At 36.2% G+C, this 144,179-nt stretch overlaps 4 protein-coding genes across 4 annotated transcripts; all 4 read left to right on the forward strand.

The window, feature by feature from the left end:
* Positions 1-5,490: 5,490 nt before the first annotated feature.
* Positions 5,491-38,216, forward strand: DCN (decorin; the record flags this gene model as incomplete). The annotated part of the gene is made up of 7 exons (XM_079542510.1): positions 5,491-5,695; positions 23,003-23,115; positions 32,324-32,537; positions 32,751-32,864; positions 34,085-34,178; positions 36,640-36,778; positions 38,022-38,216. 7 exons carry the CDS (start codon positions 5,491-5,493, stop codon positions 38,214-38,216), a joined length of 1,074 nt encoding a protein of 357 aa, XP_079398636.1.
* Positions 38,217-61,496: 23,280 nt separating this feature from the next.
* On the forward strand, positions 61,497-70,290 carry LUM (lumican; the record flags this gene model as incomplete). Its single annotated transcript, XM_079533252.1, has 2 exons — positions 61,497-62,373; positions 70,136-70,290. The coding sequence occupies 2 exons, from the start codon at positions 61,497-61,499 to the stop codon at positions 70,288-70,290; spliced, it is 1,032 nt and encodes a 343-aa protein (XP_079389378.1).
* Positions 70,291-82,022: 11,732 nt separating this feature from the next.
* Positions 82,023-87,694, forward strand: KERA (keratocan; the record flags this gene model as incomplete). Its single annotated transcript, XM_079537306.1, has 2 exons — positions 82,023-82,911; positions 87,522-87,694. 2 exons carry the CDS (start codon positions 82,023-82,025, stop codon positions 87,692-87,694), a joined length of 1,062 nt encoding a protein of 353 aa, XP_079393432.1.
* A 26,545-nt stretch (positions 87,695-114,239) lies between these two features.
* EPYC (epiphycan) lies at positions 114,240-133,382 on the forward strand (the record flags this gene model as incomplete). Its single annotated transcript, XM_079549104.1, has 6 exons — positions 114,240-114,407; positions 126,045-126,198; positions 129,151-129,309; positions 130,647-130,849; positions 132,370-132,465; positions 133,212-133,382. The coding sequence occupies 6 exons, from the start codon at positions 114,240-114,242 to the stop codon at positions 133,380-133,382; spliced, it is 951 nt and encodes a 316-aa protein (XP_079405230.1).
* Positions 133,383-144,179: the final 10,797 nt, after the last annotated feature.

The following is a 144,179-nucleotide window of genomic DNA, read 5'->3' on the forward strand; positions in this document are numbered from 1 at the left end:
TCTAAAAAATCAGACTTCTTTTAAGCATACTTTGACATTTTACATGCTTTAATTTCAGAATTGCACCTGGTCTTAGCCTAGGGGCAGAAATAAAAGGATACAAGTCAAAACACAAAGACATAAGCCTCCATTATTTTGATGGGACAGTTAACAGCACAGGGAAGCTACACATGTTCACAATCTGTTTGAATAACTAAATAAATAGTAATTATTCTGTTTACTCCTCAGTTTGCCTGAATTTTTAAACTGTGCAACAATAGAGAAATTGCATTGTAGCTTCCACTGATATTTGCATCAAAACAGAGATTACTGACTAAATTTTAAATCTGGACAATGAGTCAAATACTAACGTATAAAAAAGCCCCAGTGTATCTTCAAAAAAAAAAAAGAAAGAAAGAAAGAAAGAAATAGAGTTAAAACTAATTTCCCCTCTGCCTTGCTGTCCTGGTGAGAAAGCAGTAAAAAAAAAAAAAAAAAAAAAAAAAAAAAAAAGAAGAAAAGAAAAGTTTATATAAAGCTGTTTTAACCACAAATGCTAGAATCATTCAGCTAATAAAAACAAGATTTTCATATATATCAAAAACATGCTGACGTTTGAAGAAATCTGTAAAGCTCTTTTTTATACAAGATAATAAGAGTATATTACACTATATGCTGTTTACTTAGATAATGATTATAGCATAAGCAGAGGCAGGTTAATATCTGTATAAATAGTTTTACCTAAAGCTACCCCATTTTTTTTTTCCTGATGCTAATCTCCACTTTGACTAGTTCTAAGATTAATTTTATATCCTTTCCTTGAATTACAACTATTATAAACAAGAAGAACAGCCAACTTTTTTTTTTTCTCAGCAATGAGTCAGAAAAAAAGAAACTTAGTTAAAACCAAGAAAACTTTACTAAATATATGTTTTAGAAACCAAAATAAAATAAGTGATATGATTTACAGCAAAGCATCTGTCTTATAGTGTACAAGCAGTTTGGGATTCTAAACAGATGAAAAAAGAATAAAGCAAATGGAAAAAAAAAAAAAAAAAAAAGGAGGAAAAGAAAGCAAAAGAGCTGATAAAGTTTCTGGCTACAATACAGGAGACATATCATTACCATATGATCTAATGTGGGTGTCAGCCTGGATTGTGTTCATTGAGAGAAACCTTATTTTTTAACTGTGCTATGGAATAGAAGCAGGAGGGTTTTCCACCAAGTGACAGTCACTGAGCTGAACTTACCCCCTCCTCCTTTCCACACCTGCAAAGCCTTTTGCCTGGGTTGAATATTTAGTTTAATTACATCTCAGCTTTGAGAGCTCCTGTTGCAAATCCCTGGATTAAAAGGTACGGTTTTCGGTAATTCTCCTGAACTATGCTGCACTAATAAAACTTCAGGCAAGTCTACGGCAAGAAGTAGATGGATTTTAAGAGAAGCAAGGAAAAATCCTACTAAATGTTTAGCAGGGTTGAATGTCGTATCCAGCACTTTTGTTTCTCGAGAACATGAGAATGCGTTCGTAAGGACTGTACACATTTCCTACTGTTTATTTGACTGTTCTGTCTCTTGTTCTGATTTGTATAAGCGCTGCTATAGTCCTTTCTTTTTCTGTACCGTAAACTTTTGCAGCAGCATGTTCTCTGTTTGCAAGTCAGTGTTTAGAATCTATGATGTAGGGAGTGTAAAAAAGTGTTGAGTTCATGTATTTCTCGTTTAAACTGCACTCTGAGATATATTTTTCTTCCGTTCAGGTTTCTTTGTACTTATTACAAGCCCTAATGAGTATAATTTTGATTTCAGAGGAAAAGATGTGTAGTAGATGGTTAAACAGGATCAGTGTATGCCTTTGTAATGTTAGAAAGCGCCGTGTTACAGTGTGCAAATGAGGAACCCATATTTAAAGAAGCTGCCTGTGAATGAAAGTGGGAAAGAAAATCCCTGGATTTGAAACTCCTGTTAGCAGAGTTTAAATCTCTTTTTGACTCTCAATTGCTCTTTTTGCATACTTAGACTTTCTTGTCAAAAGTCAAACATATAACATAGGAGATTTTTTTTGAAACTGCATGTATTTTTTAACTCGTCTTTTGTGGCATTTTGAGAGATTTCTGAGAGTGGATGGACTAATATTTAAAAGATAAGGTTCAAGCAAACTGAGAAAAAGACCACCAGTACTGTGGTGACGTGAACTGATGAAGCATATTTCCAGAGCTATTTTGAATTGAAATGTGGCCAATTCTATGGTATAGTTTCCTCTGTTTGTGGAAAAGTCTTACTCACTGTAAACATATAATTAAAGCAAATTTAAACAGTTCTGTCTGCAGACATAAATATTGTGTCACAGACCTTTACGAATTCAGGTCTTTTTACTTCTCTATTTTTTTAAAGTGAAATGTAAACATTTTTTACTAGTACAGTTTTGTACAATTTTATATCTAACTATTTCTGTCCATTTAAATGTGTAAAAAACAGAAATATATGTACCTACAGTAGGAAAATATATGAATGAAGATGTGTACATGTCTACTCTTAGTTCCTGATTAATCTGTAGTTTGCATCTGCTGTTTTCTCTGCTGTGTGTTTGAATTAGATCCTTGATATCCTTTGTTGTCATTCAGTTCTCCTTTATGCACAACTTTTTTCTGAATTTGTTCTAGTTTTTGACAAAACAGGAACCAAAGGAAAAGGTCTACTACAGGAATTAAATCAGATAAGCAGAATTTATCGATATTTAACAAATGTGAAGATGCTTCCAAAGCTTTATTTATTTATTTATTTATTTATTTATTTATTTATTTATTTATTTATTTTGCCCCTTGGGAGAAGAGTGTTAGTAAGTTAAAGATCCTGATTGTGCATTCTTGTGGAATGCGGGGGGGCGGAGGAGGGGGGGGGGGGAAGTAGGGCTTCAGAATTGATACTGGAGAATTTAGAAGTGGGTTTAATTTTTTTTTATTATTTTTTATTTTTATTTAGTAATGTGTGAAAAGGGACCTGAGAAAGCTTTTTGAAAAAAAACTGATTTCCAGTGCCAGGGGTGGTGTTGGTGTCCAGCTTTCCTGATGTTTATTGGGCATTTTGAAATGGGCATCTTTTAAAATCACTCTGTACTTGAGTAGCATTTTGTTACTCATTTTCACAAGGCAGCTTATTAAAGTGAATGGTGATGATTTAGCAAGTTTGCATTCCTGTTTCAAACAATTAACCAATTGCATTGTTATTTTACAATCTATGATTATGCCAGGAACTTGAATTAGGTTAAACCATGGCAAGAATTTACCACCGTGTATTAATACCTCGTTTCTGTGACACCCTTAACTTATCCATCAGGGTTGCATGACAAGGCGGTATGCTGGGCATGGGACAGACCTGGTGTTGGTGGGGGCTGGGACAGGAGGATGCAGAAAGATCTCCCACCCAGGCTTGTCCCAGCTGCAGGACACAAGATTGCACGGTGAGGAGCTGTGTGAACAGAACAGGGTCAAGGCTGTGACTCTCCAGCTGACACTGGGGTCTGCAGAGTGCCTCAGTGCATGCAGTGGGTAGCATGTCTGTCTACTCCTGGAATAGAAAATACTTCACAGACTAAGAAACCCAGTATGTTTCTTATAGTGTTATCAGAAACTATATTTTGCTCCATGTGAACTCACTTGGAAGCCTTTGGGACATCTGAAGAAGTTAAATGCCTGTCTTTCTGCTAGGTAGGTGATAGAAATGTAAACTCTGGTATTAACACTTGCATAGTTGATAAGGTCACCTTCCCATCCTCCTGTGACTGAGCCTCAGAAATTTCTGCAGGACTGCATTTGTGCCATCTATATGTAAAAATCTGCAAAGGAAATTGAACTCAGGAACAGTACAGATTGTATCTAATTCCAGGCCTGTGATTTTTATTTATTTAGCATTTTTTTTCTATTGACCATTTCTGCTAGAGTCCCTAAATGTTATGTTCTGGAAAGAGAGGCCTCAGTCACCCGTGCAACTGTCACCTAGCACCAACTGTCCATGTTGATCATCTAGTCCTATCTAGCACGTTTCAGTAGAGTGAGGGAGACATTCATTCTCCCTCCCCCCTCTCAATATTTTTAATCTCCATTAGTCCATATGGAGCTGGGAAGTGCTATGTGACACTCCTACCTGTTAGCTAACTTCTAGATAGGGTAGAATCCAGTTAACACCCAGAGAAGGCATCTCAGAGGTAAATTTCAATGATCTAATTACCGACCCGAAGAAGCAATTGGACATCTTTGCTTTCACTATAAAGAACAATATCTGTAATCAGAATTGTGCTATTCATTTTAAGAAAAGTCTCCTAAGTAAGGAACAAGACTGCTTTTCTATCATTTGATGACTTGAAGGCAGTTTTCTTTTTTATTTAATTGTGGATTGTTTATGCACCAAGGAAAGGTTGCAAAACACAAGCTTGCTCATGTAAATTAAATAGTCAAAGAAAGTAATTCTCAGAATGTAGGGTACAGCCTTGATACAAAATCTGGAAACAACTGTTTTGGAATTCTTCCCTAGTGCACAGCTAGGTAGGTAGCACAATGTACAGTGTCTTGAAATGCATTTTAGGCCTAAGTCCTCAGAACACATGCTTAGCAGTTTTCCTTATTATTATCAATGGCAATTCACACTTGTGTAAAGGTGCTCCTGTGCATGAAAATCTGCAGGATGAGACCCTGAAGTACCATTTGAATGTGTACTGACAATACTGAAAGCACCAGTTCAAATGTCTAAGCAGTACAAAGCATAGGATTTTCAGAGTGCGTTTTTATGAGGTAAAATCCCCTAGCCAAAAACTTGGAAAGAAAGCCAAGAATATCCAGTGTAATACAACACTGTGTTCCTTTTTATTGTGCTGTTTAAACTGGGAATTAAGAATAGCTTACTTTAAAAACTAAAGATCTTTCTCTCTCTCTCTCTCCATCCCATCACTAGATCTTACTCTTTCTCAGTGAGCTTTACTAGGATATAATTCAAAACACACAGCAAACTGACCCTTTAAAAAAAAAAAAATAGAGATTTGTCAAAATACAAAATACTGCATTATAGTGAGTTTGGGAACCTCACGTTCATCCCAAGGGAACAAACTCACTGCCATGAGACAAATGTTAACGAAATCAAATAGACTATTCCATTGGCAGAAAACATGCACATGGAAAATGTGGCTTATTGTGTTGACTGTTTTGCATAACAAAGTTGACAGTGCTGCCTGTTCCTAATAAATATTACTTTAAATATGCAAACAGATGTATCTAGAGTTGCATTTAAACCATCTTGTGAGAAAGAAAAAGGCTATTGACAAGCAGTTGCCAGGCTGCTATCACATAACTGTCCTACTTTCACAGTTCAGTTTTCATTTATTGAAAGGAATAGTTATGCAACTGTTGGATGTGCTGGACCTCCTTCAACAGGGACTGTGCAGCTATGGAAAACTGCTACTTTTGCTTTAAATTCTCTACTGTGGTTCCTAGGTTCTACCTGGAGTTGATGAACTGAGCCATGAGGCTAGCTCTCCTCTTCATCCTACTGTTGCCAGTATGCTTGGCCACACCATTCCACCAGAAGGGCCTCTTTGACTTTATGATGGAGGACGAAGGATCAGCTGATATGGCTCCAACAGATGATCCTGTCATTTCTGGATTTGGGCCAGTGTGCCCCTTCCGCTGCCAGTGTCATCTTCGTGTTGTGCAGTGCTCTGATCTAGGTAAGCCCAGAAGTGTGTTCATAGGGACTGGCCTGCGAGGCTGGACAGTTGTGAACACAAAATATTTTTTATATTTTATGTATATTTTATGCATGTACATTTCATTTGCTCTTTGAAGAACTACAGATCTCAGTTGCCCAGAAAATCACTTTTCAAGGTTGTTTCTTCAAATGCGTATTAAATAAATTCAGTGAGGTTAGATGTGGGGATGGAAACATTTTAAAAGTTCTTAAATTGCACAGTCCAGACTCCAGCACTCTTAATCATACTGTCAAGTACCTCAACATAGAAATCATCCTATTTCCATAGGATTACATGAGCATGGAATAACCAACACTGAATCATGGAACAATCAACCTTGGAACCAGCTCTTTGAAGGAAAGAGCTTGGATACTCTCCAAAACAATGAACACATTTTGGAGTGCCTTATTAAACATCTTTCTTAGACAATGTTCAAGCTGAAACCATGAGAACCTTTTTCACAAACTCCCCTCACTCCCACATATACAAGGGCTTGTCTGTACAGTAAGACCAGCAGAATGTGAAGCCATGCCATCTGTCACTTTATTCTGATTTTATTATGCAAAAATCTCTAGTAATGAAGTTGACTCCAGCAAAACCGCTTTTGGTTTGTGCCAGTGCTATTTGGTGAATGTGTAGTGTAGAAACTTACAGATTTTTTTTCTTTTTCTTTTTTCCTCACAAGGAAATTAGGCAGTTTATTCAATGAACAGACAAATAGTTTTACTTACGATTTTATAGATTTGATTTTTTTGTAAATGTATTCTCTCTGCTGTTTGAATGTGTTTCTGGTGTTTCTATTTTACTAAGTTATTGCGTTGTCTTTGATAATTACTGTAAGTCATGACACAACTCTACCAAATGGGACCTGGGTCTCATTGTGGTGGTTGTTGTACAATTATAAAATGAGGGGAAAACATTAGTTACATCCCTTGACCACTGTGAACTTCTGTGAATTTTTTAAAGTAAGCCACATAATTACGCAACAGATATGTTTGGCAGAGACCCAGTGAACAAAGCAAGCCAAGTTGCACAAACTAGCACAGACTAACCTACTCATGAATTCACAAAGCTTTTACAGTAATGGCTCTGTTGAAAGACACTTTTTCACTATTTAGATGCTAGATAGTAGCCAACATGGAAAGTTGAGTGGAGAGGAGGTTGCACCACATACATGAAGATCTTAGACTTTTATTTTCATACAATCGTGGAATCATAGGATTGTTTGAGTGAGAAGAGACATTTAGAGGCCACCCAGCCCAACTCCCCTGTAGTGAACAGGGATACCTACGTCTAAATCAGGTTGCTCAGAACCTGATCCAGCCTGGCCTTGAATGTCTCCAAAGAGGAGGCATCCACCACCTCTTTGTGCCACCTGTTGCAGTGCTTCACTGACCATTACTGTAAAAAACTTTTCCCCTATTTCCAACCAAAATATCTCCTGTTCTAGTTTGAAATCATTTCCCCTTGTCCTATCACAGCATACCCTGATAAAGTGTCCGTCCTCTTTCTTCTTATAGCCACCCTTTAGATACTGAAAGGCTGCTATTGGGTCTCCCCAGAGCCTTCTCTTCTCCAGGTTGAACAGCTCCAGCTCTCTCATCCTGTCCTCATAGGGAGGTGCTCCATTCCTTGCATCGTTATTGTGGCCCTCCCTTGGATGTGCTCCAAGAGGTCCATACCTCTCCTGTGCTGAGAACTTCACATCTGGACACAGTACTCCAGCTGAGGTCTCATCAGAGCAGAGTGGAAGGGGAGGATCATTTCACCTCCTGACGATCCTTCTTTTGATGCAGCACAGGATAAGGTTGGCTTTCTGGACCGTGAGGGTACATGTCCAGCTTGCAATCCACCAGTACTCCCAAGTCCTTTTCAGCAGGTTGGTGTTCTATCCTTTTGTCCCCCAGCTTGAACTGGTAGTGGAGATTGCTGTGACCCAAGTGCAAGAACTTGCACTTGGATTTGTTGAACCTTATGAGGTTCACCTGGGCCCACTGCTCAAGCTTGTCCAGGTCTCTCTGAATGCCACCCTGTCCCTCAAGTATGTTGACTGCACCGCACGGATTGGTATCAATCACAAACTTGCTAAGGGTTCACTTGATCCCACTCTCAGTGTCTCTGGTGAAGGTATTAAAGAGCATTGGTCCCATTACTGATCCCCTGAGGGACACCACTTGCCACAGATTTCCATCCAGACATTAAGCTATTCATCACTACTCCTTGGGTATAGTCTTGCAACCAGTTTCTCATCCATTGAAAAGTCAGCCCATAAAATCTGTATGTTACCAATTAAGAGAGAAGGATGTTGTGAGGATCATGTCAAAGGCCATACTGAAGTCCCGATAGGGACCAGCAGAGGATGTCAGTACTTTCCTGGATCGTTCTTTCCACTCTTCTTAAAAATGGATATGCCATTGACTTTCTTCCAGTCAGTAGGGACTTCATCTGACTGCCATGACTTCTCAAATACTACTGAGAGTGGCTTAAACAATACATCAGCCAATTTCATCAGGACCTATACTTATGGATGTTCAGGTTCCCCAGGTGATTGTGAACCTGACCTTTGCTTACAGCAGGAAGGATGCTGTCCCGAGCTTCCAGCCCATCCACTCAAGGAGTATGTGAAGAACACTTGCCAGTGAAGACTGAGGCAAAAAAGTCGTTGAGTATCTCAACTTTGTCCTTCTCTGTTACCTGTGTGCCTGTATTGCCCACTTGTGGGAGTACGCTGTCTTGGGCTTTCCATTTCTGGTTGCAGATGAAGAAGCTTTTCTCATTCTTTTTGCCTGGTTGGACCTTGGCCTTCAAGACCACATCTCTACACAGCCTAACAGCATCCCTATACTCCTCCCAGGTTTCCTGTCCCTACTTCCACTGCTTGTGCATTTTCTTCTTGCTCTCTGGTTTGACCAGCAGGTCCAAGTTCAGCCATGCTGGTCTCCTGCCTTCCTTTCCTGACTTCCTATATCTGGGATGGAGAGTTCTTATGTACTAAGGAAAGCTTCCTTCAAGATCTGCTAGCTCTGCTCAGCTCTCTTGATCTTGAGGACAGTTTCCCGTGGGGAGGATGGTTCCCCAGGGAACTGTAATTATTGTTATACTGGATAACACTGTTGGAATTTAAGATATCTTAGGAACTTTTCCCAAGTCTGTTTCAATTCTGCTAAATTGAATTAAGTTTAAAAAGTAGAGTTATTCACACTGGAGCCCTTTGTTTTTATACTTGCTCCCACATTCATTCAGTTCCCCCTCAGAGTCATGATTTCCAAAAGATTGCCCTGCATACTGTTGCTTCTGGGTTAATAAAGTTCCATACTGTCAGGGAGATTTGGGAATAAAGTGATTAAAGCTCCAGTTCTGTGTTGCCCAGATAATTTTGAGAGAGATAAGAAATACATTTTCGGCTTGGTTTAAGCCCACACAATGCAGATACTGGAATGAGAAGACAGTGCTTTTGAAGCAGCTGGGCTGATAACATCCATCCTCTGGGCACAGAAGAAAGATCTCTCTGGGGTTCAAATACATGGCACAGCAAAATAAGTAATATTTCCCTGGCAGAGCTCAGGGAAGTTATAACCATTCAGTTTTCCAGCCTTGGCATGAAGTTTTACCCATCCCTACCACATGTAGTTACAACAGCCACTTCGGGGCCTGGCCCAAATGAGAGGCTCATCAGGATGCAGGTTGGCCCTGAGGGCAGGGATAGGACAACTGAGTATGCCTCTGCTTCACACTCTTCCAGTCTCAAGTCCATTTCTGTGTGACTCAGTCTCCATCTAGATCAGATTCACCTTATTACTATTGGAAAGCCAGGAGCTAGCTCTGAGAGTTCAGCATTTCTTTGGGAACAGTGAAGGTGCTGCCACGATGACCTAGCGTGCTTGCACCTCCCTGCAAACCACCACTCCTGGCTTGCCTTTCCCTGCGGCTTTAGGCATTTCCTACCCAACCAAATTAGTTATCTCTCCCCTCTAAAATTATCACATTTAATCATCTCGTCCCACGAGTACTAATTGAAGAAAAGCTGCAGGCAATAACAAGACTCCTCCCAAGGACTTATTAAGAACATACTGAATTAAATCCCTGTCCACAAAGGAAAACTGAAATCTGGATCCTGTCTTGTACTCACACTCTAGCCTGGAAGAAGGGGCCCCTTGCAGCTGGGTGCAGAGGGCAGGTCAAAGAAAGGCATCTGAAAGACCTAACGTGGGCTTTCTCTTCCTCTGTATGCCTCATTTTGTCCTCAAAGGGGCATTTATTATTTCTAAACTCCTGCAGCATAAGGAAGAAGCTCAGTACCTGACTTAGACTTATGTGGAAAAAAAAAACAAAACACAACAGCTATTACATCCAGGATCCAGAGATCAGGTTTGTTCCTTTAATTGTTAAGTCTTTTTTGTCCAGTTGCCACTTCTCATGAGGATTGGATAGGAGTATTGGAAAAAAAAAAATATCCAAATTCTAAAAAAGCAGTGAAAAAAATGCCTGGTGGTCCATTTACACTAGTGTCAGCTGAATTTTTTCGTTCTTGTATTTTCAAGCTTCAGTCAAATCTTCCTAAGCACATACCTCTGAATTAATTTATTTTGCCTCCAAGCCAAAAGCTGAACTAGCAGGAAGGAGAACACTGTCTTCTCACACCCTGAAGAAGAATTCTCTCAGAGGTGCAGTTACTGACATATTGAGAACAGGACCCAGTGTGCCTACCTCATGTGAAATTAATTACCTTTGTGCAGCGGGCTCAAGGATCTCTGCAATACTTTTATGAAAGTGCTGCCTTTTCTGAGTTTCCCTCCCATTGCTAAAAGGAAGTCATAGAATCACTTTTTAATCATGCTTCAGTGAAGACATTACTATGCCATAGCTGGATTTTCCATTGAGGTTACTGTCTTCCTTATTAACAGGCACTGCAGAGTGGCCAATACAGCTGGTGAGAGGAAGCTTGCCATGTTGCAAAATAATAAACATAGGGAAGACATCGCTGTTAAGCAAATATGCCTCATGAAACCTTAGCAAGGTTTAACAGTTCAGTTTAAGTCCCAGCTTCCCAAAGAGTATCTCAAGCAAAGGCAGGAGGTCATGTGTATTTATTCAGCAAACGTGGCAAATGCAGAATGCTTCCTAAGCATGTTCAGTGATGGTGGACAGAGCTTTACTTCACCTTCAGATGAGTCTGACAGCCCCTTAGGGAAGTGATCAGTGTAAGTACTCTTCAGGATGCAGTAACACTGACTTCCTTAGAGACTTTACAGGGTTGAGGCTTCCTCCAGCTTTCTTGCCGTGAGCATCCATGCAGGCTTTAGTAATTAAAGTTGAAGCATTATTATATCTTAAATGGGATCTTTAGTCACAGCTCAGAAAGGCAAGTTTTCTCCAGCTGTAAAGAAGGGTGTATTAAAGCTCAGCATGGGCACTGGATTGTATTTGAAGAGCACTTTGAGATCAGCGGGAGAAAAGCTCACAGATGTGTAAAGCATTATTCCAGGGATCTAGTAACATGAGTCAGTTTATCTGAAGATATCAAGTGTCTACATTGTATTAAATGATGGCTCTTCAAAACTTGAACCATGGTAACGTGTCAACAGCTAATTTATTTGTTGACAGAAGGCAATTTTTCTTCTTGTGTAAAATATTCCAGAAGCATCTGAACACCAATTTTCTGATCTTCCTGTGATTTTCACTTCTTTCTTGGGAACCTCATCTCTCCTTTTTAAGGAAATTAACTCCTTTGGGACATACATTGATTAGAACGTCCATAGTCAACACAAAACATTCTTATAGAATATATATAAAATATATTATAGAACATAGAATAAGAAATACTTACTTTATTGGTGATCAGTCTCATTTTATGAGTTCCAGAAAACAGATAAGGTGTTATTTGTATCTCTACCATCCTTACAAAAACATAATTTTTAAAGCTAAATGTTTAGCTTGAAATCCAGTGAGTTTCTAAAAGTGCAGTAAGAAAAATCATGAATCATTAAATGACAAGATATTAAGAAATATAGTTTTTAAACAAATTTTTGTTAAAATTTTGTTAATTGACATTTTAATTGATGAAAATTTAAGTTACATTATTCCATGTTTCATTATTTTCTTTCTTCCAACAATAAGGGCTGGAGATTTATTCCTTTTCCTAAATCTAAATCTAACAAGAAATGTGATCAATGAAAATGGTACTGTGAAATCTAGGAGAATATTGCTGCTTACACAAATAGTAGCCTCTATGTAATAATATAATGGCCCTGAAACTAAGACTAAATGCCTTTCTGGATATTCTTTATTAAAACAAAACTTGTGCTGTATTCACACAGAAATCATTAAGCTTATAATAATTATTATAAACAATAATTGGGCTAAAATAATTATAATATTATGTGATAATTAGGTGAATTGTAAGACTGAGACATATTGGAGATCAAACTGTAGGACCTATATGAGGTATTACAGATAAGATATAGAAGGTATCATTTCAGGTAATGTTTGTTACCTAAGAGTCATCTGGACTCTCTCACAATCATAGGGCACAGGGCAGTTCTTCCTGCCTAAGGTGACTGAAAGGAGAAATTAGACTATCATTAGAAGGCCTCAGTGGTCATTTGAGGCTATACAGCTGATTTTCAAATTAATGAAGATATGTGTGATAGAATTAAAGACTGAAGAAGTCACAGGTTAACAGCATTATTTTTCAATAAATTTGACCCAGATTATTAAATTTTTAGTATTTATTCTGTTTACATACCGTTTATTTTTTAACTGGAAGTTTAAAAAGGCACAAAAGAAAGCCCTATACTCAGTAAATCCTGAAAAATTATTAAGAACAAAATAATTAGAACACCCTCTTGAGAATTTTTCAGGAAAAACAAAAAACAAAAAACCCACAAACAACAACCTGGCTAGATGTAGGATTTTCTGTATTTATAAACTATGATTAGGTTTCTCCTCTGCAAGAGCAATAGGCAGGCCTTGTTGCATTGCCACTAGTTTTACTAGTTTAACCTGAATTGCTGATGTTCCAGTTCCAGTTGACAGATATGATTCTGGATGAAAGTTAGTCCATTCTAATTATATACTTTATTTTTTCATTTCCTGCTTCAAAGGTAACTGTTACATTCATCTGTGCTTTTGGGTTTGTTTGCTTGGTTGACTGTTGTTTTGGTGAGGTTTTTTTTGTTGGTTTTTTTTTGGATGATTTTATATTTGTTTGCTTGGTTTAGACTAAGGAACATCATTTAATATGGCCTAGGAGAGGGAATGGTAATCTTGAGTGCCAAATACAGGTTGTAAGAGAAGTGACTGTTTTCTGGATCAGAATATGAAAAGGGCTGGTTTCTAATATATCCCACTGTACAAATAAATAACTAATAGATGGATAATAAAACTTGAATTAATTGTTGTGACATTACAAAACATAGCAGGTGATTGAAGCACTTGAAACATACCAAAGAATCACTACTGATATCTACTAATGCTACTGAAATCTATAATATGTGTATTAAGTTCTTAATATCTGTACAGGATGTAGTGTTTGATAATGTATAACTATTTAGGAGCTATTCATATTTTCAACATATGAAGCCTGTGCTGTTCACCTGCTAAAGACTCCGCCATGTCCTAGGAAGACATAAGGACTCCAAGAGTTCTTTCTCAGTGTTCACTCTACAAAAAGGAATGTGATCTAGGAGTCTGTGTCCTACTTGAAGCCACCAACGATAATAGTAAGAAACTGCCATTCTCAGGAAAACCACTTTTACCAAGCCCAATTACTGTGGTATTTAGAAAAGTATCTATTTTTAAACAAGTCTTCAAAACACCTCTTTCTAAACAAGTTTTGACATTTCTAATTCTTCCTTATTAACTTCGGGCTCACTGGTCTGTGTTTTACCTTATCCATATCCTGGATCTGTCATGTGATTACAGGAATAAAAGTTGTTTTTTCTTAAGGTTTTTATATGTTCTTAAAGTTGAAGTCTAAAAGTATATGCTTCATAATATCTCACACATTCTTTTGAAACTTATTTTTCCTGCTTTTTGTGTTTGTCCTGACAAATAGTATTAGCAAATGTTAGAATTCAAGTTCTGTCCAGTTGCATTACATTTTATGGCTTATTCCTGCAAGGCATCCTTTACAGTAGGAAAGGAAAACAGGGGGAGTGGAAATTTCTGATTGGATTCTCAGCAAGGGAAGAAATGGAAACAGTGAACCCTGAGACTTTAAAGACCAAAGACCGTACTTGCAACTAGTGGTGATGAGGGGGAGGCTTGTGTGTTTTGGTGCTTTTGGTGCTTTTGTACAACTCAAGGGACTTACAGTGTTCAACAGGTCTGTGTCCACTTGTCAACAGGGTTATACTTGCTACACAGGCAAAACTACTGACTTAGGCATTCTATAAAGAAAGAAAAAGATGAAAAACAGTATTTGAATGTTCCTTGTGCAATCTCTTTGCATGCTTTTAAGTGAGGGCACCCAGGAGTGCACTCTATCAGCCTTTTGTTCATTTCCCAGGAATCTGGTTGGAGTGACTCTGAATTGCTACAAAAAACTGTTAAGTAGAAGGTGATTGCAGTTCTTATTTCACTATGAAAGAGAATGCAATAAATAAGCAACACAGTGAAAACCAGAAACTACTTCTGTCCACCTCATTTCTTGTAAGCTTTACGTATTTTAATGGCAAGATGAATGGGCAAGTTATTTATATAAATGCTACAGTATTTAAGATATGCAAATATAAATGACTTTGCAGCCTACTTCTGTAATACATCATAATCACAACAGAAATGTGTAATAGGTCATCCTAGAACCAGCTCCTTCTGCATTGTTTGCATCATCTAACATGTGAAAGCCCAGGATGACCTCAGTTTCTGTGCTGGAGAATCTTTCACTTTGGACACAGCTAATCACAGAGTCCAGAAGTTCATTTTCCAATAAATGTTTTCCCTTCTAGCACTCCAGTGTGAGCCTCAGAAGCTAAACTGGCTCTCAATGAATTCCTATTTTAGGTTAACATGGAAGAATGATGTTTGTACTAGTGCAACATCCACTCTCTCTCAAAAAAACCATGACCCTTTACTGAATATCTTTGTATAAGACGTATATGAACAAAGACATAACTGAAAACAGCCAAACAGGATTATGATACAATTTATTTCCCTAAGCTCAAATAGGATTTACATGCCTTCAAACTGAGGAGATCATACTAATTCTTTACCACTGGGAAGTAAGAATGGGAAAGAAAAAGGAACAGAGCTAACCATGTCTGTATAGTGGCAGCAGGTCATAATAAAACTAGGGCTGTGCAATGGGCATGTGGTCAGAGAAGAAAGGTGTGAGTTTACTGGAAAGTAGAAGAGATCTCCCCAGACTGCTCTTTATTGCTGCCTCTTTGTGTTAGTGCTAATTCTGGTACATTCCAAAGCAAGTATTTAGAGTGGTGTCTTTAGATTAGTATCTATTGCCTGCTGCTTGAACCATGAATCAGGAAAACATCCTTACTCCAAAGGATTGTTAAAAAATTTAGTGTTAGATAGTGTTCACTTTTCCGAGTCACTGAAATGGTCTGTTCTAACTACTCTAAATACATGTAAGAAATACAGATTTCACCTCAATGCATGAGTAGTCATGGGTAGTACATCTGCATTGCATCCACAGTGATTAAAGTCACAATCACAACGTGCTGGCAGATTATACAAATCACACAGGACTGTTGCTGTTCTCTGATGGGATGTTTTATGTCAGTAATCACGACAGTACTGCAATCTTGGCAATTCTAGCAGTTACTTCAGAAATCTCACGATGTTTGATTGTGTCACATAATGCCTTCATCCCGGAAGGCTCATGATTTTTTTTCAAAATACTTTTCTGCCTTTCTAAGATAAATCTCTGCTTCTTGATAAGGTATAAATCTTCCAGACCTTTGAAATTAGCAGTCAGTTAGAAAGAACACAGAAAAGGAATTTGCTTGATTTTGCGTTTTAAGGATACATCATTACTTCTTGGTATGAGTGTTCAGAGCCAGGAGACTGAATCTATCTGTACCAGAAATGTGACTAACGCTGAAAAATAATTCATAACATCTGTAGCTTGTAATATCTTTTATACTCTGAAATATGTGTTCACTACACAGAGTGGGTGGAAATGGAAGCGAGCAGATAAGCTATGCACACATTTTAAAACCTTTGCTGTGACTTTTTCAATTATTAGTACTATCATAATAGATAATTGAGCAGTTGATCACAGTGTGTGATTTTATCTTTTTTTGTGTGTTCTTCATTCTGTTCTGGGAAGCAATGTTATACATTGTCATGATTCCGCAATTTTGTGAAATGTTTTTTGGGAAAAACAAAACAAAACAAAACAAAACAAAACCAGGGTAGTGGTGTATCTGTAGATCTACTTCTGGGAGAGACCTTCTCAGCAGGGGATGGATTTCATTTTCTCACTCTTTTCATAAGGGAAGGATCAGAGGTATACAAAAATAATCTGTGAAGAAAATAAGCCCAAAATGGATCTTAATGGATAATGAATCTGAAAAGCAGGAAAAACATCTGAAAATGGTTATCAGTCCCCTTTAAGAAGATGCATTTTAAGTTTCAAATGTTCCAGTGGACACTCCTTTTTAGAACAATCGTATGAGAAAAATAGTTCTCCACTTTTTCAGATTTTTTTTTGATTAATTAATAAAGTAGTCATTAGTACTGATAATTTCATAGGGAATGAGAAATGCAGAGAACAGACTTTTACTTTGAAATGGGGAGAGAAGGAGTCTGTGGATACTTCTCAGCAAAGAAGGACAATTGTTTCTTATTTTTCTGGATGGTTGGATGCAAATTATGAAATTAATCTTATTTTCAAATTCTACACAATAGAGAACATATTTCCAGTAAATACTCAAGTACACAGCCTGGGAAAGCTTCAGTGAACTTTTCTAAGTCCTATGATTTTCCACAGCCAAGACTGCTGAACCCATAAGCTTGCCATTCACCCCATGCATCCCAGCGTCCACTCGGGGCACCACCAAGGGCATTCACCCCTGGGAGGGAGGGAGGGAGGCAGGGAAGGAGGGCTGCTGTCCACTGTGGGACAAGGCAGAGCCCGGCTTGGAACAGGGAGAACACACAGCAGAGGAAGCATAGGCAGCTGCCAGAGAGGCCTCCTCTGTCGGGAGAGCAGCCACTGATGACCACGGCTGGGAATTACACGTAGCTCAGGCCAAATTCCTCAGCTGGCAGCAGCTGTTAGTGGAAACTGAAGCGGACTTGAAAAGAGCCCCATTTTATGGCCCCTATGATAATAATTGTGAGTGTTGGGATGTAATAACACATGTATCTGAGCTGCAGAGTTCAGATCTCCCTCTGCCTTTTGACCCCTTCTCCCAGATGGGGAAGGGAAGGATTTTCCAGCAGAATAAGCCCCATCCTCAGTTGTTGTAAAATAGGAGAACATGGGGAAAAAAAAAAAAAAAAAAAAAAGAAAAAAAAAAGAAAGAAAAAAAATGTAGCAAACTGCTGCATTAAGTAGTTTGTAGTTGACACAGTTCTCTTTTTGTTATTTTGACTATGTGGTCTCAGCACTGCAAAGACGCAGTTCCCAGGGAAGTGTCCTCATCTCTGAGCTACAGACTCAGACTCCCATTTGCTTCGTTTCTCTCGCTAGCCTCATAAATCTTGCATTCCTTTTCTACAGAGCTGTATGGCTTCAGCAGAAACATGGCTTCATGCCAAGCTGCATACTCTCACTTCTGAGAAACTGGAGGAGCAAACTGAATCCCCTTCACAGTGAGTGGGGCTCAAAAGCCATCCCTGTCATTTTGGGGTTTAAACAATTCCACAACTGGTTGGTCACAGCTCCTGCAGCTGAGTGCATAATTCCCTGTGCTGCAGAAGTAACGGAGTTTGCCTTGTATACCAAAATCCCTAATCTCCTTTAGTCCTCGGACTATTCCCAAATCCTTGCTACATCTCCTACACCTGCTTGGCCAGCTAAATGGCAGCGTATGTGAGTTGGGCTGGCGTACCACCATGCTGGAGATGACTGTCCACTTCTCTCTGCTCTCTCTGGGACTCGGTAAAGACTGAATTATGCCAGCCTTAGCCTCACTGTGTCATTAGCTTGGCTTGTTTCTACCTAGTTTCTGGTTTCATAAAATCTCCAGACCCATGGGACTCTCTTCTCCAGGTGGTAAGGCACAAACAATCAGAAAGGCATTACAATCGCATAAATATAATTTACTTAAGAAATCATGACAAAACACTACACACCAGATAGATAGGCTCTCATTGAGACAAGCCTGATTTCTCAATCCTCTCACTACAGAGAGGTTTCTGGACCTGAGAAATGCTCTCCTCTGAACATCTTCTATATAGCTGTAGTTGAGTGTTTCCTTCACTACACTTCTAAAAGTGAGTGTGGGTCCTTGATGTCTGGCTGTGTGATTGAAATCTTCTGATCATCCAGCTCTGTTAGGCATCCCTCCGATGCATTTAATCGCATTAGTTATTCCAAGCATCTGTGATGTAGTGACTAGGGTAAGAATAAGTTAAGAAAGCTTCTCCCAGGGAAAATAAAAGTGCAACTGATACTGACTATCAAAAGGAAGTATTTCAAGCTTATCTACACTTTTTTCTTTTTATAGTCCTATGGCATATTCTGCTCTGGAAGTATTATCATATAGATAGGATATGCATATAGATACATATATATACCTAGACATCAGCCAGCAGTGTGCACTTGCAGCCCGGAAGGCCAACTGTGATCTGAACTATCTGAACTGCATTAAAAAAGGGGTGGCCAGCAGGGAGAAGGAGGTGATTGTCCCCCTCTACTCAGCTCCTGTGAGGCTCCATTTGGAGTACTGCGTCCAGGCCTGGGGCCCCCAGTACAAGAAAGACATGGAGCTCTTGGGACAAATCTAGAGGAGGGCCACTAAGATGATCAGAGGGCTGGAGCACCTCTCCTATGAGGAAAGGCTGAGGGAACTGGGCTTGTTTAGCTTGGAGAAGGCTCCAGGGAGACCTCATTGTAGCCTTCCAGTACTTGAAGGGAGCATATAAACAGGAGGGGGAAAGGCTATTTAAAAGGGTGGATAGTGATAGGACAAGGGGGAATGGTTTTAAACTGAAAAAGGGGAGATTTAGGTTAGATTTTAGGAGGAAGTTCTTCACGCACAGGGTGGTGATGCTGGAACTGGAACAGGTTGCCCAAGGAGGTTGTGGATTCCCCATTCCTGGAGGCACTCAAGGCCAGGCTGGATGTGGCTCTGGGCAGCCTGGTCTGATGGTTGGTAACCCTGCACATAGCAGGGGGGTTGAAACTAAATGATCATTGTGGTCCTTTTCAACCCAGGCCATTCTATGATTCTATGATGATTCTGTGACATATACAGGTATACTGACAAGACTCACTGAGTACTCATAAGTTCATGAGGTAGAATAGAAAATAAAATCTGCTTATTGAAATCTGTGGAGCATGATACTGATCTGGTCCAATTTGCAGTTGATAATTGGAATTTATAATTTTTTAGCTTGTATGAGGAAGACATTTTCTCCTGAAGTACTACTTTAATGCCAATGGCAATAGCTGCCTGACTAAAGAAACACAAACTGGCTCATTAGATCCCATATATTTTGAGAATCCTTAGGCTCTTGATTTCAGTATAAGCAAGTATTTTGGGAGGGTGGGATTATACCATTTTTTGCTTATTTGTGAATTTTTAAAATACAGTTACAAGCTTAAAAAATAACTGATTCACTTTTATTCAATGAAAATAAATAAAGCCAGACATTTAACAATTTAGCAGACAGTAGGAGAGGCAGAAAAATCTAAATCTTTACTCAGTTTTAAGTTAATCTTAGAAAACAGAGACCTGAAACATTTCCAGATTACCAAGCTGTATAGTAGTGATTATTTGATAAAAATTCAAACTGCTATGAAGGATTGTCATGCAGCTTTTTAAGAAGCAAGCTTAAGTATATATGTATTAAAAAATAAAACTAAAAGCTGAAATACTTGCATGAACTGGTTTTAAAATAATTCAGGAAGTGACTCAGTTGGCATTTTACTGTATTCGTTCCCCTTTTGGTTGGTACTACATAAATTTCACTGGAAGGCATTTGTTGGTGGACATAGAGTCACACAAAAAATTGTTTTCAGAAGTATGTGGACATCACGTGTGTTTCTCAGAAATAAGTGCAGCCCACAGTCATCCTCTAAACTCCTCTGTCTTCCATACAGAAGAATCCAAAAATCTGCCTGGGCAAAGGTAATTCTACATGTAACTCCTACATGTAGCTATCTGGAGATCTACCTGTCTCTGTAGAGACTTGAAAGCTCATGTAGAAGTGACAAGTGTCAAAACACTTGGATCCAGTCCACAAGTCAAATACAATTTAATCCAGAATTATTTAGCTGCTGATTTTATAAGGAGGTGTCCAGATCCACATATTTACAAACTTTTATTTCACTGGGCAGATGCATTTTATGTAGCTGTCATTTAGTGGATGTACTATACTACTTAAAGCTAATATTACATCTCTATGGCACCAGAGGTACATCCTGTAAATAACCGAGTATGCGTATGTATGCATATGAAATAATACAACAAGTTTGTATTTTAAGGGATAGAAGTTATATTCTTTGTATGTGGAGCTACATACATCATAGTTTTCAATACAAGATAGGAAGCTTTTATAAAATCACTTTTCACTAAAGGTTATTTCATTATATTTGTTTTATTGTTATAATATGAAACACAGTTTAACTTCAGAGCTATGAAATTATCAGTTCTACCTTATTCACAGAAAATACTTCAGCTTGTAGAATCTGACACGTGAAGCTTGAGATGTAGAGCTGGAAATTTAATTTGAAGCTTAGTCTTTAGCAAATCACCCCTTTAACAGCAGTCCAAGTGTTCTTACGAAGTATATTCCAAGGACATCCAATAATGTACAGCTGTGCAACTCTCATGTACCCTGGTTTCTGCCACAAGCACTTAAATTACAAATGCCAGTGTTTTTAATATGAATGTACTGACAGCTAGAACATGCTAATATTACTTGGTATTTAAATAATTCAGTAGTTTTTTGCATTTGTATGTGAAAAATACTCTAAAGTTGCTAGACTGTGAAAACTTTTCACAATTATGATCTTAAACAAACAGTGCTTTTTGGGAGAGAATTTTTAGTTGCTGACATCACTGTTGTCTGCTGAGGGCAGAAACTGTCCAGAAACAACATGCAAATTATATGGTATTACATTTGTGTATATTTGGAGCTCTAGTCCTACACTTCTGAAAGTAATGAGAGTTTTGCCTACAGAACAATTGAACTCCATGTCTAAATGAGAAAACACTATTTTAGGAATATGAAGAACCCCAAGCTCTATGATCTATTCATGTGCTGAAAATCAGTAAGGTGAATAGTAGGGGATCTGAGCTTTGGCTCTTGTCATTTTGCATGCAGTATATGCTTTTACTCATTCATTCTAGGCTGGAATATTCTTCTTAAAACGTTTTGGTTATGATGTGATTCAGCCAGGCTAACCGATATTGTAGTCAGTTTTACTAAATATTAAACTCATGTAAATTTTTATACTCCTTTAGTTAATATTTGGGAACTTACGGATGGCAAAAAAAAAAAAAAAAAAAAAAAAAAAAAAAATTGGAAGAGTGGTTAGGATTTCTTTAAATTAAAAAAAAACAAAACTTTTTATAGCATCTGGACAATAGAATATGTTCTGTACAGACATCACTTAAATCTAGGAAGCAAACACTTCAAAAGTTGAGCTCTTCACGTAAGTTAGAAGCACTAAGTATGGTGCCAAAATACACCATTCTTTTCATGATTTGCCATAATAATTTAAAATAAGATTAAATTTTTCTTTTTTTTTTCTTTTTTTTTTCTTTTTTTTTTTTTTTTTGTCTATTAAACACCACAGAATCACAGATTTTTTTTTTTTTCAGTTTGGAGAAAATGTCTTCAGACAGTATCCTGTCATTGCAAGGTCCATTACAGCAGGTTGCTCAGGGCTGCGTTTTGAACATTTCCATAGATGAAAACTCAACAGCCTTTGTGAGCAACCTGTTTGGACAAAAATATCTTAAGGTCTCTGCAGTCCCATTTATTAGATTAAAATATACTTATTTTAAAAAATAGTCAAAATATACATACATTTTTCAGCTGAGAACAGTATTTGTTATGCAGTCCACAGACATGTTCAGGAGACACTGCTGATACTTACAGACATCATTCCAAGGAAACTCTGAGTACAGCTTCAGAAATGTTTCTTGAAAATGTTATTGGTATTTTACCTGGTGATAACTACTTCTGTCAGATGCCCATACTGAGACTTCATTAATGTCTGTCAAGTATTTCTACCCACTGTTCATTTGTTCATTTCACATTCTGTTGTTTTTTTAAATTTTATTTTGTTTTTATTTATTTTATTTTGTTTCATTTTAATAACAGGACAAGCTAGGAAAGAAACATTAACTTTGTGGTAAATCAGAATGACTATTATTAATTTGCTGTATTCCAAGTCACACTATGAAAGGAAAGCTGGGTAAAGTGAGTGTTATTTAACACTAAATAATTTAATTTCCATTACTTCACTGGACTTATATATCAGCTATTCAGAAAATAGTCCCAAAGAGAGTCTTTAATTTAAACTGTCTGATGTTCTTTTGGCAGTTGTAGAGAAACCAAGAGATTTGTTCTCCAGAAAACTTGGATGCAGTTTCAGCTGACAGAAAAGTGGGGGTTTTGTGCCTTTTTTTTTTTTAAGGTGGACTTAACTGCAAGTTATTTAGCTACTGTCAAACAAACAATATTTTTTCTGGAAATGCTTATAATTAGCAACCACCCTTCTTTCAATAAAAATATTCTGCTACCCTTGAAATAGCAGAAAATGTTCTCTGTCCAAAAAGACTAACACACAGTGAAATCAATAAATGCCATATTTCTTTCTGAAAGCAATTTTTATTCACAAAATTCAATAGGGTTAAATGCATTAGAAATATTTTTGGCAAACTCAAGATATAGCTCAGATATATTTTCAGAAAAGGGCATAATGGAAATGTTAATAGAAAAATTTCGATTTGACATAGCAAAATAAAACTCCATTTACCTCTTTGAAGACAGAAATTCTGTCAAATAAGTCTTCATAAGCTTCTTCAGTAAATGAGTTCTGGAAAAGTTTACTGAAAGGTAAATGTAACTAAGGAAAGTACTGATTGCTGTTTGAAAATTATTTTAAGTCAATTGTTTTGGGTTTTTTTTTGCTGATCCTAGGTCTGGAAAGAGTGCCAAAAGACCTTCCCCCTGACACAACTCTGCTGGATTTACAGAACAACAAAATCACTGAAATTAAAGAAGGAGATTTCAAGAATTTGAAGAATCTTCATGTAAGTGTATATATGGCTGAACTAACACACGCACATACAAATTAGACAGAAAAGGTGATTTGGGCCTCATACCCATGTTTTTAAGGAAAATTGATTAAATACTCTGTGTTCTTCCTCCATCGTCCCGGTCTATAAATTCTCATTCTAATTCCTTTCCTCGTGCCACTAAAGATCTTCATTAATTTTCATCTCTTTGTAATTGTCTGCCTTCCATTCAGCTCCTGTTCTCCATCACAATTTCTCTCACCTTTTATTTCCTTTGGCAAAGTGGTTTAATTATTTCTAGTAAAAAAAAAGCTACTTCTCAAGCCTCACACATCACTCACTCATTACTATATTCCTTCCCCTCCTGCCCCTGAGCTCATGAAGTGCTCTATATACTCTCTGTGTCATCAGTTTTTCTTTTCTAATTTTATCTCAGGGATCCTTTCAAGCCAAAATTCTGCCTGCTGCACTGCAATGAAATTATGGTTTTGCCAATAATTGCCTATTAGTAAAATTCTACACTTATTCATCTACATCTGACAACACTACTCTTCCAGCACTACTGACTGCTTTCCCTTTGCTATCACCCAAATAAGCGCTTTTTTCTCTCTTAAATTTCTCTGAGCAGCTATGAACAATTGCTAGGGATACAGTGACTGTCTGACTGTAATGGAGGGAGTTGCATGAGTAGATCATGATGCAGTTCTTACATAATTTTAGCAACTGCTGCATAGATGTCTACATCTGACCTCGAATGAGATGATTTATGCCCCCAGATTTTTTTTGCCAATTCTTGTGCTTTGCTACTAAACAGATTTGACACTCTACTTCCTTCCTGCTTGTTTTGGTTCTCATCCACCTTGGAGAAGTGTCCTGTTTTTTTTCAGTGAAGATCATCTACTGGATGTTGAAACAAAAAAAAAGAAGGAAACCTCTTCAGTGCAACTAGTCTTTTCCAATCCTTCCTCACAACACTGCATTAAATGGTATTGCATATGAAAAGCACTGGCACCGATAATATCTTCCTACTTGGCACACAGCTCAGGTCTTCATTATACCTTGTGCTGTGAGTTAAGCTGTTGTGAGTGATGTCATCTTGCTGACTTTAATTCAATGGATATTTTTCTTTCCCTTATCAAAGCAGATAGAATTTAATATTGAATTAAATAGGTGACACTTCAGGAAAGACATTATTTTAGGACCCTAGTCCCAAAAGTAGCCAGGCATGTTTAGGGACCAATGGAAAACAAACAGAATAATGACAACAGTAACATAGGTTTTACTAAATGACCTACAAAACTGATTTTCTTAGATTTTCTCGGTAAGGGAAAAGGATTCTTTAATCTCCTCCCCAAAATAATGATTTACTCATGTACATTTATGCAACTAATCACTACCTCTATGCTTGGCAGGCATCATTTTTCTCTTTGTGAAGGATGTGGGAATGATTCTCATCCCTCCACTTACAGTATTTTTCAAAGTAATAGTGAAAGGGGAATATTGCCTTTAGACAAGCATATCTCAAAAGTTTTGCTATTGACAAAGGTCCGTTTTTGTGTTAAGGATATGTGTGTGCATGTGTGTGATGTACATGTATATATCTCACATATAAACTTTTAAAATCATATTCTCAGATACACATCACAGACTTGTGATAGCCTTACACTTGACAGTGTGATGTTCAAAAGTTTCTGGACTTCTACCAAAATATGAAACCTTTTAAGACTCTGCTAAACCAGAAATAATTGCATAAATTATCGCTCTTACTGTTACAAAATCTGAAATAAACAGAAACTGCACAGTCTTTTGCATGAAATTATCACTTAGCGTAAGCATTTAAAGAACAATTCTCTGTAATCCCAATTCATACACATCTTGATGAAGAAAAAAGAAGCATATTGAGTTTACTCCTTTGAACAAACCATTTAAATTCATATCTAATTCCTATAGACATCACCTACCATAGGTATAATAGTTTTGGAAGCGATTTTCATGAACAAATCAAATTGCAGTTCAGTTTGTGCTAAAATATAAAAGAAGAAAAGGGATCCCTTTATCTTGTCCACGTCTTCTCTTTCAGTACAAAAGTAACTGATTAAGCTCTTAAATGGAAGAAAAAGAGGACTTAATAACTACAAAGATGTTCTGTGTAAAAAAAAAAGAAATTTCGTGAGAAGGTCAAAGAGCAAATTTGCAGCTGGGGAATTTGGCAAACAAGTACAAAAGGTTTCAATTAAGGAAATATTTAAATGCAAATAATATATGCCTGCAAAGGAGGACACACAAAAAGTAAAAGGTGATGCTGTACCTGATATTTTTACAGTTTTCAATTGATCCAGAAAAATGTGACCGAGCTGTCAAAGTTGTTCTTAAAAAACAGAATGAGACTCCATACTATAAAAATGAAACATGAGATAGACTTTAATTGGAGGTCTCAGGACAATAATGAAAAAAAAAGCCTTAAAAAGATTTTTTTTAGGGCCAAGAACAACATTTTGCAGTTTCAGAAAATTGTCTGATTTTATGTAAATTATTTGCTTATGATTTAATCTTGTCACAAAACATTTAGAAATGGTGTTGGAAAAGGAAGAAGAAATCTTTTTACACAGCTATCAGAATTTTCCAGGCAAACTAAAACTCCTGGAGAAAGTACAGTATTTTGACCCCACGGACGTTTTAAAAAAATCTGGAATACTACATGAGTAAGCGGAAGGAGGAGTTTAGAAAAACAGCACATGGAGTTGCATGCTGTGTGGCAAAGCCAAAACAATACTTGGCACTTTGGAAAAGAAGTAATAGAAACAACTGTGTATGAGATCAGCGTAAGATTGCACAAATAAAAGTAACTGCATGCTTTTGCAACAGGAATTTTTCGAAGGCATAGTGTTAGTACAGAAAAGGAAGGTGAATACAATTTTGGGCTGAAATTCAATGGAACATTGCTTAGTTTAAGTTGACGGACCATGTCCATCATGTTGTATGCAAAGCAGACAACCGATCTTCATTTACAATAGAAGACTTGCATAGAGAAGATCTATGCTAGGGACTTATATTTACAACCATATCCACAATAAGTGATTATCAGTGTTAAATGTATGGGCTAATAAACTGAAATACTCTTTGTAGCAACATTTTATGGAAAAAATATTTTTTTGCACGAAAAATGTTTTATGCCCTCAATTTTTGTTTATTTACTTATATCAGAAGAGGGCTCCCTATGGAAGGACAAGGGCCTAAAACAACTGACGATAAGTCTAAGAACACCTTCCAGGGATATAGAAAATTTCCTGACAGATAAAAATATTAATGAAAGAACACAGATTTTGGATGAATTATTACTGCTTCAGTTTCTTTTTCACAGACATTATCAAAGGAGAAATTAAGTAAACATGCTGCTCTTTGAATCAGAGATTGAAGACTGTACAGTGACCACTAGCTTACTGTAAACAATAGGCAGAAATCTCTGCCCAAGTTCTGCTTCTGAACTCAATTCCCACTATCACTTAGTAGATAATAGGATGGAGAGACACTTCCCTCCTCTCCAGCTAAGAGCTTCTTAGAATCATGGCATATCTCAAGTTCAAGCCAAATTTCTGTGAGCACTGTCCAAATGATTCTTTAACTCTACTGGGTCCCTGACAAATATTCGGAGAAAGAAGATGTTAATCCTTCTGAACTACAGCACTTCCTTAGAGAGATTCCATTTCTCAGACTCTCTTTTGCATTGTGCAGAACGCAGAATGAGATTTTCCACAGAAACAAGCAATGTGCAACACATAACATGCATGAGAAATATTTTTTTAATGTGCAGGGGAGAAAGATCTTTTTGTGTGAGCATAACAACAGCAGGAAAAAATACTTTTAGATCTTAAAAAATTTGGAGAGTTTCAGAATACTGAACTAAAAAAAAAAAAAAAAAGGATTTTAAAAGAACACAGCAATAAAGTAAATAAACAAGTAAATTATGATAAAGTGAAAGACCTAAATGCTTGCCCCAGTAGACAACAGTAGTGTCAAAATGTTCTCTAGAATGCCAGAACATTAGGATTATTTTTACTGGAGCAATAAAACACAGAGCCTGCTGTTCTCTGGTCATCTGTGCAAATCACGTTACACAATACTTCCCAGCGACAGCTCAAACTCGGTGCAAACTACAGCTACAGTAGGAGCTTTGGCTTGGTGAGATTACCCACCCAACAAGGTGCTGTGGATGTGATCAAAATACTTTCCATAGTTTTCTTTCCTCTATACTGACAGGTTTGTTTCAGTGCCTTGACACCTCCTTCTTCACAGTTCGTCCACCTCTTCCCGCTCCTTTCCATGCCATCCCTTATTCCTTGCCTTTCCTATCTATGGCAGCTTGATCCACTTTACTGAAGCTTATCAAAGAATTTAAGTTCTAATCTAAGAACCCTAAGAAAATCATTACACCACCATGCTTTTTTAAAACCGTTATCTTTTCTCTGCATTAAGACTATATGTTCCTCATCAGACAAAACATCTTGTATTCTGTTCAGAGACCTCCTTAGATTCAGGGCCTCTTGGTTCCTTCAAGTTTACCAATCTGTATGATTTTTAAAATACACACTAATTTTGTAAAATTCTGTCTTCCAGTAAAACACAGAAAAGGAAATAAAAAGGGTTTTTTTGGTTTTGTTTTTGTTAGTTTGTTTCCCCTATACGTGCACGCTCACACTTAATATTTGGCAGAAAAGCTTGACTATATACAAGTAGTCCAGCATACAACTATGAGTTAACAACTGAAACCATCAGGCAAACAAAAATGACCAAATTTATTAATATTTTTATTTGAATGCTGACTCCTGAGCTTACAGTTCTTAAGGCATTACTGTTCCTAGCAGCACTACAATAAAACAACAGGTAATAATAAAATACATAACCCAGGAAATTAAAGAAATTCCATCGGGTCAGCAGATTGATTTTTTAGTTTAAACCCTGAAGGCCGCATGCATCATTAAAGATTTGATGTTAGGTAAGAGCTCCATACCCAGCTGGCAAACCAGATGTATCAGCACGTATTAGGGTTGATAACAATTTGCTGATTGTTCTACAGTTCATTTCAGATTTTGGCAAGGCTCTTAGTTCAAACTCTTCTAAACTAAGAAGGAGAGACGTAAGGGTAGAAACCCCACAGAGCCTTGAGGTTCTCACATAATGAAATGACACCAAAAAATATAATGCACCTCTCTTCACCCCTGGCCAGGGTAGAAACCTCAAGTTTTGGTAATCCGAAGAACTAAGCCAGTTCCTATATAATGGCCACATGCTCACTCTACAGTTTGTTTTTTGACAAAAGCATGCCAGCAAGTGTTCCAAACTCTGCCTGACTGTGAATCCCTGGTTTTGTTCAGGGAATGAATATTTGAAGCACAAACCAGGCCAGGAGGAGGTAAATGGACAGACTCTAATGGAGGAACCAGCATCTATTCATATCATACAATCCTTTTCTGCTTTTATTTGTTTTAAATAGAGTTTTTGTTACTACACTAATATAAGAGGTGTGTCAGTAAAAATTAACCTATCTTTGGAGCACAACTTGTCGGGTTTTTTTTTTTTTTTTTTTTTTTTTTTCCCTCTCTGAACACTGCTTAAAATGCTGACCATGATGCAATGGTCCATAGGTATTACCGTGGAGCAATATACAATAATAAAACTAACACAGCCTGCTTACCTTGCAGGAACTGCATAAGAGCCATAGGATCTATGATATACATATCATATTGTGTATAACAATAGAAAAAGCCTTTATCTCAGAACAAGAGAAGCTACTTTTTCTCATATTCAAAAAAAATTGCTGTGTGCCCTCTGATCTCAAACATGCAGTGTCTTTAACGATTCATGTATTTGTGCCTCTTTCTCTTTCTTTCTCACTTCTTTTCCTGCCTATGGCTAAGGACCTCAATATCCATATCAAGTAATGTTTACACATGCGCATGCTTAAAGCTTTTTCTATGTGGATTGGTGATATGCTTCAGTATTGTTGACTTTCTTATATATGTATTGAAAGAAATATCTGTAGTCCCTCCACCAAACAAAGGAAGAGCGATTTTTGAAAAAAAATATTCCTGTGCCTGCCTTCAAGTATCATCCTAAGCTGTCAGGATTCTTCAGTCTGCTAGATCATTTCATACAAGCAATGCAATTGCTAGCTACAGGTCAAGCACTTTCACCGCTTTCAGATTGACCCTCATTTTTCCCTCTGAGCATTATTTTGCCCTGCACAAAATTAGTAGATGGAGCTGTCCTTTTGCAAAATGCATATCATGTCCCACCATGCCATCTGGGGTATATTCAGGAAATAGTCCATGTGGCATTTTTTTTGCCTAACATCCCTTCCTCGCTAGAACAGCCTGCAGATGTTTTCCCTCAGCTTTTCTCCTCTAGTTCCTGTTTTCAATGACCTCTAAATTCCCCGGAGTTTTTCATTTAATTTTATTGTGTTTTGTTTTAACTTTTGTTACACGCAAACCATACGGGGCACATTCTGAGGAAAATAAACAGCAGTGCTCCAAAGCTAATAACTTCTTTCTCTAAGTCTTGCGTATAATAGAGTTATTGTGAAGTGGGAAAGAAACCCATGGGTACAGCTGGCCAGGTGCTCTGCTGGTGTGTTATCCTCATCATTTGCTGTTGCTCTGGGAGACAGTAAAACTCCTTTCAAATTCTGATGTGTGGGCTTGTTTTTACTTCTTTAAAGCTGCACAGCAGTGTGAGAAATAATGTAGCTTCAAAATAGTGGGACTCACACAGCAGGATGCAAGTGAGAACTGATGTTCTGGTGCAAAAAAAGTTGAAAACTACATGGTTGTGATACTTTTCCAACTTCTACCACCAATCTGTATGTTCCCACTGTGAAAGCATTTCTAAGCATACTTTTTGATAGATATCATCATTTCTAAGTGAGATAGATATTCTGAATCTTTGAATAAAACAACTCTTCTGTGTGTTTCCTCAAGATGGTTTTGATCAGAACAAGCAGTCCTCACAAGAGCTTTAGCTGTTCTCTGAACATTAACTACTCACAGGATATTTACATTACAGGGCGAGCTGAATGTATACCCATCTATTTTTGGTGAGAAATATTTCACATCAGAACACCAGCTTTGATAATCAATCCACAGATATTTTTATTGAAAAGTTAAAAAAAAAAAAAAAACGAAAGCAGATACAATTATTAAAAGATAAAGCAAATCTTTAGCTGAAATAGATGACCAAGTGGTAAAAAGCAAATGTAGGTTAAAAATTTCACTTGCTCATGTGTCGAAACTCACTTAGTATTGCTTTAGATATCTACAGAAAACTGTTAAAATCAACCAAAAGGACTGTAATTAGTAGTAGTACATTCAGTTTTTCTGTCATTACGATTAAAGCAGTGAAAGAGACTAAACAGAATAATTTAAGCTGTATCCCTCTTAATAACTGAATGTTTCTCATGTCCTAACACTGTGCAGGTAGATTTAGTACTCTAAGGAGAGAAACTGCATCTGCTTCCAAATTCTGGCAGTTTTCCCTTAGGAAACAAAAACTATTCTCACTGCAGTTCTTATAGCAATCCGAAATAAGAGAGAGCTGTGGCCGTAGCTTCCACTGACCAGTATATTTACTTTGGGAGAGACTTATTGTTAGTGAAATACTTCTCTGAACTGTGAGTGACCTTTTCTACCTCCTTTTGCAAATGTGGTATTGATAGCTAGCATACAAAATTATAAACCAGATCTGCTCAACTTTACGCATACTCAGTGAAACCATATACAGATCACAATGCTTGCTTTGCTCAGGATGAGCTCCTTTAGGAAAAAAAGACATGTCAAATACGATTTTAAACTATCTTCTTACCACTCAGTTTTCTAGATAGGTAGTCCAGACACAGTGATTTAGTACTTACTTAACTTATTATGGGAAGAGCTAAATGCTCTATTTTCCTCCAAGAAAAAATATGCATGTTCAACCCTGAAAATATTAAAAATATCTTGAAATACACTGGACATTAACTATAATAATATATATAATAAAAAATTTTTTTTTGATTGTGTATATCAGCAACACTTTTCTTTTGTTTGTGAAAAATGATGTAATGGAGTTCGTGAACAAAGATGTTCTATAGCTTCACTCAAGTAATACATATAAATAGACAATGCTATCCATATCAATATAGCACATTCTATATCTATCTAATTCACTGCAGAAATGTGTAAAACTGTAAGTTTGATAATTAGGCAATTATGAGATTAATTCTCATATATGTCAAATCTGAAAACCTTTCCATTAGCTTGTAGTACTCTTCTGACAGTAATGGGTCTTCTTTTTATGTCATGGATGGTTAATCAATATGAGCTAACAGGAAAGTCACATTTCAGAGGCATGTGGAGACTACCTCTTCCCGAAATGTACAAAGAGTTCATTTGCAATTTGCTTAGATTTATCCTGAATCTAGATAGCACAATTGCCATGAGAACTAAATTAGATTCTAACATAGAAAACAGAGTACATGTGGTTGGCTCAATGAAGTTCTTAGAGTATGAGACTTCGAATTGTTCCTCTTTGATAGTATGTTATGCTAAAAACAAAGAAACAAGTTATATTTCTACAAAATATAATTTGTTCTAGTTTTATTTCTACAAAAATGAGACTATTAGCAGACAAACTTAATAAATTCAATCCATAAGAAGAACAAGAAAGTGTGTGTATATTTTTATTAAGCCAGACTGTTCCTTGGCTAAGTCATAGAGTTTTCTGTTCAGGAAAAGTTGGACAGGATGGTTGTGCAATGATGGACAAGATATAAGTGTATTTGATTAAACAAAACTACTACTTTACTTCCTATCTAGTCAGGAAAAAAAAGAACAAATAATACTGATGTTAATTATACATGCATGACTTACTCTTCACAGATTTCAAACAGAAGGACTATGCTTAGTTGTGAATATAAATTATAATTCTTCTGGATATTAAGAGAAACTGCATATAACTCAGCAGTAAATTACCATTTGTAGTTATTATGTAGGTCTTGCTTATCTTTCTCTGTTTCTAAGTCATTAGTCTATTTATTTCAGTACTGCACTGTATTTTCTTCAGCTCACTAGATTATCCATCAAATGACCTTAAAAAAAAACCTAGAAAAGAAAAAATATTTTTAAGTGCTTCATTCTTTAAATAATTTTCCCAGTGGTCATCTGAGATCTTTGTAATTATTACTCCACAGGCATTGATCCTTGTTAACAACAAAATCAGCAAAATAAGTCCAGCAGCTTTTGCTCCTCTGAAGAAACTGGAAAGACTGTACCTATCCAAGAATAATTTGAAGGAACTTCCAGAAAACATGCCCAAGTCTCTTCAGGAGATACGTGCTCATGAAAATGAGATCTCCAAGTTGAGGAAAGCAGTTTTTAATGGACTGAATCAAGTGATTGTCTTAGGTATGAGCATGATGATCTGTAATGAAATCAATCCAGCATATTGCATATTTTTTCAAGAAGCATTTAGTCCTCTCAGTAATTTTATGTGGAAAGCCACAAAATGTGTTATTAAATTATACTTCTAAATTAGCTTTCATCTGATAGAGACATAAAGTTCAATGTATATTGATACATATAGTGCAGTATAGCTCACTGAATATCTTTTGTCAACAGAACTGGGCACCAATCCACTCAAGAGCTCAGGAATTGAAAATGGAGCTTTTCAAGGGATGAAGAGGCTTTCTTATATCCGTATCGCAGATACCAACATTACTAGCATCCCTAAAGGTAAGAATTTTGTTATTTGACAGATTTACACAGGTGTAAGACAGCAACTTCTAGTCAGCTAGAGAAACTTAAAAAGTGAGTAGAGAAGCGTCTTGAGTTAGTTTTTAGAATATCCACTAGCTGACTATTGGATAAAGAAAAAAAAAAAGCCTGAACAGCAAACAAAAACACACGCACACAGATTTCATTCTGTAGTCTGTTGGCTTTAACTGGTTTGGAAAAATTTGTTTTTCCCTTATGACAAGCTCCAGAAGAGGTATACTTTACAAAGTAAGGCATTTTATGTTACTTTGCTCTCCTTGTCACATAGTTGAAATATAAAGTGGAAGAATGTTTTCTTCCTCTAAGCCTCGTTTGTGAACCTGGTCAACGTTGTACGGATGTAAACCCATGCAGAATTAAGTGAAGCTCTACAAGCATAAAATCAGCCATCCATGAACCCAAAGAGTTGAAGCCAAAAGATCATTCCTATGCAAAACAGAAATATTTGCCATTTTTAAAGTATTTCATTGTAAATCACTACAAAGTAAAAACAACTTTGGTATAAGCTTTTAAAAAAGAAAAGAACTAGAGAATTCCAATGCAGAGGAAATTATATTCAATTTATTCTTACTTCAGCCAGCAAAATGTTTTGAAGTAGCTCTACTTTTTTGAAAGTTTAATACTAGTTGTTATTTCTTTCTTGCCACGTTTCCTGTTTTGACTGTTTCTTTGAGGGAGCTAAGATAGTTAAAATATTTGGTTCCAGTTTATTTTCCTGATAAATAGAATTTACAAACTAGTTTGTATCCCATTTAAAATACAATAAAACTATTTTTTCTCATCGTTATAATGTAATTTCCTGCTGCTGTTATTTATATACAAGAATGTCAGACTTCGTTTTAGCCAGACTACTCACATGTAGCACAATTATATATGTCCCATTTATGTAATTGCAAAGGCTAGAATATCAATGAAGAACTTCATTTAGATATTTCTTAAGAACTAACTGCTTTTTTTAATGACCTTAGGAGATTGATTTTATTTAATGGCAAATAAATTCTTACTAGCTGTTTTCAGTTTACCTGACTGTGAAGTGTCCTGTTCATTCATGGAACTAATCTTGGTCATATCTGGCAAAAATCTTTAACACAACCTCCCCTCCTTTTCCCCTACCCAAAACAAAGAAACAAAATAATACAGTTTTATCAAAAGTAAATTGATTACGTTCTCTGTCTCAGGTCTTCCTCCATCCCTTACTGAACTTCACCTTGATGGCAACAAAATCAGCAAAATTGATGCGGAAGGTCTGTCTGGACTCACCAACTTGGCTAAGTAAGCGTTCAATTTTTTCTTTTCACATGTAAATATTAATTGAAATTGTAACCATTACAGAGCAATTAAAAACATAATTCTGGGCTTCTCAGCATTATCATCATTGAAACTTTAAGTAACTTAGAAGGAGGAAGCTCCTAAGACTTGCACGCTGAAATAACAATGCAAAAAACTTTTTTATTTCTGAGCACCCTCTCCAACTATCTTCAGTTATGAGCAATGTATGCCAGTTTTTTTCACATGAATACTGTTATATTTTAGAACTCTTATGAAAATAGAAACATAATTGACTACTACTCAGATTATTGTATCTTATTCCTAGATCTACATGTTAAACATTCAGACTGTCATAATGAAAGCAAAAAAAAAAAAAAAAAAAAAAAAACCCACAGAAATCTAGCAAAGACTGTTCAGCAAAAGGATTTAAATTTACCAATTTTTAGTACCTTGGAGTACAGTTTAGCACAGTGACATAATTAACACACATTCACATGTTTTGAATCTGGCAGTCCCAAGTGATGAGTCTCACAGCAGCTTTGTAAAGCTTGTAAAACAAGACATGTTTGATGTTCATGTTTGATTAAATATTCATCCTTGCTTAAAATAAGTTTTTTTCCTGGATGTCATGAACAAAATAAAAATTCTATAATTATGGGTTACAGAACTGTGAAGCAATTATTGCTACTGATAGCAGCTTTGTATAAATCCTTCAGGCAAATGATAGATAAAACTTTAGGGAAAAAAAAAAAAAAGGAAAAAAAGACCGAGTTCTTAATTACTCAGTTCTTAACTACTACTTACTTACCAAGTTCTTAATTACTACTGTTTGGAAATATGTTGTCCTGCAGATGATGCTGTTTTTCTGCTTTTTGAAGTTAATCTCTGGAAAACACTGCAGACAACATTACATGGTTAATATTGTTGGAATTCCTTCTTAAGTCATAAATTAGATGCAGCAAGTGCTAGTGGACCACTCAAAATATCTAACCCTGGCCTGCTTCCATTGCGGTTGCACTGAAGCAAAATAATCTCTTGTGGTCTGGAAATGTGGAGCTGTGCAGAGTGGGCACCAACTTATAAAATTGTTCTCTCTGGCCTGTGGTTGAGCAAGCAACATAAGCACAGTCAGAAATGTTTTGAAAAGCTGAAAAATAAGGCAAAGTAAAGATCTGATGAAAAAGGAGGGTGCTGGGTATAACACAGCAGACACTTAGAAAGGAGGGTGTTACACGACAGCATATGTGATAAATCTAGGGGGCAATATGCATCCTCCTCCAGTTCCACAGAAATAAACTACCCGAAAATAGTTTTTATTTGTATGGGTAAGACATCAGGAACATCAGTATGAGGTCAGATAACCCTCCTGGATTGTATCAACAGTGCTCAACAGTCTGATAGCTGTCCTTAACAGATAGTTGACCTGCGAGAAAGTCTTTCAAAACTTTTCATATAATGCTGCAGTGAAAAAAATAGAAGTCTCGGGAATGTAAATGGAACAAAGACTTTGCTGGTTTCATGCAGGAAGGAGGTTTGCAGAGGAATATATGCGTTTATATATATGTCCATACACAACTGCTGCTACTAAAGTCTCTAGATCTTATTAAAGTTTACTGAAGAAAATCTAGCTGCCCTTTTTTTTTTCCCTAAAGTTTTATTCCTTTTTTAAGCGTAACTTCTAACTTAGAGTTCAAACAACAGTTAACAAAGTGTTAACAAAGGACAGAGTGCCTACTCATAACAACTGCGGAATTACCACTGAATTCCGTACTGCAACACAGAGCCTTGAAACTTAGGAGAGACTCTTTCACATTTTCCTAACTGGACCACATAAACTATGTTAATAAACCCTGAATGTGGATGTATAAATTGGGAAGGATGACTTTGTGGCTAAAGTTCTGGTCTGGAACCCAGAATAAATGTGTAACGTCCCATTTCTATGTTCTGCTGAGAAGATCACTGCATGACTCAGCTCCTGTTTACAGTTTGCAACATGGCTCCAACTACATGTGTACTTTAGAAGGATGTGGTGAAGATTTAAAATTAACAGCTCTAGTCATTGTGGGTCTAGTTTGACAAATAAAGTTACAGTTCGCAATCCTAAAGTCATTTGAGAAACTTTTAAAGAAAGGCTGGTACCTATGTGGATACACGGTATGTATTTACAGTGCAATCAGGCATATACACAGTTTAGAAAAGTATGCAGAACTGTGGACAAATTAAGTGAAGTCATGATACTTGTAAGTATGATAGCTCACACCAGATATCAGTCATTTTAATACATTTATCTAAACTAGTTATCATTGGTGACTCTGAACCTTATGCATAAATGTAGTCTTTTCTACTGTAGTAGTTTGTAGAAGTAATCACCCCAAGAAAGATGATTATGTAGGTAAGTTTAATGTTTTCATTAGTTTCTTTTCATGTGTTTGTTTGTTTGTTTGTTTGTTTGTTTTTTCTCCAGATTGGGTCTCAGCTTCAACAGTATTTCTTCTGTTGAAAATGGTTCTCTGAACAATGTACCTCACCTGAGAGAACTTCATTTGAATAACAATGAACTTGTCAGAGTACCTAGTGGGTTGGGTGAACACAAATACATCCAGGTAACGTTTATCATACTGCCTCAGATAACAACGTTTGGAAGATTATAGACGATATATGAATGGTTATTCAATTTTGAATGAAAACATTTAGTTGTGAGAAAGATAACTTGATTAAAGTTTCACTCATCGTTGAATAGGCATAGAAAAGTAGTAAACAATAGGACTCTTATTCTGTTGGGTATTTTTTGGCAGTGGAATTGTCTAGATCTGTAGGCATGAATTTGCATCTTTGCGTGCTTAAAGATACACAGATATGGAGATATGGAGATATCTATGTACTTATTTACTTATTTATATACTTTTTTTTTACTTTTTTTTTTTTTTAATTAGAAACGATGCTTTCTAGGAACATTTGTTAACTTTTCATTTTTTTATTCAACTCAGTGATGTGTTTCAAGTTTCTCAAAAACCTTCCATTTGGTATCCTACAAAGCTATGCCTTCAGGAGGTGAAAGAGGAACAATTCACACCAGCGGTGTTTCGAGGTCTGTGTGATTAAACAGCAAGAAATATGACCTCTTGGAACCAGTTAAAATCTTTCTCCACTTGGTCTCAGGTTTTAGAGGAAGGAATCATGGAATCATATAATCACCAAGGTTGGAAAAGACCTACGTGATCATCCAGTCCAACCATCCACCTATCACCAATAGTTCTCACTAAACCATGTTCCTCAACACAACATCCAAATTTTCCTTGAACACCTCCAGGGTGTCCAGGGAGAAAGCTCCCAAAGAATGAAGACTCCCAAATGGAAATCACTGCCTTCATGTAGCTTCAGAAAATTCATTGGAAATGGTCACTCTGGAGCAAAGTAATCATCAACTATCAGCAGTTACTTAGGCTCTGTGTCCTGTAGAGTTGCACTCATGAGAGTGAAGGTTGAACAGAAACCATTCAACAATGAATGCATTCTTTATATACAGCATATGCTTCTGAACCGCAGTACTACGTTAATAATTTCACATTTTTCTCCTGTTTCAGCTACAGTATGATCAATTGATAGTGCTACTACTGTATTAGCATGCAAAATTTATGCTCATTTTCTAGAAATTCTTTCTAGTTTGATATATTACAGGTATTTCAAAAAATAAGAAGAATCTTAATTTGTTTGTTTTAATTTGTCTGGAAAAGCGGATGTGTTTTCAGTCTGAATGATATTGCACAATACTATTTGACATGAAATGATTTATGTTATTTGCCACAGCATCTCAATTTCTCACTTATGCAATTCTATAATTTTCAGGTGGTCTATCTTCATAACAACAAGATTGCTTCAATTGGCATCAACGACTTTTGTCCTCTTGGATACAACACCAAAAAGGCGACTTATTCTGGTGTGAGCCTCTTCAGCAACCCTGTGCAATACTGGGAAATCCAGCCCTCTGCTTTCCGATGTATCCATGAACGCTCTGCAGTACAGATCGGAAACTACAAATAGATTTCTAAAGGCGGGGTTTGGTTGTATTTCAGCTAAAGTACCTGTTGTAATGGGCCTGTTCAAAAAATTGTTGCTAACAGTTAGTGCCAAATACCAGAAACTTCACCATAAAGTGGAGATGATCCAATTATGTAAAATAAATTAATCATTACAGATGTGCAAGATCAAACATACCATCAAAAAGGATTTCTGTCTGTGCTTTAAACTGACTTATTTCAGCCTCCTTTTCCAGCATGCTTTCTGTGGTAATTTTTGGTTTGCTGAATCCTACAGGTTTTCAGATTCCACTGTATATGAGATTCGGAGTAAATATTTGTCAAACTATGATTTAAAAAAAAAAAAAAAAAAAAAAAAAAAAAAAAAGATAGTGATTGAGCATATTTTTATAGCCACTGAAGAAAAATAGTAGAGGAAAAAAGGACTCTCAAGTCATCTTGAAACTTGAGAAGGAGAGAGTTACCTCCTTTAAATTTATTTCAAGCCCTGGAGGTTTAAAAATATTACTATAATACTAAGCTAATTTTGAATGTATCTATTTAGCAGAGGCAAATAAAATTGTTGCTGATGTCATTATTTTCGGAAAAAAATAAATTCATATTGTACACATAGTTCTTTTAAGTTTGCCATTTTTTTAGAGCAATGCTATTCAGGATTAGTCTAACATAATCCTAGTGAACAAAATAATGAGTAGTCTGCAGCACAAAACCTATAACCTATGTCTGGAGCTCAATTACTAATTTTCTCTAGGGCAAATCCCTCTCACCTTAGTCATAAGAGCAGTTTGATTTTCAGTGAAGCAACTTTGCAGACTAAGGTATTAGGCTTTAGCCATTGGTATCAATCCATGTATATATCTAAAACAAAAATAATAGCAGTTCAGTGTTCATTTCTTCTACATTGTACATTTGTCATCATCCTTTACTGATTTTGTTTTTTAAACACTGTTCTTAACTGTCAAGTAGAGATATGCAGGCTCCCCATCAGATGAATATGTGAAATTTAGAATAAAAGCAAAATCCTAAGCATAGCAAAAAATGAAGTGAAATAACAGAAAGGCCTAGTTGAACATTGCTGGGATATCATTTGTAGAAATATCTTCTGAGAATCATCTGAAGCTTTCTGCAAATTGGGATTCTACAACACATTCTAGTGGGTAGCAAGCACATCAAAGGTAGGCTGCACATTTCTACTGTTGATCTACAAAGCTAACCATATACTCAATCAAAATGTCACCTTAAAAGAATCTTCTGCAGCCTCTTAATTCTCCAAAGCCAATCTCTCTAATTTGTAAAACATATATGTCATTTATATTAAAGGATAATGCAATACAGGCAAATTCCACAGTGTTTGTCTTTATTTTCTGTTTTGTTAGCATGACATACTATGAAAGAACTTTAATTGTGGTTAAGCCCTGAGAGTGAACATCTTTGGCATGGTAATAACTAAAGTACAAGAAGATTATTTGAAAATCTTTTGTCTTTAGAAAAAAATCGCTAATAGGTCTTTCTTTTTTAGAATATGAATATGTCCTCTTAGTATTGTCATTTATTTATAAGTAATTGGAAATTATAATGAATCATGAAAACAATTACACCGAAACAAGGTGTTACCATCTTTCTTTGTTATCTAGTTCAAAGAAATAGCTGATGAGTTCCTGTATTTGCATCTGATTTTCTTCTGGGTTTCAAATTTTCTGAGCATTATTTTTAGAAAACTATCAATACTTCATATTCTTCTGTCACTGGCAGGAAAACCTTCCAGGTAATCAGCAGGTTATTTTTTCCCCTTTGGCTTTTGGTTGGGTATCTGATATTACTCAGAGAGACTTCATATACAAAGTTGAGTGCTGGCATTTCAGAAGAGGACACAGGCTTTTTTTTAGCTTGAACAACTTCACAGATACACTTTACAAGAAGAGATTCATATCCTAAATAATACAAAAAACTTATTATATAAAATTTCACATGAGCATGTATTCAAGCTTCCCTTTTGTCTCTCCGTAGCTTAAAAATCTCTACCGACTAAGGATTTTCTTTCAAACCAGAAACAACCTTAAGTCTATAAGAAAATACCTGAGCCTGTACTCCACTGTCTACACAATATCCACGTGAAATCCAACATAACAAATTTGCCTGTTTTCTGATTTTAAGCACATATATGTCATACAGTATATTTACTGCCAACAATTAAGGTCTGGAAAGATAATGAGAGTTTCCTGATTCCCAGCCCTGTAGAGTAAAAGTGAATAAGCAAATTCTACAGCATAAGACACCAGCAAGATCTTGACACTGACTAGTTCAGAAGGCAAACACTCTAGATTTTCCTGAAGCAATTTCCAGACAATCCCTCAGTACCTAACAAAACCCTATACTGAGTCCAAACAACATGAAGCATCAGCAAACTCTTCAAAGCATTGGTGCATTGGAAGCTTAATACTCTTAAAACTACTTTTTTGTATAAATACAGAACAGATGGCTCTTCTGCTTTTGAAAGGAAGAGAGAAAGAGAAAGAGAGAAAGAGAAAGAGAAAGAGAAAGAGAAAGAGAAAGAGAAAGAGAAAGAGAAAGAGAAAGAGAAAGAGAAAGAGAAAGAGAAAGAGAAAGAGAAAGAGAAAGAGAAAGAGAAAGAGAAAGAGAAAGAGGAAAGAGAAAGAGAGAAGAGAAAGAGAAAGAGAAAGAGAAAGGCAGGAAGGCAGGCAGGAAGGAAGGAAGGAAAGAGGAGAGGAGAGGAGAGGAGAGGAGAGGAGAGGAGAGGAGAGGAGAGGAGAGGAGAGGAGAGGAGAGGAGAGGAGAGGAGAGGAGAGGAGAGGAGAGGAGAGGAGAGGAGAGGAGAGGAGAGGAGAGGAGAGGAGAGGAGAGGATGAGGAGAGGAGAGGAGAGGAGAGGAGAGGAGAGGAGAGGAGAGGGAGAGGAGAGGAGAGGGGGGGAGGAGGGAGAGAGGGGGGGGGGGGGGGGGGGGGGGAAGGGGGAAAGGGAAAGGACTCAAATAATCCTTCCAGAAAGAATGAAGATGGTAAACAACCACATAATAACTTGTGGGATTAGACTCATTTTATTCCCATAAAGAAATAAAATCCGTATTTCCTGGAGCATCCTAAGGCATTCTCAGCTCTTCCTGCAGCACAAGGCCACAGAGGGGTCACTACAGGCAATGGGTATGACCATTTCTCACGTTTTAGAATAGATTCTTCTAGGGAGCCTAACCAGAACATTTCTTAATAACCTAAAAATCTAAACTGGCAGAAATGAGAATAAGAAGTTGTAGTGACAGATCTTCAGTTGCAAGAATGGTATAAAAATGTAACTGTCATACAGAAGCCTCTTACTTCTTCCACTGAATACAAAATTATAAAAAATCCACACTAAAAAAAAATAGCACTTTCTTGCCTTTGCTTTTAAAGGTGAATTTATCTTAACTGTCTTGGTAAAGAAGGCAAATAATAAAATCAGACAGCAATGTGTTTTCTGTCATCTACAATTAATAATGCCTATGACTTGTCATGGTACTTAGCAACAAGCCAAGTAAAAGTTTGGATTTCACTTTCTCTCATTCATAGGACTTTTCTGTATTATAGCCAATATTTTTTTGCTCTTCTGTGATGTCTAAGAACAAATAAATTTTTCCACCATTCATTAATTTCACTTGAATGTTCTTTAAAAATCCATGTAGTAATCTAAAGAAAATTTCACCTATCTTCTCACAGAAATGAGTAAATAAGTGGGAAACAAAATCTTGAAGAAGTGATGCTTATTTTCCACAGTTTTAATGCATTATTTTAACTCGATACTGTTGTACATTGTACTTTTCCATTTGTAATAACTTCACCTTTTTCCCCGCTTTTATAAAATTAAGCATATCCCTTTTCAAAAGTACATCTATATTTTCCTGTTAGCAAAGCCAAACGTTGTTAAAGAATTTTATTTTTCAAAATGATTACAAGAAAACTCCATATCAGACCCTTCTTTTAAAGCCACAAGGCAGCTAGCTGTTTTTGGCTTTGTCCATCTAGTTATGGACAATGATCTACTTGATTTCCTGGTATATAAATAACATCAAATCTAATTTCCTTTTCAGAAAAGAAGTCAAATTTTAAATCATTTCTTGTCAAATCAAGTTCTGCACAGATTGCCTTGCTCTGATTTCTGGGTCTATAGATTTGATTCAGTATCCTCCTCCTGGGCTGTTTCTCACATCTTCTAAATGCAGTGTCCTGCATTTATGAGCTCTTTGGCTCATAAGCTGGCTTTTTCAACCTACTAGTGTACAAATCTGGCTACAATCCCTTTCTGCTTCTATTTGGTACTAGTTAAAAAAAAAGAAAGAAAGAAAGAAAAACACACAAATAATGTTAGCTACTTTATAACCATTTACAAAAAAAAAAAAACAAAAAACAAAAAACAGCAGAAAGTTGCAAAATTAAATTTCTGTTCAAGGCTAGCATTACTTTAATGCGTTTGTATTATCATACACAAAATACCTAAAACATTACAGGAGACTGATCTCAGCACTACTCTGAAGTGCCACCTAGTGTCACTGAGGCACAGTAACAAAGATGACCATGAATTGTGAAAACCAGGAGGGAAGTGATTCCTGAAGGTTTATGAAAAGAAGCTATGTTGATACATTAATTAATATGCTTTGTCTGCTATGTTTTGTTGTTTTTGTTTTGTTTTGTTTTATTTTTGTTGCTATTAATTAAGTGTGCACAGCTGTGGAATCAATAGCCTGTTTGCATGTCCCCGGTCAAATATTCTTACTTTGCCCATGGATGTATAAGATCACATCCTCTCTGATTGCACGTGTGCCTGTTAAGTCAGCTTTGCTGCAGGGCTTGGTTTACATCTCCATTTAAAAAAAAAAAAAAAAAAAAAAAAAGTGACCTTATTTTCCACAGTCATCACCAAGCTGTTGCTAAGTGGTGGTGGGTTTTTCTTTTCATCCCAAATTTTAAAGTGTTGTAGTTGGTGCAATTTTAATTAAAAATATTCAACAGTGAGAAAAGGAATTAAGGAATGTGCTTGTGACAAGCTCACAAAACACTCTGAAGGGAAAAACATGGGCTGCCAAATAGCCAATATTAAGTGGATTGTCTTCAAAATTAAATAGTAAATCTAAAAATAGCTGATGCATTTTAGAATAAAATATTGTCATCATTGTGCAGGAGCAACAGAACCCAATGCTCTAGCAGTTCCAGCTGTAATATAATAAAGGTTTTGTGCATCCCCTGAAAAGGCACAGAAACTGCTTGTGTTTGAATTAAACTCAACACAAACACTCAAACAGCCAGACTCATCAATGGATACATTTAAAGTGACATAAAACAGCCTTTGGTCTCCTGCCCTACTTCCTGCTCTGGGCGCTGTTAATGTATCCTAAGTGCCTGAGGATCAGTCTGGCTGCAGGCTCTACAGAGAGCTGCTGACCCTGCCTGTTAAACTCTGTGCTTTCCTCTCTGAGACACAAGGAAGATGAGGTATGATTTTCTTCAGAACTATTTTGTGAGGCAGCTCCCTTACTCACTGTATACATTATTCCACTTGAAAGCTTGGGAGATTACGTCTGTGTGGGTGTCTTAAATCAACAGACCAGAAGAATGTTAATGCTCTGTCACTGCCTGCTTACACTGGGGGTAATTTACATTGGGAATGGAGTTGGACAAAACTATGAAAACCAGTATTGTTTTAATTATACAACAAATATATGCACACATCCTATTTGATTATAACATAGAATTGGGAATAAAATTAAGAAATAAAGGGAGCTAATCACAAAATCAGAGCATCTGCAGTGTAACGAAAAGCAGTGATTTTGAATTCCTGAATCCACATGCAGGACAGCAGCAAAAAACACAGTGAAGAAGTTTCTGGAAAATAAGAAACGCCTTGGGCCCTGAGTCTGCAAACATTTACCCACATGAATAGTTCCAGTGTTCCCAGTTGGAGGAACTGAAAGCTACAGATGGGAACTCAGTTTTGGAAGGAAAATAAACAAAAAATGCCATCCACTGCCTGAATACAAAAAGCCATTTTTTAAACAAGCAAACAACAAAATCCACTGACCTACCTCCATTCTGAACAGTCTGATCCAAAGGGTTGTCCCAGGTAGTGTATCTGGTTCAAGCCCAAAGTAAGGGAGTATAACTACTAGCAAATTATGATTTCTAACAATGCATATGATATTGTTCTTATTTTCACAAATGCATTTTGGAATTGGTATGTTTTGTCTCTTCTGGCATCTGGCAAAACATACAGTAGAAGACTTACTGCTTTCTCTGCCTAAATTCAGAAGATTTTCATATGCAACCTTAAAACAAGCAAAATTCCAAATTTTTACCCAGCTTTTTTTTTTTTTTTTTTTTTTTTTTTTTTTAATGACTCAACAGTATTAAAGTGTATCCTTTAAGGTATATCATAATTACACCTTTTGATTGTTTTCATCTAATACATTCAACTATATATTGTACTTGTATGAAAAAGCCTTGAGGGTTTGAATGCTATTTTTGCCAACTTCAGGTTTGGACAACTTGCATTATTACTTCCATATGAAGACTTTAATTGAGATGAATTAGACTAGTGCCTCTCCACATACCAACTTTTTGAAAGTGTTCAAACCCAATGTAAAGGCATGGAAAATAGGAACCATGTGTGTGCTCTTAAATACATGTTAGGAAGAGATCTTTCAACTGGAAAACTCAGAACCAATTAAACTAATCAAGTAGTATTCTGCTGATGAGTCCTTTCATTCTTTAATTTCAAGGTATTCAATCTTTGCAGGAATCATAAGATTATGAAGAATAAACCAAATTCCCAAGTACAGGAAAAAAAGAAGTGTAACTTAAAAATGCATAAAATAAGACTATCTTAGCATGAAAGACAGAATTGTTCTGAATATTTGTTGGCTGTGTTAGGAACATTAGACAACAGAATTGCTTATAAAGGCTTATTTACTTCTGAGAACAATTCTTCAGAGGTTTGTCCATACACACTGTTCTAATGTGGATCTGTTGCAATGAACTCTTGAAACCATGCAGCATAACTGAAGTATTGGCTAATGAAGAATGATTGAGAGATCCTAAATCTGAGATGATTTAGAATTTCACTATGTCATCACCAAAATTATGTAAAAAGATTGACATGTTGGGTTATTTATATTTTTCTTGTATCTCCTTCTGCTTATTCCAGCATCAGGCTCATCTGAAGTTGTGCCAACCTCTTGGATAAGCTGCAGGGAGTTACCAAAAAAAAAAAAAAAAAAGAAAAAAAGAAAGAAAAAGAAAGTCAGAATTTCTGTAGAATGGGTAAAGATAATTGCATCATGTTACGGAAAATGTTAAGTAGATGAGCTCCTCACTGCAGTCAAAAGACTAAATGTCTGTGAAATAATATTATTACCTTTGTTTCCTTTGAATTTTTGAATTTCACTGGCAGAATTCTAACTCAAAGGATTTTTTTTGTCCCCTACATCTTGGGAAGTGGGACTGTATGTACACTGTAGAAAAATGGAAAAGCTCAATGACTTTTGATTACTATGCAGAGCTGAGAAATAAAGAGAGAAAGAATAGAAAAAGAGGTCTGGATTGTCATGGTCAGGGCTATCAGAACCTTCTGGTGTGCTCAGGGCCAGGTGCTCAGGTTAAGACACGTGGCATGCTGGTGCTTACAATCCCTGGAAAAGTCCTTAATCATTCCAGCAGCCTGCTTTGCAGGCTTAAAGTATGGAAGATCAATGAGTCCTTCTCTATGGCCATTCTTAGCTCCACGGTTAAGTAATACAGGCATAGACAAGATGACTTTTCCATGGATTAGAGGCACACAGACATTGATTAAATTTTTTAACCTGAAAGAATAAGAAAGTGGGGCAATACATTAGTGGGACTTCATGTGGGCTCCCTAGAAAAGTCACTAACCTGAGACAAAACAAGTCTTCTCTGATGGGTTTGGACATACGGGACACAATAATGCAGGCTCACGCTTATGCACTTATGTTCTAATCTTGCTTATTCTTCATTGCTTGCCTGCCTCAAAAAACCTTTTTACTAAGACTCAGAAAGAGGGAAAAGTAAACCTCAGCAGGTTTACTCAAGGCAGAAGGGTCTCACCAAAAATCCTTTCATAGAAAGTTTGGGGCTTTCTGTTGTTTTACCCTGTTTATACTGCTACAAACTAACAGGGTTATTCCATTGCTATTATGATAAAAGTTTCATAGCTAGTGCAAAGGTTTAAACACTTAGATACAGAGTAAAATGCTTCTGTTTACCAGCAGCTACTATGAATGCCTAAGAGCCAGCTCTGGAAAAAAAAAAAAAAAAAGAAAAAAAAAAAGAGTTTTCATACTACATTCATGATATTGAAAAAAAAAAGGATTTTGTTATACAGCAACTAGTTAGACATTATTGAAGTTATCTATGGAATATGAAAATGACTTAAATTACAGTGTTGTTCATTGGTACTGCTGTCACTAAGCCTGCATCAGCATTCTATGTGAAACCAGCTTTTCCATTTAAAAATTATTACTCTGTTAAAATTTGGAATAGGATCTTATTTCTGGAGTATTTTTTTTTCTCTTTTGCAATTTAAAAGTAATCTGTGTATCTTCTTCAAAACTTCAATGCAAGGCAAGAATGACGCATATCATCATGCACACATGCAAACTGAGAAAATTTGAGAAAATGATGAAAATTATTATTTGATACATGTCAAATTGTGGATCAGCTAATGTTAGCAGACCTTAGGACCTGAATGTTGATCTTCTTATTCATGGTCTTGGTTATATTTCAGAGTCTAAAGCTGTGTCTGTTCTATTAAACTAAATCATTACTTTTGCCAATTGTGGACTCTAGCAAATCTATTGTAAGGATTTCTCACTCCACAAAAAATGATGGTTTCATGATGGTTTCATTTAAACACTCTGTTGAGAGTGGCAAGTCACAGATCATGACTAGGACTTGTTCTAGTCAGTCTAGAGTTATAGAAAGGCTCATTATAATAAATTGATATTATAACAAATGTCTTGTAAATGCCAGAGATACTGTCTGATTTACTGGTGTAGGTACAGTCTAAATGGGAAATTTGATGTCCACCTGCTTATAATCAATAATGTTAGATGGGATGTCATTCACATTTTGTATGGACCTATCCAGATGTTGACAACCCTATTATCTACTCGCTACATGAATGGTTTCCTACTATTTTTCTTCTCTGTCAGTTCTTCAGCAAAAGTTTACATCTATATCTTTTCATCTTTGACCAACAGGTAATATTATGAAGTTCCAATCTGATCAACAGTTCAGTGCAGTTAAAATATTTAACTGTAGCGTTTTAGTTTCCATAACTATGATCCAAAACAAATTACAACTCAGTTTTTGAAGAGAGAAGGAAAGAAATTACCTCTAGGTTAAATGCATACTGTTGTTTCAAAAAAAAGGTGAGGTGCCTTTGAAAATGCTATTTCATTTTGTTGCGCAACGCATATCTATATATGCAAAAGTAACTTCAAATATTAAGAAAATACGAAAAGATAAAAGAATGCTTGTTGATTCCAATTCTGAGGCCAAATTGGCTTACCAATTAGCAAATAGACATGCATGTATAGAAATACACAAATACATAATTACCTCAAAAACCTTTTAAGTGTTTCCTGAAGTCTGAAAAATATGAAAATGTAAAGAAAAAAAAAAATCAGTCTGAATAGAGAAAGCTCTAAAATTTATAGGAGGTAAAGAAGAAGAATACTTAGAAAGTGGTATATTATTCTCCATTAAAGTAGGATGAAGAAAATGTTGGTGTCACTTATCCCTTCCAAGGTTAGATGAAGAACAAGTTAGACCTCAAGTAGTTTAATTTCAAAATAACCTATGAAAATCCATGATATGAATCTCAGAGGCCTCTAAAGTTGTTTTATTGCTGGTTGTTTCTGGCCCTTCTAATGTCTATAACTTACACTGACATCTGTTTGAATGCTTTGATTGACTAAAGCAAAAGAAAGCAAATCACTGACTCAAGAGATGACTTAATGGAAGCAGAGGACTGTTTTCTAAATTTTGATCTCACTTTTGAAAAAAAAAAGTCCTCATTATGCCTTTTTTATTATAATATTTTTAAAACATGGTAAGAAAATGGAAAATACCTTTGGGTGATTATATTCTGTTTTCAGACTTGCACATCTCGCTTTGCCTGGCACTGTTTCTTTGACGTTTGTTTGCAGACATTGTGCTAAATACACAGCTAACAGAAGGTGGCAATGAAAACTGTTGGAAAGCACACGATTCAGACAGTTTACACAATGTGAGAATATTGCCTCACTTTAAGAGATTGTCTGTCTCCTGGTCTGGAGCTCCAAGTGCATGATCAGGTCTCAAAACATGTGTCTAATGTCATTTTGGATTACTTAGACATACTTGGCTTTCGCCACTATTTCAGAACAGTGAAAGTTCTTGTGATCCTAAGTCATAACAGCCAGTGATGTGGATGTACTGGACAGTCCAGAGCATATCAGACAGCAGTAGATGTCTTTGTATCACCAACTGACTGAGGGCACCTGATGTTAGTAGTAATGTCAAACAGCTCATAATAAAGCATAAGTAGAATTTCTGAACACTGCATAATTCCTAAGACTAAAGGTATTGCATAAAACATGAGGTAAAACCGCTCTCAACCTCCTCTTGGTTAATAGAGACAGGTTAATCACTGGATTGGAATCTGGTGGTTGCCAAAGCTGACTATTTAATATAATCAAAAGCATATTTTGAGCCAATATTTCAGAAGAGTTAACATCCCCAAACAGGAAAAGGATGAGTAAATTCGTCTGGGAGGAAAAAATTAGAAGAAAAATAAGAACTATACTTAGAAAGAATTTAAGAGATTGTCCTGAAATACCTTTTTGTCCTGTGATTTTACAACTGAAAAAAAAAGGAAAACTGTAACCATGTTTTTTTTCAGAAGTGAAATGCAATTAGAAGTGAAGGAAAATAAAAAGCATGAGATATGAAGAACGAGGAAATATGAAGTATGTATAGAACCACAGAACTACAGTCATACAATGGTTTGGGTTTGAAGGGACCTTAAAGATCATTCCGTTCTAACCCATCTGCCATGGGCAAGGCTACCTCCCTCTAGACCATGTTGCCCCATTCAATATGTCTTAGAACACTTCCAGGGATTGGCATCCACAGATTCTCAGGGCAATCTGTTTCAGTATCTCACCATTTTCATTGCAAAGAATTTCTTCCTCATATCTAACATAAATCTGCCTTCTTTTTGTTTAAAACTGTTATATTTTGTCCTAGCATTACTCTACGTGATGTCCATCTCCATCTTTCCTATAGGCTCCATTTAGGTGCTGAAAGGCCACTGAATAACACCAACTCTATAATTGAGTGAAGAGGCCTTAGGCCACATATAAAATATATAATATAGTTAATACATGAAAGTAACAAAACCAGTTTCATCTTTTAATATCTTTTTTTAAAAACCATAAGAAAAAGAGAGCAACATATACATAAATTGAGTGGGATTTTGAGCTTATTTTTGTGAAACTAAGACATCCATCTAGTTCAATAGGATTACTTGCGATTCTTAGTAAGTTCTCAAGGTCAGAGATTTTTTTATGAAATTTTACTCTTCCTGTACTTCATCTTTAAAAATGCTTGTTCACAAATGTACATACAACGAAAAAGTGATGACATGAGTAAAGTGTGATTGTGAAGAGAGGGCTGTTTCTCTCTGGTAAGACAGGTCTTAAAAAGTCTAGTAAAGAGACATGATTGAATTTTTGAATTAATTATCTAATTGTAATTCTACATATTCAATTGGAAAAATCACAGCTAACGTATTTATGTTGACTTGAAAATGGAATCACAAATATACCAAAAAACTGATGATTTTTTTTTTTTTGCAGTTTTGAAACAAATTCTCAAATTCATGTATCAAAATGGGAAGCTAGGCTGTGTACTTTTTGCTGTTCACAGAAGTGTGTGTTTAGCCGATGCATAAAAATGCATAAAATTATTTGCCATAATTTGAGTTTGTCATAATTTAAGTTTCATTTTGAATGCTGATATGGTTTGAAACATAGCACAGATAAGTTGGTTTTCATCTTGAAGATGCATGTTGAACTCATTTAAAGAAGTGGTCAAATCTACCAAAAATCCTAAGTCTATGAGACTTCTTAGATCTTCAAGTTCTAGCACAAATTTTCCTTTTGAGTTATAAATGAATCCACTTCATTTTGCAAATCATAAAATATTTTTAGCACTTTAACACCTTTCTTCAGAAAAGTAAATGATGTCCCCATGATCAGCATCCATATTTTTAAGGAATTCCTGAAACTGGTGATGATTTAATCCTTTGGAGTTTATGAAATTCACAGCTTTGATGGCAGTCTGCATGACATTACCAATTTTTAACACTTTTGAGCATAAATCTTCTTGATGTATGATGCATTGATATTTCCTCAAGTGTGACTTACTGTAGTTAAGTCTGTGATAAGTAAGTCTTTGATATTACTGGCAGTAATCTTAGATTTATTTTATAAGTTCTTTTTTAGCAACCGTTGCCAGAGTGCCAGTGTTAGCTATAGCAGATACATTGAGAAAGTTAAAGAAAATAGCTTTAGTGTATTTTTTTAATGTTTCATTTGAATCAAGAGATTGAGTTATGTCTTTTAATGGCATCAAGTAAGCCATTTCTTCAGTGATGTATTCAATACCTCTAGTGGAAATGGCATTTTAAGCCATATCAGTACTTTCATCTATAATCAAAGCATAACATTAGAAATAAGAAGCATTACTCTCTAAATTTCTTTTGATATATTTTCCTATTTCTTCAGTTCACCTGGTGATAGTCTGGAGAGACAAACAGATTTAAAAAAAAACAAACACTTTTTATCAGGATAAATTATATTTGCCATGATTTCCATACATTGCTTAATAAACACACTGTCAGTAAATGGTTTTGATTGATTTTTTTTGGCAAAGTTGCTACCACATAACTAGTTTTTATAGTAGTCTGTATCAGTTATAACTAAAAAAAAATACATGTTGAGAAGTCTGACCTTTTTTCAGTTCCGTTATTTTGTCTTTGCAAAGGTTTCCTTGATATGCATTGAACTTGGCAGCATGATTCTGCCTTTAATGTCTTTTCAAATTGTAATCTTTGAAAACCGATATGATTTCCTTACAAAATAAGCACAGTGATATATTATTTTTATCCTCTAAAATGTACTTATCTATCAATTTTTCATTGAATGCTCCTCCTTTCACAAGTTTTCCTTTTTTTTTTCTGTTTTGTTTTGAAATGATATTAAGTATGCTGAAATACTATAATCGGGTTTTTGACTGCATTTAGTCACCAGGCAGCAGAAATGCATGTATTATGTAGTATATATATGAGTTTTGATTTGACTGAGTATGTGTGGTGGGTATGAGAGTGGAAATAGGGTTAGTTTGGAAGTACATGTCTTTCATAAGCCCATGCTGAGTGGGTCTGATCATTTGGTTCTCCTGTACATATCATGTGATATCACTACATATTACCTGCTTCATAACTTTCCTTGCTACTGAGGTGAGACCAACAGATCTGTATTTCCCTATTTCCTCCTTTCTGCCCTTCTACAAGATATTTAAGATCTAAGATCTAAGATATATATATTTAAGATATATATAAGATATCATATTTGTCAACTTCCAGCCCACTGAGATCTCCTTATTTGGCCAGGACATTGAAAGTGGCTTGACAAGCACTTTTGCAAGATCCTTCAACACCCTTGGTTCATCCCATCTGACTCTATAAATTCATGGATGTTAAGCAGTGCAGTAGGTAGCTAACAGCTTTTCCTTGGATTGTAAGGCTTCATTCTGCTCCCTTAGACTGATGTACCCTATCTAACCCCAGTACACCATATTACTCAAAGGTAATCCCATGATCTGTGTAACTAAATTCCTGGCTGCAGCACCAGCCCTGTAAACATTTGTTGATTCTCCAGATTTGACTGGCTCTTTCAAATCCCTTTCCTTTGACAGGAAGAATCAATGAAAATACTACCTGCACTCCAGAGTCCCTTGCTACTGCTCCCAGGACTAATAAAATAGAAGCTACTGTTCCTGAGCAATGCAGCAAATCTGCAAAGTTCATAAACCTAAATTTGCATATTGTTCATACTTAAAAGAGAAATAGAATAACACTCATGAACTGGAGGTGCCTTAGGTACGCATAGGTCGAGCAGGTCCTCCTTTCTATCAGTCTGGGAATGAGCTCTTCGCTTCTGGGTGTTACCTGCTAGAACACAAGGAAAACTACAAAAGCACTGATAAATAATCCTTACTTTGCTGACAGTCTTATTGTCTGACATTGCCTCAAGGTACAAACCTCTGCCCACAGAAAGACAGCACTGAGTATCCCACTATAACTTGCCAGTTCATTAAACCAGTTTCACTGAGGAACTCATAATTTTCAGCAAGGAAATTCTCAGTTTTGATGGGGAAAACTTGATGGGAAAAAAAAAGAAAAGAATATACTCCTAAGACTATAATGTCACCAAAACAAACAAAACAACAACAAAACAAACAAACAAACAAAAAAAAACCACAAAAAAACCAGCAACAACAACAAAAAAAGTGAATTTTGAGTTTGTAACAAAGAATTATAAGGAATGGGAGGTGTTTTCATCTATGTGTAAAATAGTGATGCATATAGTTGCATCAAAACAAAAAAATCTTTATGAAGAAAAGCTAAGGAAGAAGTCTGATTTTCCTCTACTGATTTGTCTTTTGGTGACCTAATAAGACATTAAGAAATGACTCAGCCATAGAGGCATCTATGCTTTAATGGTGGCATCCCTAGTGGCTTATTACTAACTTACTACTTATTACCTACTAGCAAAAAGAATAAGCAAATCCAAAGGTTGCTATTTCCATTCCTATTTTTTATTTTTTATTTTTTAAACAAATGACAGATTTTTGCACCAAACCAGAAAATTCCCAAACTTTTCACACCTTTGATAATGGGTGTATGTTGTTTGGAGCAAAGATATTTTGTTGGACTTCATCCAGCAGTAACAGAATGGAGACTAATGGATTGAGATATATGGTAAGTCAAGTTAGATGCAACATCCTTTCTGGCCTTGAATGGTAATGATGAGAAGGAAGAAAGACATTGCTTAATGTCTACATTAGAAGATGTTTAGCAGTCAGTGACTTTCAAAGGAGGTCTATGCTGATAGAGCACTATTACATACAAAGACTCGGCAATAAGCTAGTCAAGTTTGCCATGTCTTGCTTTTTATTTCCCTGTAAATCATTTGTGCCAGTTAAGATACAGAGCTGTTATTATAACCTACCAACCCCAACTTTCCCAGAACTTTGTCAACTCCTTGACATTCCCTCTTATTTCTTGTATTAGAATAATCTGAATTGGTTCATGTTCCAGGACCAGATGTCTTTATTTTATACATAGACCTGCACATTATAAATGTTAGAACACAGACTATATATACATAGGAATCTGTTTAAAAAGCAGTTACTAGTCTTAGTCCCTACAGTTCTTAACATAAAAGAGATCTGTTCAAACTTAGAATCAACTAAAAGGAATTTTGCCATTGTCAATTTGAGTCAAATTAAGTGCAGTCTGGTACAAAAACAATCTGAAAAGCAGTGAAGAGATTAGCAGTAGTCAAATACAGACACTGTCAAGTCTGAAGCAAAACAGTAAGTAATTTCTCAGAACCACAAAAACAAAGATACATACTCAACTAAAATATCTGTTGTGGTCTGCTAATATGTTGTACCACTAGTACCATTTTTGTAAATTTCCAAAGCTGTTATTTCCTTTTTAGGAGAAAGGAAAAAAAGGATTTGGATCACCACAAATTTTGTAATGCTTATAGTATGTGTGCTAACAATTTCCATTTAATGTGTAAGTGCGGTGTAGAAGCTGAATAAATAAAATTTCTATTTGGATGAAAGAGAATTTTCAGATGAAGAAATAATAAGCACCTACAGCCTTCAGAATCTGGAACTGAATTGTTTTTAGTGGAACTCATTTGATATGAGTCAGCTTTAAGCAATACTTTCAAAATGCTGCAGGACTTTGCAAAAACATTTAACAAAGTATAACTGGAAGTTTGAACCAATATCATATTTTTGTTCATTCACTAAATATAAGCAAACAGGCTGTATAATTACTACACAGAGATGTGGAAAACATCACACAAACAGCATAGCACCTATCTATAATTAAGTGGCTTGTGTGGTAGTATCCATGGAATGATTTTTTCTCTCAATGGACATTTCTTTACATTCTGCTGCTGTAAAAGAAACCCATTAATACAAATTTGCCTTCATCTCCTCTTGAGAGTAACATTTAATTTTGAGTTAATAGTGTGAAAATCTATTACTCCATTTATGTGGTAATTTGAAAAGCTTCCCAAGTATTTTATCTGAAGCTATACACTTCTATGACACCCTATTTTTAACTTTGGGCACTCAAATCTTTTAGATCTTAGGGAAATTATGCTTGTTTTTGAATAAGTACTTATAGAATTGAAATTTATTCATAATTAATATCAGATGTGTGCATTTTAAGTCTAAAAGGAAGCGTCTGTCTTCGGTAATATCTACTAGGTTTCAGTGCATTGAACTTTTAGGAGAGAAAAGAGATAACAAACAGATTAAGAGAAGTTCGTGAAGAAGTATGTAGAAGCTATTAAGCAGATATTTTTACTGGAGAAAGATAAGGCAGAAGGGATATGACTGATGGCTGAAGAGTGAGAACAGGGGCATTTTTAACTCAAAATACTTGAAAGCGAGATCTGACTTAAAGCAAAGTGATAAGCTCACAGTGAGTTCTGATTTCAGATTCTTTCACTAAGACCTACCAGACTTCTTGGCCATCGCCATATCTGAAAATAAGAATTAACAAGAAAAGAGCCTTGAAATAAAGGATAAAAGGAAAATAAAAGGAAAATTTCTGTTCACATAACACAAATTAAAGAGAAATACGTGATAGTAGGTTTTAATCATATTTTGACCCCATTTATGAAAAATAAATAAGAAATAAAGCCTACAATTAAATGCAGAAAGAAAAAAAAAACCACAAGATGGCTTTATTAGAAGAACAGCTGCTGTAAACTGTGAAATACATGCATATTCTTAAACTATCAGGTAAGAAGCATATTCATAATCAAATTAGATGCTATGGATGAATTTACTCATTATTTTGTGGATTCCTTGGAAATTAGGTAAACTACGCTCACATGTGGTTTAACAGCTTTTGAAAACTCGGGGGGGGGGGGGGGGAGAAGGGGGGAGAAGGAGAGGAGTCAGAAAAAAAGAAAAAAGACCCTGAGCAAAGGAATCACCCACCCATTTTCCCACTCTGTTGCATAAGAAACCATATCTTCATCATCTGAAATGCACTCCCCCAGATGTAGGTTTATGAGGTGTGTGTTTCCTGAATCAATTAAGCCTTCATATAAAAAGATGCTGAAGGAACAGCATTAATATCAGAGTGGAGAGAAAGCAAAAATCTTATTGAAGTAAAGGAAAATTCTTCTTTATCTTATTCTTGGAAGGCATATTTTCTTTATCTTGAATGTGCAGTTTACATAGCTAATGTAAAACAGTCAGCAAAATGGGAGCTATATGAATGAAAATTCTTAGCTGAACTATATATAACCCAAGTTTTTACAAAATGGATTAATTGTAAGTGGTTAATTGTAAAATATCATCACATTTGTTTAAGAAGATGTTTCTACTCACTAAGGAAGGTAGGTATGTTTTGTATTTCTGTTTATAGAATGAGAAAAGGGATGAAGACTGAACCTAGATAAATTGGAGTAATAAACATCGAGTACATCGATATACCTTTGCCAAAAACCTTTGAGCCTTCACTATCCTGTATTCCCAGCAACATGTAATTCTGTTTGTACTGCAAAAGTAAAATCATGTCTTTTATTGAAAGATCAAAATATATATTAATTTTTATACAATAGTGTGCATGTCTTTCAAAAAGGTTTTTAATCAGAGAATACAAATCCCTGTGGATTTTTGAGTTATCTTTACAACTGTCATGCTGTGTTGATCACCTTCTTCCCTGTACCTTCTTCCCCACAGCAAACCACAGGGCCACTTTAAAGGGCATTCTGAGATATTCTTTTTCTGTAGTCAGAATCCTTACTTTGTTTCAATTAGATTGTTTTCCGAATACTCTTGCTTTTTTTCCCCTTTGCAATCAAGACTACAGCTTAAGTTTTCTTTGGTCAACTGAAACTAATGAAATAATTTTCAGAGAAGTATCATACTGAGAATGAGAAACTCCATCTGGTCTCCATTTGTCCACGCGCAGGACAACAACAGCTTTGTCCACTTGTACATTTCCAGTCCTTATTCCATGCATATTTCACCTACTTAGCTTAATTCATTATGGCAATTTTGAAGATTTCAAACACTCTTAGCCATTTAGCTGATCTGCATCACTCAGGATGTGTAATTATAGTTTGTCATCAGCCTCTGTTTTCTAACATGTAAATGGTTCTCCGATGCCAGGGTGACAGGCACGGTGTTAGAATACCAACACAATTAAATTCACTCCCTCAGGGCTGCACTGGCATTTGGCACTCTGTCTTGAGTAGTTTTGTTTGTTAATTGTGTTATGACAGAAGTACAGGAATTTGAAGTCCAGGGATTTGCAATCATGGGGCATCTTTCTCACTCTTTGTGAAGGGCACTGAATTATGCCTGACCTATCTCTGCCACCAGTGACCCGCTGGCATGAAGGCCCAGATGTAGCAGTAGCAGCTCTTGGTGAAAGCCCATGACTGGGTTCCTCTGCAGTGCGAGGCCACTTGATTCTCCAGCCTATCTACATCCTGTTCTGTGGCTTTTCTGCCTAGAAGAAAATTCTTGTTGCTTTCATGGGCGTGCGAGTTAAATCAAAACTTGTTGAGTTAAAGAAGTGCAAAGGAATGGATTGCAAGAAGTTCTGAAAGAAATCATTTATTCTGTACAGGCGGCACCAGACAAAATAAATAAATAAATAAACAGGGCTGAAAACAAGAATGTTTGCACTCTCGTATCAACAGCAGTTATGGTTAAGTATAATTAAACATGTAAGATTATTTAAACTGGCTTCTGTATTCTTTCAATATGCTCATTTCACATTTGTCCCATCCGGCTTTAGAACAGAGAGGTTGCATCTCATAAAATGGGAAGACATCTACCCCTACTACTAGAGATAAGGGGAGATTCTCACAGAAACAGTAAGATCCACTTTAAACAGTTACTGTCTCAGTGCATTATTTTTTGGCATTTCCCTGTGAAAATAGCATTCTCATCCAAGCTGTAAGATACATTCTTGAACTACATCCATGGAATAAGAAAGAGACAATGTAAAGCTGAGTAGTTCCAGATTCTGAAAAGCAGGAGAAAACCGTAAGTGCAAAAATGAACAAATTTATAAAGTGAGTTTACAGTAACTGCTGGGGAAAAAATACAACACACACACACACACAAAAAAAAGCATTCCTGTGGATGTGTTTATACTAAACAGGCATGCATTTAAACACCAAAGAAAAGTTACAGACCAAGTAAATTACTACACTTTGTGGAAGAAGCTTTGAACTCAGTATCTTATGTTGGGTGAAATGATGTAATTCAAAGATAATCCTGACACTTTTGTTCCTGTCCTTAAGCTAAAAGTTTTATTAAGCATATTTTATTGTGGACATACGATAGTTAAAAAAAGAGAAAAGAATGAGTCACTTGGCTAAAGGAGTACAGCAGCATTGAGGTCTGAGTGCTATTTGTTAACTCATGTCTAGCAGTATAAAATAAGTTGGAAAACAAAAGTCTGTTTATAATTTGTTTTATAAAGGAAAATGTTCTTCTGAAATACAAAAAATCTTTGCATAACGCCATGGCTAATGATTTAAACTTTTTCGGATTTGTGAAACACTTATCATTCTCTCATCCCACAGGAACAGCAGATGGGTTGTCCTTGTACAAAATGTGGTATCCACCTGCACTTCATTAAGAGAGCTGCATTTTCGTACATGCCACACCACAAGATCACCATGATGACATAGCAGCTTCAGAGAACAGCGTGACTAGGGTTTTTTTTTCAGGGTCTTTTTTTTTTTCCTCTTGTAACACAGAGGATCTGGCAGACTTTTACCTCCTGTCACTGTTTACAGCATATATTGGTCGATACAGTCCCTTATTGCATCTGCTCTGGGAATTAAGGAAAGCAGCTTCAAGGCAGTAAGGTAAGTGCTGCTGCATGTTTTAACTGTAATGTTCAGCTATTTAAATGTAGCTGTAATGGGAATGTGAAAACATGTCAAGATAAGTTTGCCAATTTGTAAATTGAATACAAATCAGCAGTCGTTTAGTGCATTTACTTTTTTAGCTTCCTTGAAACAGCCTCACATGTTTTGTGCATCAATGCTGCACTTTTTCAAAGTGTTTTGTTCTGCTTCAAAAGAAGAGTTGATGTACAGCACAAAGAATTTATTTTAAAAACTACTCATTCCTCTCTTGGTAATAGCTTCATAGAACTCCATTTGTTAAATTTTCTTTCTTAGTTTTATAAAAAGGCAAGGTATTCAAACATTTAAATAATTAATCAAGTAAACAAAGAGAGGAAAACTATAGGCATGTTGAAAAAGTTTGGATAATTTTAAAGCTAATTTTGTATATACTATTGAACCTTTTTTAATATGAACTCTTATGCAAACTGTGTGAAACAATAAGCTGCAGAATTAAGGCATATTTAGATTAATGCTGTTTGAATAATAAACTTTCATATACCTTGTTTCACAGATTTGGAATTAAAGCAGTATAGGCTCCAAAATAATCTGAATAGTTTGTCTACTCCACTGTAGTAAGCATTTTCCCCAATTTGTGAATTTGTCATTTGGTGTGTTTTGGCATGCTGCCTGAGCAACTTCACAAATGTTTACACAGGTATTTAACAGCATAATTGAGTAGAACAAACACAGGCAATTAGTTCAAGCATGCTTGTGTTATAAGATCTAAGAATGTATGCTGATGGTATCTTCTGAATGTATATAGTTCAGTGTAACAACCGAGCATGTGCATATCATCTATTTACATTTTACACTTCTGACAGAGAACCACGTAGAATGCAAAACAACAAATAAAATATAACAACACCAAAAATTCATGTTACTGTGCTATTTCATGTCACATATGCCCACATATGACTTTTCACTAGGGAACTGTCATTTAAATTTTAAAATCTTATTGGTAAAATCATTCAAAACTTTTTTTATCTAACTCGAATGTTTTCATGGTAGTTAAACATTGTACACTCTTTAAGTGTCTGCCTCTCATATGAGTAATAAAGATAAGCATGTTGAATATAACTGGAAACCACAAGAAGAATAGAACTTGAATTTAAAATGGGATGTTTATTCTACATTACCAGTAAGACTATGAAATGATGAGGATGTGTAAAAATGTCATTGTGAGGTCACAGAGTGTAGTCCAAGAGGTTCACTACGTCATATATTTTGAATACAAAGCACTTAGTTCTTCACCTTTAATGTTTAGTATCAAAACAGGAGCAGATTTCCAACCAGACTGCATTGCTGTAACTTCTCTCCTTTCAGAGTAGCTATACTTCTTCATACCAGCAGGGGACTTAAAGTCCCCTACGTGTTCTCATCTCATACAGTAATGAAGAACAGACAAAGAAAATTACACTGATAACTCATATTTCAATAATTCTCTATCCAACAGTTTGTCATTAGCTAAAGCAGAGCCAACACCATGGTAAAAGACATGCAATGCTAGTCCTTGTTCAAAAGACAGCAGCTTAATATCCAGCAGTGAGGCTTCGTGTGTGATTGACTGGACAAGAGAAAATTTTTTAAAAATTCCTTCCATTACACAAAATCAGTAGGCCCTGATTAAAGTTACTCTAGTTGATTAAACTGTGATGTGGCTTTTATCAACTCAGTAAAAGCAAGGAAATTTAGTTGAAGATGACTTTCAAGCTATGGCCTTGCATTTTAACTTTAGGAACTCCATCACAAAATAGTGCTAACAAGAAGACTGACTTACTTTGCTGGAAGACTGCCTAGGTGTGAGAATGTCTGGTGATCTGTTTAAATGATGCACATGCTGTCTGAAATTATTTGAGAACAAGAGGGTTCTAAGGATTTTCTGTATTTTCTCACTCTGAACAGTAGCTGAGTATTTGTTCATGGTGAAAGCTCACCAACTTCAGTGATGCTAAACTGATCTTTTCAACTCAGCATCTATCTAGGTAATAAGAAATATCTGCAAGATACTAGTTTATGCGGATTTTCAGATATTAGTAGAGTTGTATCTTGTGAAGCATCTAATTAGTAAAGCATGTCCTTGAAAAGTAATGTGAGATGACTCACACTGTATCAGCAAAACATCCCCAAACGTCTTAAACATCTTTTTGCTGTATATGATCTAGAAGGACAGCTGTAAAGTAAGTGCTTATTGATCTGTTTATGTAGAGTAGTAATATAAAGTAATTAGCACTCTCATTGTCATATATCAATATTGAAAGAACGTTTGCACTATGTGAAGAGCTGTCATTTCAAATCCAATGTAGACCTGTATTAGAGTACACACATGTACACATATGCAGTGCTGTTTGACAGGTCCAGGAGAACATGTGCTGTTTTTATGAGTTTGTTCTTTAATATGGAATATGGAAGAAGATATCTCAAGCTACTGGCAACTTAACAACACACTATATAGCAGACCATCACTCTGAGTTTGTAACTTTCCTTAATTTAGTTTTCTGAAACTAAATTAAGCCATCACATATAATTTAAGTATAAGGTACTTTAACGTATTAGGTGTAACAACGAAAGCTTGATAGAATTTAAATGGCAAAACTGACTCTGAACATGACCTTCAGCAAAACTGGAAACTTGTGTTCCAAGGTTAGAAGACTTGGACTTTACCATCCTTCTTGCAATTTAATGAATTGCTACAGGATGATTTTAAAAATGTGTTACTTGCAGCAGCAGAATGGCCTGCAGATTCACATTACAAAGGCAGATTATAACAAAATAAGTGCTGTAAAACTGTAATAGTAACACTGCATTGCTAACAAACACTGTATTTTTAATTAATTAATAGCTTTATATAGGAAGTGTTAATTAGTGTTGAATCATAATCTTGGTATATTAAAATTTCAAGTATTGAAGAAAAAATAGAAAATCAGAATTGTAACTTTTTTTATTCTCCTCCACTATACAGAGACAAGACACATTGAAATGATGACTTTAAACTCTCTACCCATCTTTCTAATATTGATTAGTGGCATTTTTTGCCAATATGACTATGGTCCTGCAGATGATTATGGTTATGATCCTTTTGGGCCATCCACAGCAGTCTGTGCCCCAGAATGTAATTGTCCTTTAAGCTATCCTACTGCAATGTATTGTGACAATCTTAAACTGAAAACCATTCCAATTGTACCAAGTGGAATAAAGTACCTTTATCTTCGAAACAATATGATTGAGGCCATTGAAGAGAACACATTTGATAATGTAACAGACCTGCAGTGGCTGATCCTAGATCACAATCATCTGGAAAATTCAAAAATTAAGGGAAGAGTCTTCTCTAAACTAAAGAATCTGAAGAAACTTCACATTAACTACAACAATTTGACTGAAGCTGTTGGACCGCTCCCCAAAACTCTGGATGACCTGCAATTAAGTCACAACAAGATCACAAAAGTCAATCCTGGTGCACTTGAGGGGCTGGTAAATCTAACTGTCATTCATCTCCAGAACAACCAGCTGAAAGCAGAATCTATTTCTGGGGCATTTAAAGGTCTGAATTCACTTTTATATCTAGACTTAAGCTTCAATCAACTTACAAAGCTACCAACAGGACTGCCTCACTCCTTACTCATGCTGTATTTTGACAATAACCAGATCTCCAATATTCCTGATGAGTACTTCCAAGGTTTTAAAACCCTGCAATATTTACGTTTATCCCACAATAAATTAACAGATTCTGGAATACCAGGCAATGTCTTCAATATCACATCATTGGTCGAATTGGATCTGTCCTTCAATCAACTGAAGAGTATTCCAACTGTCAGTGAGAATCTTGAAAACTTCTACCTCCAAGTCAACAAAATTAACAGTGAGTTAAAATTGCATGTTTTCAATAACATTTAACACAGTCCAGAAAGTAATGGCTTGTGCAAGTATCTGGAATTGTTGTTCAAACAGTCTGAAGAAATGGTACTGGCTAACCTGTTAGCACATTGACATTTCTCTGACTGCTCCTCATATTAAAATTAAAAGACAGACATTTAGCTACCTATTTGAAGGCAGAAAATTCTGCTTTCTTTCAAATGTGGTTATTAATGGTCAAATCCTCATCTCACATAGATTAAAATAAATGCACTGAAATCAATGGAGGGTACTTATACAATTCAGAAAAAAAAAAAAACAACAACAACTCTGGAAAGAGTTTAATCAGTGTGAAAGATACTCAGAATTTGTAAGTCAACAAAAGATAACAGAATCTCACTACAGTATGTATAACCTTTCAGTGAAAGTACTGGAGGGGAGGACAGGTAATCCATAAGGTACAAAGCAGAGTGAAAAATACACAAACTAGCTGTTATTGGTTTTATTTGTTTATTTCCTCCCTTCCTTATCTTCCCCCTTACAGGCAGTATATTTCCAAATCCATCTTGAAATCCTAAGAGCTGCCCCATTGTTTCTTCTTTCCATTCCTGTTTTCCACATTATATGATTAGGTATCAAGCTTGTCTCCATTTAAACAAGATTTGAACAGAAATTCCTTCTGAAGTCAGTAACCCCACCTTGTATGAGATTGTGGAGGTTTCTACTGAGACAAGACTGCCTTAATCCTGGGGTAGGAGGGAGAGATACTATGGAAGTGAGCAGGCCTCACCTTCCCATCAGACACTCTCCAGCTACACTTCTGTAAGCAGAGACCTCTCATGGAGAGGCAGTATGGTCAAAAACAACTGTGTTTCTGTTGAGGGCTTACATCAACCTGCTAACTAATATTAACTAAATCAGAAACTCCTCCTGTTTACCTGTAGCCATCAGGTCTCTAGGATATCACTGTTAGCTAAAAGATTTAATTTTTCTTTATACAGACTTGCAACAAAATATTTTAATGCATATCATACCAGGCATAGGGCAACAATTTATTTTATTTTTTTTTAGTTTATCATGTGTCACATGTTCCTCAATATTTTGATTTTTTTTCCTGTATCTCATTTCCTTGTTTTGATGAAGGAAAACAAAAAATTAATGCTTCCCAATGAAATAGCAAGTATAGCAACCTATAGTGCTCTTTCAGATACTCTTCTGTTCCTGAAAGAGTTGATGATTTTTAATTTCTCCTGTGATAAATGAGGCATTTTTCAATGCTTAGACCAGCTGTTCTGAGCCTTTTTCAAGAGACCCAGGTACCAAGTTTGCTTTCCACTCACATTTCCAAGGTCTTCTGAGCAACGGTGACAGCAATTTACTTTTTCAGTGAAAGCAATGTTTCCAGAGCTCTAGTCAGTGGAGAAGCTGATGGAGTGAGGTGTGAATGCACTGGCTACTGCTACACTTTCATTGCTACCATATGGAATGATGCAAGAGATCTCTGATTTGTTCTTTTGGCTGAATAAGAAAATGTAGAAGACAAATTTCTTTGACTATCTAATTTCAAAGGCACAATATTATGTTCCCTAATATGCAAATTAACAATGTGGGGCATTTTGGTTTAAGAAGATAGCTGATACAGAGTGAGCAAACCCTTTGCAATTCTTTTCTCATTAGATCTGACCTTCATGTCTGAGTGCTACGTCTTTCTAAAAATTCAGTTGACTGATCTTTGATCCTCAAACAAATGACCACTTGCTTTTTAATAAAATATTCTTGTTTTCCTGAGATTTATGTAAGGTTGAAGGTAAACAAGGAAAGCTTCCCTTCCATACAATGGCCCATAATGCTGATATTATGTGAGAAGGAAACTTCTCTATTACATGTAATGATAGCTTGTCCTGAAAGGTCACTCAATTCAAAAGGCATAATTTCTTAGATTATACTTGCATAGCTTAAAATTTTCACTTATTTAGTTTTTCATTTGCTGTCATTTCCCTTTTTCAGTACACTGAGGGCTATAAATTAACATTTGTCTGAGAAAAAGCCCTACCCCATTTGATATTAGTAGAAAGAAAGGAAATATTTCTTTAAATCATTGTCCCTGAGTTTTGTTTTGATTTGATAGAGAAATTATGCATTGACATATCTAAAAAATTATGTATTAGGAAAATATCCTCATGTGAGTGACTTTGAGCTTGGTGAACAAAAGCTGATGAATGTACCCTCCAAAAGATTTGAAACAGAATCAGTTTCATTTCAGTGTGTTCTGTCTTCATCCCACTGTGAGAGGAGGAGGAACAGGCTAACAAGTAGGATAGCAAACTGGAATAAAGACAAATTCAGAAGAACTCCTTTGATCTCTACTAATAAACTGAAGCATGTGTGAAGTCCATGTTAGGTATCAACAGTATGCCCCATCACCTGTATTTGAACAAGTTGGATTTCCAAGCTAGTATGGGACCATGATGAGTTTATAAGTCTTTGCTCTATTCCTGTCTCAAGCCCAGAATGGAGAAGATTGGAGTTTCTGTTTATTTTTTCTGTTGTTGTTGTTGTTTGTTTGTTTTCTTAATATCTTTTTTAGTAATATCAGGGTGAAATTTTGTGCTTTGTAGTAACAATTGTTTGCTCCTATGCTTTAAGATGCCTTTAGGTTTATGTATGTATAGTATTTGTTTATACTGTATAGGTTTATGTATTATAGTATTTGTTGTTATTGATTATTCAAGGCAAAAAACCCTCTGCAGGTATAAACATCAAAGAGAATCAGTGATACAAGAAGAGAGTTCAAAGGCCCATATTTCATTTGCAAAAGATTAAGAAAAGAAGTGCTTCCACCTGAAGCACTAGCAAGAAGATATTGTAGGAATGGAGCATAACAAGTGGAACTTGAAAAGTTTTCAGAGAACAGTCAAAGACACATTCTCATAGAATAATGAAATTATTAGAGTTGGAAGGGACCTCTGAAGGCCATGTAGTCCAGCTCCCCTGCAATGAACAGGGACACCACAGCTAGACAAGGTTGCCCAGGGCCTTATCTAGCCTCACTTTGAAAGTCTACAGGGATGGGGCATCAACTACATAACTGAGCAACCTATTCCAGTGCCTCACCACACTCACTATAAAAGATATTTTCCTTATATCAAACCTAAATCTACCCTCTTGGAGCTTGGAACCATTTCCCCTTGCTCTATCACAGCAGACCCTGTTAGGAATCTGTCCCGTTCTTTCCTGTAGCTTCCCTTTAGATACTGAAAGGCTGCTATCAGGTTACCTTGCAGCTTTCTCTCGTCCAGGCTGAAGAGCTCCAGCTCTCTCATCCTGTCCTCATAGAAGAGGTGTTCCATCCCTTTGGTCATTTTTGTGGCCCTTCTCTGGACACACTCCAACAGTATTGAGTACTCCACATCTGGATGCAGTCCTCCAGGTGAGACCTCTCCAGTGCTGAGCAGGGAGGCAGGATCACCTTCCTCAACATGCTGGCCATGCTTCTTTTAATGCAGTCTGGGTTATAGTTGTCTTTCTGAGCTGCGAGGGCACATTGTTGGCTCATGTCCAGTTTGCCAACCACCAGTAACCCCAGTTTGTTTTTCTTTGGCAGGGCTGCACTCAGTCCTTTCATCCTCCAGCTTGTATTTGTAATGGTGGTTGCCTTGACCCAGGTGCACGATCTTGCATTTGGACCCAGCTTTCTGCTGCAATTCTGGCTGCATTTTGCTGCAATTCATTGTCTGGATCTGTAGCTGTTCCATGAATTTAATTACTCTAAGCATAGCTAGTTGTAAGATGCTTTGTGGTCTTCTATCTGGAACACCACACCAATCTCAGAGTGTTTTTTTTACAATGGTCTGTGCAGAAATGACTCAAATATGCTTACTATCGGCTTACAAGCCAGCAAGGATGATGAGAGCTGCTGATCCCAGTAAGCTTTTCTGCTGTATTGCATGCCTTAACAAGAAGTCTTAGCATAGTTAGTTTTCCTCAGCTTGAAGCTGCTTGTGCTCCTGATTTAAAAAGTGATGTACCTTTGCTTAGCATACAGTAAAATAAACAAAAAGAATTTTGTGTAGAAAATAAATGTATGCATGCTTCTATCTTGGTCCATTGATGAGAGCAGAAGATGAATCTGCTCCTTTTTATATATATTCCTTTTTATTGTATTCCTTTATATATGTATTTATTATATTCTGATTATTTGTTAAAATATCAAAATTTCTTAAGGGGACAGACACATTTAGTGAGAAAATAGCTGTTCAGATGAAAATCCAACTTTTATCCAATCCTTGTAACTATCTCTGTGTCAGATTCAAGCAGGAATTCTTTGTTGGCAAAATATGAATGTCACGCTGGTGGCAAAATTCAAGATTCATTGCCTCTGAACATGGATATTATTAATTCAGAAACATTTGTAACAGGAATATCTGCAACATTGATCACTGTAAGAAAGGAGGAAGTAAACTAGTGATGTTTCAGTGCTTCAGTCTCTTTGATTGAGATTCCCATGCAGAACATCTAGATAGCAGAATATCAGATGCAGTCCAAGTCCCACTTGTCTAATCTTTTTGTATTGTAGACAATAATTAGAATCCAGATATTTTTAATATGCTTCTAACAGCTGAAATTCTACGAACTGTATAATAAATTGATACCCACATGAAAAAAATGCATTTTTGCACTGAGTAATGAAACCCAATACCACTGAACTTCATGACAGTTCCTTTGACTTCAGTAAAGACTAAATCAGAATCTATTTCCAAAGTGTTTCCAATCTCACAAGCAGTCTGCACAGCTAGATATTTTAGTAGCACTGATAAACTTTATGATTTACATGTATAAGGTTTAAATATTCTGAGTACCCAAATTACATGTACATAGCTTATATTTCAACCAAATGTATGACCTTGAACTCAGAAGTAACAATAAGAAAAAATATGAAAAAAGGAAATTCAGAAAGCGTGTGGCCTGTGTGTGGCCTTCAACGAATGTGTAATTACCATGCCATTTTATTTTCCATGAATGACAAGAAAAGGAAAAAGAAATCCATATTAGAATTCATATTTATTAAAATCTTTACAAATTACACCAAATTACCTGGAAAGATCTGGATGTAAATAATTAACGGTATAGTCTGTAGGCCAAGCAAATTTATGTTTGCATACAACAAATACCATACAGATCTAATCCTATATCTTATTTTATATGGTTATATCCCACAAGAATTGACAGTTCACTAGAACTGATACATTCTAAACTGGAAGAGTATTAGAATTGATCTGCAGACTTAGTATTATTAATATTATGATTTTGACTGTCCAATGACTGTGCCACCAAGAACGTCCTTTATCTCTCACCTGTTGCAATTTCCATGAAAATAAATAGGCATTATCTTTAGCTCTCATCTTTCTAAAACAGGGTTGTACAATGCACAAAATCTAGGAAATTGTTTTGAATTTAGTGTCTAACTGGTGTACAAAATCGAACATTTTTGAAACACATTTCCTTAATCCTCATTTAAAACTTATGGAAGATACACACAGTTTTACTATTCAACATCATATCTCTACCTCTACTATCTCTAAAACATTACCTAGACTGTCATTCTTTAAAGATCTGCCTTTATGGACAAATATACACTTATACCTACTTCACACTAGTTCGTTTAATCAGTGAAAGCACATTACTGTAATGTTAGTTCTGGAAGAATTCAACTTAAAGTGAAAGACCCTCCATCTCCTTTAGTACAACATGTTTTCTCAAATGAGATAAATAGTCATACAGCAAATATATAAAAGCTGCTGTTTTCAAAAGCCCACTGGTAGTCAAAAGGGTTTCTGATTTTGAGAACCCTATATTTGTTTTTCGCAAATTATGAGTTGCAGTCCTCTGCAACATGAAAGCATTTTATAGCATTTAACTGATTACAAAAGCTGTAAGAAGACTCTCAGATTTCTTCTTCAGTATTGTATGAATCAAAGTGAACACAGATAAGAATGAAGGACCATCTTTGTAGAATTACACAGTGTGGTATATAATGGGTACTAGGCTTATTTGCATAGATTCTCTCTTGTGAATGGACCTTTTCTGCATGATACATATGTCGGTTGCTTTGAAAGTAATGCCTCTTATTTAATTTCACGAAAACTACAACAGATACAAAGGGCAGAATAAAGCCATTTGACAGAGAAGATTCTCAGCTACAAAGCACTATTTTTCAGCATAGTCACCACCACCAACTGTGCAGTTTTTTCAAGAGATGAACAAGAGCCTGAGTGGAACGCTTGTAAAAGTCTATACCAGTGGAGGTGACCCACAGTTGCTGTTACCACTGCTGAAATGGACCACCCTCAGCTTCACTGTGCTCACATCCACTGTTTGGTATCCATTAACATTGAGCAAACTTTGACAAATGTCAGTGGGTTCAACGTTTACTGCATAGAGGAATTCAGTGGCACCCCTTTACTTCATCCACACTTCCACGTCATAAGAGATTATGTCAGACTGCCCCTCTGCTGCCATATGTTGCACGGCAACACAGTGTAATGGAATATTGTTGGGAAAGTTCAACCTCTATTGCTGTACCACCAACATGTACCATCTGCCTCTGATGTCTTGAGCCAAAATAATAAAATGGGAGGCATTACTTTTGGATCATTATATACCTTGTATATAAGTGTGCTTATTTATATTGAACACAGAATTTTTCTGTTTTTTTGTTGTTTTTCTTTTTGTTTGTTTGTTTTGTTTTTTCCAGTTAATATTGTTCATAAGATACCAACTTCATTCAAGGTCTGCTGTGTTTCAACTGGATGGAGTCTATATATAGCATGATACATAAATTGCAATAAATACAAAAATTTTTCAAATATTTTTTACGTTTACTTACTTTGAAAGCCTGCTATTCTAGAAAGGTTCAGCCATACAATTTCAGCGTAATTCCTTCCTTGCTCATAGGCCAAATTACATTTTGAAAATAGTAAATCAAAATTAAACGTTCAGAAAACAATACTTAACAGAGAGACTCTGTCGACTGCCTGTTCTTATGGGTAAGGCCAAATCACAGTTTCAGTTGTTCCAGAAACTTTATTCAAAATATTACGTAGCACTGTTTCACATTTCCATCATAATGCAATCAGCGTAAGAGATTACTCCCTCTGCATCCCAGACTGTACTGATTCTTTCTTTTTTTTACTTTTCTGTTCTCTTCTAAGTGCCAGCCTGAGTCTGAAATTCTTAAATTCTGAACTTCTCACAGCTAGAGTGAGGAACCTCTTCAACACTTCTGACAAGGGGAAATTGTTTCAAACTAAAAGAAAGGAGATTTAGATTGAATATAAAGAAGAAGATTTTACAGTAAGGTTTGTGAGGCACTGGAACACATTGCCCAGAGGAATGATGGATGATCTATCCTTGGGAGACATCCAAGATCAGGCTGAATGTTGCTTTGAGCACCCTGATCAGCTGTAGGTGATCATTTCCTGCTCATTTCAGGGGAGCTGGAATAGATGACCTTCAAGGATCCCTTTCAACTCAGAAGACTCTATGATTCTATAATACAGACCTCTCAAGTTGCAGTAAACTAACAGGGAATTTTATCAGTGAAAACACATTAAATATTGAAAAAATTTCACTGGGGGTTCAGATTGGTTATTTAGGAGAAGGTTTTTCACTGAGATGGAGGAACGGGCTCCTCAGGAAGGCTACATTTTCCAAGTTCTGTTTGTCCTAATTCTTCATGTTTTTTCTCACTCGTGTACCCTTTTTTTCAGAGTTCCCATTGAGCAGCTTCTGTAAGGTTGTTGGACCACTGACATATTCCAAGATCACACATTTACGCCTGGATGGAAACAATCTCACTCGGGCTGACCTGCCACAGGAGATGTACAACTGTCTTCGAGTGGCTGCGGAGATCTCACTGGAGTGAGATGCCTCAGAGTCTGCAGTTCCCTTCTATGGGTCATTATTACAGGAATTGCATCATGATAGCTCTTTAAATTTAGGATACGTCTTAAAAAAAAGTCAATCTGCATATTATCCATTCTGTTTGTTAACATTTAGCATGCACTTGGCAACCTTAAGGAAATGTGTGCATATTTTTACAAAAGGTTGTTATTTAGAAAGCACAAGAATGACCAGATGTGGTGCAAAATATGCCTTCATGTGGTTAGTTAAGATGAGGGAAAACACTCAACCTGATAGAAATCCATGTTCAAGCATGCAATATGTACCATCTGGTACCAGACGTATGTAGAAGTCAGCTGGGTTTCATCAGAGTGCTGAGCAGTATGGGCTAGCCTGTGTAAATAGAGATTCTCCCTGCAAGCAATCCAGCATTCTTAATTATTCATGTCCATCTTTTGTTAAAGTGATTTAACAATATAAAAGCAGTTTAAAAATGTATGAAAATATTTTTTGGAGCTATTACAGTATGAAATGAATAGAATATGTGAAGAATAACAGGGAAACAAACATTTTTTTCAGGTCAAAAATTGTTTTCTTTTTGTCATACTTTCATTTAAATTTTCACTGAAAGATTTTTATCCATTGCTGATATAATTGTTATTTCAAAATAAGTCATATATACAAGTATTTTTATTCAATTACTTGCATGCTACTTTTAACCAGATTGTAGAAAATAAAACATAGTAAATAGTATTTCTGTGTCCATATCATTGCAAACAGTGTTTCCATCTTTTATAAAATGAAAAGAAAAAAATCCTTCAGGTTAAAATATGATAATCAAAGACATTCTATTTTGCAAAATTTATTGTAAGGTTAAATAAACTGTTTTCTCTACTTTCAAGTTTCAATATGTTTATAAAGTTACAATTTTACCTACTCCACCCCACTTGCATTAGCCATTAAGTCCTCATCTTCTTGAGGCTGCATTATGAAACATTGTGAATTAATTTGTAAGCGCTGTCAAAAGAATAACAAAATCTCTCAGAAGCAGCAGGCAACAAGTAAAATGCAACCCTAGCTATTCATGACAGAAAAATAGTAATGTACCTGGGAATGATTAGTCCAAATACTGTCAGCATCTCGGAACACGCACTAGAAAAAGTGCTAGTAACTGAGTGTCATAAATGACTTGCTTGCAAACACAGATCATCCCATGGGTGATATTTAGACTATTAAGCACTCAACCAGAAATTCTTGGAGTTTCCATAGTAAAAGCAGAAAGTATCATCTAAGAAAAAAAATCCAGACAGGATTTAGTTTTAGCTAGAGGTGAAATATGTAGTGTGTGTTCTGTAATATCCATTAAAGATGTTTAGGAACATCCATAAAAGGGGTCAGGAGGTATCTTACAGGTAAACTGTCTTCTCCTTTCCAAGCTATCCCTCTTCCTCTCTGAATATACTGTACTCCTCAGACCAATAATTCATTGCAGTTTTCCACTGCCAAACAGTGGGACAGAATCAGGGCTGCACAGTGAATGGGCAAGATGGCAAAGCAAAAGTTGCAAAAGATAAATTCAGGCTGGAAATGTGAACAAATTCTTCACAATGACAGTGTGAAACCCTGTTACAAGTTGCCCAGGGAGGCTGTGGACTCTCCATCTTTTGAGATTTTCAGAAAATGGATGGGCACTGCCTTGAGGAACAGCTGTGGTTTTGAAGATGGCTTAACTTCTATAAGGAGGTTAAACTGAAGGACCTCCACTATTTCCCTTAAACTTATTAATAATTTATACTACTCCAGGAATACTGGTAAGTAATGGGGAAAAATATCAGTTTTAACCAGCTCAACAGTTGAAGAGTTTTGCATTAAATTCACATGGAAAATTTATTGTTTTGAGTTCCAGTCCATAATTCAGATTCCCTGGATACTCGCAAAATCGTAACTCAGCTAACATTTGGATATAGATTCCATAGGTAAAAACTGTGGAAACTCTCCTCTGATGCCCAGATGTCTGCAGCTGGCCTGTTCAAGTCTGCTCCCATTCTAACACGTGTGAACTACTCAGTGCCAGCAGTGAAGTCAGAGGCCCAACCCATCTAACCATCCCATGTGCAATAGCAGTGGTAAGGATGCTTAGATGTCTACACAAAAATAGAGTCTGTATTAGGAGCTATTATCCCTATGAGCAGAGTGCTCACGAGAGACATCTTGGTTCCAACTTTTTTTGCAGATTTATACATTAGATGAAAGACTTTCATTCTGCAAGAAAAGAACTTAATTAATAAGCTATACAAAATTCACAGATAAATACCTTCTAAAATTTTAGTACGTACTGTGAGCAGTTAAAAATCAGTTGGCAAAGAGGAAAACAAGAAAAGCTGAAATTGTGCTTTAGGACGCTCATCTTGAATGAAGGAAAGTGGCTGAGTAAATAATAATTTTATTATGCAAAGCACAACAGCCTAAAAAGAAAAAGCTGGGCACTCCTTACCACACAGTAGTCTGCAGAGTGAGAAATTAAGCTGTGCTTATGAGCAAGACATAAATTTTTTTTTTGTCCATATCTCTGCCTTGCTGTAACTAAAAAGTGTTTCTGAGATACAGGGATCTTCCTGATGAAAACAACTTGAACAAGTTCAGAGGTGAGACTGAATCACTCAAGACTGTGCTCAATGAATCACATAAGCTCTTTGCCCTGAAGTCTTCAGTTTGCATTCTCTAAATTGCTATTAGTTAGATAGCATTTACGGATCCTTAAGGTTCTACATATACAGAATCGTGGAGCTGTTTATTTCCTCAAGGAAAACCATCCTCAGTGACATTTTGAACAAGTGTCTGAATTCATTACTAATAGCAGTCTAATAATACTTTCAAGTGTTCATGAAAAAAATAGCACATGATTTAAGAAGGTTTATGAATTCTGCCTATGCCTCCTGTCAGATTTTGTGATAAGGGTTTACTCAGAATAAGATTATTCTGATTAGCATGTAGGCCATGTTTTTAACATTGCAAATACCTGTAGAATCTCAGCAGTGGAGATGTCAAAAAACAAACATTTTGTTCACAATCAGACTCTCTAAATCTTTCTCAAGAGACAGGTATGAACGTTGATTAGAGAAAGTAGTTAAGTCTGGGATACCAGTGAGAATGGAAGCACGTTTTTCTTGTCACAAAACATAACCAGCTGCTTGCTAATATGGCATTTTCTAGATTTAAGTTTCTAGCATTCAACAGACATGCAAAAACTCACATATCTTATATCCCTTCAGGATATCCCTTGTGGACCTTCTTGATAGCTGCACACTGGGGCATAGCTCATCGTGGTATAAGCTGCCTATAATAATGTATTTTTTTAATAGATGGACAGGCTCCTTGCTTTGATTGATGCACCAACACACAGAAAAAGACACTGCTATACTAGTTATTAGTGACTTAGAGAAGTTCTATGCCAGAAGTTGCAGCTCCTATTATCTTTACTATTGTCCATCTATCGGTTCTTGTATTGCTTAGCCAGCATGTAAAACAACTGAAGAGGTGATCAAATTGTCTTGGAGCCTTTGGACATGCAAAGAAAACAGGCTGTTAGATTTAATTGTATGGATAGCTAGGCTGTATAAAAGAACATTTTTGTGTCTTGCGGCATGAGGTAAAGTGTTCAGGACAGCAGTGCTGTCTGATCAACCTGACTAAAGAACACATTCCAGAAATTACAAAGACACTTTGAAATATACTGAATAGTGCCTGTAAAAATATCTAGTTCTGCTGAAGATAATGCCTTTATTGAAACACGCATAAGACTGCAGACAGAAGTACTGTAAGTTTTTATAAATGTCATACCTTGTAAACCAAAAAAATAATAAGCTGTCTACAAGATAAAGAAGGCCAAATGCTGTCTTTCAAAATTTGATTTTTAATTTTTTTCCCATGAACTTTTTGATATTTCATTGTGTATCTCTGCTATGCATCTTATTCTGTCAACACATTTGCAAGGTAGATAAACAAATGTTTCTTGAACTTCACATTTAGACTTAATGATTAGGACTATTTTACTGTCAAATAAATAAACATGAAAGCTTGTGAGTTCTCAAAAGAATACCAAACTTACGTCCAACATCACATTGATTTTGAGAAATATTTTTGATTCGAAGTATAAGAAAAGAGTTGTTTTTTGTTTAGGTAATAAAAGTCATCTCCTGCAGGATTTTTCAGGCCCACCCGAGACTCAGAAGATGAGAAGTGTGCTGTTCCTAATGAAATCCACAGCCTTGACACAAAGTGTATATTACCCTTATAGTGCAGAAAGGCACTAGGCATTTTGTTCTGGAATTCACAGCAGCTGCTGTGATTAAGTGGAGAATCACTTGATTCTCCCGTAGAGCTAGCTTTCTTAAAAAAAAAAAAAAAAGTGGTGTTGTGCTGAAGTGCTTGTTGAGGAGACTTTAATCTACACTATAAAGGCATTGTTTCAACATGCTCTATATGAAAGGATAATCGGTGACTGAAGTATTCATGCTGAGTGAGACTGTAGCTTCAAGTCAGGATTCTGGAAGAAAACATGAGTACTTTGGAATTGCCAGCTGTTGAAAATTATGTCTAACCAGACTATTAAAAAATCACATATTCTTCGTTCAGTATTTCCCAAAGAGTATCTGCATTAAAAATTAGACCAAAATATATTACAATTAATGGAAATTGAAGTACAGATTACATTTTCATATACTTATGCCATTTGGATTTTCTTTCAAAATACTAAAAAAGCACCTTATCCTTGAATTTCTCATCTGCCAGAATCACTATAGTAGAGTTTAGTAGAGTTTTATTATAAAAGGACTCCAATATTTTTTTCATTAAGATGTGGGGGTACTCTTTTTTGAATGGCTTGCTATTTCTTTCAGAACACAGAACTTTCTAGAAGTCTGAGCTTCTCAGAATTCATCACCTTACTATGGGAATCTAAAATGAAGAAGTGTTCAAATTATTTTACATTTCTTTAACAACAGAACTAAATAAAAGAACAAAAGAAACACTAATACTGTGCAGCCTGTTTTCGCTGTATTTATGTGACCTTCAAATATTTAATCTGATATTTTTCAAAACTGTGGATATAAATAATAGTCACTGAATGACTAATGCATGCTTTAATTTACCATTAGTTGCCTAGCAAATATTAATCATCTAAATAGTTACATGCAGGCCCAAGAACTCAATGTATATTTGTAATTTACAAATGCATAATTTGGATATTTAATTTAAGATACATTTAGCATATAGGGTTCCATATCTAACAATTTAAAAATCAAGTCTCTGATATTAACATAGAATGTATTTGTTTCAGTGTTGAAATTGTTGAAAACTTGAAAACAAATTAAGGTAAGAGATGAACAGCTACATTTACATGACAGGTAAACTAAACCTAGCTAATCAAGGTAAAAACCAGATCTTGGCATCTTATTGTGGAACTCTGCTGTGTCATCATGGTGAAGAGTTCAAAACAGAAAGAAAACAGACATCCAAATCATTCCTTAATGAAGCATGTTTGGAAGAGATCTGTTCTTCCCATAGAAATTGAATTCTTTTCCATAGTTACTTGGTTCTGAAATTTGCTGCTCTGCAAGGATGTCTTTAAGCTGAGCTATTCAGAATCACAGAATCACAGAATCACAGAATCACCCGGGTTGGAAGGGACCTCAAGGATCATGTAGTTCCAACCCCCCTGCCTAGCAGGGCCACAATTCAGTTCTCGCTGGAGGTTTCACAAGGGAGTTCCCTCATAACAGAACTTGTGGGTTGAGATAAAACTATTTACAAAGATAGCAAAAAGGAGGAGAATAATAGTTACAATAATATATATAGCAAGTGAAGCAAAAGAAATTGCTCACCACCCACTGACTGATGCCCAATTAGCCCCCTGGTGAGCAGAAGAGATAAAGATTGACTCCCATCTCCTTCAAAATTCCTTCTTCATGATATTATATGGTATGGAATATCCCTTTGGCCAGTTTAAATCAGCTGTCCTGATTCTGTTCCCCCCAGCTCCTTGAGCCCTTAGCTGAGAATGGCTTTGGCTCTGTACTACACTGCTTAGCAGCAACACATCGCTGTGTCACCATCATTGTTTTTCTCCTAGAACCAAAACATAAGCACTATACTAGACACTCTGAAGAAAACAATTGGATCCCAGCTGAAACTAAGACACTGTTTCAAGCAACAGAAACATATCACCAATACATGCCAATCTTCAGAAATGAAAGAGACAGGGGAACCCAAATAAATGTAAACATGTGGTTTAAGCAGGCTGCATGACAGTATGGAGCTGCTGAGTACATAGTGAAAACTGACTGAACTGAGTGTGGACTTTTTTTCTTCAGATTTTTGAAGCATCTCCATCTCTGTAGTCATCCTGAAGGGAATTTTAAAACATTTTACAGGTAAACTGATTGTCCTTTGGGGCATGGCATACAACATTTTAGTAAAGTAGTAATGAAAGTAGGCATACTGGATGGCAGTCTTTGTTAAATGAAGAAATCCACAGGGTGAATTAGATATACTTGCAGTATATTCTTGGCTTTGCTGGTAATGATCTACACACATGCCTGATGTTTAACAGACCTTGCTTCATACTAAATCTGAGACATATGGCAGCCATTATTTAAAGAAAGCAATGCATTTCTTCCCTGTCAGCAGTGTCAGTACTGAAGCAGAGCAACTGCTCTTACAGAAGTCTCAGTTATCCTTATCTCCTGCAAGTCTTGATAGTCTCTTTTTTAGCCCTTCTAGTCTTTGTCAAGCACATGAGTTGTTCCTATTCCCAAACATATCCACTACTCTGCTCAAGAAGATGTCCACTACTCTTTGCAGTTACTGGTGCTCCTCACTCTCCTTTTTTTTTTCTTTTTTTTCTGACAGTCATTAACAATGTGAATTGCCAGGATAAATATGGAACAAAAATCTTATAATCATTTCAGACATACTCCTTAAACTGTAATAATCCCAACAATTTATTTTTAAAAGACCTACAGAATCCACAGAATGACTATTCATAGGATTTTTGTTGTAATCATATTTGCATTTCCTTTTATTATCATGCAAATATGATCTTGGAGATTGTTTATCATCTCAGGCACATTTTGTGCTTCACTGATTTTTTGACTGCCCAGCTTCACAGCTTAAGAATGACTCTTGTTGAAAGTAAGGCCTTGGAAAGTGTCTCAGATTGGATCCTCAAAATGTAAAGTCTCCCAAACCATTAGTCATTTTTTAAAATCTTGGCCATGATCTTTTATTAGCCTGTAAAAATTTATCACCGTATATTGCACCCTTTAAATAATTAATAGCAACTCCAGATGATGGAGAATCATGCAAAACAAATGTATGAAGGAGAATTTGTGGGCAGTCTTGATGGTTTCTTGGAAGGTAGGCCTTTCTGTGATATCTGTTTGGGCACCCAATCATGTGTTCCCAAAGCGCTCTTTCCAAAATGTTTAAATGCATGTGAGAATGCATATTATAGTCAACATAGGCTTTCTCTCCTAATTTTGAGGACTTTTCTCTCCATTTTTTTTTCTGCTGTTTGTATTAAAAAAAAAAAAAAAAAAAATCTTGTTAAAAAATTCTTGAAAATAAACTTGCTGTTTTTTTTTCTCCTGGTGAATCACAGAATGGTTTGGATTAGAAGGGACCCTTATGATCATCTAGCTCCAACCCCCCTGCTATAGGCAGGGACACCTCCCTCTAGACCAGGATGCTCAAGGCCCCATCCAGCCTGGCCTTGAATGCTCCCAGGGAGGGGGCATTCCGAGCCTCACTGGGCAACCTGTTCCAGTGTCTCACCACCTTGACAGTAAAGAATTTCTTCCTAATATCCACTCTAAACCTGCCCTCTTTCAGTTTAAAACCATTTCCCCTTGTCCTATGACTACATGCCCTTATAAAAAGTCCCCCCAACCCCCCCCCAGCTTTCCTGAAGACCCCCTTCAGGTATCGGAAGGCTGCTATAACATCCCCCTGGCGCATTCTCTTCTCCAGGCAGAAGAGCCCCAGCTCTCTCAGCCTGTCTCTGTAGGGGAGGTGCTCCAGCCCTCTGATCAACTTCAAGCGAGTACAGGTCCTCCTCTGTACTCGCTTGAACAGCTCAATGAAATACCTGGTCTCCAAATCCTCAGAGGTCACATCATGACATGCTTCTCCTTTGCCAAATAGCAGTTTACCCAAACAGCTCCACTGTCTGTCAAGGTAAGCTACAAGTCCCTCTGCCTAGGACTTCTGTGATAGCATCATAAACATCTGTACATGATCAGCAGGTTAAAGGAAAAATTCAGACCCTCCTGAAGCATAAGAATAATGAATCTTTCTTGTTAAATGTTAAATGTGCAACATCTGGCAGCTTGCAGTGGAGTGTCACAGCAGATATCTGCCACCATTACTCACTGTTTTAAACTTTTCAGTTCAATGTTTGTGAAGGTCTTGACTCATTCCTTAATGGTGAACAAATCTCAAAAACTCTGTATCCATTCTATATTCACTTCATGAAGATTTAACACAAATGCAAACCAGATTTACGCGGTGCTGGCTGGCTTTGACAAGAATCACAGATATAGTTTTCATCGTCCAGCCTCCTTAAATCAATTGTAACTGAACTCACAACTATTTTAACATTCATACTGTGGTGCTTTTCACCTCTACCCATCTCCCTTCCATGGAGTTCAGCTGACCAGCTCTCTGGTCACTAGCATGTAGCACGACGACTGCTGCAGGAGGAAACATTCTAAGGCCTAGTTCTTTAAAATGGCAGTCATAATGAGAAGGTTAGTATGGCACATTTAATTTTTTGCTTACAAGTAGTATATCTGCTTAAAGCTAGAACTTTTATTTTTAGGCATAGGTGTAAATGTAAGAGATGGTTAAGAGTCTGAAGTTCTAATGGAGTGAAGCACTTAAGCACTTGTTTTCTTTTTAAGCCCGTGCTTAGGCTACATCAAAATAGTGGGTAATAAGGATGTATTTTTTTCCCTAAACAAAAGCAAGCTAGTACAAATACGTACTTGTCAACAAAAGTTTAGAATGTTACAGGCATGTTAACATTAGCCTTACTGAAATCAGTGGAAGCTGAAAATGTACTTAAGGGTTGATTTCCTTTTATTTATTTATTTATGTCATTTTTGCAGAATAAAAGAATGAGAATTAAAATGAAGATTAGGTTACTAGATATTTCTAAAACCTCTTTTTAGACATTCTGAATTTGGGAATCAAAGTATGAAGTATTATGAAATAAGTTATTGGAGATTTTATTACTAAAAAAAATTAGATTGAACTGAATTAAGTTTATTATATGTTTTATGATGAACATAAACTCATAAAAGCTTTGAGGATGTATTTTACATTTCTAGCATTTTCATTAACTTTTCTTTTAAAATACTTATGCTCTGGCTTTGAGCCTGGCTAGTTTTTCTGATATTTATCTGTTACTTTTCGTACCAGAAAAGAAAACAAAAATCTCCCCAAAGTATTTAATGTGAGAAATATGCATCTATGCTTTAGAAAGTGATTTGGCTGGAAAGAGTTTACTTTAGATCAGTGATAAAACAAGATAATTAATTGATGCTTACATAATTAAAAACAGACCTCACTGCAGGAGGCACTGTGGAATATGATATCTCAGTAGAAATATATTCAAAAATGTCTCAGAAGAAAAAAGAAAAGGCATGTTTTAATCCTTAAAAAAATGAAAATATATGTTATTAAAAAATTCTTAGCAAATGCTTTTGCTATTTTCTTCCCCTAATCAAGAATTACATCTTTAAATGGCAAGGCAGCATCTGCATTTAATCAAAATCAAATAAAAGATTTCCGTAGGAACAGATGGCACTGTTTTTAATGCTTTGTGGCCAGTTCAGGTATTATGAGAATGGATTATGATGTAAGCAAGCTTTGTGTGTAAAGTATAATTTGACAGAAGTATTGAATAAAGGAACACTTTGTGTTACCTGTTTCATCTAGACCAGCTCATCTCATCTGCTAAAATGTAAGAATCAAATGCCTTAAGCTCTGCGGCTGCTTGATGTTAAAGGCAGGATTTCCTGCCTTTTCTTGTCTAGGTGCTGAGGTGCCTTAGCTATTTTAGGGGTTAAAAGCTGTAGTCACTGATGCGTATATATTAGGCTGTATTCATAGAACACGGCTTGTAGCCTGACTCAAGCTATTACAGCCTAACAGCAGTGACCAATAGAAAGGGGAGATCCAAGAAAGCTGAGGTAAGCCCAAAATCTGAAGCAACCTCAAATTAGGAACAATAGCTAATAAGGTGTGTATGGTAATACATCTGGGAATGTTAGCACATAATTCAAGTTTTATATGCTATTAATTCTTAGGACAGGAAGCAAACACAGTGGTTAGCAGCCAAAGGCTGTAACAGTGATTTCTAACTGGCTGCAGACAGCTTCAGGAACTTGACTTACAAGGTAAACTACTTTATATTTATTTTAAAAATATTATTTTTATTATGATATCATATTATTATGAATATTTACAGAGTGAGAAGGTACCATTTCACTATGTAAATTAAATATGTTATACTTTAGAAATATTTTATTTGCCCTGTTTTGGAATAATTCCAAATAGCAGATTCTGAGACTAGAAGATCTGTAGAATATTGCACTTGTTACTGATAATAACAAAAATGAAAACTATTAACTGGCTGCATATGATATGCTGCAATTAGCTGAGCTGTTAATCTTAATGTTGCACTGGACATAGGAAATAATTCTCTTTTTACTTAAATGTTCTTTTTCTTCCAGAACCAATCTCTGTATTTTGACCAGAAATCTCAGCCCTCTCTTGCTCCTGCATTTCAAAAAGCAAACTAGATAATAGAGTTTGTGAAGCACTGTTTTTGTGCTACATAAATATGTCCTGTTGGAGCAAATGATCACTGATGATCTTGTTCATTGTTTAATGGTGAAAAGGATTAGCAAAGCAAGTAATTAAGTAGGTGAAAAAGTTTCAAAATGCATGAGTGTACACAAGATAATTCAGTTAGCACTTGCCTTTTTTTTGTAATTTAGATCAGGCATTTGTTTTGCCTCTTTGCTTTAGAGAAGAAAGTTCATAACTTTGAATTTGAAAGAGAAAGGGAGGAAGGGAAATGGAATACTCAAACATATTCCCTCCAAGCTTTTTAAGAACATGCCCAACAAACAGCTGTTAAAACATTCTTTGATCTTTCACTTTTATGTGATGAGAAAAGATCTGGAAAATCTGATCCAGATGCCATTATAATTTAGAAGAGAGGAAAACCAGAAAAGATCATATGATTAATTTAAAAGGGAGTAACACAGACTACAAAGGTATTAATATCATCACAGTATTGATAGCATTATTGAAGATTATAAGTTACATAAACTAGCTTACACAGAAAGCTCTGTGCAGGAGATTCTAAAATAAATACATTTATAAGAAGGACTGATTTAATGTCAGAGACACGCTCCATTCTTTTACATCTTTGAAATGATCCCTGCATGAACATCAGTTAAATTTGTAGCCATTGTGAAAACTAAGTTAAATCAGGAAAATATTCAACATATAATGCTGAACTGTCTATACTTCATATTACTATTTAGGAAATGCCATAGGTGACAAAATTTGGCTGTTTATAAGGGAAATATTATTTACAATGTAATAATGCTTTGTTAATTTGGTATGCTGTTAGAGAGTTCTCTTGAGACAACTAATTGTTTTTTTCCCCTTCTAAGGCAAATGATGACTCTAAAAGTCTGTCCAAGTCTTTTGCTATTATTCATAGTCCATTCTGTGTGGACTCGAACTGTGAGACAAGTTTATAGTGAACTGGATCCTGAGCATTGGTCTCACTACACTTTTGAGTGTCCACAAGAGTGTTTTTGTCCTCCTAGCTTCCCCAATGCATTATACTGTGATAACAAGGGACTTAAAGAAATACCTGCAATCCCAGCAAGAATTTGGTACCTCTATCTTCAAAACAACCTGATTGAAACAATTTCAGAGAAGCCTTTTGTTAACGCCACTCATTTGAGATGGATAAATCTGAACAAGAATAAAATTACCAACAATGGAATTGAGAGTGGTGTGCTCAGCAAGCTGAAAAGGCTTTTGTACTTATTCCTTGAAGACAATGAGTTGGAAGAGGTGCCAGCTCCATTACCTGTGGGCTTGGAACAGCTAAGGCTGGCTAGAAACAAAATCTCCAGAATCCCAGAAGGAGTCTTCAGCAATTTGGAAAATCTCACTATGTTAGATCTGCACCAAAATAATTTGTTGGACAGTGCTCTTCAAAGTGACACCTTCCAAGGACTCAACAGTCTTATGCAACTCAACATAGCGAAAAATTCCCTCAAAAAGATGCCTTTAAGCATTCCAGCTAACACACTGCAGCTGTTTTTAGACAACAACTCCATTGAAGTTATCCCAGAAAACTACTTCAGTGCAATACCCAAAGTGACTTTCCTTAGGCTGAACTACAATAAATTATCTGATGATGGCATTCCCCCAAATGGGTTTAATGTTTCATCTATTCTAGACCTACAGCTGTCTCATAACCAGCTCACTAAAATTCCACCAATCAATGCTCATCTCGAGCACCTTCACCTTGATCACAACAGAATCAAAAGTAAGTGTGTATCATCAGCGATATCTCCAAGAAGTAATTCTTTTAAAATGGCTGCTTAACTTCAGAAAGTACTTGTTGAAAGCAGAGATTAAAAATGTGCAATGGGTTATAGGGAAATAAGCAAAAGGACCTCCCAGAGGCCAATTTTCAATTCTGTTCTAAAATATGACAAACAAATATGTGTATTTGAGTAATACCAACTTTTGAAAAATGTTCACTGGGATACAGAAAAAAATTCCTTGTAAGCAGATCAGAAGTAGGAGGTTTAAGGATTTTTTTCCATTTGAATTTTGATATATACACACCAGTGACCATTTTGTGAGAGAAAATTAAGTTTTCACACAAATATGATGAGAGTAAACAAGCAAGAAACAACAGTAAAAAAATAAGGGTAATAGTTTGGGATGTTCAATGCACATCTGTATAACTGTCATATTTCCAAGTTTTGTGAGAACATTAGAGTAATTAGAGTAACAGAATCGCTATATTTTCAGCTGGTTTGAGAATCTCTTTGTCCACCTAAATTATCTATAGGGACTCTTAAAACAGAATAAAGTGTAGGCTGTAGTCAACACAGTCTATTTTGAATATAACTAAAGTGTGGCTATTGAATGTTTCAGTTCTGAATATCCTCCCCATATTTCCTTTGTGTGTGTGTGTGTGTGTGTGAATAAAATGCTGACTTCCAGATTTTAGTCTTCCTTGATGAACAGTCTTTTAATTGACTTTACAGAAGCTTTGTCCCACTAAGGTTTACCTCTTCAAACATCATCATATAAATGAAACAAGGTTATATTCCTAAGGCAGTAGAAGCTTTTCAAATCCTAACTGTGCTTCTAACAACGTTTCCAGCATCTAGGTACACCAGGAATGTTCTGGTAAGGTATACCAGGTAGAGTATCTGCATACAAGTCCTGCATATCATAAATATTTCTGATTACTAATCTGCAGCTGCCTTTTGCTAGCCAGTACAGTAAGCTGTTTCATGCCAAAGGACAAAATCAAAGTGGTCGCTTTCTAATTATCACCGCCAGGTCTCCACATTTGTCTTCTTGTCATGATTTAATTGAACAAATTGTTTTCTATGTTGTGTTACTAAAGGTAACAATTTGGCTTCTGTATGAAAGAAAGACATATCAAAGGAGGATAGCTACTAATCATTTAATTAATTCTGGATTTTGGAAATCAAATGCATGAAAATTGATAAATACAGAAGAATTTTGTGCAACTGGAACCTTTTTAAGTGGTCTGCAAGGAGTCTAACAGTTAATTAGAGTTAAGGCTAATGACATATGCTGCTACAGAACATATTTCTGTGCCCTCTGGTTACAAAGGGATTTATTTTAATTGCTTCACTTCAGGGCCTTAGGTGTAGACTTTATCTCCTGTCACTTTAAATGGACAGTGAACTGAAATCATTGGAATGTAACTTGCCCAGTTAAGATGTGTTTCATGTTTAGGTAGCAAAGAAGCATTTGTGCAGCTGCCAGATTATTTTCCTTTCTTAAGTTTTAAAGTAAGTTTAAACCATGAAAAGTAACCTCTCTAGTATCTGTAAACTGAAGTCTCATTTTCCAATGACACATGAATATCCATGAGTCTAAGTCACAATGATTTTCCACAAGACTTATATTTCTAAATGTCTTTACCACTTTTCAAATTGAACATTCATTACTTAAGCTCTTTGAAATTTTTCTCTCAATAATTTTTTCCAATGAAGTTTTATTCTTAGCAGCCATGTAAAAAGTCGTCAAACACATATATTAAAAAAGTGATATATTAAATGAAATAGTGGTCTTATCTAAGCTGTATTATCACAGGAGTGTAATTGTTCAAGAGGTACTATAATGAACATAGGCACCATTGCACAATGCTTTGATGGGTATTTTACTGCATGCAAGGAATTTAATTCTGTCAGGCAGGATAATTAAGTTGTGTCATTGGTCTGCAGATTGTTCTTAAGCACAAGAAGACAATGGTCTGTCATTATTTCAATGTAACAAATATAAAGAACTTGAAAGAAAAGTAATTGTGAAAGCTTGGACCTGATTTTTCCATAAAAAATCCATCTGAAGATTTACTTATGCATGCTTAGTGTGACCTCTTCTACAACATTAACTCTCAGATAGTCCTGCATAGTTGCTAGTAGCTATTTTCTTTCCTCTTGGTTGTTCGTAGTTACACTGTTGGCACCGCAAGAGTTCAGACACAAAAATTTGTTTGTAAATATTGTTTGTCCACTTTTTATTGCACTGAAGCCCAGTGAAACCAGTGGTAATCTGGTCTTGATGAAGCCAAGATTTTGTTGTGTCCCTTCACCAAGAATCCCACTGCACTACAGAATACAATAGTACACAACATTTGGAAGCGAAATCAACATAAAACAAAAACCAATCATGGCTACAGCAGATAAGCATCACTCCTGTTTCATCATTAAATTATAGCTGTTTGCATATTTATTTATGAGGTACAAATGCGAGGCTGTGAAATGTCCTATCATGGGATAGAGAGTGTTAGAGGAAGCAAAAAGAGGTGAAGGCATGAAATGACAATGTAGAGAATGAACAATGGTAAGCAGATGGCGTTACAATGTTATCAAAGGAATGATAAAAGGGAGCAAATATTACGTTTCCCTGGGGGAATGTCAGAAGGCTGAGCTAGCTCCTTTGAGATAATACTGTTCTATGCAAAGAAAATTGGAGAATTCCTTGGGCCAAGTAGCAATGCCAATGTTTCAAAATTCATTTTAGGATATTTGGAAGAAAATGGTCTATGTTCTAGATCCTGTCTAATTGTCAGACTCCTGAGATATCACTGTTACTGGCTTTCTTGGTGAAAGAGCCCAGAAAAATACAGATAGCTGCTGTTAATTAATACAAAAAAAGGAAAGGGAGTCCAACTATTTGAGCATAGTAGGTGCTGCTAGATGCTGTAATAGTAGAACAGCCACACACTCCCACTCCTATATGTCCTAATACACCCATCTTCTATATCAACTCACTTTCTAAACGTTGAGACGTTATAAATTTATACTGGAAAAAGAAGCAGGATCTTTTGTAGCTCTTCAGCAGATGTAGAGTAGTAGCCAGTAATGAGGATCTCTTCAGTTTTCCCCAATAGCAGCTCCAGAGTCTCAGTGTAAATATTATGCTACTTGTCAATAATACTGACCACAGATGAATTTGTCTTATTTAAAACAGCCATCCAAGATTTTAGTATGTACTTTAAATTAGTCATTTAGTACTCCACAATTCCAGAGGGAAATTCATCCTATCTTTAAGAGACACTAATCAACTTTTCTATGAGTCCAGTTCTCTCCAGAGTTTGTAAATGGAACTAAATGGTTTTTTTAGACTGACACTATGAATCAGTTCCTTTGAGGAAACAATACTAATGTAACTTGATTGCCCTGTCCCTCCTTTTGCTGGCAAAATTCAACAATAAACCTACGAACCCAGGATTGAAAGAGATAAAGGCTTTTACTCCTCTGATAATTTGGGTAGGATTTACTATTTATATGATAACAAAACCACTTTATACTACATATCATCAAGAAATCCCTTTATAGATGGTTTTCTCATATTAAGGCTGGAATAATTAGCCTAGTGAACACGATTCCACTGTGATATTTCCTAGATCAGAGAACACAGAATTTTAGAATTCATTTGAAGCCATCTTGTCTTCTAAGGATAGCAGTGCTCTTTGGCTCTTTGAAGTGCACTGTGACCTGAAAAGACAAATATTGCCTGCTATCCAGTATTGATTCATTTGCAAAACTTTTTATAATTGCTTCCATAATTGCTTCCATAAATGCTTCCATAACCTTATTCTTAAACTTCCTGTTTCATATCTTCACACAAGAAAATAAATTGTACTTTGTTTCTTCCAACGCTATCAAATGTCTTATAAGAATATTTAATGCATTAATCAAATTTCACAACATATGCAAAGAGATTTTCTTAGAATATTTCTGATAGACTAGCTAGATGTATATATCCAGTCTCCATGACAAAGACAAAGTCTTTCAAGACATTGCCAACATCTGGGCAGTATTAGAAATACTACTTTTCTCTTTGAAAAAAAACAAGAATCATGTTTTTTGTTGTTGTTCTTGTTGTGGTTGTTCTGTCATACAGAACATTCTGTTCATCTTCAAATGAATTTGGAGGCTGTAATCAGAAGATATGTGCGTATTATTGCATATCTCTGAAGAAAGATCTTCAAAATTCCTCAGCATTAGCTTTGTTCTGCCTCTTGACTCTGAGTCTGTGAAGTCAGAGTTATGTCTCAAAATATACTTACTGGTGTAATTGTCTAAGCTAGTTGGTTTTGTCTCTGTCCAAGATGAGATTATATGTCTAGCACAATTTGTTCACAATTATAGCGTATAGCATATAGTTAAATATGTGATTCACTGCTCTAAATTACATTATCTCAATGTACATTTCTACATTAACAAATGTAGATTTGTTAATTTGGTGTTATTTCAACAAGAGGAAGTGACTCCCACACAAACATCGGTGCAAGGTTGTATTCTTTTCTAAGGACATTTTAGTTTTCAAGAACCCTCCCCCTGGAAATTCACTAACATGTGTGATCTACATTTTCAGGTGTCAATGGTACTCAGATATGCCCAGTCTCAATTGCTGTAGCAGAAGACTATGGTCTTTATGGTAACATCCCCCGCCTTCGTTATCTTCGCTTGGATGGAAATGAAATTCAGCCTCCAATTCCTTTGGACATCATGATCTGTTTCCAGCTACTTCAGGCTGTTGTCATATAAACATGATGCTATTTTATATAAACATAATGCATAATGCACTCTTGTGCTGTGAGAATGCTAAGATACAAGTTTTGCTGGAATGAAACTTGTTTAACTCAGAAATCAAGAACAGTTTTATTTTGACTCTACTTTGTTCTTTGCTTGCATCTTTTCTGCAGCTGAAAAGATTGTTCTTCTTTTAGAAGAGATTTTGAATCTACAAAACATTCTTAACACTTGACCTAAGAATTCCTAATGCAAATATGTAGAAAATTGTCAGTTGTAATTTCCCAAGTATTCCAAAGCAAATTCTTATTTACTCTATCTTGTCAAATTCTACAATGTTTATCCTATTTATATCACTGGTTTAGACAAGTTATATTACCATGTATTTGTTACCTAGTAACTAGCATAAAGAATTTAGGTGCACTCAGCTAAATACTTGTTAGAGAAATCACATGTAACATGAATACTGGTTTATCAGAACTGTCACTGTCTTTTTTAACTGCCTAACAGTTATCAGCCATTTCACGTGCAAATAACTCATAAATTGTTGTCCTGACTGATAATGATATTTTTAAGACATGAAAAGTGAGACTCAGGATCCAAAGCATCATACTGAGTATTTATTACTTGATAGACTCAATCAGTGTAAGATTTCAAAATTGAAGCTGGACAAGGCATACAGGATGAAATCTTGCTCTATCAAAGTGCCAATTTTCTGCTGTTTCATTCTTCAGTATTACGTTTTCTAATGTTGACACCATTTCTTCCTTCATGGCCATTGAGTATTTGGTTCATATTTTGTTTCTATAGAGACAAAACCAAGAAAAGTAATGATGATCTATTTCATAGTAGGTGTTTTACAGAAATTAGAATGACAAGTTAATATATCAGTAATAAACATAAATTTAAGAAATTAAGAGATAAAACCCTCCCTCCTCCAACTAACCATAACTTATTTACTGAACTTTGAAGACAAATATTTGCATAGGAAGTATATCAGTTGAAGCAAATACAACAAACTCTGGGCAGTGTTTAGCTATCTGCTGACTCATATAAATACACATAACTCTGGACTTTAGACATGTCCAGTTATTTAGATTTCAGTAGCTAACAAACAGCATATTAGCAGATATCTTTATACAAAATCTGGTTGATTGTTATTTTTTTTGTTGTTTGGTTGTTTCTTTTTGTTTCGTTTAGTAAAATAATACTGGCATTTCAGTACAAAACTCAAATATTTGAGTCAACTATTCACTCTATTCACTGTTAATTTTTCTTATTTCTGATAGCCAGCATAACAGACATCAGTCATATTATTTTATTTTTCTTGTATTTGTAGATAGAAGCAATTAGTTGAATCCATTTCTAACAATTTAAGACTGGCCTCAGTAACATCAGTTTAAACAATATATGTTGTATAGTCTTTTTATTTGAAGAGATGAACCATTTCCTTAAAAGCAGATCTTTAAAAGCATTGAGAATTTCATCTTCTAACCTTCAGTCTCATATTGTTTGAAAATCAGGACTTATTGCACTCCTTGCATATATATATATATGACCCAGTACAGAAGCCAGATATAACCCAGTACAGAAGCCCACAATAGAATTAACTTATTCAGAAATCCTGTTGTGAAAACCTTTATTATTGCAGTTCATTTTATATGATTGCTGGAAAATTTTAGCAAAATATTTTCTGTACCTCTACATTCATTCTATATGAAAAAAATACAGATCTAAAGTCTCTACAATATGTATCCATGTTTACCTATGTTCTTTAGTAATAACCTAGTAATTCATTTTTTGAAAAAGAAACAATTTTGGGGACAGTACTACTAATTAAATTATAACAATCATCATCTGCTTGTACTTGGAAATGAATTTCTACTTACAACAAAGAGAAAAGAGTCTAGTGTAGGTATTCACAGGTGCATTGTCAACAGTTCTAATTTATGATATTGCTAAGTATCCTTATGCTCAAGCCAGGGATTATGACATTTTAGGCACTACGTGTATATTAAAAAAAGACTAACCATTCCCAGTGAGATGTCAAGATTAACTAATAGAAGTAAATAGATAGAAGGCCAAGAGAACATCAAGGTAGTCAGCTTTCTTGGTAGGGATATAATGTGCTCTTCCATGAAATCACTGCTAATGGTTGCTTTCAATCAGATGGGCTGATATCAGTAGGTTTTTCCAATCTGTGACATAAGACTGTAGGGTGAATAGCCTTATGAATTAATTCTTCAAAGGTCAGCAATTGGAACAATCACTTTTCACATGCAGATTGAATCTAAGTATCTGTCCTTTTCAAATCCCAGTTAATTTCAGTGAAGACAAAAGTTCATGATAGCTCCGTTGAAGAACATTTACTGAGCTGAAGAGCTGCTGCTGCCAACTGTTGTGTCCTACACCTTTGATACATACAGCTGATTTTGCTTCTGGAAACTGTTTAATGAAAAGAAAACCATAAGTATCCTCATTTAGGCTAATTTGTTCTGCCTTGATTCCATCTCCCAGAAGCAGCAGAATGATATATAATTAAAAAGAGCTTTGCTACTACACTGATCTTCAGAAGACAAATCAACACTGATTGGGGATTGGGCAGATTTATTGCATGCATAAACTCTATTTACAATAGTCTTGGTGCTCTATATATTCAGAGGATATGGGTGAAATTTCCTCTCAGATTGAAATAGCAGGTCTAAATCACAGGATTTTTTACTTACATCATTGAATTCAATCTCAAACTTCTGGCTGGCACAAATCAATTGTGCAATAAGAAGAAACAATGGGGAACTAAATGTAGGCTTTCAGCCACACTTCATCTAATTCATTTGTTATGCCAGAACACTATAAAAGAAACTGCAAAACACTGTCATTTTCCCTATGATGATGGTCTCTCAAGCACTGTGAAATGCATACTGTGCTTGAAAGTCTGATACTGATTATTCCTAATCCAATATTCATTTCTCACTGATATCTCCTGATTCAGAAATAACTCAGCCTCTTCCACTGCAAGGGGAAAGGAGCAGAGCTCTCATCTTTCCAGTCTCAACCCACAGCTGCCTTCATAAAGCTGACATTTGTTTTCCTTCATTTTCAATGTGCTCTGATAATTATTTTGAGCAGGTTATAATTTAAAGAAACAAAGATATATACAAGAAGTATGTGAAGTTCAATACAAAGCAAGTCACCTTAAGGACAGCATGGTTGTGGCCAACAGCTAACCAATCCACAGACACCTAATGCTTTACCAGAAATGCATATTAGATATGTTTTAATTCTGAAATTATGATAGTTAACACAGATGTGCTGTCACTTAAGCTCAGGGTGCAGATGGTTGTGCTGTAAAGCAAAGCAAAGAACCGAGAACTTCAGGAAGTGAGAAGAACCCAGACATTTCTCACACATCTGCCAGCCCGATGGAAGGCTGCATGCTAGATCTATCAAAAGCCTTTATGGTTTTATAATGCAGCTGGCTCTGTAGAAAGACAAGTCTTTTATAGATGTTGCCAACACAGTTAAAAAGTCAGCCATATGCACAAGTTTTCCTTCTCTTTACTTCTCTCTGGCATTTTCTTTTTCTTTCTCACTATTTCAAACAGCTTGCTACCACTTTCTTCTTCAGCATTTTTAATGAAAAACACCACAACAATCATCAGACCACAGCATCTTGTATGACGTCCAAACAAAGAAGCACATACAATTAGAGGTAAAAATTTTGAAGATGACTAGCAAGTTCATGATGTCTGTGTTTACTAACTCCAAGCTATATCCAGTATAACCTCTAGCATTCACCCTTGTTGCACCCAGACGGTTTGCAATGTTTGCCACAAACACTTGTCATTTTTTCAGACTAGAAAGAATATTTCCTGGTACTATATCCTAGCCAGTTTCATCATCTATTTGGAATTAGATTAATAACTATATTTCTGTACTGAAATACAGTACAGTATTCAGTGCAGTATTCAGTACTGTATTTCAGTATCTGAAATACAGATAAATGGAACCACTTATCTCACTTCTGCAACACATGGCACAGAAATTTTGGTATTGTTCAAGTCAGCTAGTAAACATCTTCCTCTTGTTTGAAAGTCTCCTCCATAATTGCTTATAACTTTTTTTTCCAGAATTGCTTACTCTTTTAAACAGAAAGGGCAAGTCTACAAGGCATCACACTGTATGGATAATGATACTCTGGAGTACTGCTGAATACTTCAGATCAGGCATCCAGAGCAATATAATCCCTTGTGCATCATGCCCCCCCTTAGTTAATTTTCCTTCTTCCCTATTAGTATCATTATTATTGTCTCTGTGTCATATTCTTGCTCTGGCAGAGTTGGTTCAAACAAACCTCTGCTGTAACTTTTTCCCAATGTAGTTGTTTCTCACATCCTTTGCACTGTTGCAATAGTGCAGATATACTCCTTGCTATTTTTGTCTTGCTTTCTGTAGGATATGCATCAGACTAACCTACTTGCCTCTTGACCAGCTTGATTCAGTCTTATTTCTTCTTTTTTTTAATATATATATATTTTTAAGATTAAGCATGTTTATGCATGCTGCACTAATTTTATCTGGTTCCTGGCAGCATAGTCGCATCTATTTTTCTCTAGGGGAAGTGCTTTCCAGACTGCTGTTCACGTAGAACTGCAGAGCAGTATACCCCGCTGTGCTCAAGATTCACACCTCCTCCTACGCACGTGCATGGACCCAGGCTGATGCTGTCATGTCAACAGGGTGTCTCTGGAAATCTCTTTTCCAAGGCTTTTGTTACCTTTGTTGGTTTATTTTTTATTTTTTATATATGAGAATTAAAGAAGAAACTGGAATCACATCTTCCATGAACAAAAGCTGTTCCTAATTAGGCACTAGCACAATGAAATTTGCATGGGGAATCAGCAGTGCTCAGTGAAACCAAGCTTTTTCAACAAATCATTTATTCATGAAAATACTCTATCACAGTCTTTCTGAATTGTTAGTGAATTTATAAAAATATGAAAATAGTTTCAACAACAGGGGAAAAAAAATACAAAAGTGCTTATGTCTTAAATAACAATTCTCTGCTAAGACATTAATGTAGCACAGTATGCTGTTCCCCAGGTAATAAAACCCTGGAATTTGTCTGCAATTGTACTCCTACTACTAGGAAGTCTGTTCTCAAGAAGAGTAATCTCCTTGTGATGCTCTGCTTTGTTTCAGGACTCTAAATAAGCCACTGAAACTCTATATTGGCAGTGGGGAGAGCCTCCATGGTATTATGGGATCTAGGCTCAGATCCAGCAGAGAGTGAATTGGAGTTAGATTTCTTCCTCTGAGGAGGTTGTTTGAGTGAGAAGTTCACTTGATTTTGTGAATCTTAACATTCTCTTTTTGTAATGGCTGGCACTATTCCAAAAAGACTGACAGGAAACCATCCTGAGATTGCTCAGTAGCACAATGGCCAGGAGTTACTCTACTCAAGTCCTAAAAGTCCTTCTTCTAAGAAAGCTGCCAGGGAGAGATCCAGTGCAGCCTTTAGCTTCTTGGCCAAAAGTAAAAGCTGTTGATGAAGAGGGCGATAGTATTTTGGATCCTTCAGTAAGGTAGTCATTTGCCTATTTGATCTGGTTTGATTCAAGTTCCCAAACACTCAATTCAAACTACAACATAAAAGCATGGTGTGAGATTTATCTTCCAGTTCAAAGAGAGAAAAAAAAAAAGAAAAAAAAAAGTTAATTTGCAGTCAAATAAACAAAAATATTTTAATATTTATCTGCCCATCAAATGAACCAACTGAAAAGGCCAATTTTCTCTACTTTAGCCAGGATTTCAGTGTTTTCTTTTTTTTTCTCAATTGTTTCTTTCTGTCTGGAATCAGAAAACAGACTTCTCAGGTGTTGAAGGACATTGGTAATGATTTTCAGTAGCAGTATTATGAATGCTCATATTCTCCTCAAGGCATTAGAAAGAGTTGTGCTCATATTTTCATACTCTTATGAGGTCTGCATACAGATCCCCTTTTGTGTGCTGTTTCAATGTCCTTTGTTGTCAGATTTGTGCAAGATGCCTGTGCTGGAAACTGTTCCCAGGGATCAAAGTATGTCTGTGGTGCCTGCTTTTTCCATATCTAACTTCAGTCTCCCTCTTCTATGACATACCTTCTCCTTGCTTTGGACTGCCTGTTGTAAGCATTACAAAGAACAATATGAAAGGACATAAGGATCTTGTTTTCCTAAGAATAACTCATGCCTTTCTTACTAGAGTTGTCATAATGTTGTACTCACAAGATGGAATCCTGTTCTCTGGGCATGCAAACTAGTTGCCTGCTGCCTCCTCCAAGCAGATCTGCTTTGTTACTTGTTCTTTAGCAACTGCTCATGGTTAAGAAGAATAATAGTCTTTAGCAGAGATCCATCACTTACTTTCTGAAGCCCTGTAACCTCTTATTTCTAGTGATTTAATATTACCTCAATCCTGGGATTTTTCAGTGTTGGTAATTTTGAAGAGTGAAGTAGGCTAAGTCCCATTTCTGCTGGAGGAATGTCAGCCTCCAGGCTTTTTGTCTGAGCAGTTTGGGGCAGCGACTGGCACCTCACGTCTGCGAAAAGGTTGAATTGATTGGTAGGAATCATGATAAGAAATGGGTTCTGCTGTAAATGAAGCCTGTCACATACACATTAATTCAGCAACAATGACATAACTGGGGCAAAACGTCAGACGTACATATAATTACGTGTATAGGTGAGAAACATGAAAGATCAGTTAGCTCTATTTGTCAGAGAAAAGCAATAATGAAGAAAACATTTATTTATTTATTTATTTATTTATTTTCAAGCTCTAGAAACTTGGAGGATCCCAGTGCACTGAAGTCCAAAAGCCCACCTGATGCATTCTGCTTGGCACATTACATCCCTATAACTGTTTTACCAACATCAGAAAAAAAACTAAATGCTTGCTGTAACTGCTGGGTTTTTTTTGTTTGTTTGTTTTTTTGTCAGCAGTTATACAGAACTGTTCCCTGACATAAATTTTCTTTTATGACAGACCTTAACTTTAAATGTGTAAAGAAGAATAATTTTGGAGATAACTCCGCTGCCTCATCTGTATCAATGTCAGCAAACATTTGCTTTTAGGAGGGTGTTGCATACACTCTGGATGCAAATATACTTCTAAGGTAATTGCCTCCCTTCTTTTCATGTTTCCTTCAAGGTGTAATCCACACAGATTGGACTAGGTTATAGTTTAAGCCAGCAAGCAGCTCAGCACCACAAAACCTCTTGCTCACTCTCCCCAGTTGGGATGGAGAAAGGAACGGCAAAGTAAAACCCATGGGTTGAAGTAATGATAATACAACAATATAGTAAGGAAAGGACTAATAATAGTAATAATAATAGAAATACAGAACAAATGATGCACACAAAATTGTTCACCACAAGCAGACCAATGCCCCAGTCCCTGAGCAACAGCAGCCCAACACCAACCAATTCCCCCACTTTTACTGTTCAGCAAGACACCATATCATCAAATCATAGAATGGCCTGGGACATATAGTATGGGACATTTCTGGGGTCAGCAGTCCCGATTCTGTCTCCTCCAAGAGTTGTGCACCCTCAATTCCTTGTTGGCATTGCAGTGTAAGAAGCTGAAAAGTTCTTGACTTAAGTTAAGTAAGCACTGCTCTGCAACAATTGAAATATCTGCATATTTTCAACATTATTCTCATCCTAAATCCAAAATATGACACCATACCATCTACTGGAAAGAAAATTAACTCTATCCCAGCTGAAGCTAGGGAAAATTATCTAAATGTATATGAGCTATCTGGAGAAAAGATACCCTAGTTCTTGCACTTTCAAACACTCAAAGGAGGCTGGAAAATGAACAAAGGGAAAAGGAAGAAAGAATATTGATTTGACAGAGGGACATTTCATGGTAGCCCATAGTGACTGGAGGCAATCCAGGACCCTTAGATCAGATGCTTAATGTTTAAAAGGGGAAAAAAATCAACCTAAAATAGGAGATGCATTCTTATAACATTTTGAATTTTAAGTACTCAAAGGGCTTATAAAACTGTACATTCTCCAAGTGCAGAAGGACTAACAATTCTCTGCCATCAGTAAACTAAAGAACAGAATTATTAGCATGATCAGGTACACCTGGCTCAATGGTATTTTGTCACTCAGACCATGCAATGATTTCCAGCAGCTGTCTCATGAGCCATGATAGCTCGACTCATTGGTGCAGATGGTAGGGAGAGCTTTGGGAACCTACAGAATAATCTTGAGTAGTTAGTAGCTACAGCACAAAACCAGAGGAACTTCAGAGAGGAGTAATAATGCAGAGTTGTTAATGCAGAAAGCAAATCTTTTTTTTCCCTACAGTTTAATTGTACAGACTGACACAATTGGCAGGGCTTTCTGGTAATGTGTCATGACTTGTCCTCTCTTGTTTACCTTGTCAAAGGCAAATAGTACTAAAGAAGTGACAAGTGAGCTTGTGACATTTTTTTCTACACTGACATTTGTGATCAGCTTCAAACGATAATCAGTTGACTCTTCCAAATCTCCAGAAACTGTTTAAACACAACAGTTCTGACACAGTCCAGCAGTTGTAAGTCCTGTTGAAAGCTCATGTAAACATACCCTTTGTTTAGATTTAAAAAAAAAAGTCTCTCCTCTGAAAGCTGTTACTGTTTTCAAGGAAAATATAGCAAATAATTGTGCAGTTTTCATAATCTCTTTTGATCATTTCAGAAACCATTTCCATAACAGTGCTGATGAATGTGTGTGCCTTATTTAAAAGAAAATAAACTTTGAGCAACTATATCTTATCATTAATAGATAATTTGAAATGTTTTAGATAAATCTTTTCACACTGCTTTGCTAGAAGCCACATTTCACACTGAATATATGCACCCTATTACTATGAAAACACTTCCATTTATAAATTCTACCTGTTCTCTGTGTGTGAACATACATACTTTAAGACTGGTTTCACATTCAAAAAAATACCTGATGAACTGTGAATCACGCAAGCTAGTGACCTCAGTCTATTTGTTTGCTGGGGATGCACATTCCTAGTCTTTCAAGAGTCAACTGTCCAGAATCTTTCATAAGAAAAACTCTGTCTTTCCCGTCTCAGTGGTGGTAAGGCAAACAGATGCAGAATTGTTTTGCAAGCAGAAACCATTTTCAGAAATGTTTTTAAAAAAAACACAACCCTATAAAGTAATAAATCACTTTCTCCCTAAGTTCATAAATTGGCAGTAGAAATTTACGTGATGCTGGATGATGAAACTCATTCAAATTACTTCCAATTGCATATATTTACAATATTCCTACAGTGTTTTTGGGAAAGCTCCCCAAAAGAAAAGGAAGACAACTCAAAACTAAGAATACTACTACAATATATTAAGATACAAAAAACCTTTCTCCTAATTGAGAACTATAACCAAGCAATTTAGATGAGTTAATTTTTGGAGATGCGAAAAAGGTCATCTTTTCACAGAAGAATTAAAACTGTAGTGGTAGAACATTCATCATTAGTGATAATTTTTAGAGGTGCTCTAGTTGGTATGAAAAGATGTTTATGGCAGTCGACTCTGTTGCATATGTTTGTATGTAAGCACAACTTTCAGCGAAACAAAACAAAGATCAAGGACTAGCTGAGAGAGAGAGAAATGAAAACAAAAACAGGGAAGGAAAAGAAGAGAGGGTCTTTGGTAGAAGTGCTGTATCAGAGTGAGAAGGAAAATAAGGTTGATCTGGAACAGAAGGAATCTTGAAAGAAGCTTTATTGGGCATCTGCTTTGTGTAAAAGAATGGGGAAAGAATCTTGAAGAGCTCAGATGCATTTTGGGAGGGAAATTAAGAGCCCAGAAGCTATTGCTCCACAATGCCTCTTGTAGTGGTCCTAAGGCCTTTCCTAAAACTTGAGATTCACTATATCTCAGTGTAGTCTATCTTTACTTCTTTTAGAAACTGGCAGGAAAGCAATTACATTCAGTAACAGTGTCTCATGTTTGTAATAATGTCCAAAGTGCCATGATTAGTAAGTAATCCAACATTTGAACCCTGTCCAAACACAAAGAAACTGTGCCAATGTGAAAACAGCACCCATGAGTTTTCTTCAGATCATGCATTACTATATTTTGTGCACTCTTTCATGCTGATGTGGAATTGCCTTTTAGAAAGAATTCCAGAAGGAATATAGTATTATGCCACAACCTTGAGTTTCATTAAAGATTTTTTGGAAACCATGTGAGGAAGCAACGTCAGCTGGCAAATCAACTCTGCGGTGTTCTCAGGCTTAACCCTCATCCTGTAAACCATATGCTTCTCCATGTGCTTAGTTTTATCAGCTAATGCTTCAAAAACTGGCTGATATAAGATCCATGGTCTACTAATTTTCAGTGGCCCTGTAACTTGTTTTTTTTTGTTTTTTTTTTTCAGGAGCACCGTGGCCCCTTAAATGCTTACAGGTGCTGAATCAAGGCTCAGATACACTACAAACTCGAAAGCTTTTGACTAGTCTCTGCTTAACAATATGCAGTGGAAAAGTCCAATTTTATTCAAGGAATGCCAAAAAAAAGGAGGTTTAATGCTGACAGAGAAAAGTCAACATTGGATGGTTATAGAAAATATGTTTTAAAAAATTCTAAGTCCCAGCATTGGTTAATCATATCATTTGGGGCATCTCTACTCTTGTAAAATGAATGGCCCTGTAGATTCATCCTGTTCATGAAAGGCATATAATTGGATAATTAAGCCAGATTAATGTGGATCAAATTCACATTGAAATTCAGATTTCAGAATATCAGAAATCCCATTCATAGGTATTTTGTTTGGTTTTTTTTTTCACTGGAAGACTTGTTATCTAAATATTTTTAAGGCTCCTATGTAACTCTTGCATAAAAGCCCTATACCTTCAGTATTACTTTTAGGCTATAACTTAACACAACAGGAATTTTATTTCAATGCATAATCTACTTAAGAGAAAAGAAAAAAGTTGTTCTGGATCAGGCATTCCCTCTCCAAATCTCTAGATCTTCTTGCCAGAATCCCACAGAGGTACGGTTGTTCTTCGTGTCAATAATACATGATGAAGTGACACACATGCTCTTTTCAATATGCTGTTACCCAAATGACTATCTGTCTAGTAAGCAAAAGAAAAATACTGCATAAGACAAAGGGTAGAAGAGGAGAAACAGCAGTGAGTAAAAGATATTATGAAATGATGACTTTCATCAGAATGGCTTTACTTAGAGAAAAATGAAGTTTTTAACCATAATCAACGCCTCGAGCTATTCCAGATATAATCCAAGAGAAATGAAATGAGAATGAGATACATGAAATCTTCTGAGTTTGCAGTAGTAACAGCTGTGCCCAGAGAACCTGGGGAGACTGCTATTCAAATATGTCTATTTTAAATAGCATCTTCAATTCAAGCATACATTACTCTCCATTAAAACAAAGAAAAAATCCAAGGCTAAGCACACTGTACAAACTCTGTGATCTTCAATAAACGGTCTTATAATCAAGCATCATGTAATTAGTGCAGGAACTGAATGCCAAAAATATGTTGTGATTCTATTAAATGTACCCTTAAGGATTTGTGAAAAAGAATAAATATTCTAGGATTGATGCCCATTTACCCTGTTCTGTTCCACATGAAAGAAATTATATTAAATCAACTGAATATCTGGAAAGAATTAAATCATCATCTCTCATTGGCAAGCCTAAAGGAAAAATTCACAAGAAAGCACAGTTTTACATAATAAAAGTTCTCATGTTTCATGGAGTAAAAAAGGAAAAAAAATTACTGCCAAAGGGAATGGGTTTGGGTTTTTTTTCTTTTTTTTTTTTTTCTTCTTTTGATTATTCATCTTTTCAGATAGTATATTAAGGAGCTCTCATCTGCTCTTTTTTATTAGCTTTATTCAGTGGCCCAAACCTGCAGACATAGTACCCAAAATTATCTAAATGAAACCAGCTCAGATGCTGTCGTGGAAACTCTCACAGAAAGAAACTCTTCTCTCTAACAGCTGATACAGTAACAGCCATTGGCACTATACAGTAGCAGTCCAAACGGACTGGCCCCCTCAGCAGGATTCTTTTTAATGACAGAAATGTCTGGATTTTTTACTACTCTTGAGGTCTATTTAAAGTAGCTTTTGGCCAAAATCTGCCTTTGTCAGTGGTGTTTCAGAGGTGTAAATGAAAACAAGGACTTTCTCCAGCAGACCAAACTTACCACTGGCTCCAAATGATTTACTTCAGAGATGGCTTTGGTTTAGTGCTGTAGAGTTACAAGTCACATGGAACTGTGCTTTAATTTGTGCTTAGCTTTGGTGTGCCATGCTTGAATATGAACTATGATCATTAAGATGCCATAAAACATTTGGGGCTTAACTCTCACTCTGCTCTCTGAGGTGGAAATCTGGCTTTCACTAGCTGATGCTGTGTTCTGCAGACTTTAATAAGGAGAAGTTGCAAACCTTGAATGCTAAAAATTACAGATTAGATACATACTTAAATACCCACTTAACAGAAACTGAGATGTCTCACTTCCTTGCAGAATATGAACAACTGATTCAGCATCTCATTTCTGGCTTCAGCAATTCCATCAATTATGAGTCTCCTCTTACACCTCAGGTCCCTTTTCAGAAGGTCTCAGCCCTTCTCTCAGTCTCTTCTATTTCCTGCTAATCACCCACTGTTCTTTTTCTTTAGATAAATCAGTTTATTCTCACTATTTGATCCTCAGCCTCTGTGATAAGGATTCCTCAGTCTTCTGCTGAAAGCTATATTAGAGAAACTTCAATTTGATGAGGGAAAATATAGAATTTGTTCTTTTCCTCTTTAGTTATCCTCAGTACTACATTTCTTTATAAATCTACATTTACTACATTTACTTAAATCTACTTAACTACTTCTTCTTTCTGTCCACTTCTTGTTTTGGATGCTTCACTGATTGTTTTGGATACCTCCCTTTACTTACTGTGATCTGAATTTTGTCACCACATGACAGGCTGTTTCCTGTGTCTCTTGAACTATTATTCCCATCTATAGGCTGTCAGTATTTTTATAGTACTCAGTTATCAGAATATCTTCCTTCTGGTCTCCTTGACAGTAATTCCCTTTTTTTTTTTCCTCTGTATTGACATACAGGGTTATTTGCACACACATTTGCACACTAATTATTTAGAGCTTCAAATCATCTTCCTTGACTATCATTTTGAATACACTGCACTAAATCTGTCAATTTTTGCTATTTTCCACTCCCCAAAATGAATTCAAGCTTCTGACTTCAGGTTGGACTTGCTGACCTGGACAAAAAATTCAGCTACCTGTTATCACATACTACAAATTATATATTGATGCGACTAAAAACTTGCAGAACTTCTCATCTTATGTTTCACTAAGCAGTTGCTTCAGAAGCTGTGGCAGATGCAGTCAGTTTCTGATATTTTCACCTGCTTTTAAACGTGGCTCATGTAGGCCCTTTTGCTGTGGTGGTAGCATTATATTTTTTTTCCAGTTCCTCACAGTGGATTCTCTGACTACCAGAAGGAATCAGAAAAATAACTGTGGGCATCTGGGCAAACAGCACTATAATCACCACACTGCTCCTCAAAGGACAGAAAGAGAGCATCATTCGTGCAGTGAAATTTAACACTGTTTCCCTTGTGCTTGTATGGAGAATTTCCCTCTGCACCATAGCTGGAAGAATTCCCACAGCCCAAAGCTGACAGAATCTGGTTTAATCTGGATTTCCTGACTTCAGGAAATTTGCACAAACCAAAACTTCCCCATGAATGATTCCCTTACATGTTCACCTCCACAGCTTTGTGTGAAAACAAGATATTACTGACCTCGAAACAGCACTGAGACACATAAGCACTGTGGTTGCTTTGAACCCTAAAGTATGCCTCTCTCCTTCCATGTATAATCCAGTGCTTGTGCATTTTCCTGACACCTGGCACACTTGCTTAGAGTAAGTGCTTAAATTCGTCTCTTTTGGAGAACAGATAGCAGTAGAAATCCACCCAATGGAGAACTTCAGCTGCAATGGTTGTGCTCGATATATGGTCATTTTTCAGTTAATCCAGATCCTGTTTCCAGCAGAGGTAACACTGAGATGGCAGAGCTCATGCAGCACAGACCATGTGGGAACTTGTTGTAGATGGTCCACTGAGCAAATGCTGATTGCAGCTTAATTGTGAGTTGTGAAAGTCAGCGACAGGTTATTCAGGCAATTAAACAAAGCAAAAAAAAGAACAAACTAAAGCCCCCAAAAAGGCAATTTTGTAAATCAGACCTCTAAAAGCCATTTGATTCTAGAAACTTGAGATTCTGTCAAGCTATTAGGATACCATATGTGTGTCAGTTTATGAAAGCCTTTCTCGGTGTGTAAAATTTAAAGAGCATTTTTGGTAAAGGCCAGATACATTTCAAATAAGAAGTGAAATACAATGTCTTTGTACTTCTGTTCAACCAAAAAAATATCCAAAAATATTTTTGTAGGCATTTTTTCTCAGACATTCGCCTTTAAAAATATGACTAAATCTGACCTTTTTAAATGGTGGAAAAATTCATGTGCTGCTCTTCAATCAGTGTTAGTTTCCTGTACTGTCACCCTAACAGCAACCTGAACTTATGCTGAACTGCTATCTGGGCCAGTATTTTCTGCGAGGTAATTTGTTTCTGTCTTGCTTTCCACACGTTTCATTAATAGAAATGGATTCTGGCTAACATTGAATTCTTTCTTGTTTACAGCTACATTATTTTGCAGATACTTGATAAATCACCTCAATAACAGCTAAAGATTCATATTTCCTTAAAGTCAATGAGAAAAATCTTGCATTATACACTAAATTCTCTGTGTGTGTGCTAGTGTCTGGTAAGATGTTCCCAAGTCTGCTCGGAAAAGAAACAGTTTAAAGCAGAAACTCAAAACAAATAAACAGAACTATTGGCTGAGGGGTGGTGTGCCTCTTGCTGACAGTGCCAGAGGTCCTGGAGTCAGGTCACAGCCCACAGCCCAGCTCTGTCTGTCTCACTTTGCACAGCTGCTCCGCAGCCCATGAGCCTTACTGGAGAGCTGCATCCCTCCTCTGCAGACTGCTTAAAACTCTTGGTGCTATTTCTGCCACTGTGGAGTGAAGCTGGATCATGGCCTGTGTTAAAATCCAAGTTATTTCAAAGCTGGTATTAACAGGAAGGAAACTTCTCATAGGACGTAGTAAGTTATGGGGGGAGGGAAGGGGGAAGGAAAAAAGAAAAAATCTTTTGCTAATAAAATCAATAATTTAATCTATGAAAACATACATTATTTTAAAAAGTAATTTCCATGTTTTTAGAGCAATTAGAAGAAAATAAATTGCACACAGTCAGCTGGTAATAATGAAACTTGCTGAAGCTCAACTGTTCATGTGATCCCTTTCAGCTGTCACTTGCAGCTCTATTTTACAATGCAAACATACTTAAATTAAACTATCAAATACACGAGAGAGAAAATCCATCTTTTTGGCCTGTATAATTGAAAAAAAAAAAACCCAAAATGTAGGGCTATAATTTTAATGTTTTATAAAACTTAATGAAAAACACTAAAACATTAACCACATTTTATTTCTACCTATTTCAATGACAACATTAAAAAAAAATGAAATAGCTTTTAAAATGAAGTTGTAATTTTTAATTTTTGTATAGATCTGATTGTTTGGGGAGAAGAAGGGAGTTGTGTTTTTTTTCTTTTATGTGTGTATCCTACCTGTCACTAAGTGATTTTCCACCGTTGTCTCCTTCTCAGGGAAGACAGTCTGACATTTAACCCATCATCAAAGATTAACTGAATCAATATACTTCCCAAATACCAGACCAGAGCAGTGAGTACTAATGACAGTAGAGCTTTCCATGAGATTGATAGCATCTGAGCCTCTAGCTAGGTGACTGCTAGAAGAAGTAAATAAAAGGAAATGTAATGCATAAATGCCATTGAAGTGCAACTAAAATAATGATAACACGAAAGCCACGTGCGTGGCTGACATTGTTGCCTCATCAAAGTATTGTCATGATTGTTTTATAGATTGTGCTTATAATCTCTAGACTGTGTTCTGCAAGTTGAGTAATTACATCTTCTTTAGAATCATAGAAACATTAAGGTTGGAAAAGGCCTCCAAGATCATCGAGTCCAACCATCCAGCTACCACTAATATTGCCCACTAAACTACGTTCCTTAGTGTCACAACACCATGTTTCTTGAACACCTCCAGTGATGGTGTCTCTACCACTGCCATAGGCAGCCTGTTTCAGTGCCTGACCACTCTTTCAGAGAAAAAAATTTTCCTATTATCTAACCAGAACTTCTCCTGATGCAACTTGAGGTCATTCCCTCTTGTCCTATCACTAACAGATCACTACAGATGGAATTACTTGCTAGTGCATTATTCTGAATTTGTAAAGTTTGAGATGCTACAAGTAATTAATATTCATTGGGATAGACTTACATAAAGGCATTCAAGTGCAAACAATTATGTCATCATACAAGTATTTTTTGATGTTTGATGTTTGAAAGAAAAAGAATACAATTTTTCTAATGAGTGGGAAAAAAAACCTTTTGTTCAATGTTTTCTATTTCAAATTTGCTCAGGTAATTGAAGATGACGTGACATCCATTCTGCCCCATACTGTCTTTTACAGTATTGATACATGAATTAAATATAATAGTCTTCATTGTTTCTGTTGAAAAATGGATAAAACAAAATATAATATACTATAAAAAACTTGTGTTCTAGTGAAATCCTTCTCTTATTGAAACTTTTTTCTGGTTTAGTTTTCCATCCCAGGCAAAGCATCATACATCTTTCAGTGATAAATATGATAACCCAGCTCTGAACTGTACTTGTATAGCCAAGGAAAAACTTAACAGTTTTCCATCTCTGCAGCCAGGAACTGCTTCTTCCTGGGTCTAACACCACAGGCTGGTCTGGAACAGCAGACAATAGCTCGGATGTTAATAAAAACCATTCTGCCACACCACATGCTTGCATACTCAGCACTTCTATCTTATGTTCAACTATGATTAAGAAAGATTCCTTGCCCAACTCCTCAAAACTCATGCAAATTATACCTCTTAAAGAGCAAACTGTAAATTTGGTTTTAGAAGAATGGCAGCCTATCTAATATGAATGGAATATAACCCAAGTATGTGAGTCTGCAGCTCTGACTCCAGCCTTTGGGCTTTGTGAGTGTTCTTGAGACTGCCTTTGTGACAGCTTATACATAACTGATAGAGAAATTAAGCACAAAATGTGTATTTGTTTTCATCTAACTAATTTTAAAAGTATAAAAGGATCAGGTTGAAAAAAAAAAACATGACCCGTTATAATTTCTCCAACAAAGTCTTCAGAAAACGCATCTTCATCTCTCCAGCTTTCCATGGCAAACATTGTCTCAAGCACCGATCTCAATTTATGTTACGTCAGTATCACCTGCCAGCTGTGTCCAAACTGAAACTGCTAAATATCCTGAGAAAAAGTATATTTTTGAAACTTTGGATTCAAATAAAAGGAAGGAGTATAAGATGGATAATTTGTTGTAAAAGCAATTTCAGATTTTGTTTAGCTGAGTTGAGTAATCGGAGTTCTCTGACTTTCTAAGTGCTTTTCTAAGCTAACCATATGGTTTATTCCTATAAAATATACAGTAATAATCTCACAATTTTTCATCTGCTTGAAAATTTACAGCATACTGAAAGAGGGAATAGAACAGTGTGATGGATTTAACTTATGGGCTATTTCAGTAAACAAATGTTGAGGATGTAAAACTGTCCTTGGAAACAAGGACAATCTGAATTTTACAGGACAGTCATGCCTGCAAGTCTGGTTAAAGATGAATAAAACTAATAGCTTTTGGACCATGCTTACAGTTTGCAAGAACATTTAATGATTCCAGAAGCAAGTTCTAAATCACCTTTTCCAGGAGAAAAAAATTGTGATCGTTAACTATAGATTTGGTGCTTGATTTTACAGTAAGAATTCTTTTTAATACTAATACTTTATTCTTAATAACAAGGAAATTCCAAGTCTAAATAGATGTGGTCTTTACCTGGGTAAGAAACCAATATTCTGGATGCTCATTTAGAAAAACGTTACAGTTTAGCACACCAAACTGCATGAAAATGTTTGGAGAACTAATCAGTAATAATCAATGCTAGACAGATCTGGTATACATTTCATAGATTTTAAAGAGGCAGGCTATTTTTAATTTATGTTTTTTATTATTTTTATGGAATAGATAAAAAATAAAAAAAAACTGGGCAGGCTGTAAAAATTACCAAAAATTTGTGTTTCAACTATAGGAAGAAGATCATATAACACACAATCCAACACTATAATCTGCTGACAAAAAAATACAAAGGTGAAGGGTGACAGTAAGAGTAACTTTTGAAGGAGACAAATAACAACTTCAAAGGATCATATGAATTGAAAATGAAATTTGTCATCAAGAACAAAGGATCAGGCATACTGAGGTGAGAAATAAAGCATTACACATGTAATGTGTTTTTGGTTTTAACTATGACTCATTAAAAAGCTATTTGTTTTCCTGCATTGACTGTTTATTCAGAAATAATTAAAACTAAACAGGACTTTACTAATAAAAACAGTTGTAGCTATCTTACATTTTCTGTTTAACTCTATTTTTCCTTCTGTTTATGTTGATTTGCACAAGGGATGGAACAGTTGGAGCACTGTAAATCCTTCTTTTGTACTCTGTTTAACTTTGATGAGCAAAATGGAAATGCTAATCCCTTCTGCAGACACATGATTTCCTTCCTTTCCCCTTCTCTCTGAGACATTTTGTTTTTATGTGCTCCAGCCTTTGTTCCCAAGTCCCAAGGAGGTTCATTTGATGCACTTCTTTTGCCATGGTCCTGGGCTGAACAAGGCTCTACAATCCAGCAATTCATGACATTAGAGATACTGAGACAGGACAGGGATGTTTCAAAATAGCTTCCTACCTCTTCAACCTATGCCTTTAGAACAAACAAACAAAAAGGACAGTCAGGGGGCATTCAGAATCTCAGAAGTGAATGTGCTGAAATGCTGGTGTGAAATTTAGCTCTGTCTTTGATTGCAGCTAACTTCAGTGATTACAGGATTTTGCATTCTGGTTTCTCTTTGTTTACATAATAGTGAGTGTACATTTTAAATTTGGAAAACAAATAATAGAAAATCTTAAGAACAAGTTGAGACAAACATTTGGATGAGAAGTGGATTGTTTAGGACACTGTGCGCCTTAGTAAAACTCTTCATGAACATTCAGTGGGAACAGTTTGGAGTGCTGAATACTACTTTCGTTTAGAAAATTTAAAGCTGTCCAATTGGATGAGGTATGTACAAGGGCTGCTCCAAAAGTAATGCATCCTACTTCATTATGTTGGCCCAAGATATCAGAAGCAGATGTTGGTGGCATGGCAGTAGAGGATAAATCTTCCTGCCAATATTCCGTTACATTTTGTTGCTGTGTCACAGATGGCAGCAGAAGGGCAGTGTGACAGAATGGCATCTGACATGGAAGTGAATCTGAAGCACAGGTGTGTCTTCCAATTGCAGAAAAAGCTAGATTCATTGACATTCATTAATGCTTGTCAAACATTTATAGAGAGCAAACAGTGGATTTGAGCAGGTTGAGGTGGTGAGTGGTGTGTTTCAGCAGTGATGCTGTCATAGCAGCTGTCATTTCTGTAGGTGCAGATTTTTACGAGTGCGGCATGCAGGCCCTTGTCCATCACTGCAGAAAATGCATAGCTAACGGTGGTGACTCTTTTTGGCCTGTTTCTTGTGACCAGTGTACCTGCAGACTCCTTTCTTGTTATTTTTCTCATCCCTCACCACGTGCACTTCCATCTGCACTCAGACTTCCCTGATCCTGTATCAGCATGCCCTGATAGCATCCCTGTGTTCTTCCCACGTGACACATCTGCGCTTACACTGCTTGTAGACTTCTTCGTATTCTTCAGTTTGACCTGCAGGTCCTTGCCCAGCCATGCAGGTTTCCTGCCTCCCCTGCTTGTTCTCCTGTTCTGAGGGACAGAGAGCACATGTACTCTCAGAAGGGCATTCTCTTCTCCGTAATGAAATGAAGGTCCCCTCCTCACACTAATGTTAATGCTAATCAGCTGTCACGGGGTTATCTTTAGATATAAGTCCCTGACGGGGGCACAGGCCCCGGGAAGAAGAGAGAAAAAAAAGGGGTACGAACGATTTGCTGCTACCCGGCCGGCCCCGGGCCACGTGCGCTCCGGGAGAGGGGAAGGGCAGAGAGTTAGCCGATAGTTTTAACAAAGAGAAAACACAACGGCAACGATCTGAGGAGGAAGATTTACTGAATTTAAGTAAATCAAACAAAACGAGAGAGAGAAGAGTATCAAAAAATGAGAGTGAAACCACGATAGTGCGAGGGAAAGCACGTGCTTTCTCCGCGGAGAGTTCAGACGGCTGAGCCGGGGCCAGACGGAGAGAGGCAGACGCTCCGGGTCCTGTCCTCAGCTCCATCCCACTGCCTCTTCCCGCCAGGTCCTCCAGGGATGCCGCCCCCCTCCCCTCCCGTAAGGATGCTCAAAGAGTCACAAAAGGCAATAAACAGAACCAAAACATTAACTCGTTTACTCCCACTGGTCCACGATGTTCTGATGTGGAATACTGACAACAAAAATCATGAAACCACAACACCAGCTAATGCAAAAGTTAACATGCCAATGTTACTTCAGTTTTGTAATGCAAGTGACCCAAATTTCCTCGTGTCGCTGATGTACTTCTGATCATAGAATCTGGAAAAGACTTGGAAGAACTCTAGAATATCTTTTTAAGGGTCTATATGGCTTGAGCAACTTAAGTTACTGTCACCACTACTACAATAGTGGAACAGGCTGCCCCGAAAGGTTGTGGATGCCCCATCCCTGGAGATGTTCAATGCCTGATTGGATGGGCTGCTGGGCAGCCTGGTCTAGTATGAAATGGGGAGGTTGGTGGCCCTGCATGTGGCAGGGGCGTTGGAGATTCATGATCCTTGAGGTTCCTTCCAACCCTGGCCATTCTGTGATTCTGTGTGATTCTGTATAATACTCCTCTCCTTTATTTAGACTTGTCCCCGGCCCAAGAGAAGGTGACCTTTCATTTTTTTACTGTTATTTTATATGGAAATACATAAACATCTTCACTAATTGCTCTTTCCCTATCATTTCAAACTGGGAGCAGCTTTTAGCCAGGTGCTAAGTAGAAACAGAACAAATGTCTCACTCCTTCCAAAGGTGGACATTATCCTTGATTAAAAGTAGCAAGAGAACTTGACAGATCTGAAGTAGCAGAGTAAAGGTCTGTACTTCTGGTCAGGTTGGCAGTCTGGAAAGGTGATGGTGGGGAATCTTAATGATGTATACAAGCTCTCTTTCTGAGGTACAGGCAGGATTTTTCATTTCATGGAGAAAATACTATTCTTTCCACACATTCTTTATTATCAGAAGTTTCTGAGGATGAATCTGTTAGACCCAAAATAAAAAAAAAAAGCAAAGAAAAAAATTGTATTTATTAAATGAGTTCTGACAGTCTGAATCAAAGACAGTGCTTTATAATCAGTTTTGAGAAAACAAGACTAGGACAATCCTGAGGCTTTGGCACTGAGTTCAAGAGCACAGCTAGCAGTCATTGTACCTCCAGGAGCTGGGAGAACTGAAATGGAAACAAAGTCTTCTCAAAAAATACAAGGGAATAAATTAATTCATTTTGTGTTGCCAGCAATTATACAGTAGGAATGCATTTTTAGCTAAAAAGTGTTAGGCAATGACCACAGCTGGATATGCTTTCAGCTCTAGGCTTACTCCAAAAACCACTAGATGCAATGGAACTCTCCATTAACTTTAGCGAGCTTTTAATCAAGCCCAATATACAAAGTCAGACAGCAAGATTTAGAGATAACTAGGGATGTTTGCAAGACAGCAACTTAAACTGCAAAATCCTCTCCAGAGGACGTGGAGAAAAAAAACGTCTCTGAAGGGACTAATTACAGGACATGGAAAGATCATTTGCAAATGTCTTTTAGCCAGACCCAGGAATTTCATTATCTTCTGTGATAACAGGATTCAGAAAACACAAGACAGTAACCCAAATCATAAACTTTCTGTGAGCTTTTTTTGAATGCTTGTCTTTGCAATCAGAAATATCACCAGTACTTATACAAACTTCTTTTTCCTTTGCTTTTGTGTGCATAATATTCTCCAACTGCTAAACTCTTTGGTCTCTTGGATTTCTATCTAGTCTAGGGCTGCTAGCATCCAAGGTCAAAGAAGATGCAAAACATTAATTCCACCATCAAACACAGCATGTCTCCCACAGATTTGCCACTCTGTCTCCAACTTCTGCTTACTTACATCATAAAATGCACCCCAAAAATAATTTTCTTTCTTTGACCCCTTTATTTTAATTCGAAAAATATATGTGCCACATAAGACAACACGTTCTGAATTTTGTGATGTACTTTGCATAAAATGTAGGCTTTTCCAAATAAGTTTACAAACAAACAAAAAAAATACCAACATCAGTTACTGTAATACAACATTCAGTTCATTTTATTTGCTTTCTGGCCTCCTTGTTTCTGCAAAAACAAAGCTAGCAAAGTATATTGTATTTTAGCAGGAATGGGAAAATAGTAAGCCATGAAAATCTTCATCATTTCTCCATCTCTTCTTTTAAATGTACCTCCTAATACTGCCATTGTTCCATGCAAACAGCTGCGAAAAGCCTAAAGCTATTCCTTACCTTTGAAGGAATATAGTGTTAATGTAGAAGACTCTAATGTATTAAGGAAACCTGATTCCTTTTGTTTTAAATAATTTCCTCATCATTTTGTTTTTCAACTAAAAAGACCAACCTATAAACCCAAATTTGTATGCAAAACTCAAAGCATGTTAAAAATCTTCTGGTTCATGTTTAGTCAACTGTTGACCGGCACCCCCTGATCCTTTTGCTCTATGCCACTTGCAAGCCACCCTGCCCCAAGTCTGTAGCAGTGCATGGGATTGCTGTGGTCGAAGTGGAGAACTCGACACTTGGTCTTGTTGAATTTCATCCCATTGGCCGCAGCCCAGAGATCAGCCAATCCAAATCCCTCTGTAGGGCCTTCCCACACTCAGGAAGATCAACACTATCTCCCAGTGTGGTGTCATCTGCAAAGTTACTGAGAGTGCAATCAATCTCCTTGTCCAGATCATCAAAAATACAGTAAAAGGACAGGCCCCAGTACTGGCCACTGAGGAACACCACTCATGACTGGACACCAGCAGGATTTAACTCCATTCATCATTGGTCTCAGGGCCCGTCATCCAGCCAGTTTTTAACACAGTGAAGAGTACCAATCATGTCCAAGCCATGAGCTGCTAGCTTTTCAAGGAAAATACTGTGGGGGACAGAGTCACAGGCTTTACTGAAGGTAACCTAGGTAGGTTGCAGAAGAAAAACATGGGAAAGAATGGGTCCCTTAAGTATTGTCTCAGAAGTACTTAGAGAAAAAAAATTCTCTAAATACATATTACCCACAGTAGATTGAAATAAATTAAATATTATCACATGCAAAAAATATGTCATAGGTAAAAGTATTCCATCTACTATGCAATTTGTTGAGGTCTTGATTTTGAAGGTAGGAAACACATATTTTTAGATGATCAGAGCACCTAAAAAACTGTTTCCAGCACACAATTGAGAGTGTTGACTATTTGGAATAACAGTATGTTTACTCGCTAGGTAAGAAGTGACTTAGGTCATTCACCCTGTGGTAAATCTAGAGGATCTTTCCCAGCTTTGATGAAACTACTGTGTCTCAATTCAAGCTAAATTGGGCATTGTTTCAAAGTCACGTGGGTTCTGTATTGATTTTCTTACAGCTCACTTAGATTTCCTTTTACTGATGCTTTTATTTTATGCTTATTGTTTACATCTGCCTACTGAGAAAGCAATCAAGAAATTAAATATCAACAGCTCTGCGTTTTATTGCAGAGGTTTTAATGTATTAAAATATCTTATATATCACTGAGTGTTGATCATGCATTGCATTTCTGTTCTGCGTCCTTCCTGTTATTATAAAATCTATACTGGATTAATTGAACAAAAATAAAACTACTTCTACTTTTTAATCAGATTTATAAAGAAACTGGTAGGAGCAGTGAGGAGTTTTAGGGGAAGGGATAAAAAGCAGTGATGTGGAATAAATGCCATTTGCTTACAATAAACCTTTGTTTGACCTTGCTCAAATTAAATTCTGCAAAATCAAACATAAAGGTGTTCAAAGTCAGAGAAACTCTCTGAGCTGAAGTCCCCCATTGAGGACAGAAACTGTACTACCTCCCACAGCCCCAGAATGCCACTGTCATTGGTCAGGGTCTAATACCACTGGCTCTGCATTCTGAGTAACTCCACGCCATTTGAGAGATTGGAAGCAAAAGGTAAGTTTTGGTACTTATTTCTTAGAAAAGTAAATTGGATTTTTAAGGTTGGAAATATTTTTATAGCATTTGTTTGATTTTATTGCACGAATTGCTGATTTAAAGGCTGAAGGTAGAGGAGACTATGTTTTTCTCTGGATATGTCTTAGTTCCTTCCTGTTAGAGTACATAATCTTCATCAAAATATTTGATCTTACAGGTACTGCAGATGCCAATATCATTACAGCATGTTCCAATATATTGCACAGAAGGGAAGTACAGAGACATACAAACTCTGTAGGTTAGAGCAGATACTATGGGTATACATAAATAGCAGTGTTTTCTGAGGAGATAAACATTGTATTTACTGCTTTTGCCTACTTATGCAAAATGGTGTACATTTAAATATGTCATTTAAAATCTTTTATTTTTAGGAAAAATTAAATGTAAATGATTCTGAATAATGGGTATTCAGCATTTGTTTGCTTGGAGCAAAAAAAAAAGTATGTTATTATTATATTTTGGGGTTAGTATATAATATCCTTTATAGTTTGATCATTTGAGTTAAATGACACGTCAGAAAAAAGTAAGACCAGAAGCATTTCTATTAAGAATATATATATATATTAAGAATATATATATAATTAAGAAAATACAAAATGGGAAAAAAGAACAAGAATATTCAAGTGTGTTTCAAGTATGCTTGGATGTATTTTATTTTATTTTACTGCAGTGAAGCAGGAAACCTTTAGTAATCTTATAAGCTAATACTGAAAGGTGCAATTCAACTAAGTCTGCTCAAAGACAAGCTAATGTTGCGCTAGCTTCTCCCTGCAGCAACTGAAAAGTCTTTTTGAATAAAGCACATGAGGGAAAAATGAATGCCTTGTGTTGCTGGCCATCCCCAGAGGAATTTCATATCCTCATGCCTAAACCAGCTCCATAAAGACCTCTTTTCAGATCACTAAAATTCAAGTTGTCGCTTAGCACGCGTTCCAAAAACTGTCTCACACGTTTCTTATACTTAATCTACTTTAAATTGCTATAATTTTAAATGAAATACTTGCCTGTGTGTATTATGGGATTACAACAGAAGTACAGAAGTTTATTAGATATGCACTGCTTATTATCAAAGTCTGCCCTTTTGGTGAAATTAGTGGAAGCAGTGAATAAATTAAGATGTAAGCAAAAAATATTGAATAGACCCTGCACGTTAGACATAACTTACAAAGGATAGGGAATGTATAAATACTGATATTTAAGGCTAGTGTGAATGTTGCACCATGTTAGTAAAATACAGAACTTTTAAAAAGGTGGTAATTGATTTTGAAGTTCTATCCTCCAAGGAGAACAGATGACAGCACTCCAATGTAATTTCTAACTACTTTAAAAATTATGCTGATTGGATAATGAAAGAAGTAAGGCTACTGTCAATCATAGGGCTGGGAAGAACATAGACTATTTCTGATTTTGCTCCCCAGACCCTTTGCAGAAGAGACATTCCAAATATGCACATCCTTTGAAAACTTAAAATGACACCATGTCAGAACAGCTGGGTGAAAAAATGCATTGATTATGCTCATCCAAAGACAGGAAGGAAAGGGGTCCTAATGTTTTTGAATAGATTTTGGTAGAGGAGAAAGACAAAATTAAGCTGGACATTTCAAAGTATGATTTATTGTGATTGATTAAAAAATAGTAACTTAGCCTTGGCTAATTTCTCAAAAGCTCTTTCTAGTGATACATTTGAAATAGTAAAATATAGGTGAAAAGGAATAAAGATTATTATACAAACTTTCTTTACCCTGTAGATGTCTTCTCACTGAGGTCAGTTTATTCTTATACCATTCTGATACAACAAAAATCAGTCGGTCCTTCCTTTATTAGCTAAATGTTAGTATGACCAAAACCATCTGCAGAAATTCTCTGATCCAAAATAAACCTTTGAGACTTTGTGAATAAATATGACCATCAAATCATTGCTGCATGAAAAGAAGCACTGTATTTCTGAGACTAAATTTTCATGGATTACTTGCAATTATCATATTAGTCACATTTTGTTCATTTTCTTCTCTTTCAGGAAAAAAAAAAAAAAAAAAGCAGAATGAAGACGTTTGTAAATATTTTTCTGGGATTTTTTATCTTTGAGTATGTTGGAGCTGTACCTATCACTGATCCTTTAACTTATGATTCTGAGTTCTATGATGTTTCACTTGGAGAACTGCCTCACCCATTTGCCTATGCTGAAACTGAGCAATCTGACCAATTAGAGGTAATGAGAACTTTTCATTTTTCTGTTCTTTTGAAGTACGTAACTGCAGCAGCTACAGATGGCTTTTGTTGGCCATGAAAACATATAGCAGACAAATCTGCTCATGTTATTGTCTTTTGTTGATCAACAATCAATTCTCTATGCTAATAACACACTGTTGTCAGTTCACATTTTCTCCAGTCTAAAAATGTGGCCAATTTTTTTTCCCAATTCATTTGCATATGTGTGATTAGGCAGAAGATTCCCCCAGGTCTCCTCACTTTGTTGCAAATTGTGATAGAGATTGCCCCAGTGATTTATTTGTCTATATGAGATACTGAAACAGCTGTTATAGGACGTGCAGGATTCCCCATGAGATGAGGTTGTGAAATGCTGTTACCTGAGGTTATTTCTCATAATAACAAATATGTTAAACACAAGTATTTTAGGCTATAAAAGGTAGTGATTACTATTTCTGTTAGAAAAGTGAACAAAAGGAAGTGAGAAAGGAAAGGAAAGGAGCTTGAACTGAAAAACAAGAATGGAAGGAATATTACTGAAGAAAAACTACTGAAATTCTGTCAGATTCTGAGATACTGTGGCCTGTAGAAGACATGACTCAATTTGTTGAGTTTAATGCTCTCTTCTAGATTCTTGTATTTCTCTATGTTACTTAAAAGCTACATTAGTGCTAATCTCACTCTGCTTCATAGCCATGAGCAAAAATTCCATGAAGGTAATATAAGCACTGTGTGATACAGCACTGAGTGGATAGAAGATGTTCATCATAGAAGATAAGCGAAAAATACTGGTTAGATAATAAGGGTAATTTTGTGTGGTTGCTTTGTTTTTGTTCTGCTTTTGACTTTTTTTTTTTTAATTACATATAATATTTTAGTAGTTTCTTACAAAACAGTACATAATTCATGAAAATGTGCTCCTCTTAGTGATTCATGATTGCATTGAGAAAGACAGTAGCTAGTATTTCATCAAGGTGAGATCAAGGTAGCAGCATTAAAATCAAAGGAAAAAGAGAATTTACAGATAAATATATTTCAAAACTAGCAAACTGGAATGATACATATCATCTCTGCATCAGGAACAGAACCTCACAGTTTAGAGGAAATACATTTTCTAATCTAAGGACTGTGAAGAACTTTGGCTTAGAGGAATGATTTTGTCATTGATCCACTTCCCTCTGCCATGCAGATTCAAAGGTCTTTAAATACTCATTCATCTGTGCTTTCTTCCTCGAAAAATTCACCTTCAACTTTAAATCACTAGATACTTGTGCTTCATTTTAGAGAGCAATAACTCTGAGTTTCTATGCCTTTTATTCCTGAGAACGTATCAGTCCTATAGATTTCTCAGTAATGTCCTGAATGCTAAGTGTAACTGTCTTCTGGTCTCCCTGTGACATGCTATGATACTATTGTCTGTATGGCCCCTCTTCAAGTTTCTGAGGGACATATAAGGCAAGTCTCCTGTGGCTCTCTTCCAGCTGAAAGGAAATTCAGAATGATCAATATTATATCAAACAAGATAAAACAGATCCTATCTCAGTTTGCTATATTTAGGGAAACATGGAATAGAAACAAGACATCAAAATATTTATTTTGTCTTGTAAACTTTTCCAAAGTATGATTTTCTCCCAATGTTGAGCTCTTTATCCAGTCTTCTTAAAATTCTCCAAGTGAAGGTCATCAGTCATAGCAGCTGGAAGGAATGTTACTTTAAGGATGAATGGATGGACCTCCCTGTGAGAGCTGTTTTTTTCCCAGATCTTTTGCCAAAATCCTTTGCTTACATTCATTTTCCCATGTACCACCTCAAAGAAGCCTAAGCATTCATAGTTCCCAAAGCCCAACGGAGAGCTCAGGGTGGTCAGTGTTAAAGAAATCAGAAAGCTTTTATAGACTTTTAAGTCAGTTATCATTCAGATACTCTAAACATTATTGTCATCACTCATGTTTTATAAACAACACATTTGATTTTCACTGACAGGGTGGTGAACTGTTAGCACAGACTGCCCAGAGAGGTTGTGCATGCCTCGTCCCTGGAGGTGTTCAAGGCCAGGTTGGATGGGGCCCTTGGCAGGCTGATCTAGTACTTGATATTGTAGCTGGCAACCCTGCCTGCAGCAGTGGGTTGGAACTCGATGATCCTTGAGTTCTCTTCCAACCCAAGCCATTTTATGATTTTATGACTTCTCAATCACTGTTACAACTTACCATGAAGATGCAAACTACACGTCTCTGTGTGCAGCCCTGTGTGTAGAACTCAGTATTTATTGAAGGTCATGGCTTAGATTTTATTATGCATAGCTTTAATGATGAGCAATACCACAGAGGCACATATAAATAGCAGGCCTTCATTTGATCCAAATGGTGTGCAGTAACTCTTTAGGACCTGATTTGCATTTTGCTTTAGAGACCTCCAAATAATGTTTTAGCTTTCTGGAAATCTGAAAAACTGAAGAAATATTATCTGTTGCTCTCTTCAGTTCTTTGCAAACATAAATCATTCTACATAACAGATTTCTAAATTCACAGAAGTTCAAACTTTTCCTAACACTTTTGTAGACTAATTGGATAATTTCAAGCTTTTCCAGGCTCATACTTCCAACTGATTTTCAGATGGTCTATGAGTCAGATTTGCACTAGGACTTCAGATGAGCTGCTTCTTTTTAATTCAGGGGCATTAGGTCCTTGTGAATGTCAAAGAATTAAACTAAAGTACCTGTGTCAGGTATACCCTTTCCAGAATGGACCCATTATGTCCTGTAATCAATCGCTGAATGTGCAGTCACCAAATTGAAAGACCTACAAGTAATTACGGGGGGAATCCTATCTGTCATTCTGTCTGGTTAAAATTAGGTGTTGCATCTCAAACTCATTCTCTCTTTTGGGATATGTTACTCATATAACTTTATATAGACTTACGGTACCTATCTCTAGTTGAGTTCTGAAGTTTTAATTTAATAGTTAGCTAACAGTGACAGAAGAGGAGTGACTTCTATAATTCTGATACTGAGTTTTGAAAAGTTAACAATGGAAATCAGAGGTTCTTTAGCAATGCCTGCTAAAATAAGCTTGTAATTTCCTGCATTCTTTTCATTGTATACAATAAATGTACATGAAACATATTTTTAGTACAAAGATTTTGCAAGGAGAAATTGCTTACAGCTGGGAATTAGAGGATAGTACAGAATCCTGAATCAAAGTTGTGCATTGGCATGTATTAGATCAAAATTCGGCTACAAAATCTGTGGTTTCTAAGTGTCTAGGTTACTGAAACATGAAAGTCCAAGCCAAGACTTTGCTGCCAAAGGACATTTGTTGCAAGAAAACCTTACTAATACATCAATCAGAAAGAAAATTTTATAAAGACTTTAAGGAGAACTAAAAATTGTGGATAAAGGCAAAAAGGCATTTTTGCACACACACACATACACACATACAAAAGAGCAACCACAATGAAAAAAGAACAACAACAACAACAAACAGGAAAATAAGAATACAAACCTTTTACCAAGATTGAAATTTCAAGGTCCTGGAGGAGAAAGGCTGCAAAGAGATGTCACTGTAAAGTTATCTACAAACTTTGCATTGGTTTTAGCTGACAGTTACAACTGCATAAACACGCATTGTACCGTCCCTCTCCTTCATAGCAATTTTTTGTTTATTATTTTCAATGAATATTTTTGTCACAATGGGGTTCAAAGGCCCCAGTCAAGACTGTGTCTTCATTGTCCCAACTGCTCTGCAAACGTGCACTGATTTCATTCCTTAAAATGGGTATGATCAAGTCAGTCTATCAAAGAGACTGTTGTGTAACTTCTTGTTTGTACTAACAGAAGTTCTTCCCTCTTTGAAACTAAAACTTGGGACGTGAGACAAATAAATTGTGCATAGATATTCCTATGTGCATCAGTTAATAAGGTTTATTAAAATCATATTACACGCTTTTGATTATACTGCCTGTTAAATTTATTTAGTTCATTTTCCTTCAGTTAGGAAAAATTATGACAGAAAGCAGGAATTGAAATCCACAGACTGCAGAAAAATAATGCTGCCTTTTTCATTGGTATCAGTGAGGCTGAGAAGGGAGAAAGCTAACCTGTGCAAGAATTCCAACTTGTCCATATTCAGTGTTGAAGGAAGCTTGCACTTCTTTTTATGACTTTGTAACAGGTTTCTGATTAAGCTAGAGACTTAAAAGTGGTTATACATCATATAGACTTTAAAAAAGCTTATGAATTGGCACAACTAATGTAGAAGTAAAATAACTAATAAAATAAGGGAATTAAGTTTACCATTTGGAGCTTTATTCCATTTAGGCAATGTTCTATTGAGTTTTGAATATAGCTCTTACCTTCACTCAGTTGTTCATAACTGATTCTATATGCTTCTGTATGTATAGCTCCACAAAGGCTAGACATTTCCATCATCCCCCCTTGTCCTATCACTATCAGATCATATAAAAATTCTTCTTCTGCTCATAAGCTCCCTTCAAGTACTGGAAGGAAGTTCTAGTACAGTAGCCCAAGAAGAGCTAGTCTTTCCTAATTATCTACACAAAAAGTTATAAAGATTAAGTATACTGGCTAAAAAAATCTTAAATACCTAAAACATTGAAAACAGTCATAACACCAGTTACCACTACTTTAAGAGAACTAATAAACTGCAATCCTCCTCCTGCCTCAAACAGTGAAATCATTGGTGTAATAGTTGTCCTAGTCCGAAGGCACAAAATTGGTCCAGCTTGAGCTCATTACTTTAGTGTAACTAACTATCACCAGCCTTGAAATTCCTGTGCAAGAGATGAGAGCCGTAACTTGACAGTGAGATTACATCTTTTACAATAGATGCTTGCTACCTTGATATCCTTGAGCACTTCAGCATTTTTTTGCCAGACATCCAGCCTTACGACCACTTCCAGAAAGAACGGATGCGTATCCTTCCTACTAATACAGATTGTGACATAAGGACACAGATATTTGCTAAAATTAACCTGGATTTCTAAATTTGTATGCATGGCTGCATGTCTTTTTTTCTGAATACAAGCAAGCTCTTAATGTGCACCTTTATCCCATTGAAAAAAAACATTTCAGGTAAGAAACATTTTAGAGTGAGTCAAAACAAGATATAGATTTTAAAGAAAAATTCCTGGTATTTAGAATCCAGAACATGCTCTGGTATACAGCTCAGAGTGGAGAGGGCTGTGGTTCTGGTCTGAGTCTCCTCTGTTGTCTCTATCTTTGCTCATGTACAGTGATTTTCTAATGCATGGTACACAAATAATCCTTTGAAAAAGTCTCAGTTCATCACTAATTAGGCTACATAATCACATTTCCTTTGGTTTGTTCCCATTCTGTCCTGAATTTTTCCTCTGGCTCTGTTTCATCATCTCAACCATGCTCTCCTCTCTCCTTCATTTGGTAGCTAGGAAGTCTTCTGTAACAGAGATTTTTGCAGTGCCAACCTTGGCAGGCTAACAACAGGTATATGCTCTCTTGGTTGAATGCCCTCAGCACTTTCTCCTTTGCCTCATGTTCTTGCTCTAGACCTGTCATGAATGGTTGTCAGCTGATTTTACACTAACCGTCCACTCTGTGAAGGCATAGCTAAACTGTTAAAAATTTTTCTAAGATGCAATGGCTTGTGAGCATTATATCTGTATCACGGTGGCTGGGCTACATGTGTATACCAGTTTGGATCAAATCAGATGAAATATCTTAGCACTGCGATCTATAGAAATGAGATGAAGAACAGATATGACACCAAACTTTGATGTCCAGTGAAAAATATTGCTTTCATATTGTCTCCTGAACAGCCAAAGGAAGATGGACAGGCACCTCAGGAAGTTGAGCTGAATCACCCTCAGGAGGTGATTCTTTTTTGCCTGTCTACACAGGCAAGTGTAGTCATTTAAGTTGCTGAACAGGATATTTAAATTCAACATCTGAAGTTAAGTGGAGCAAATACAGTCCTGTTCTGTTCATGTTTATAACAGTGTTTTGTTGGAGTGTACTCAAAGAAATCACAGTGTGTTTAGGAAAAGCTAGGCTGATGAATTGAACAAAAGCACGTTCAGCTCCAGCAGTGCCTGATCTGACTGCAGTTCATGAGAAAATATGCTTGAGATGCTGAACTCTCCTCTACAGGTAGCTGAAAATCAAACTGAAGTTGTTTTCTGTGGGTTGACAACATTCCTGGTAGAAACTCCAGCAGGCTGAGTGGTCTCCAAGTTTGTTTAACTGATTGTGCATGTTCACTTTGTGGCTTGGATCAGCAAGAACTGCTGTGGTAGTCTTCATTAAGTAGCTGAGATTATTTTTCAGCTTTGATGTGTCTTTTAATGATTCAAAGAGTCCTTTTCTGATTTCTAAAACCGGCATGGTATTTCTCTGCAATTTGTCTTCCAAAATTTCAGCACTATTCCAAAGAACAATGTCTGCTCTAGGCTTGCTTAAGATTACGTAGCTTTCAAACCAGTGTTAGAAATCTGTAATTTCAAATGGTGCTGAAGTGAGACTTTAATTTAATACCGATAGAAATCCTGATTAGCCTCCATTTATATGGAATTTCTGCATTCTCAGATAACAGAATTTTTAAGTAAAATCCCTTTTCCAATGCTGTGCAACATGAATATTTTTACTCAGCTATAACCAGACATGACACAGCTACACTTGCTTTTAATACAAGATGTTTTAGGATACTATGTGGTCAGGATGATAAAAAGACTATTTTCCAAGATTAATGAAAAGAGCCTCAGACTCTATCTACATTTTCCAAGGCAGAAGCCATGAAAATTAATTTCTAAAGAACTGGATTACAAGTTCATATACACTGATTGGGCTGACTGAAGTATATGTATACATATTTATGCATATAAATATGTATATATGTGTATGTGTGTAAATTCCAATAGAAACAACAAAATAACTTAAAAAAAAACCAACACAACAACCATAAAAGGATTAATAAGGGATGCTATGCCTGGCAATATCATTTCCAGAGCACTGTTCCCAGGAGCAACACAGAAAAATGTGTTGTTTCCACCAAAATTGATGGTCCTGCACATTGAAGAGTAGATGTCTTCTCGGTGAAGACTCCATCCTGCCAACATCTGGCAGGAAAAAAAGTTATAGAATACAAGATACACCAGTGTAAACATGCATGTAGCTAACATCTGAGAGAATGAATGTGAATAGGTAAAATCAGTTTATTTAGAAATTTTGTAAATTGTAAATTTTGTTACCCTCCTCTCTCCAGAATCTCACAGTAAGTCTTATGACACTGCTTTCCCCAATCTAACTGCTATTTCTATAGTTCTGTACAAGAAAATGGTAATTTTTCTGAGCTGCAAAATTTGTAATTTAAATAGCTACGCATTAACATGCAAAAATTTATTTTCAAGGCAATAAGAGAAAAGAAGATCTTAAATGCAACATTCAAGAAGAAACTAGTAGGTGCCACTTTTGGAAAGAAAAACAAACCAATAACTTCTTCCATAATTAAGGTATTTTCTTGTAAGCCTTTGACAGTTTTGGAACAGCAGTAGGGGAGCTAGTTCCTTTTGGTGGGCCAGTGTGTGTTAGAACCGCCCCTTCAAGTTTATAATATCTCACTTTAAGTTATGAATTTCTGCTTGTGTTTTAAAGCATATTTTCTGCAGTAAAAGAGAACTGAGAGAAGGCGCACATGAGATTCTCCTGTAGATTTAAACTTATTACATGAAATATATCAATCTTGATCCTAGAATTCTTTTGTAGACATTAATCAATAGACAAAACCTCCGAAGTAAAATGGGGAGAGTGAAGGCTTCAAGCCTTGCCATTTCCCTCACTGAATTTCTTTGCATTCTGTATTTCTGTTCACTGTACTGCTTATGTGGATCCACGGTCCTAATGCTTACTCATCTACATTTCCAGTCTGTTCCATTACTGCTGACTACTACCCCACAAACATTCTTTCATCTTACTTTTATTTTTCTTTTCACATTTCAGCTTCCTGAGCCTTTTCTAATCTTAAAACCTTTACAATTTTTTCCTACCTCTTTTTCAGGTAATGATGAGAGATAAATACCTACAAAACCTGTTTTGAGTTGATGGCAGGAGCTCTTCAGATGTTCTTTTCTTTCTCTGCTGACTGTGGTAGGAGGCCAGCTTATACTAGTTGTATAGCCCATGGATGACTCGTTACATGACTAGGCTTTCACCAATTGTGTTTTATCACTCATTCAGTATGTTCAGATTTCTTTGCTTTTGATTTTTTTTAACTTCCTGATCTGAAAGTGCCTCTGAATTGGTCATCCACATTGAACAGTTTCATTTTCAGTTATACTGACAGTAAATATAGGAGGAAAAAAATATTTCATGAATATTTCGTGACATCTTAATAAACATATTACTCTGCTTACAGCATGCTTTGTAGCTAATACTGGTATTGTTATTCTCTAAATCTCTCAACTGATTCCAAAGGCAGACTAGAATAACTTCATATCATGTCATTTGATGTGATGTGATGATTGTTTTTCACTGTTCTCTTATGACATATATTATGTCTGTCTTTAAAGGCTAATTATGATTTGAAGGCCTGTATGTATTGGTAAATATCCTTTATCTCTAGAATATTAATCTTGCTTTGTATTTTTTAATATATTATTTAGAATAGCAAAGGAAATACAAAATAAAAAAAAAATTGAGGAAGAGATAATAATCTCATAAAATGATCTAAAAATATTTCTATTTTTCTGTAAAGTGTATGTTGCCAAAAAAAGGAACAAACATCTGGAAGACAAAAGATCATTCTGTACAATGTACAAAGAAACATCTTTGTCTTGTTACCGTCTTGCATGATTTATCAAATATGTAGAAAATAGAAAACTGTATGGATCAGATGACCAGTAATGGGAAACAGACTGTTACCTCTAGGTTACTGGTTCAGGTCCAGTCCATGTACAGCAAGCAAATGCTGCTCATGTTCTGGGACTGGTATGTAATACATTTAAACTCCTATTACTAGTGCAAAAAATGGCAATGTTGTAACATTCCTTGTAATAGTTGGTGTTTTTTTTACAATGGTGACAACCATTGTAATGCAATGGATCGAACACATATTAATGTGAGCTGCTTGGAATAATTTCTCTAGAAGAAATGTGGGCAGACATTTATCTGTGCCTCCCCAAAATGAGATCATATCCTGTAACAGAAGAGTGAGAAAAAACAATCCAGAAACAGAATTACTAGAAATTAGCATCTCTGCCTTGGTACCCAACAACTACAGTGACTAAAGAGCTAAGAATAGCTGAACAGCAAAAGGCAGAGAAAGAAAACTGTGGGTCTCAAATACCATAAAGTAAATCCTCAAATGCTCAGAGAAAGATAGTGTAGATAATTCAAATCCTGTGACAAGTGAAAGGAACATTTTCCTAGGTCTATTTACAAACCGTCTCTTGAAGATGCTTTTGTCCAGAATGTTGTTTTCTGTAGAACTGCCACAAAAGATGTATATAAAGCTGTTAATAGGTCTCAAAATCTATGGATTTTATTCAGGGCAGGGACTCTCAACTGACATCCTCTGGTGGAGAAGTAGACAGCATGTGCAAGTACTTTAGTGCAGTGCAAGCCTGGGTCAATAAAAGTCTGGAATGTATCCCTCCCTCTAGGCTTTCTCCATTCAGAGAACATCTGTCCCATTTCCTTTGTTCCCAAAGTCTTCTTTAGATTTGTCCACAAGTCCATTCCTGCTTAAGCTTCTTACTGTTAGTGCTACAGATGGGAACATTTTGTATTTGTCTACACAAAGGAGCAAGGTACAGCCTCACTCCTATTTACACCAACAGGTTACTCAGTCATAGTTCATTTCAAGTTCATTTTGCTCACTCGATGACCGTGCATTCTACAAAGTTATGATTCTAATAACTAAATCAGCACATATTTATCTGTAAATATGGCCTATAGTGATGTAACTAGGGAATATACAGAGACCCTAAAGCCCATTCAGTCCAAATATAATTCATATAGGTATTAGAATGTAGCAAAGGCATTATTCATGCTTGAGTCCGAGACCTAGCATTTCATGTGTGCTATTTCTTCTAACTTGTGTAGTCTAAATAGAAAAGTTAATTTTAAAAATTCCTAAAGACCTGTCCCATATGGATGCAATTTACATCTTTTATTGGCCTTTACAACTATGATTTATGGACATGAGTGTGAGCAACTTGAACAACCAGTTCTCCAGTGGGACAGCAAAGCTAGCAGTAAAGGGGTAATGATCTAAAAGTAAGAGAAGTTGCCAGGTGAGAAACTCAGAATTCAACAGCTTTATCACGTTGTGCTAGAAAGCTGCAGTAAAGGAAAATACTTCATAAAGTTTAACGTTATGTTTGAGTGCCTTTGTGCAAGGTGAAGGTACTGAGATAAAAATCCTACTTTTGATACTCTACTTTAGATAGTCTCTAAGGAGTGTCAACTGCAGCACTGAGGTGCAGCAACCAAAGAGGAGTATACTTTAACTAACATTTAAACAGCACCTCAATGTGCAAAGCACCATAAGAACTCTAATTCACGTTCTGGATTTAAAAAATAAGTGCATTTTCAAAGGAGAGCCTGAAAGGCTGAACATAGGGAAATCAAGATACAGCAGTAAAGCAGAATGCAGAGGTTAGATAACTACAGTGAATTCTTAGCGTCTGGGTGATTACAGGAAACTGCACTGCCTCTTTGCAAATGTGGGCCGCTCCAGCAACAAGCTTGGTGAGTCTACAACACTGTTTTTATGAGAGATGATATGACATGAGAAAGTTCCCACATTTTAGTTTTTTATTTTGAAGTTGTCCTATAGCAAAATCATATGATTTTTAGAATTATCACATCAAAATTGACTAAATATCTTAATTATATTCAATAGAGGATTTAAAGAAGAAAAAATAATTTCTTGTTCTGCAACGAGATCGGACAAATTTTATAGAATTTTTCTAAATCAGTATTTTGTCTAATAACTTTTATTTGCATTTTTAATTCTCCCTCTTACATAACGCATCCACAAATGAATGAAGCTAATTAGGGTGTTCAGTTATTCACGTTAAGAATGAATTTTGACAAAAATACTCATGACATGTTAGCAAGTACTGCATTCACTTAAACTGCAGAATTCTTGAATAATAACTTTTAAAAAGTATGTTACTGTTTTTAAAACAATAACAGTGGCTTCACGGCCACACTGAATTTGAATTTAAGATGGTCCGATTACCCCTATCATGGATAAATGGCAGGCATATTTTTGATGCTTCACAGCAAATTTTACTTCATTGTCACACAGAGCATGTCCAGCTTTCTCAGAAAAATGATGTGTTTAAATAAAGCAGATAAAAGTATTTTGTTAGTACATGTTCTTATTAATGAAATATATGCAGCTTGCATTCATGTGTGCATACAGTACATTTAAAAATTAAGATAAAAAGAGAATAAGCATGCTGAAGTTTTGTGATTTGTTTACACACCACCAGAATTCACTATAGCTGCCTGATAAAATGCAGCTTGAGCACTAAACTTCAGAACTTACGTGACCTCTACTGGCAGACTGTAAGTAACTGGAAGACAAACAGCTGCCAGTGGAAGTAAACAGTAACATTTCTCAATTTTTTTCCCAGACAGAGATTGGGACTGCGATACCTTCTATAATTCAAGAGAGTTATTCTTCTGCACCACTGACAGAAGAACCTGAGGAAGAAGCATCAACGCCAAAATTAATTGATGGATCTTCTGCACAAGGGTCTGGGGTTCTTGTGCCCCAAACTCAAGATGGTTAGTATGGAGGAACAAGATTTACATGCGGAACATTGCTTTTGAGTGAGCTCACTTTGCCCACTTATGAACGTCTACCTCAACTTACTCCCATCAGATATATCATTTCTGCATCTCTGTTATTGCAGAGGTATATTGTGGCCTATCTTGAATGCCCTGAAATCAGATACATGCTTAGTCAAAGGGTTGCCATGCTGTTTCCCTATGAAAATGGATCTGAATCAATTAAAACATTTTTCAATTTTTTTTTACTTAAAAAAATTTAGAAGCTCAGAAATGCTGCCACCACATTTTTATTGACTTAGATTACAGTAACATTTTAACTATGCTCATTAAATTATTTTGATAATATTTTCATACAAAAAAAAAGAAAGTGAAGAATTGATCATAAAAAATTAGGAACTCTAGAAAGGCGAACAGTTTAGAAATTTCCAGTGTAACTAATTTTTTTATCTGATTCTGAAGAAGAGCTTTCCACATATCACAGAAAAATTAAAATTGCAAAACATAATCTGTCCCTTTCCCACACAAGATTGTGATGCTAATAATTAGGATTTGCTAGTAGTTACTCTAAACCCATAGTTGAAGACTACTATAGTTATTCATGTCTGTGATGAGTCTGTGTTGTATAGTGATCAACACACAACAGAAAAAGCCTAAATTTTTTTTACCATGCTTAAAAAAATACCTGAGTGCCATGGAAGATAAATGAATAGAAAAGCTCATGCATCCAAAATTGTGTGTGTCTTATGAGGAGAAATGAATAATGTTTTAGTCTGTTTTTTTATTCTATTAATAGTGAACATTGACCAGACGAAAACATTATACATAAGCCAAAACAAACAGAAGTGGAAATGTCAATTTCCCAGGAGAATCCTGAAAAACCCTCACAATTTCCTTCAATTCTTAAAACTTCAGGAAATTAGAATAACATTTCACATACATATTACATATGATGAATACTTCATCTATCAGAGTTTTTCAGCACTGAATGTAAACCAACTAGTGCATCAAATGAAAAGATGCATGCGGGAAGCCAGGGGCTGTAACATGTCGAATAAGATTCTTTGATGCCTTTACTTTTTTCAGCAACATATTTTCCTCTCAGATTTTGCTGCTGTTCTTGGCTTCACACTGGACAGAAGATTACAAAGCCCAGGAACATCAAGCCAAGTTCATTTATCTTTTTGTCATATTTTTGAATCCTTACCCTACGCTTATCCTTTTTTAGCCTACTCTAGACAAAGTGATAAGTACAAGTCTTTCAAATGGGACATAAGAAGAAATGCTCTTCCTGTACTGTGTTGCAATATTTCAAAGAATAAAATCAGCCATTCTCAACTCTGCATTCATTTAGGTCTAAAATTTTTGGAATGATTCAAGGTATGACAATTTGTTTTCTCCCTGTAACTAGTTTAAACCACCCATTGAAAGAAGTTAGGGAAATTAGAAATAAGAGTTTAATCCTTATAGTTACCCAAGTAGATATTAACAAATAACACTATTCTGGTCATCTTTAATCTTTAATCTTGCCTGAAAAGATACCACGTGTATAGCTTGTCCTTCAGCTAGTTACTATTTATTGTTGATAACTGGCATGGATTAAGAAGGCAAATCTTCTACAGCTGGTCTGGAAAAAAATCTCATCTGCAAAAATAATACTTCCATACTCATTAATTATGCTACTAGTTTATAACTAATCAGAACAACCAGGTATCTGCTACTAAAAGGGAAGAAACATGAAACAGAGGAATATTTATATGGCAGTAAAAGACGAGAAACAGGGGAGACTTAATTATGTCCTTCCAGTACTTGAAGGGAGCATTTATATGCAGGAGGGGGAACAACTGTTTACATAGATTGATAGTGATAGGACAAGGGGGGATGGTTTTAAACTGAGATAGGGAAGATTTAGGTTAGATATTAGAAGGAAGTTTTTAACACAGAGAGTGGTGATGCACTGGAACAGGTTGCCCAAGGAAGTTGTGGATGCCCCATCCCTGGAGGCATTCAAGGCCAGGCTGGATGTGGCTCTGGGCAGCCTGGTCTGGTGGTAGGTGACCTTGCACATAGCAGGGAGGTTGAAACTAGATGATCATTGTGGTCCTCTTCAACTCAGGCTATTCTATGATTCTATGATTCTATGATTCTATGATTTATACCAGTACGCAAAGAATGTATAAAAAATGGAACACTCATAGCAACTAGCAACTTTTTCTGCACAAAATGGCATTGAGAACATTCAATTGTTGTCAGAATTCTCACAACATTTGAGCAGTATAATATGAGAAACACCTGATTTCACTGTCTGCATACAGTTATATGATTAGGAAGAAATGTGTTGCTTTTTCATTTTCCTTCTGGTGGTAACCATTTTATTAACACAGTCTTCAAACTACCTTAACTCAGACTGATAGAAAGATACTTTTTTTCCTGACATTACATTTCTGAATCATTAAATCTAAATTAAAAGTTCCTAAATAAAAAATTAAAGTTCTCTATAGCTCTGAAAATATCAACTTCCCTACACATTACTTAGAAATACTATTTACGGAAATAGATTTAGGAAATCATTTTAAGTTTCAGTCACTGGCTGTTAATTTTCCCTTCTAGATGGAAGTGAACTCTTGCTAGATTAGGGTTAAATTGAACTTTGGCTGCTGCTGCCACATAATGTTCTATTGCTGTAACTTGGGACACACAGTATCCTAAGAAATATTTTAAAAGCCCTTCCAAAAGGCATAGTTAGGAAAAAAAAGTAATTATTTTTGAGGTAGAAATTAATCACTTGGTTGTAATTATATGTTGTGGTGATCAAGATGGAATAGGATTTACCTTTAGCATCAATAAAATCCTTTATATGCTTAAGTGAGTATTTCATTATATTATTTTACATATCCTTTTGGATATTTTTTGTCCAAACAGTCAGTTCTCTTCTAAATTCTTTCACAGGCCTTCCAACATGCCTGTTGTGTACATGCCTGGGAACAACAGTCTACTGTGATGACCACGAGCTGGATGCTGTTCCACCACTGCCTAAGAAAACCACGTATTTCTACTCACGCTACAACCGAATCAGGAAGATAAACAAAAACGACTTTGCTAACTTAAGTATGGGAAATACTGTTTTTCCAAATATCTTTATTTTCTGTTCTTCCTGGCACTGTGATTCATTATACATTGTTTGATGCTAGTAACATTATACATATAAATGCACATAGAAAAGTGGTTTGCTTTGCTTAGAGATTAGTACTTCAAATATTGTCAAAATCTTGAATTACTAAAATAATAAAGTTCATCTGTGTTTTTGCTGTTACCTGCAATAAACTTTAGGAAGACAGAAAAAAATAAAGCAAAAACAAACAAAAAAACACCAATGGAATATTTGCAGCATATCAGAATGTAGCTTCAATTTTCCAGTTTCTTACTTGAGCCATCTTGAAGATACATGATTTTTACACTTACCAATCTGATGATCAATCCACTTTCTCTATTGTGTGTTTTACACTAACTTTATGTAACAAATGCTTATAGATTTAATGATGAAAAGTGTTGAATCACTGTCAAAAAAAGGCTACTGCAATAATTAAAGGGAATAAAAGATTCTCTATGAAAGCAAACTGTAAGTGCTTGGATTGGCCAGCACAGTAAGATGAAAGCTGGGAAGGGACACATTTTCCATTTATAAATAAAACAAGGGCAAGAAACACTTAGAAAACCTAAAAGTTATTTAAGCCTAAATACACTGCTAGTAGAAAAAATAAAAGACGGCACAATGAGAAAAAAAAATTAAATAAATGTTAAATAAAATAAAATAATGATTAATGATGAAAAACATTCTGGATAAAATTATAATTAAGCCACAGATTAACTGACTTAAAGTTCAAGTCCATGCATATCAATACATTGATATTTATATGTTCTGTTTAAAGTAAGTTTCATTTTGTAATATTTTTTTCAACTGGAAAAAATGTTGGAATATATTTTAGAAAAAAAATCAACACATGCAATTTCTTACATTACATTCCAGTAGGAAAATGGTGACAACACTGTGGGACCAAATAGAAGAGATTATTTTTATTTCCGTTTAAACTTTCTTTTTCAAAAGATAATCATTTAAAATATTTCCAGAACAAATGTGAATTTAACAATTACTGACTTCTTTTATTGAAAGATGTATGATGAATGACACAAAAATTTTTAAACAGGTTGAAAGGGAGATGTTGATCCCTTTTGCTAGAAACATTAGATGTGAATTATCTTTTCTGAAGTATCTGTGGCATTTCCATGGAAATAAACAGAAGGAATTACCTTCAGAGTTACAAATGTGCCCGATTTAAAGCTCTTCACCTGTAATTTAAATAGGCTGTTTGCTTTTTTCTTTCCTTTTTTTTTAAGTTTCAAGAAATACATTGAGAAATGCTCATTGCATCTTGTTTCTTTGCCAGATAACTTAAAAAGGATTGATTTGACTGCAAATCTAATATCAGAGATCCATGAAGATGCCTTCCGGAGACTGCCCCAACTTCAGGAACTTGTGCTCCGTGACAACAGGATAAGGCAACTTCCTGAGCTGCCATCTACCTTGACTTTCATTGATATTAGCAACAACAGGCTTGGTCGCAAGGGAATCCGTAATGAGGCATTTAAAGTAAGTGCAGGTTTCACAGGAAAATCCTTTCTTCCTCTCTCCAAACTGAAGTAGGATGTGGTCTGAAAAGCAGCCTAAATATCTCTCCTGCAGTAGTAAAGCTATTGAGGTTATAGATGTCGCTATTGTGCTGATTGCCAGACAAGCAATAAAAATGGAACAAGATGAATGAACACTACCAGCTGAACATTAAAGTCCTATTTCTTTTTTTTAATGAAAATCCAAACAAGACATACGATGGCATACTGTATCTACAAGCCAATCATCCACATTGCTAACAAAACACAGGGAGGACAGGCTCCAGAAGGCTGCTTTATCTCCTCTTACAAGCAGACAAGATGGCACAGAAAAGCTATGGATGCTACTGCTTCAAAATTACTCTGCTTTGTATCTACGTGGGAACGTGCTAGAGTAGATCATTAAATGAATATACTTTCTTCCCATCTTGAAATTGGAACCTCTGAGTGATCACCCTTCCTCAGAAATTTTGGTGGAGAGAAGCAGCCACGTAGTATCTCCAATTGCGTGTGAAATCTGAAGTCATTAGACTGTACTGTAAACAACAAAGAGAATATTACTAGCTTCACGCATTAGACTTGGCTCATGTGGACCACATAAGAAGCTACTTGTAACCAACTGTGTCTGAACTCCTCCTTTGGAAAATAGCTTATAAGGGAAGCAACCAATAGCAACCAGTTATTGAGTCAGCCTAGCCCAATATAAGGAAAGTACTGGGAGTAGGAATGATAAACAAAAATCAGCCCAGAAGTTAAGAATCTGGCCTAGCACCTATTTCTTCTGCATGAGGAGCTCTCAGCCCTTCCCTTCCATATTTACCAAGCACCTTCATTCTGATGTCTCAAAAATCCCTGCCGAAAAGAATTAAACAAAAACACTGTACTCCAGCAAGTAGTTAGGTACTGTGTTCACTCCGGTGAGTAACAGAAGAAGAAAAATGAGAGAATTCTACTGAGCTTTATTGACCTAGCCAAATTTATATCTTGATATTGTTGTAATCATCAGATGAAGCTGCTTCTTCCACTAAGCTGTGGAGAAAATCATTTAGCTTTTCAAATCGAATGACAATTTTATTCTTAGATTAAGCATTTCTCATGTTGTTAAAATTTTTAAACATCAGTAAGCTTCTGCAAAATTGAGTAAGTTTATCACAAAAAACAAGAAAACAGACAAAATAGGGAAGCTTTTCTGCATAACTGGTAGAGGCAGTATTTTCAACTCTCAACATCATTGAAATGAAGTTTCTAATTAAAGACATTTACAAAGTCCTTTTTCCTTTATTTTTATCCAAACAGTTAATCTTTAACAGAAATAGCTTTCTGCCTGTGCAAATGAAAGTTCTTAACTGTCTTTGAGTTTCTGCCTTTTCATCCATATAATGCTGAAGCAAAAGTAGTTAGTTTTCAATAGAGATAATCATAGTGATAGACTTCAAATTTACTTGCTAAAGATTTTCAAAAATATTTTAACATCCTCACCTGCTTTTATTCTTCATCTTCTAGGATCTGCATGAATTACAGCATCTTTACATCACTGACAATAACTTGGATCACGTTCCATTGCCACTCCCTGAAAGCCTCCAAGCTCTTCATCTTCAGGTAGGCTACACAGTAGTGGTACTATGTATCATGTTAATTATAGCAAGTAAAACTGGAAAGTGTGAATATTATCTTGTTTTCTTTCTTCTGTTTATCCAAAAGTCTACGTGCTTGATCCAAATAAACTATTGGAGACATAAAATTAACTAATTATTGCAGTATTTGGAATAAGTAAAATTTAGCTCAGAAGAATGAAAGCTCAGTAAAGAAAAGGTATATAAGAAGAATTTACATCAAAGGAATAACTCTAAAACATATAATTTTCCCTGTATATATACAGATGTGGATTAAGCTAACGTCAGAGGGCCTGGGGGGGAAGTAATTTACCACAGATTAATTTCCAGATTTGTGCCTTTACAGGTTGAGGCACATCAATCTGTTAAGATAGTGATTTATGTTCATTGACTTTTGGACTGTCCTATGCTGGTTCCAAGTTGCATTAATAAGGCTGTTGTTCTCGAAATGATAATGCTCTATTTTTCTACCAGGCTCCTGCTCCAAAATCTGCCTTAGTTATATTCTTTGAGTTATTTAGTTCTGAAACTGCACCAGACAAAAGTTTTACCCTCTGCTTAGGAGATTTCTCAGCTGAGCACTTGTAGCCACAATCTCAAATTCTATTATCTCCCTAGACACAGCAAATATATCAATAGCTTTTTCTTTAAAGATTAAAAATTTATTTTCAAGCCACTATTCTAACAGACAGCTTGGGCTTTTTTTTTTTTTTTTTTTTTTTTTTTTTTTAGAACAACAACATTCAAGAGATGCACGAAGATACTTTCTGCAAAATGAGAGATTTCACTTACGTACGCAGGGCTCTTGAGGACATCAGACTGGATGGTAATCCAATCAACTTGAGCAAAACCCCTTATGCATATATGTGTCTACCCCGTTTGCCAGTTGGTAACCTCATCTAAGCTATGACAGAAGCCAGTACTGTCACATATTATGAGAATTTTTAAGAAAGATTATTAACTCCTTACTACAGTACACAAGATACATGTTTTTCAAATCTTATTAATTTGGGAAATATTTCCATTAACAGTGAAACTGATAATGAGGTACAGATAATGAGATGGAATGCTATAAGACAAGTTAATTATCTAAACAGCTGTAAGTTGTGAAGCAATATTGAGAAAAATGTTTTACTTACAAAAATAGTACTGAAGGCAATAGAAGATCAATGTAAATGCAAATTTTTTTCCTTAATCAATGTATCATTTCTAAATTTAAATAATTTTATATGTTGAAATTGTAACATAGGTGGAAAAGTATTAAAAAGAAAATATACATACACAATTGAATATTTATCCCTTTTGATTGAATATTTTCCCTCTCAGAGACACTCACATTTGTCAGCTATTCTTCCGAAACGTATCTTCACTTTAAAAGAGCACAAACAGTATTCCAAAAGGTATGTTTTCTTTGGAAAACAGAATCTTTCAGTCAATTATAAAACGTAAATTAAAGATAAAATATTTATTAATGTCTTTAGAATTAGTCTTTATGATGCTAATAAAGCCCAAAGCTGTTTTATGTATCTTGGATAAACTCACCTAACAGTTTATCTAGCTAATAAAAATCTCAGGTAAAATGAATTATTTGAGAAACAGTGAGCTTTATTTTGCATGAGAAGTAGGTAAACTCACTGTATTTCTACAATCACACACACACACACAAAAAGTTGCAATTCATTGTGTTCTGGACCAGAATTCGGAGTCACAAGTTACAACAGAAACAAATGTCTTTGAAGAGACACGGCTTAATTTGCAGTTTGTTCAACGCTGAGCTTTTGTCCTTTGCTATTTGAGAGCATTACCAGTTAAAGATTAGGAAATCCTTTCCCTTTTGATACTTTGAATAACTATTTTCCTTTTAGGGAAGAGGGAATCAGGATCTCTAATATATTTTTCTCTGGAAATGCCCTCCAAAATGTTTAACAAGTTAATTTGGGTGCTTGCTTATTCAATTCCACAGTGAAAGCCAGGAAATAACACCTGCACATCTGTGATGGTAAAGCTTTGACAAAAGACTTTAGCCAAAAAGATCTCCATAAAACATAATAAGTCCTTCCACTTACACAGGCTGACATTTGTTTAATATCAAACTTCCCTTTCATATAACTGTGTATTCATATGAATACACGCAGTCATTTAAAATGCAAGTGCAACTGACATGTTAGATGTTAGATCTGGCCATGCAATGGAAAATCTGTGTGCAGACTACATTCTTCACTTCTGGGAACACGGGCAGCATGTTTGTACACAAAAAATTCAAGCAGGCTAAAATCAGATTTGAAGGAATACAGCAAACCACAATGTCTCGCCTTTATGACTGCACTTTCTGGAAAGGAAAACTAAACAACTAACCAACAAACAATAGCAACAGAACAAGGTAAGAGCAGGATGCTTCTCTGCCATTTAAAATAATTTTTCTTCATTTTCTGACACACAAAACAAACTGTAGAACAACTCTTTTCATTTTAATGTTTCGTTCCAAAGGCATGCTGTTCTATGATACATCCTTTTGGAGCTGAGGCATTTTTTCTTCTCTTATCCCCCAGAACCTCTTCTTTAAAACATCAAAAAATCTGAACATATGGGACTATGTCTAGTGGTCAAAGGGACAAGGCACAATATAAGCTTCAACATTCAGAGTGGTATGTTCTATAGCTGTTTTTTCCTGTCCTTGGGACTTAGCTTCCCTGTCTTTCAATCTATATGTAAATAATGACTGCTTTTAGAGTTTTTGGTGAATCAAATGAAAGCTAATATCAAGGAGGAAAAACATTATTTGTTCTACTGGGAACAGACTACAAAGAGTGATACTCTAATGTTAAAGTTACCCTGGAATGGTTTTACAGGTTTTATAACACTCTTGTTTAAAAGCTTGGTAGCATAATGTCATCATTCTTGTTAACTGTAGTTCTGAAAGAAACCGTGTGTTTTGCTGCACTAAAAGCAGAATGAGTCCAGCAAAGCATTGGAAGAATGGGATAAAGCAAAAGTTTTGACTAACAGAACATGAGGTTATAGGACATAGAACAGGTCCTGGCAACATGAGACTTTGTCTTTTTTTCTTTTGTTTTTTTTTTTTTAATACACACCATCATATTTTGTGTTTTTTTTTTTTTTTTTTAATTATGAATAAAAAGTTTGTATCAAGTGAAATGATTTAGTCAAATATCAGCTAAGCAAATATCAATCATGGTGGTATTACTTTATTTTTTAACAGAAGAATTCAAACATACTTTCACAGAAATTTTGCTAACTAAATATATTTATTTTGCTCCAGAATTATTTGAAAAAAATTAATAAGTTGAATTTTCCTATGTGGAAGGTCAACCCAACAGTCCATTTAATTGTTCTTTGTGACATGACACTGAAACCTCTTCTGAGAAGTATAAATCCAACAGCAAAACCAATTCTAAATAAAATTCTGCTTGGTGCTACCTTTCTCTATTGATGCATGATAATCAAGTAATGCTTATCTTCAAAAAGGATCACTGTAAGTTTGTGTGGTCAACATTGCTGCAGTCACGGTCTTCTTATTCCCAGTGCCTGACAGATAAGCAGACATTCTCAGAACTGACTGTAAACACGAACTTAGCTCAACAGTAACATATAAATTAAGGAGTCAGAAAACAATTGATTCCAAGATCTTGAAAAAAATGAAGAGAAAAATTCCATTCTGTTGCTGTATTGTATAGGGATCTAATTAAAATGAATATTAGATTTCTATGAAACAGTCACATTTTCATAGTCATACATAAATGTATTTTATTACCTATGCAATGTGTATCAATGCCCAGTGGTTATTTCACATTGACTGCAAAGCTTTTTCCCCTCCAGCAAACGAAGATATAAGCAAAAGTGTTTCTAGCTTTGAACTAGTGACTTGCCTACCAAGGGAGAGAAAATGGACAGAGAAGGTTGAGGCTTATCAGAAAAACAGGTTTCAGAGAGTCACAGAATGTAGTGCAGTAGAGAGAACTGTGCTGCCAAAGAACTTCTGTGAACTGAGTAGGGAATAAAGCTGGGAAGAAGGTGAGGTAAAGTAAGGACAGAATATAGAGTGATGTGATGAATCAAGAGAGGGAGAAAGAAGAGTTGAGAGCAGAGAAAGATTACTCTGGTTCTCTCTTGTCTTACTGAAAGGCAGAGGCTAAACAGCTAACTCCCAGAAGACTCAGACTCTATTCCATCTATTTTCATGCTAGATATTCTATCCCTTCATTTTGTTAATGCCTCACTTCTCTTGCTACCGCATCTCTTCATATTCACAGTGGAGCACATTCTGTGGAAAAGATGAAAATTCAAAGGCCAGGGATAAAGTAGTAAAACCCCTTTCACAGTTGCTGTGATAAGTTGAATCTGCCCCTGAATTCTAGTGCAGAGGTCAGTCACCATGTCCTAGAGGCTGCTTTGCTTCCCACATCAAGTTATCACAGCAAGTCATTCTTGGGGAAGATATGTAGTGGTTGGAGAGAACCAATCATGCTAATCATTGCAATTATAAAAAACATTGTGACTGTTCAGATACCTTCCTCCAAACATATTCTACAGTGTGACCATGGTTTTGCAAGCTCCTGTCAGATAAAGAAAAGCGAGGAAAGGGTATGTTGGGAAAAAAAGCAGAAGTTGCTGCGGTTGACAAAAATCAACTACTGTGCTCCAGAAATCAAGAAATACTACATAGAATACAATCTTTCTAAGCTCTGGTTTGGAAAAGACTTCCAAAACCACAGAGCAGAGCTCCATCTCTCATATAGCAGTTAGCAATACCAATGAAATGCAAAACTTATACAGTTGCAGAAATCTAGCCTGGGAGTTCATCGTTTCTGTTATTTTCTATTTTCTAATCTATATTTTGTTGGTTTTTTTTTGTGTACTCTGAATCTCAGTCTTTGTTCCACTTTACAAATAAGGCTGAGCCACGTGCAGCTCAACTATGATGCTCAGGATGAGACTCACTTCACATGAACAGACTGTCTGAAGCCCACTACCAAATTCCATTCTTCAGAGGACTGGGAGAAGTGCTCAGCATGCACAGTGCATGTGCTACCTACTATGATAATTTTCTCTGCCTGATCCTTAACTTCTCTTTCTCTGAAGTTCAGTATTCTGCCAGACCTAAAGTCTAAGCCTGTGCTTCTCTTTCAAACAATCTTTCAGCTTCTCTATTCAAATACATGCCAAGCATGTGCATGAAGGAAATGTTCTGACATCTGCGGTTGTGAGGCAAACAGTTAATGTGAATTTTCACCAAAAGAAGTTGTAGTAAAATTGCATCAAAAGAGTAGCAGACAAAACTACAATATTTCCTTTGGTCAGAAATGTAATGTTTTGTGTCCACAATATTTAAAAGGCAGCCCTATTTGTACTGGCTTATTTTTCTCTGGTGACTGTGAAGACTCTGAGAGAATATGATCAAAACCATGAGTGGTAGTATAGCTTTCATATTCCATTGACTTCTGTAAAATTCTTCAAAAAATTTCTACTCAAGTTATATTCACACAGTTTTCACAAAGTGAATGTGCATAAATCTTACTGATTTACGCAAAACATAAATAAAAACAGTACAAATAAATGTCCTGGAAATCTTAGCATTAGACACTGAGGATAAAATCTCAGTTGTAAAAACGTCAGTAGCAAAATACCTATTGAGTCCAAGAAAGGTAAGGGTTCCACCTTTGAAGTATTCTGCTTTCAGTCTTGTGCCCATACTATCAGTCTGCACTTCTCATTTACAAAAAATAAAGGAGGCGAATCTGAATTCAGACAATAAATTAGGTAAATTATTTTAGGTAAAAAGAAAATGTCAGATAACAATTCAGGCTTCTTTTTGAACTATTCCTGGATGTAATAAGTAGACTAAACCAGTAGATTAAAAATGATTTTCAGCAAACACACGTACAGAAACCAGCTTTCCTTTTGTTTTGCTCAACAAGCAAAAGAGGAAGATGACAGAATCTTTTGCAATGAGATGCCAAATGCTGGCAATACAACACTGTGTAACAGTGAAGTATCTCTCCAAAAAAGATCTCCTCTCCCAAGTGGAGGGAGTATTCTGACATCAACAGTAAGTTATAGAAGCTGCCAGACCCTGAAAAACCAAGTATGATTTTTAGAGCCACTGAATTTTCCAAACCAACAGGATCTGAGCCTCACTTCAGAATCACTACAGAAAATAATATATATTACAACAAATAATTCTATATAATATATATTCTATATATAATAATATATATTCTATATAATTCTATATAATATATATTACAACAAATAATTCTTTGAAAATAATTACCATGCTGGGGACCAAAATGTACAACATAATAATCATGAAAAAAATGGATTTATTTCCTTAATCTAACACATAGTATGCAGCATAATCCTTATATATCCACACTATACAAAAGACTTTTAACAGCAGAATAATGCAGACTTTAAAATGAAAGATGACAACAAGTTAAAGTAGAAGGAGAGAGAGAGAGACATCAGATGTGTGTACAGGTGGGTGGATTTGAAAAAGGCAGGAAGCATGAGGGACACTGTAACAGTACAGAATCTTATGTCAAAAATTCAAACACTTCTCTCAGCATCTGAATCAGGAAGAATTTGTATGCACAGACACAGACATAGACTGCCCTAGCATCAAATAATTGCTTCAGAATTATTTCATGGAATACAAGGAGGTATATTTTCAACAGACAAACAAGTGTTCTGCTTCTAGAGCAAAACAGCGATAACATTTAAATTCTCTGAAAAACATATATATTCACTGCATGCAGAATCTAAGTTTCTGAGCAGTGAATGGAAAGTGTTAGCTTCTCTTTACTCAGTCTGGTGTCAAGAGTGTGGAAAGTCTATGAAAAATAAAGAACTGAATTTAAAAAAAACAGTGATTCCCAGCTTTTCTGCAGCCAATTCCTGTGCTTACCTGTCTCGACATTTTGGCCACAATCTTACTCTTAAAACACAGAATTTGTGCACTGGTAGATAACCACCTGCAATGTCTCATCTGCTGGCTGCAAGGCAGGACACAAAGCAGGTGTCTGACTCTTTCCACAATGGAGGACTATAATGTCAGCGTATGGAATCCAAAACAGCTGCAGTTCCCAACAATCTTTTAGCTAAGAAACATCGTGGCAGCAAGTCTTCAGACCTGCCCCATCCATTCTCCAAGTTGTACAAGAGTACTTCTACTCAAAGAATCTGAATCCATAGTCTGGAAGTCTGTATTCTGCTCAGATTTCCTTAACAGTCCAAATCTTACACTACCATTACACTATATGTATTATCAGAAGCAATGAAGTTGATACTACTGTCACTTCAAAAAACAGTCCAGAGATTAGCACTAGCAAGTCCTAGAAATAGAAAAAGCATGTATCTTCACAGGTAATTGTTGCAAGTTCCTCTTTGCTAGGAGGACAATCCTATCAGAAAAGATAATTGAACAAGTAAAATTAGAACTAGTTTTAAAAGAAAAAGATCATAGACTGTTCAGTGCAGCTGTGCTGGGTTTGACATCTTATGAGTACATCCTCTAGGACTGCTGCCAGAGGAATGTGTAACTTGTGAACCACATCTTAGCCTGGAGGACGGAAGTGCTGGGGGGAGTCAGGTGTCTGAAACTGTCCTTGTGCCCTTCTAGGTAAAGCCTGTGGACCTGGGCTTTTCCCAGCGATGAGGCTATTTCTGCTGCTAGGTTCTATTGCTGGCAGGATACACTGTTCTTTCAGTAACACAATCCAAATGCAAATGTGCATTAAGCACAAACCAGTCTCACTCAAGTTGGGAGACCCACGGGAATCCAGCCCTATGCAACTCCTTTGGGTTACAGGGAGCTTGAGTTAAATATCTGGTTTGTATTGAAGAGTTCATCCAAAGGGAATCCATGTAGACACATTCTGCTGAAGCTGTCAGTGTTCAACAAGGAGATAAGTAACAACATCAAATCAAGTTACATCAATCACTATTGATTAAATTACTTTTGCACGTCTAAAAGGTTTTTCCTCAACATATTGAAGTGATAACAGCTTGGAAAAAAGTTGTATTTGCTGTGTCAATACAGAATATTTCTACATCTGCTTTGCAAATACCTTTGATCCCTCTCAAAACTCATCAGGGATAAGGGAACATTATTAACCAGATCAGCTGCTAAGTAAATCCTTCTTTTGATTTGGGGAGGTCTCCTAATCACTAAAATCTGACTGAGAGATAAAAAAATGACCACAGAACCTACAATAGTTAACACGGTAAGACAAAGCTTTCCAAAAAGTCTCTACAGTTAATACTGTCACCAGACTGTCACTGTATACATTGAGGTTCAGATCACAAACTGTGTCTGGGGCAACAGTTCAGGACACCTTGATTGAACAAATACTGTGAACCTTCATCTTCTCTTTCAGTTGCAGTCAAGCTGAGCTCAGCAGCTCTCAACATTTATAAGCAAAAACTGTAGCTATCCCTAGAAAAGAATGTGAAAAGAACATTACTCATGCAATGATCAGCTAACCATTTCATGGGCTGCTACTGCCATCGTGCGTTGACAAATGATAACACAATTGGTAACAAATATACCAAAGCCTAACACTAAGGATAGATGTAATCTTTGTTTATCTTTTGAAAGCTGAATGCCCTACATCTTTTCTTTTTTATTCTTTTTTTTTTTTCTCCTTTCTTTTATGTTTAATATATTCTGGATTTGGAAGGATTTGGAAACTATTCCAGGAGGAAGTGAAAGTAAAAGTTAGTGTTCTAGAAAAAAAGGAAAAAAAAAGGAAGAAAATATTTTCTCTGAAATACTGCAAGCAAATAATTTATATGTTGAGTACTTGACAATATCTCTCAGTAAATGATGAACACAGAACCTGATGTAAATGAGCATCTCTTATGACAAAACCATGACCCTGATGACCCAGATCTATCAGTGTACAGCTAAAGCAATACATCCTCACAGTGTCTACTTCTTCACAGTTGCACAGGCCTTGAAAACCTTCACAGAGACACACGTATGAAAAATAAATAAATAAATAAACAAACAGCCAATCAAACAAATAAACGTTACTTTTATGTGGTAAGAATGAAGACACATTATCTGTTTTTTCAGAAATAAATGTATAACACTTGTCTTCAATCTAGCTATCCTGTGTAAGGCTTTGTTCTCTCACCATAACAGACACCTTTATTCATTTATTTGTTCCACACTGGGAAAGCCAACAAAATGGATGCTACAGGTAGTGCCTGGCATAGTGGAATTAGAATATGTATGGATAATGAATCTTGAGAAAGATAGGTCTGCTATCCATCTTTCTGATGCCCATGAAAGGACAGAAATTAATTTCAACATATTCCTCTCCCCCTTGATAAAGGTCATTCACTTTAAGAGAAGGAAAAATTAGGACTAACATTAAAGCTAGACCTGGTTTGGTGCCTGGGTCTATTTGGGAAGCAGGTGCAGATATCCCCTGTCCTCCCACAGGCTGACCAGTGCTGCAGGTCACAGAGGATGACACGTCATAGGTATCACCCCATTGATGATGTCACATCATACCACTGGGTGGGGTGCCATGTCAGTCCGCCATTTGTCCCTCAGGCCACCACAGATGAAGCCACGTTGGCAGAGAACAGTGAGACAGATGGGTGCCATCATGCGGCAGGTGAGGCGCAGGGCTCTCTCCTGGCACCAGTTGCCAAATATCACCCTTGTTACACAGTGGAGCCCTAATGTCAGAGGAGACTGTCCCTTGCAATGCTTGTGCAGCCACATCGCTCTGCAAAAGGCAGTCAACTTGAGGCACCGCTGTATTGGCAGACGTGACAGGCAACGGCAAAGGCGAAGGAATGTACTCAACTTGACTGGCTTAAGGGCTGGCAAAGGCAGAAGATGGCCAAGACAGGGGAAACAAAACTTTAACAGAAAGACAAAGCAAGGAAAACCAGAGAGACAGATGCACCACATCTGTGCATCTTCATCAAAAGGCAGCAGTGGGCAGAAACGGCTGCGCATATCTCCTGCACAGAGATCATGGCACAAGAGGCCAGGGGTGACACGCCAGCAGTGTGGAAGGAGGAGGCAGAGGAATAGAATGAGGTGTCACCGCTGTTCCAAGCTACTCCACCAAAAAGGATCAGGTCGGCAGCGCAGCCCCAAAAAGTTCCAAATTCACACTCCTGCCACTGGATATGGGCAGCCCCAGGCCTGCCATTCTGCCCATAACTGCAACTCTTCCTTGGGCTTGCAACAGCCCTGTGAGTCAGCAGTGGGCAGCAACAGGCTCAGAGATAAAAGAAGCAAGAGCAGAAATGGGGAAAGTTCCCCGCTATGTAACATGAAGGATTGCAGCTGCAATGAAGGGTTCCATGTGCCTCTCACTCTGCTGCAAAAGATGGACAAGTACTTCCACCTCATGAACACAGCAAGGCACTGTCCACCTGGGATGCGTGCACCCCACAACACCACACAGTACATTATGGAACAGCATCAGGATGCATGGGAAAATGAGAAAGATGAAGCAGTGGCAATGAATGGAGGCAACGTTATCAACAATGCTATGGATGAGAATGTCTCTCTCACAGACTTTCTCCCTTCCATGGACCAGGAAGATTATAACACTTCTACAGAAGAAGAAGAAGAGGGAGACATAGAGGTGGAGGAGGATGATGATGGGGAGGAGAGCACACAGTCTGCCAACCTAGACTAGATGTTCAAAGTCAATATCCATTGAGACATCTAAACAGGAGTGACAGCACAGGAAAGCATCTGAATTTTAAAATTAGCCATTATAAGCCAGCAAGCATTTGACATACAGGTCACTAAATAAATATCTTCACTTCTAATCCTGCTGCCTATTGTCTAGTGTTTCACATACACTGCGATCAGGATGGCAAAATAAGAGCAAGAAAAACCGAAAGACTAGTACTGCATATGACAAAGAGGTCAAAACAGCTGCAGTAGAGAGTTACCTTTTAGAGACTAAATGCAAATCTCTCAGGTGCACACACCCCATTCAGGAAGGCTTTAAAGTATGCTGTTATGTTTTATGAGAAGAGGAAGCCTTATATATATATATAATATATATATATATTATTTATTATGTTATATATATATATATATTATTTATTATGTTTTTTATATATATATATATTATATATATATATAACATAAATAATTAAAAAAAATGCATATAGATAAGCACAGATGAGAATGGAGGCTTCATTTGGACATTAAGAAAGAAGAAAGAGTATTTATTAAATAGATATATTTTTGATATAAACAGACACTAAAACCTGCTCAGCCATGGCTAAAGTGTGTATTTCATGTATATCTTGTATAATGTAACCAAAATAAGTGCAATTGAAAATTAGAACAAAAAGAGCAAAATAAGTCCAGGGGCACAACAGCCCAGCCACAATATGTTCCCTTTCATTTGTTATAAGTGCTGATATCATTTTTTTTTTACCAAAGGTCAAGAAGAGGGAGAGGCTTGGTGATACATTCTATTGTATTCACTTTTTAAGCTAGCTAGAAGTGCAACCATGGGAACCATCACAAGCATACTAGTATTTTCATCTCAAGGTGAAAGAGACAAGAATTATATGTGCTTTTACTGAAGTTCACCTTTTAATCTCACAGTGATTGAACCTATTGTCCTTCCTCCTCCTTGTTCTGTTTACTTGCTAGCTAACAGAAAGCCTCTCAAAGCTTTAGAA

The sequence above is a fragment of the Tetrao urogallus genome, assembly GCF_951394365.1.
Source record: "Tetrao urogallus genome assembly, chromosome: 1".
NCBI lineage: Eukaryota > Metazoa > Chordata > Aves > Galliformes > Phasianidae > Tetrao > Tetrao urogallus.